Source organism: Oncorhynchus gorbuscha, linkage group LG02 (genome assembly GCF_021184085.1).
Source record: "Oncorhynchus gorbuscha isolate QuinsamMale2020 ecotype Even-year linkage group LG02, OgorEven_v1.0, whole genome shotgun sequence".
Classification (NCBI taxonomy): Eukaryota; Metazoa; Chordata; class Actinopteri; order Salmoniformes; family Salmonidae; genus Oncorhynchus; species Oncorhynchus gorbuscha.
In genome coordinates this window covers 65,104,665-65,248,843 of record NC_060174.1, presented here as the reverse complement: position 1 = coordinate 65,248,843, position 144,179 = coordinate 65,104,665, and the positions used below count along the sequence as shown (strand labels likewise).

Sequence of the window (144,179 nt, the reverse complement as noted above, 5' to 3'; positions counted from 1 at the left end):
TCTTCAGTCGGTCCAGAGCCACCTCCCTTCCTCCTCACCGGTCGTATGATTGTTGTACTGATCTCCTCAAGAAGCGTTTAACATCCGCTCCTATCCTTGTTACACCTGACGTCACTAAACAGTTCATTGTCGAGGTAGACGCGTCAGAGGTGGGCGTGGGAGCCATTCTGTCCCAGCGCTCCCATACTGACGATAAGGTCCAACCTTGCGCGTATTTTTCTCATCGCTTGTCGCCGTCGGAATGTAACTATGATGTGGCTAACCGCGAACTGCTCGCCATCCGTTTAGCCCTAGGCGAATGGCGACAGTGGTTGGAGGGGGCGACCGTTCCTTTTGTCGTTTGGACTGACCATAAGAACCTTGAGTACATCCGTTCTGCCAAACGACTTAATGCGCGTCAGGCTCGTTGGGCGCTGTATTTCGCTCATTTCGAGTTCGTTATTTCTTATCGTCCGGGCACTAAGAACACCAAGCCTGATGCTTTATCCCGTCTCTTCAGTTCTTCTGTAGCCTCTACCGACCGGGTTGAATGTCTGGGGAATCGAGAGACAGGTAAAGCAAGCACTCACTCACACTCCGTCACCGCGCGCTTGTCCTAGGAACCTTCTTTTCGTTCCCGTTTCTACTCGTCTGGCCGTTCTTCAGTGGGCTCACTCTGCCCAGTTAGCTGGCCACCCCGGCGTTCGGGGCATGCTTGCTTCTATTCGCCAGCGTTTTTGGTGGCCTACTCAGGAGCGTGACACGCGCCGTTTCGTGGCTGCTTGTTCGGACTGCGCGCAGACTAAGTCCGATAACTTTCTTCCTGCTTCTGCTCCTGGCCTTGCTGGGTCTCAGTCTGTCCCCAGCCACCGCATCTCTCCTGCCCTTGCTGTGTCTCAGTCTGTCCCCAGCCACCGCATCTCTCCTGGTCCTATTCCTGCACTTGCTGTGTCTCAGTCTGTCCACAGCCACCGCCTCTCTCCTGTTCCTGGTCTTAGCCTTGCTGTGTCTCAGTCTGTCCCTAGTTGTTACTCTCCTGGCCTGTTTGGTCCTGATTGCTCTAACGCTTACAGTTCTCTACCCGTGTCTCATTTTTATAAGAGTTATTGCACTTGATTCCCTCTTCATCGTTTCCCGTTACGGTCCTGAGGAGAGGAGTTGGGTTCTTTCTCGGGACGTGCTGGACCGTTCGTTGATCAATGATTTCCTCCGTTGCCGCCAGGGTTCCTCCTCGAGTGCGCCAGGAGGCGCTCGGCGAGTGGGGGGGTACTGTCATGTTTTGTCATAGATTGTCATGTCTTGTGTGCCTGTGCTTTCTCTTCTATTCGTTTCCCCCTGCTGGTCTTATTAGGTTCTTTCCCTCTCTCTCTCTCTCTCTCTCTCTCTCTCTCTCTCTCTCTCTCTCTCTCTCTCGTTCCGTTCATTCACCTGCATAACATTTAGATTTGTGAACAGTCATCCACAACAACCCGTAAGGCGCAAATAGCTAAATGAGAGAGCAGCAGTGTGAGTCACATCAATGCTCTATGTAGATATCAATAAGTGATATCCGTATCGCCGTAGAGTACAATGCTCTCATCCTTACCTCCAAGTGTTTATTGAAATTGGATAATCTTTGGATGCCGACAGCAGACGCATAATTAGAAGACGTACCTTGATCTGTAGCCTACAAAAGCCTCTTCCTGCTCTTTTCCCGTGATCCGTCAAACACATTTGGTGTGTCATCATAGTGGTCTCCAACTTGGGGTCAGACACGATCACGTGGAACAAATTTACATTTGCGCCTTTTTTCAATGTTGATTTGAATGTCATTAAAAAAAACGAAGTGTCACATGTTTTTTTCACAAACATCCTTTCTGAATTTAAAAGTAATCCTCGAAGTAATCCAGTTTTTCAAAAGTATCTGTAATCGGTTTACAATATTTTTGTTGGTAAGGTAACAGATTACATTTACCGGTTTTTGTAATCCCTTACATGTAATCAGTTACTTCCCAACCCTGGCCGCCAGCTACTGTTTTGGCTGTATACCAGTCCATAATTAAATCCAATGTACTCCTTTATTCAGATTCAACTGCCAACGCCCATCCCTACAGGCTCTGGGACCTGAGAAAGAAGAGTATCTTCAGACAGTATTCTTTGCCATGTTTCGGCAGTGAAGTCCTGGAAACTCCAAAACCTTTGAGCAGCAGATACTATTATGTCCAGTTTCTTAGACATTTTGTTCCTTTGTGCAGTACAATTAATCACATGCGCAATAAACACCATAACATCCACCTTCTTCACAATCAGCATATAAGTTTCCCTCAACTGTTGAGCAACACTGAATCTCCACGGTCAGCGAAGCATCCACAGCCATATCTTCAGCTCCACTCACTCCAACTATTTCACGTGCCTCTGTGAAGGAGGCCTGCTGTATAGCCCTGACCCTTGCCACTTCATACTCCTTTACCCTAACCGGACACTCTGGGGAATTGGGAACGTGGTTGCCATCACAATTACAACATCGTACACCCTCAAACTCCCCAGTACCTGGATATTTTAGCCAACAATCTGGTTGCCTCTGCCGAGGCTGAAACTTGGACGCAAGTGGATCTTCCAGCAAGATAATACCCCCAAACACCCATCAAAATCCACAAATAATTGGATTTGAGCTCACCTCCAGTTGTACAGGGCAGAAGTGGACAGTGGAGTGGTGGTGCCAGCCAGTGGCACTCCAAGGCTCCTACAGAGTCCATGCTGGATATCAGGGTAGGTTCCAGCAATAACCACACGAGTGAAGCCAAGAATTTCAGAGACGAGAACAAGGACTACTTCAACTCACCTGAGGGTGTAGTCAGCCGGCAGTGGAACCTTTTCCGATAATCATTGTCACACTTTAACACCATCTTGCTGTAGCCCTAATTGTTTCAGAAACTAGCAACTTTTTGTAGCCTATATTGATTATCTATTGAATTCCATCTCATGCATGATTTTATTGTTATTTATCCATTATCATTCAAATAAAAAAGTGTAGCGTAATGAGTCAGAACTGTAGGATAATCGATTTAATAATGTATGCACAATGAATACATACAAACATAATTCACCATTGCAATATCTCCGCTCTCGCAATTCTCACTCGCTGTTCAAATCTTGAAACAGATACTTTAGCAGCAGTTGCTGGAGGTCCACTTTTGGACATCAAGTGAAGTCTTGGTAGCATCCCAAAAACTACAGATGGATCAGACTCTGTGGCTGTGGGTGGTTGTTCACGTAGGTAAGCAAGAACTTTGGCATATACCCCCTTCTTTGCCTGATTAGTCCCACTGGGATGGAATCTCCTTCTGGAGGACTGGGGTGTCTCTCCATCGGGACTTGACCGACTTTGTCCCTGGTCCATTGGGGCTTGGACTGATGGTTGCACTGAGGAAGGGGGGGGGGGGTTCATTGTTCATTTGATCATGTTCCTGAAAAGCAAAACACATGATGTTTGTGTCAACTACTTTTTTTTCTAAATGCATCTTATAACAGTAGTTTAATCACATGATCTAAATCAGTGTTTGTCAATAAATTCCTAGAGGACTTCAAGGGTCGGATTTAAATAAGTTGTGGTGTGAAACTGCCCTTTCCGTTTGCGATATTATAACAAAGATGTTACTTTAAACAACAAAACCCTGCCCCCCCCCCGACATCATTGCACACTGATAGAACAGCAGAGTACATACTACAACATACTACAACATACTCTCCTCTGTTTGATGAACATAACAATAAGAAATGCACCTGAAGCGACCAGTGACGCTGTTTTCACCTTCTGCAGATCTCAGCTTTAATGAAATCATAACTCAAAGCCTCCATCTTAGCTTGTCAATCTTATTGTGAAGCAACATAAATGATATATAAATAAATGCACCACAAGGTGGAAGCAGAGGATGAGGAATGACTGGCTGTTCAGCTGCTTGGTTATTTGGTCCCCTTGGAATGGATTGAGACATTTGTGTAAACCTTGGGATTTTTGACAAGGAACACTTACTGGTCTTGTAGTTGGAGATGGTGTGGACATATTGTCCTAGCTTTACCATGGTCTAAAAGTGTCCCCAAGGAAGTCCAAGATGGTTGAAGTGTACCCATCGTAGAGTGGAAGCAGCATCAGCCTCTGCACTGTCGGCAGACTACTTGACTTGCCTGCTGTAGATTCATCATGATGCAAAATGTGTCCTTTACATCTGCAGCTGTGGCGAAGGAGAAGAAGAAATATATCTAATTATAATATTTCATGTACACGCACACACACACACACGCACGCACGCACGCACGCACGCACGCACGCACGCACGCACGCACGCACGCACGCACGCACGCACGCACGCACACACACACACACACACACACACACACACACACACACACACACACACACACACACACACACACACACACACACACACACACACAGACACAGACACACACACACACACACACACACACACACACACACACACACACACACACACTAGTTGGAGAAGCTGGATCAGCAACCAAATTAACATACATAGGGGGTTGGCTTGGTTAGATTCATCTGACTATTATTTAACAAGTTACAGCTGTCCAAATGATGTAGCTGTTGGAGGATGTCACATTTTTTTGTACTACTTTTCCCCACTTTAAACTGAGTTGGAGTGTGTATCTTTATTTGTCTGTTAAACAACCTCTAGGAGGCAGGGCACAGACTGGTTGCCAAAAAACAGTGTTCATATGTTACTTTATGGCCACATGTTAACACATCTCAACATCTAGATATGGCTAACCAGGCCATGGTATGGGGTGAACAGTTGCTAGCACAGCTAGTTACATACCTTCATAAGAAGCCTGTTTTGTGCCGTTTTTGTTCCTCTGATGAAATAAAATGCAACATCAAATGGGAGATGGGAGAGGCAGGACTTTCAGCGCGATCTGTGTCAGAAATAGAAAGGAGTTCAATATTACATTCTGACCAGACCGGATGCGTCGCGTGCGCAAGCATCGCAAAATAAATTTAGAAATCCATGTTATTCAATTATTGCAGCCGCACTGCTCGCGTGCGCCAAAAAGCGTCTGCATGCCAAGGGCTAAAATAGAAGTCCTTTCTATTTCTGGCGCAGATCGTGTTGAAAGTCCTGCCTCTCCCATCTCCTCATTGGTTTATAAAAGCAGGTACCCACGTGCCATCACCTCATTGGCTATACCCACATGGGGGATTGAAAGACAAACTGTTTTGCAGGGAGTCGTGGTAATACTATGAAAGTTTAGATACAATCACCATATGACTTCAACGATGAAAAAGCATGGAAGGAGGAGAGATTAATAGAAATGATTCGGTTGGCCGATTTATGTGTGAATTAATTTGTCGGAGTAGAGGACCTTGTGCAGTTCAAGTAAAATAACAACTCAATGTTTATATCCCAGGACAAATTAGCTAGCAACAGCAAGCTAGCTAAATAGGACAAATTAGCTAGCAAGTGCAAGCTAACTAGCTAAATTGCCATACATGTTTAATGCTTTTCAACCTGTCCCCAAATTAATGTCATTGGTTCAGAGTTTGTTTTGATATTTAACCTGTGTGTCGTGATCGCGTTTGGTGTAGGGGGACAAAATAAATGTATGCACGATGACGCACTCGCGCAGCTGGTTTGGGTTCCGTGTTAGCCCTTGGCATCGCAGACATGGCATCGCGAGCAGTGTGTGTGCAGAGTGCCCGAGTGGCGGGAATTGGATTTATCATTGTTGGAAGGGAGTAAGATTTATCATTGTTCTTCTACTTTTCCTGGCTGTCCAAGTACCCAGATGTTGTGAGCAGTATTGAATATGAATTTAGAAACTAGATTTAGAAACTGAATTTGAAAATTATATTTGAAAACTGTATGTGAATGGATCTGAGAACTTATAAAACTTCGGTCAACTTGAAATAATAGTTTGTAAACTTGATACCCAGAAAATGACTGTGATATCTACCATATTGAAACTGAATATATAAATATTGAATTTGAATATTGAATTAAAATATATTTTTTCATCTGAATGCAATATTCATTCAATTCAGTTTCAAGTTCAATTTAGGAATTTAATGATTACATTTCTGCATTACAAATTCAAAAATATTCAATTCAAATTCAATATCCTAATCCCCAAGGACGTCTGAGTACAAAAATCGGTTAACCACCTAACTGAGGATCTTAATTTACCTTTGCGTAATACCCTAGATGCAGTCGATCCCCTAAGAACAAAAAATATTTGTCACAAAACATTTGCTTCCTGGTATACAGAAAATACCGAGCCCTGAAGCAAGCTTCCAGAAAATTGGAAAGGAAATGGCACGCCACCAAACTGGATGTCTTCCGACTAGCTTGTAAGACTGTACTGTGCAATATCGAAGAGCCCTCACTGCTGCTAGATCATCCTATGTTTCCAACCTAATTGAGGAGAATAAGAACAATCCTAAATTAATTTTTGATACTGTCGCAAAGCTAACTAAAAAGCAGCATTCAACAAAAGAGGACAGCTTTCACTTCAGCAGTGATAAATTCATTAACTTCTTTGATGAAAAGATCACGATCATTACGGACTCCACTTTGAATCTGCGTATTTCTCCAAAGCTCAGTTGTCCTGATCTGCACAGAACTCCCAGGACCTGGATCAATGGAGACACTCAAGTTTTTAAAATCCTGTATCTCTTTACACATTCATGAAAGTAGTCATGGCCTCTAAACTGTCATACTGGACCCTATTCCAACTAAACTACTGAAAGAGATAATTCCTGTGCTTGGCCCTCCTATGTTGAACATAATAACACATCCAACGGATGTGTACCAAACTCACTAAAAGTATCAGTAATAAAGCCTTTCTTGAAAAAGCCAAACCTTGACTTGGAAAATGTAAAACGCTATCGGCCTATTCAAATCTCCCATTGCTCTCAAAATGTTTTGAACAAGCTGTTGTGCAGCAACTCACTGCCTTCCTGAAGACAAATAATGTATATACGAAATGCTTCAGTCTGGTTTTAGACCGCATCATAGCACCGAGACTGCACTCGTGAAGGTGGTCAATTACCTTTTAATGTCGCCAGACCAAGGCTCTGCACCTTAATGCTGCTATTGACACCATCGATCACCACATTATTTTGGAGAGATTAGAAACCTTAAGTGATCTACACGGACATGTTCTTGCCTCTGTCTGAAAGATATCAGTTTGTCGCTGTGGATGGTTTGTCCCCTGACAAATCAATGGTAAGTTTCAGCATTCCTCAAGGTTCCGTTTTAGGACCACTATTGTTTTCGCTATTTATCTACCTCTTGGTGAGTTCATTTGGAAACACAATGTCAACTTTCACTGCTATGCGGACGACACACAGCTGCACATTTCGATGAAACATGGTGAAACCCCAAAATTGTCTACCCTGTAAGCCTGTGTTTCAGACATGAGGAAGTGGATGGTGGCAAATGTTTTGCTTTTAAACTCGGACAAAACAGAGATGCTAGTTCTAGGTCCCAAGAAACAAAGAGATCTGCTGTTGGACAATTAATCTTGATGATTGTACAGTTGTCTCAACTGACATTTACTCTTGGGGTACTGACCTGTTGCACCCTCTACAACCACTGTGATTATTATTTGACCCTGCTGGTCATCTATGAATGTTTGAACATCTTAAAGAACAATCTGGCCTTAATGGCAATGTACTCTTATAATCTCCACCAGGCAAAGTCAGAAGATGACTGGCCACCCCCATAGTCTGGTTCCTCTCCACCCGGCACAGCCAGAAGATGACTGGCCACCCCTATAGCCTGGTTCCTCTCTAGGTTTTTTCCTAGGTTTCTGCCTCTCTAGGGAGTTTTTCCAAGCCACAGTGCTTCTACATCCACATTGTTTGCTGTTTGGGGTTTTTAGGCTGGGTTTCTGTATAGCACTTTGTGACATCTGCTGATTTAAAAAGGGCTTTATAAATACATTTGATTCATTGACTGATTGATTGAGTGTCCACATACGTTTGACCATGTAGTGTATTTCCCGAGCTTTCTTATATCTCCTAGATATAGGACAGACACTTCGAAACCTTATTCTTTATAATATATTTTTTTACTGTCTTTTTTAACATTCATGAATGTGCTATTCAATGCCTTTCTATGGGCTTGAGTAGTAAAGGCCCAATTCAATGTTTTATATAGATCATTTTTTAATACCTAAAGGAGTCCTAAAATTCAAGGTGATGTTGCTCTCCAAATGGATAACTTGAAATAACATGATGTAGGTAGCTAAATAATTGAAAGAAAAACATGTTTATTTATGAGCCTGAGTATTTGTGAAATAGGCCTCATGTGAAATCATTGTCAAAAGCGCGAGAGGTACTTTTGCATGTAGGTCTAGATTATTTATGGACTGATCATATAGAAATATCAAAACAGTCTTATAACAACTCCAAAGCAATTGTATGTGGCGCATGAGGAACCACTGACTCACTGCATTGTTCTATTATCAAGACATCTGCTGGTAACTCGTAGCTGGTTACGAGAGATCATGTGGTCTCCTAAATATCTGTTTAACTTGGTGTGACACTGCATAGCTTTTATTTTTAACCAGAAGAGTAGGAATAAAATGTCTCTATTCTCAGCCCTAGATAGCCACCCCTGAGTCAACCTCTACCATAGCCTCCCCTCAGTCCTCTCATAGTGTTTCCTCTGTGGCCTGGGTGATCCTGGCATCTGCTTTTCTCCGAGCCCTGTGCCTCCAGAGCAGGACAGCCAGTGAGAGGAGCAACAGGAGCCCCAGGGCCCCTCCGATCAGCCCAGCTTTGAGGGCCACACTGCTGTCCCCGGGGGGCTCGTACATCGTACAGGACCCCTCCTGACGCTCACTGACTCCTGCATAATTCACCGCCACCACACACACCTCTGCCCCCTGCCCCATCCCCATCACAGTACCACTCCTCTGGTCTACACCAAACAGCAAGGGCTCCAGCGCACCCACCACCACCTCATAATGGGTCACGAAAGAAAAGGGTGCACACCACTGAACCACAACTCCTGAGCCGTCCATAGACAGTCTCTTCAGGTAGGGAGCCTCTGGGGCCGCATGGGGCCCACTCACCCCCGGACACAGGCAGCCGCTGGAGGATGCCAGCTGGGCACAGGGAGGCTGTAGCTCCCGGCAGGGGTCATAGTCACAGGGTTGAGGATTGGTGCCCTGTGAGGGGGCAAGTGGGGGGTGACTGGGTGGATCAGTTAACATATCATAGTAGTCATCTGAGTGGAGCTGCAACAGGTCGTACATGTCTCCGTTTGGCCTCAGAGGCAGGGTGGCTGTGTGGTTGGTCCATGAGACGTCAGAAGGTGCGGCAAAGGAGGAGGAGCCATTAAGAAGGGCCAGTAAGAGGATTATCAGTAGAGGTGGACAATCCTTATTGGCGGACATGGTATCTGAAGATGATAGAAAATAACACTCCATTAGAGATGGTTTGACAAAGGATCTGCTTATGAAAGGTATTCGGATGGAGACACACATTTGTATGTATATCTGTACAGTACCAGTAAAAAGTTTGGACACACCTACTCATTCAAGGGTTTTCTTTATTTTAAAAAATGTTCTACATTGCAGAATAATAATGAAGACATCAAAACTATAAAATAACACATATGGAATCATGTAGTTACCAAAAAAGTGTTAAACAAATCAAAATACATTTAATATTTTTCAAAGTAGCCACCCTTTGCCTTGATAACAGCTTTGCACACTCTAGCCATTCTCTCAACCAGCTTCACATGGAATGCTTTTCCAACAGTATTGAAGGAGTTCCCACATACAGTTGAAGTCAGAAGTTTACATACACCTTAGCCAAACACATTTAAACTCTGTTTTTCACAATTCTTGACATTTAATCCTAGTAAAAATTCCCTGTCTTAAGTCAGTTAGGATCACCAATTAATTTTAAGAATGTGAAATGTCAGAATAATAGCAGAGATTGATTTCTTTCAGCTTTTATTTCTTTCATCACATTCCCAGTGGGTCAGAAGTTTACATACACTCAATTAGTATTTGGTAGCATTACCTTTAAAATATTTAACTTGTGTCAAACGTTTCTGGTAGCCATCCACAAGCTTCCCACAATAAGTTGGGTGAATTTTGCCCTGACTCAGGGCTTTGTGATGGCCACTCAAATATCTTGACTTTGTTGTCCTTAAGCCATTTTCCACAACTTTGGAAGTATGCTTGGGTTCATTGTCCATTTGGAACACCCATTTGCGACCAAGCTTTAACTTCCTGACTGATGTCTTGAGATGTTGCTTCAATATAATTGACATAATTTTCCTCCAACATGATGCCATCTATTTTGTGAAGTGCACCAGTCCCTCCTGCAGCAAAGCACCCCCACAACATGATGCTGCCACCCCCGTGCTTCACGGTTGGGATAGTGTTCTTTGGCTTGCAAGCCTCCCCATTTTTCCTCCAAACATAATGATGGTCATTATGGCCAAACAGTTGTATATTTGTTTCATCAGACCAGAGGACATTTCTCAAATACATGATCTTTGTCCCCATGTGCAATTGCAAACCCGTAGTCTGGCTTTTTATGGCGGTTCTGGAGCAGTGGTTTCTTCCTTGCTGAGCGGCCTTTCAGGTTATGTTGATGTAGGACTCGTTTTACTGTGGCTATTGATACTTTTGTACCTGTTTCCTCCAGCATCTTCACAAGGTCCTTTGCTGTTGTTCTGGGATTGATTTGCACTTTTCGCACCAAAGTACGTTCATCTTTAGGAGACAGAACACGTCTACTTCCTGAGCAGTATGACGGCTCCGTGGTCCCATGGTGTTTATACTTGCGTATAAATGCTCATGTTTCTTGGCCCAAGCAAGTCTCTTCTTCTTACTGGTGTCCTTTAGCAGTGGTTTCTTTGCAGCAATTCGACCACGAAGGCCTGATTCACATAGTCTCCTCTAAACAGTTGTTGTTGAGACGTGTCTGTTTACTTGAACTCTGTGAAGCATTTATTCGTGCTGCAATTTCTGGTAACTCTAATGAATTTGTTCTCTGCTGCAGAGGTAACTCTGGGTCTTTCAGTTTCGTCATAGAGCTTGATTTTTTTTGTGACTGCAATTAAAGAAACTTTCAAAGTTCTTAACATTTTCCGGATTGACTGACTTTCATGTCTTAAAGTAATGAGTGACAGTCGTTTCTCTGTTCTTGCAAAATATGGACTTGGTCTTTCTTTCAAACAGGGCTCTGTTCTGTATACCACCCCTACCATGACACAACACAACTGATTGGCTCAAATGCATTAAGAAGGAAAGAAATTCCACAAAATGTACTTTTAACAAGGCACACCTGTTAATTGAAATACATTCCAGGTGAAGCTGGTTGAGAGCTGTAATCAAGGCAAAGGGTGACTACTTTGTATAATCTCAAATCTAAAATATATTTTGATTTGTTTAACACTTTCTGGGTTACTACATGATTCCATATGTGTTATTTCATAGTTTTGATGCCTTCACTATTATTCTACAATGTAGAAAATAGTAAAAAATGAAGAAAAATCCCATGAATGAGTAGGTGTGTCCAGACTTTTGTCTGGTTCTGTATATATTCCAAATGTGTTGTTATTCTTACATTTGTGAATAATGCTTGATTTCATGTGCTGTATGGGATATCGCACATGATCATTTTTTTCCCTCAACCCTTTTTATAAATCAGACCAGCGTAGATTCACACAGGGAAGTTGGTAGCCTAGCAGTTAAGAGAGTTGGGCAAGTAACCAAAAGGTAGCTGGTTCGAATCCCCAAGCCGGCAAGTTGCAAAATCTGTCTGTGCCCTTGAGCAAGGCACTTAACCCTAATTCTTCTAGATAAGATTGTCTGCTACAATGTGAAAGTGGTTACTGGCACCACCATCATTTGGGATTTAAAATGCTAATCTGAAACCCAATGCTTTGTAATGTTAAAAAAACAGACCCAATCCCACAATGAATCCCCAGACTCCATGAATGTAGAAATTGTAACATCAAGTTTTATGTTATTCATGATGCTTCAGTTTAATATTCATCATACAGTATGACCATACTGTACAAAAGTTCTGCACACACAGTTACCCTTTTATGTTGAACATTTTGGGAACATTAAGAAGCACTGAGGAATACATCTGCACAGTGGGTTCGAGCCAGGATTTACACATCTAGCACACAGAACAGCCCTGTCAGCTGCTCCCACTTACAGCAGCAGAGCTGCCAGTGCAATCTCCCCATGATTCTATACAAATATATCTACCTGACAGATTCCCTAAATAAACAAGTATGGATTAATAAACATACTAATCTAACAGCAAGCAGCACACACCAAACAACCATAGGTAAGGTTCAGTAGAACTACACTAACAGAGAGAGCGAGACAACCCGACCCAACCCAACTGTATGCCAGTAGTTACAGAGTTAGTGTGTCAATAGACTTCAAAACATTGTAGAAATGTTTTCTTTAGTAATACACATAGAATAAGGACTAGACAATAATTTTAGATTCATATTCATAAAAATATCAATTCACCTGATTTTTCGATAGTCCTTTATTGCTTTCGAAATCTTGCCACCAATGTTTCTTCGCTCTCTTTCTGTCCATTCACTCTCTCCCCCTCTCTCTGGCCCTTGTTTTATACATTCTTCCTAACTCCCCAACAATCACCTCCTTCTTTTCTCCCTCCCCCATCCACCCTTCCCTGCTTTCTCTACCCCCCTCGCTATTATCCCTCTCTTCCCACTGCACCTCTCTCTCTGTTCCATGGGGGTTTGGCAATATGTGTGTGTGTGTGTGCGTGCGTGCGTGCGTGCGTGCGTGTGTGTGTGTGCCTCTCGCTTGCTGCCCCTGTATGTGAGGTAACTGCCAGATTAACTCCTATTACATTCCATTGGCATGTGCAGTTTTTTTCAGAGCAGGCCCTGTTCATTAATAGTGCTCTTTCTGCCTGTCAGGGCTGGAGCACAGTGAATGGTTGGGGGTGATTCTGTCTGCTGCCCAGGGTGATTCACACACATCTCTCAACCTCAGACACGCGTCAGTGCTACCAAACCCTTCCCCTCAGTGGTTTACCTCTCCTTCTCACCCTTTACTGGCTGTATGACTGTCCCAAACACTGGCTGGTTAAGAATGTGTTCAGGATTTGAACGAGGTCAGATCACCAAATAACTTGACTGGACTCGCCCACCTGCTGCTCTGAAATCAAAGCTCAACAGAATAGAATACTTACTTATTTCCACTGAGGAGATAGGCTGAGCTTAACTGTCAAAAGAAAGCAACACTTTGAAACAGTTGCACAAGCTGGACCAAGAGAAGGATTAAGGTAGAATAGCCAATCAGGTTGAGTGTATTGTTTTCTTCTATATGTTGGCATTGTTCTATAAAAAACACAAAACCAAAATGTTAACTAATGCCCCTATACACTCTTACAAGTAAAGGTGTCAAGAAGAACTGGGAGTTTAAAGTTTACTTACAAGTGTAAGTAAAATCGAATGCAGATAAGTTAGAAATTGTGCTACTAATGCACATGACTGCACAAACACGTCTTGTAAAAAGTAAATATGTTTCTGTTTGGTTAGCTTTTGGAAATTGTAGAAATAAAACATTTTCCTTCTTCAGAAGTTCCAGCTATGCAGGCTAACGTATTCATTTGCTAGCTATCATACAGTATGAGTATATTAGTATCATGTCATGTCATAACGCAGACGTTAGTATCATGTCATGTCAGTCAGACACGTAACGCAGGAGTCACGCAGACGTTAGTATCATGTCAGTCAGACACGTAACGCAGGAGTCACGCAGACGATAGTATCATGTCATGTCAGTCAGACACGTAACGCAGGAGTCATTTAGCGCGAAATGACTTAAATGTAATGTAATGAGTCACGCAGACGTTAGTATCATGCCATGTCAAGTGGTATGGTTGCCTAGGCTTATATATGTCTCTTATCACCCCCCCATACCGTTCTGCCTTGCCCTGCATGTTCTCGTCAGACGTCATGATAAGTCATCAGAAGTGTCCACTTTTTTTAATTTGGGGGGATAGGGTGTGTCTTTTAAGTGTTTGAACCGCACCCATAGACTGACCCAGTGAATCCAGGTGAAGCTATGATCCCTTAATGACGTCACGTATACAAGCTTTATATGTCTGAACTCAGAATCAAATATGCTTCCTAAAATAACATGTGGGAGAACGTTTATTTTGATTGGCCATTTTCTGTATTTGTCAGAGTGCCTGATTTCAGATGTGTGCATGTAAACAGTATTATAAAGGAAATCGTTCTTGCGAAGCATGTAAATGTTTTGATCAAACTATTATATTAATCTGAGTACCCAGAGTAATCACATTATTGTGGACATGTAACCATACTCAGTGTAGATGAAGGGGACGCGACAGGTTAAAGAAGGATGTTTCATCCTTGAGATGCCAGGCGCACTGGTCTGTGTCAAGAACGGCAACGCTTCTGGGTTTTTCATGCTCAACAGTTTCCCGTGTGTATCAAGAATGGTCCACCACACAAAGGACATCCAGCCAACTTGACACGACTGTGGAAAGCATTGGAGTCAACATTGGCCGGCATCCCTGTGGAATGTTTTTGAGTAGAGTCCGTGACCTGACAAATTGAGGCTGTCCCGAGGGCAAAAGGGGCGGGGGAACTGAATATTAGGAAGGAGTTCCTTATGTTGGATTTATTCAGTGTAATATTAATATTGTTGATTACAAATAGTAGATAGTAACTTTTCAAACTTTGGAAGTTGCATAGGCTCTTGGGGAACTCCTACACCTCAGTAAGCCTCATTGAAGCTACAAAAATGTCAGCTTTTAACCTTAACATGACAATAGAAATTAACAGGAATGACATTTACTCTAATGGGAAGCCAAAAAATATACATTTAAAAGCCACTCCCCTATTAAGCCACGCTTCCAGTCCAGGGTTCCTACAGGAACCCTTTGCTACATAGAAACATTAAATGTTCCTCTAAGAACCCCACGACTAACCAAAGATGCAGCTGTGAACATTTTACTAGTGATGGTTCCTTGAGGATATCCAGGGTTCCTCGAGTCACCACTAATTATAAGAATGTAGGGCTGAGATTGCAGAGCCAAATGAAAGTGGTTTTGTAAGAATTGCGATGTGAAAATACGTAACTGGTGAAAATTGAATTTCTTTGAGACTATGAAGGATTAAGCGCTTTACAATGGTTACAGTTGATCCCACTTCTCTCATGCCCTCTTCCTCTGTTCTTTGGTGCCTGCAATGTCTAGAGACACTGTTCTACTCAGCAACTGGAAACAAAAACATCAGTTTGAGTCAGAAAGTGTTCATACCCCTCGATCTATTCCACATTTTATTGTGTTACAGCCTGTATTCAAAATGGATTCAATCGATTTTTCTCTCTCACACAATACCCCATAATGACAAAGTGAAAACATATTTTTAGAAATTTCTGCATATTTATTGAAAATTATATACAGTAATATCTCATTTACATAAATATTCACACTTTGTAGAGTCAATACTTTGTAGAAGCAACTTTGGCAGCGATTAAAGCTGTGAGTCTTTCTGGGTAAGTCTCTCAGAGCTTTCCACACCTGGATTGTGCCATTATTATTATTTTCAGGATTCTTCAAGCTCTGTCAAATTGTTTTTTGATCATTGCTAGACAACCATTTTCAGGTCTTGTCATAGATTTTTAAGTAGATTTAAGTCAAAACCGTAACTTGGTCATTCAGAAATATTCACTGTCTTCGTTGTATACAGCTCCAGTGTAGATTTGGCCATGTGTTTTAGGTTATTGTCCTGCTGAAAGGTGAATTCATCTCCCAGTGTCTGGTGGAAAGCAAACTGTACCAGGTTTTCCTCTAGGATTTTGCCTGTGCTTAGCTCTATTCCGTTTATTTTTATCCTGAAAAACTCCCCAGTCCTTAATGATTACATGCATACTGCTAAGATAATGCAGCCACAATTATGCGTGAAAATATGGAGAGTGGATCTCGGTAATACTGTGTGTTGGATTGGATTTGCACCAAACAAAGCACATAGTATTCAGGACATAAAGTTAATTTCTTTCCCGCATTTTTTGCAGTATTACTTTAGTGCCTTGATGCAAACAGGATGCATGTTTTGGAATATTTTTTATTCTGTACTGGCTTCCTTCTTTTCACTCTGTAATTTAGTTTGTTATTGTGGAGTAACTACAATGTTGTTGATCCATCCTCAGTTTCCTCCCATCACAGCCATTAAACTGTAACTGTTTCAATGTCACCATTGGCCTCATGGTGAAATCTCTGAGCGGTTTTCTTCCTCTCCAGCAACTGAGTTAGGAAGGATGCCTGCATCTTTGTAGTGACTGGGTGTATTGATACACCATCCAAAGTGTAAGTTACCCATCTACCCTTCTGTGGAAAACCTCCCTGGTCTTTGTGGTTGAATATGTGTTTGAATTTCACTATTCGGCTGAGCTCAATTACAGATCAATCAATCAAATGTATTTATAAAGCCCTTTTTACATCAGCAGATGTCACAATGTTCTATACAGAAAGATAATTGTATGTGTGGGGTATAGAGATGAGGTATTCATTCAAAATCATGTTAACCACTATTATTTCACACAAAGTCGATGCAACTTAATACAGTTGAAGTCGGAAGTTTACATACACTTAGGGTGGAGTCGTTTTTCAACCACTCCACAAATGTCTTGTTAACAAACTATAGTTTTGGTAAGTCGGTTAGGACATCTACTTTGTGCATGACACAAGTAATTTTTCCAACAATTGTTTACAGACATATTATTTCACTTATAATTCACTGTATCACAATTCCAGTGGGTCAGAAGTTTACATACACTAAGTTGACAGTGCCTTTAAACAGCTTGGAAAATTCCAGAAAATGATGTCATGGCTTTAGAAACTTATGATAGGCTAATTGACATCATTTGAGTCAATTGGATGTGTACCTGTGGATGTATTTCAAGGCCTACCTTCAAACTCAGTGCCTCTTTGCTTGACATCATGGGAAAATCTAAATAAATAAGCCAAGACCTTAAGAATAGTTTTTTAGACCTCCACAAGTCTGGTTCATCCTTGGGAGCAATTTCCAAACGCCTGAAGGTACCACGTTCATCTGTACAAACAATAATACGCAAGTATAAACACCATGGGACCACGCAAGTATAAACACCATGGGACCACGCAAGTATAAACACCATGGGACCACGCAAGTATAAACACCATGGGATCACGCAAGTATAAACACCATGGGATCACGCAAGTATAAACACCATGGGATCACGCAAGTATAAACACCATGGGACCACGCAAGTATAAACACCATGGGACCACGCAAGTATAAACACCATGGGACCACGCAAGTATAAACACCATGGGGGTATAAACACCATGGGATCACGCAAGTATAAACACCATGGGATCACGCAAGTATAAACACCATGGGACCACGCAAGTATAAACACCATGGGACCACGCAAGTATAAACACCATGGGGTATAAACACCATGGGACCACGTATAAACACCATGGGACCACGCAAGTATAAACACCATGGGACCACGCAAGTATAAACACCATGGGACCACGCAAGTATAAACACCATGGGACCACGCAAGTATAAACACCATGGGACCACGCAAGTATAAACACCATGGGACCACGCAAGTGTAAACACCATGGGACCACGCAAGTATAAACACCATGGGACCACGCAAGTATAAACACCATGGGACCACGCAAGTATAAACACCATGGGACCACGCAAATATAAACACCATGGGACCACGCAAGTATAAACACCATGGGACCACGCAAGTATAAACACCATGGGACCACGCAAGTATAAACACCATGGGACCACGCAAGTATAAACACCATGGGACCACGCAAGTATAAACACCATGGGACCACGCAGCCGTCTCCTAGAGATGAATGTACTTTGGTGCTAAAAGTGCAAATCAATCCCAGAACAACAGCAAAGGATCTTGTGAAGATGGGGGAGGAAACAGTTACAAAAGTATTTATTTCCACAGTAAAACGATTCCTATATTGACATAACCTGAAAGTCTGCTCAGCAAGGAAGAACCCACTGCTCCAAAACCGCCATAAAAAAAGCCAGACTACGGTTTGCAACTGCACATGGGGACAAAGGTTGTACTTTTTGGAGAAATGTCCTCTGGTCTGATGAAACAAAAATACAACTGTTTGGCCATAATGACCACCATTATGTTTGGAGGAAAAAGGGGGAGGCTTGCAAGCCGAAGAACACCATCCCAACCGTGAAGCAGGGGGTTGGCAGCATCATGTTGTGGGTTGCTTTGCTGCAGGAGGGACTGGTGCACTTCACAAAATAGATGGCATCATGACGAAGGAAAATTATGTCAATTATATTGAAGCAACATCTCAAGACATCAGTTAAAGCTTGGTTGCAAATGGGTCTTCCAAATGGACAATGACCCCAAGCATACTTCCAAAGTTGTGGCAAAATGGCTTAAGGACAACAAAGTCAATCTATCGGAGTGGCCATCACAAGGCCCTGACCTCAATCCTAAAGAAAAAGCGTGTGCGAGAAAGGAGGCCTACAAATCTGACTCAGTTACACCAGCTATGTCAGGAGGAATGGGCCAAACTTGTTGTGGAAGGCTACCCGAAACATTTGACCCAAGTTAAACAATTTAAAAGCAATGCTACCAAATACTAATTGAGTGTATGTAAACTTCTGACCCACTGGGAATGTGATGAAATAAATCAATCATTCTCTCTACTATGATTCTGACATTTCACATTCTTAAAATAAAGTGGTGATCCTAACTGACCTAAGACAGGGAATTTTTACTAGGATTAAATGTCAGGAATTGTGAAAAACAGAGTTTAAATGTGTTTGGCTAAGGTGTATAAAAACTTCAGACTTCAACTGTATGTGACTTGTTCAGCACATTTTTACTCCTGAGCTCGTTTAGGCTTGCCATAAGAAAGGGGTTGAATACTCAAGATATTTCATCTTTATTTTGTAATTACTTTGTCAAAATTTTGAAAAACATAATTCTACTATGACATTATATGGTATTGTGTGTAGGCCAGAGACAAAAAATCTTAAAAAAAATCTAAATGTAATTCAGGCTTTAACACAACAAATGTGGAAAAAGTAATGACGTGAATTCTTTCTAAAGGCTCTGTAAATGACAAAAATGTGGATTCCAAAGGTCAACCTCAATATTAGCACGTCATTATGCTCTGAGATCAACACACCAGTGTTCTACATGAATAGGCTTTCTGAAGGGTTGAGAGGTGGATTTTGTTTCTGAAGCTTACATTGGCACGTTAGCAGTCATGTCAAGACTGTCCGTGCCAGCTTCCACCACTCCCTGCCTCAGTTTTATAACACTATGCTCTTTGCTCTCATCCTTCCTTCCTCTCTCTGCTCATCTGCTCCCAGGGCCGGTTTCAGGCATAAGCGGCATAAGTGGTCACTTAGGGGCCTCAGGCACTAGGGGGCCCCTGATCCTCTTTTTCTTTTAGGAACTCTGTCAGAGTCTTAGCTTACTGAATACACAAGCTGCAAGTTCGAAATTTTGTGCATCGGCAGTTTTTATCTTATGTTAGTCACTAACAGTCACTCTATTAGCCATGTCAGCTAACAATGTTTTGATTTGCCAGTTAGTCTAGCCAGCCTACTAAATGTGTAGTAATCATGGTTGAATACTGACCGGGCATGCAGGTCACATGCCCAGGGGCTCTGACCTCCGGGGGGGGGCATTGATTTTTGTTAGTCACTTTAACTCAGATATCCTTAACATGGCATAAGTCATGGCAAATGGGTAGAATTGCAGGAAATTAGCTGTAAAACGGACATTTCCCCTCTTTGCCCCATGGCAAAATTAGTAGAATTACAGTACCTGACATGTTTTATAACATTTCAAAATTCTCTCTACTCACCAGGAAAATGTGTAGAACTGCAGAAAACATGCTTTAAAACGGCAACATTTTCTTTAAACCCCATGCAAAATATGTAGAATTGCAGGAAATTAACTTTAAAACTTCAAATGTTCTCTCTGCTGTCAAGGGGGGGGGCACTAAAATGTTTTGCCCAAAAGGCTAGGGCCGGCCGTTTCTGCTCTACACCCCCTTCATCTCTGCACTCCTTCCTTTCTCCATCTCTATTAGTCCCTCCCTCCTCTCTCCACATCTGTTTACGGTTACATTGTGTGGTAATATGGGCCGAGACCAGCTGTCGGGAACACCAGCCCATATTTCCTATATTACATTTCTGAGAGGTTGCTAGGAACATAGCAGCACCCTATTCTACACACTTTCCCCTGTCAAAATCCTTTCAATTATATCATCACTTGTCTCAATATGTGTTCAGTTGGGGTATTTTCTTTAGCGAGTAATGGGTAACCACCAGGTTACTAGAAAACAGTGTTGAAGAGTAGTGAACTACATGTAGTTCAACTAGTAATGTAACTACATTTTGCAGTAACTTTGGTGATAGTTTAATTAAATTCAAATCTAGGTAGTTTTCAGTAGTTAATTACTTTGTTGCCATGCAGCTGTGTAGCTAACTACTGGAACTACACACTACTCTTTGCAAAACAAAAAGAAAATATGGGTGAAGTAGGCAATAATTTCCTTTCTTTTTTGGCACGAGACCCACCTTATTCTTGTTTTTGTATACTTCTTGTTTTTGTGTTTAATAGGCTCAACTACACATCCTGTTAACATCTGACCCCAAAGTGATCTGTCCTTGCAATTTGAAGTTTATGACATTTCAGATTTACATATGATATTTTTTCACAAAGTAGTTTGGATGTAGTGAACTACATTTTCAGCTAAAGTGTAGCTTAACTTCTTACAGTGTGAAAAAACAGCAGCCTGATAAACTGTATATTTCAGAGTAGCTTCACCAACATTGCTAGCTAATACTGCAGATTAGTATGAGTAGCCTGACAGGAAGACGACATGCTCAACCGGGTGGAATGCACAAGCTGTCATAGAAACACCCTCCTCCCCATAAACATAGGCCAGACACTGCTTCATCACATACACAGTGCTTTATATAGGCTTTAATTGGCTTTAGAATTACACTCAATCTGAAAAAGAACAGCTAAGACAGTAGACACTCCCAGATGTGAGTAATGCAACCAGTCAATGTAAGGTCTGAAGGATTAGTCAAGACTGGGGTAGAGTTTTGATCAGGTATTTCTCTGTCAGAGTAATTTGCACAATGTTCATTGTTCAGTTAGTGTTAGTTTACAGAGTTAGACAGAAGAGGTGGACTGTTATTGTAGCTGCTGACCAGTTTATTGATTGCAGTGGATCAACAGGGATGAATGTTGACAGGCTCCGGCCTCCAGTCTTAACTAATTCGGTCAAGTTGAATCACTCCAATGAGCCCCACACACACTGACTCCCTAACTCACTGCTCTGACACCCTGGAAAACATCCGGAGAACATTCAGAAGAAGTCCGCTCCTTACAGTAACAGCGATTCAAATCAAATCCAATTTTATTTGTCACATACACAAGGTTAGCAGATGTTAATGCGAGCGTAGCGAAATGCTTGTGCTTCTAGTTCCGACAACGCAGTGATATCCAACGAGTAATCTAACCTAACAATTTCACAACGACAACTACCTTATACACACACGTGTAAAGGAATGAATGAGGATATGTATATTCCAAAGAATATATGAATGAGTGGTGGTATAGAACGGCAGTGGGATGGTTCAAGAAAACCATATTTCTCAAGCTAGGAGTGTCTGGGAGTGGTCTGAATTGGAAGGAAATTCACATTTTTGACTGCACCGGGTCTTAAAAAAACAACTTCCAGAGCTCATTCCTGGTGTGTGCCGGTGCCGGGCCACAAAAAAAACCCACAGCTACCATTTGGAATGGGTTGACATCAGACTGAGACTGTGCGATCAGTCACTGAGAGAGGGACAGGGACAAGAAGCCGGTGCGTTTTGTCGATCTGCTCTTGCAGTGTGTAACATTTCTTCATGCAGTTCAGTATACAACCTCCTGGTGTCTCTTTAGTCACCAGTTAGGGGTGATGAGAGAAGCACAAGAGAGAGAAAAAACGATGGCTAATTAGATATTAGCTCAACTAATTATGAACACTACAAATGCACACATCAAAGCCGTACAGAGGGAGGAAAAAGGACTTAGGGGGAATGAAAGCTTTTGAACACCGGGGCCCTGTGATGTATCGTTTTCAGAGGCATTCCAGAATGCAAATATTATGGAATGCCTTACGATTTTGAATAACCACACACATGACATCACAGCCATAAAGTGACAGCCTTTGGCTCTATGTCACATAAACCTCCCCGTGGCTCGGCGATGTCACCTGCAGCTTTCAACATGCAGAGCAATGTCATGACAGGCATTGTGGTTGCAGGAACGTGCTCCTACAAGGCAATGAGAAGTCACGGAGCAAATGTACAAGGTGTGCCGTAAGAAAAAAAGAGGAGTAAAGTGGAATTCAAATGAAATTGGATTCATGCTCACCGGAAAGTGTCACGCTCTGCACGCATCAGTGAGGTAGTGTTACAGTGTTGTATCTGACACCTGCTTTTCCATCCACCTGTTCAGCACAGACCGTAGCCCCAATTTGAAGGTGTTGTGGCCGCACGGCTTCTTACTCACTAGTCGCCATGGAAAAGCCAGCTATTGGGCTGAGGAAGTTCCGCGTCTTTGGCAGACGTTCAAATCAACTCATCAATACACAAGACTGGAGACTTCAATTGGTAATATTATTTCTGTCAGATATGAAATGATCTCCGCTATTTGGTGGATGTGCGCTTCAATGCTACTTATGGAATGAATACGCTAAAAGTAGTGGAACACAGCTTTCGTAGAACGTTCTTTAACCTTCCCACCCCTGTCCCAGGCCCCTGGCAGTAGGAGCCCCGTAATGACATGGTCACATGATTTCTGGGAGGGCTTTTCAGTGTAATTCTACCCTCAGAGCCCAGTGAGCAGAGCAGGTTTAGACTGGATCCCCGGGTGGGCCACTCAGGGGCACACAGCTGGCCCTCCCAGAGACATGTCACACAGCAGACTGAGGGTCTCCACATAGGAAATCCTGGCATGGATGGAGGGGAAGGGGAAGGGAAAGGGGATACCTAGTCAGTTGCACAACTTAATGCATTCAACCAAAATTCTGCATTTAACCCAACCCCTCTGAATCAATGTTGTGGATAACCGATCCTCAGGCATTCTATCCTGCTCTGACTTCCTGTGCGGTTTAGGGCTGTTTATCCCGTTGGTCTCTCTTCTAACACGAACCACTTCCATAGTGCTGTCTCACTAATTCCAAGAGGAAACAGTCGCTCTAACAGCGACATTTGAAATGTTTAAAATGTTGACTAAGAATAAATTATCAATTCAAATGTACTAATTTCTCATAAAGAACATAATTTACTGCATTGTAGACCCCAGGTCACAATCATAAATCATTTAGTATTTTGTTCAAACAAATCAGAGATATTGCAATAGTATGTGTTTTACTAGTTAGTATAAGAAAGGTCTTCAGTATCCTTTATGAACGTTACTGACTCATGGATGTACCAGCGTTCTCATGATTATCCTACCACTAGATGTCATCATGTTCTGCATAAAGAACAGATTTGTACATTCAACATACCGGTTAATCCTCTCTCCTTAGATCCTATTGATTGGTGTGTTCATTAAAAAGAAGAGTTAAATGGGAGAAAAGCAAACAAAAGGACTAAAAATAATTTCCTTTTTAACCGGTAATATGAGGAGCTTGGTTACCACGGCAACCAGCGGCACTGCACAGTTATGCAGAGGAGAGCTAAGGAGACTGATTTTGAGTACTGCCAGGACGAGAGCAGTATAAAGCACTATTGCCCACACTCTCACACTATGTCAATTTACATATCCTCTATCTAACCCTCTCGCTCAGTTCTCCCTCTCAGCTCTCTCTCGCTCAGCTCGCTCTCTCTCGCTCAGCTCTCTCTCTCTCGCTCAGCTCGCTCTCTCTCTCGCACAGCTCTCTCTCTCTCTCGCTCAGCTCTCTCTCTCTCGCTCAGTTCTCCCTCTCAGCTCTCTCTCGCTCAGCTCGCTCTCTCTCTCGCTCAGCTCTCTCTCTCTCGCTCAGCTCTCTCGCTCTCTCTCAGCTCAGCTCAGCTCACGCTCACTCAGCTCTCTCCCCATGGTGACGCTATGAATGAGCCCATCCTGTCTGTTAGATGCCTTTTCCTTATGGATCCATCACATGCCTGGGAGCATGCCAATATAGAACCATGTTGTTAATGCCCTTGTCAATAACAACCTAAACCACTCTTCTCCAGAGAGGGATAGTCAGCCTCCCCAGCTGATCAGTACAGTGACCTGGAGAGGGGTAGGGGGTGAAGTTAGGAAGGGGTTGGACTGGAGCACAGACCTGGCAGATACCTTGGCGTGTTCTGGGCACCAACACACTGTCTGGTTTGAAAATAAAGCCCCTCTGAGTGAAGCCAGGGTTGTTGTGATGCCCTCTGTCTGATAGGGGCGGCAGCAGGTAGCCTAGTGGTTAAAGCGTTGGGCAGGTAACTGAAAGGTGACAAGGTAAAAATCTGTCGTTCTGCCCCTGAACAAGGCAGTTAACCCAATATTCCCCGGTAGGTTACTGAAGTAACCTAAATACAATTAACAATGGTGTGTGTAGTCAGTAATCAGTAGTGTTAATGAGTGGTTGCGTGCATAAATGTGATAATGAGCGGCGTTGAAAGGTGCCAACGAAGGCAAGCAAACAAACAAACAAACAAGCAAACAAACAAACAAACAAGCAAACAAACAAACAAACAAACAAACAAACAAACAAACAAACAAACAAAAAACGGCCACAAAAATGCCACAAAGAAAATCTAACAGCGTGACTGCATGGAGAGAGTCTTCTCAATGAATGGGGAAGAGGTATATTTATCCCAGGACCCACCCAGGCCCAGGTGTGTCCCATGTCGCTGACGACCCTCCCAGCTCTGCCCACCGACATCCTGTTAAGGAAAACAAGAGCAAAGAGAAAAGCAGAGAAAATTGCAGGTTTTCCTACTTACATCAGAAAAGCAGAACTTAATATTTGGTACAGAAACCTTTGTTTGCAATTACAGAGATCATACCTTTCCTGTAGTTCTTGACCAGGTTTGCACACACTGCAGCAGGGATTTTGGCCCCCTCCTCCATACAGACCTTCTCCAGATCCTTTAGGTTTCAGGGCTGTCACTGGGCAATACGGACTTTCAGCTCCATCCAAAGATTTTCTATTGGGTTCAGGTCTGGAGACTGGCGAGGCCACTCCAGGACCTTGAGACGCTTCTTACGGAGCCACTCCTTAGTTGCCCTGGCTGTGTGTTTCGGGTCGTTGTCATGCTGGAAGACCCAGCCACGACCCATCTTCAATGCTCTTACTGAGGGGAGGAGGTTGTTGGCCAAGATCTCGTGATACATGTCCCCATCCATCCTCCCCTCAATACGGTGCAGTCGTCCTGTCCCCTTTGCCGAAAAGCATCCCCAAAGAATGTTTCCACCTCCATGCTTCACGGTTGGGATGGTGTTCTTGTGGTTGTACTCATCCTTCTTCTTCCTCCAAACACGCGAGTGGAGTTTAGACCAAAAATGCTTTGTAAGTAGGAAAACCTGCAAAATCGGCAGTGTATCAAATACTTGTTCTCCCCACTGTATATGGTGGAATCTGGGTTGACTTGGTTGCAGATCAATACTCAGGCTGACAGGAAGAGAATGGGCCATACAAGAAGCATTTTCAATACAAAACAAATCATTGCGTCATAGGAAGAGAGAAGAAAAAAAGATCCCTGTGCCCTCACCTGCTTTTGCTGTACAATAACATAGTCAACCTTTCACTGTAGTCTTCAGTGTAATGTGGAACTGTGCAAGTGCTTCTGGCTTTTACCGGGTACAATGCTCATCAACCTCATGCCCAGTTAACTATTGAATAATTAACCACCATTTTGTCACGCAAGAGGGTTGGCAGCCAAGAGCCGGGTGGCCCAGAGGAAGGCGTCAACAGCAACATTTTATTCTGAGAAGTGTTGGCTAACTGCACTGCCCTAGATCCACGGCTGAACACAGCGAGACAGGCCCAGGAGGCTGTGCTGCGCTGCACCCAGGCTGCCACAGTTTAGTCCCAGGGCTAGGTAGCAGTGAAACCGGTATAAGTTGGCCCCGGCACGGTCCAAGTCATGTCAAAGAGTTTTCAACACTAAATATTAAACTGTGAATATTTAGCATGTAGTGCTCCTGACTCTTGTTATTGTCTAAAACATAATTAAGTGATAATGCCAGAGCAAACCCTGCCAATATCCTCCAAACATCGGCTCTGAGGGCATTATCACTTTTATACAATGGGTTACCAGCATATTCAAATAATGATTGAGGTATTTTCATTTAAAACAATGTTAGATGTATTTATTCATACTATTTCATCCTTCCAGGAGATATAGGCCCGACACAAATCTAGGGTTCGCTGCCCAAGCCGGTTGGTTGTTCGTTCGGTTGCCAGAGACACGACCCTGTCGTTCAGTCTTTTCATTTGTTCTAAATGTTATATTGCCATACTGGCTGGCAATGTTCTCATACGTTGCTTGCTAGCTAGCCAACTACGGCCAACGTAAAGATTTCACCTGGCATAGAAAATGTTCTCTCTCGTCAGGACACTGTTGTTCAGAGCAGCTAGCCAACAACACAGCTAACACAACCGCTTCAAACTGAAGCTAGAAAGACTGACATCTGCAACATTGTTTCAACATTGAAATTGGATCTCCAGCTGTCCCATAGTAATGAACGTGTAGGGGTCGGGAGTCGGGAGGAGACGGACAGGCAGGCAGCTTTTCGCAGCCAGTCGAAATCATGAATCAGCTTCCTTTTTATGGACATAGACAAAGAAATGTCAATAGAAAACAGGTAAAACGAAGTGAAATGCAGACAGCAAGGTTTACACAAATCTCCGCTGTTGAAAACCAAATGCTAGTCTCAGAGAAATGGGAGATAATGTCTAGATGCTTTTTACAGTGGAGATCAAGTTCATTAATGTTCTGGCTGGGCTGAGCAGTGGATTGAGCAGTGACATGGAACAGAGTAAATAGGCATTTCGACGTTCTAGATTTAGCCGGGTGGTAACTTGTGGAATAGACACCGCCTTGAATGCGGTTTTAACCAATCATCGTACAGGATTGGACTCACCCGTTGTATAACTTATAAATCATATTCCGGACGCATTTTCTGATTGGAACAAAATGGAAGGAAGAGATAGAACTGTGTCAGATGGGTCTTTCAAATATGATGGAATGAGACAAAAGCTGCTTTTGACTGAACAGAGATGCCAGTTGGAGAGGTAGAAAATCATGACATATGGAGAAATGTGGGTGACACTTGTCAGAATGATTGAAAATCACATGAAACCCCATCTGATTCTGTCATAACATTAGTGCGGCAGGTAAAGTGGTCCCAATGGTTGATGGAAATGTCAAGCAGAGTAATCATCCAGAAATCATGGATTGCAGTCGATCGTCCTACATGCCCCCCCCCCCCGCCCCAGGTACAAGAACGATTAAGCAATACAGACATGGCAGTGAACTGTCACTGTAAGACCCCTGCTGGTTCCTGTGAATCAAAGAATTGTCCAAATGGCTACCAGCATGAGCTGTGTTGTCTGTCAGGGGTACCGCGTACTGGCTGACCCAGAGTGAGGTATCATTGTCAATAACAGCCTCTCTGTAAATATATACAGTAAACCCCTGGTTGTTTATTTAGTTATTCAGACACTGTTCTGCAATCGTCAACTAGCGATCATTGCCACGTTTGCAGACATTACTGAAATCATATAGTCACACTGTATGGGTTGATGAGTGTACAAAGGCTCATTGCATGGTGTGATGTGAGTGATGTGATGTGGGTACTGTACTGGGACTCAGTGGTGGGGCTGATAAATGACTTGGAATAGGTGTTGTACAGCAGGGAGAGACAGTGCTGACGTGTGCAGTAGCTCAGGTTGCTGCTGAAACGGAGACATGACACAGACAGTGGTGGGTACAGACTACAGACAGTGGTGGGTTCAGACTACAGACAGTGGCGGGTACAGACTACAGACAGTGGTAGGTACAGACTACAGACAGTGGTGGGTACAGACTACAGACAGTGGTGGGTACAGACTACAGACAGTGGTGGGTACAGACTACAGACAGTGTTGGGTACAGACTACAGACAGTGGTGGGTACAGACTACAGGCAGTGGTGAGTACAGACTACAGACAGTGGTGGGTACAGACTACAGACAGTGGTGGGTACAGACTACAGACAGTGGTGGGTACAGACTACAGACAGTGGTGGGTACAGACTACAGACAGTGGTGGGTACAGACTACAGACAGTGGTGGGTACAGACTACAGACAGTGGTGGGTACAGACTACAGACAGTGGTGGGTACAGACTACAGACAGTGGTAGGTACAGACTACAGACAGTGGTGGGTACAGACTACAGACAGTGGTGGGTACAGACTACAGACAGTGGTGGGTACAGACTACAGACAGTGGTGGGTACAGACTACAGACAGTGGTGGGTACAGACTACAGACAGTGGTGGGTTCAGACTACAGACAGTGGTGGGTACAGACTACAGACAGTGGTGGGTTCAGACTACAGACAGTGGTGGGTACAGACTACAGACAGTGGTGGGTACAGACTACAGACAGTGGTGGGTACAGACTACAGACAGTGGTGGGTACAGACTACAGACAGTGGTGGGTACAGACTACAGACAGTGGTAGGTACAGACTACAGACAGTGGTGGGTACAGACTACAGAGAGTGGTAGGTACAGACTACAGACAGTGGTGGGTTCAGACTACAGACAGTGGTGGGTTCAGACTACAGACAGTGGTGGGTACAGACTACAGACAGTAGTGGGTACAGACTACAGACAGTGGTGGGTTCAGTGCATACAGACGGATGGGTTCAGACTACTCAGGTCAGACTTGTAACCGTGTCCGAGGCATCCCTGTTCCAGGCTTAATCACCACTACAGACAGGGCTGGGTTCCCCCCAGGTGCTCAGACTTAGTGGTGGGTAGTCAGAACACAGATGGTGGGTTCAGACTACAGACAGTGGTGGGTTCAGACTACAGACAGTGGTGGCCTTTTCCCAGACTCTGACAGTCTCTTAAAGGTTCAGACTTCCATCAATTGGCAAGTCATAATGCTTTTATGCTTTATACATGAGTGAACTATTTAGTGAAACCATAATTGTGTTGTGTTTTGTATTATGCACAATAAAATTATGCAAACATTTGTTTTTGAGCAAATTCAAGGTCATTGTGTAGACTGCAGTGAAAAATAATGAAGATTTTGCGGTTTTGATACCAACATGCATTCATTTGGTGGGTATCAGACTAACCCAGAAGTTTGCCACCTTCTCCTCCCTCCTGGTCCCCCCTCCAGACTACAGACAGTGGTGGGTACAGACCATTTTGGTGGGTTCAGACTACAGACAGTGGTGGGTACAGACAGTGGTTCTGGTCACACTGCCCTACCCAGTGGTGGGACCTCTTACAGACAGTGGTGGGTACAGATACAGACAGTGGTGGGTACAGACTACAGACAGTGGTGGGTACAGACAACAGACAGTGGTGGGTTCAGACTACAGACCGTGGTGGGTACAGACTACAGACAGTGATAGGTACGTCCCAGACTACAGACAGATCCCTCCGGTGTCAGACAATTACAGACCAGTATCCCTTCTTTCTTTTCTCTACAAAACTCTTGAACGTGGTCCTAGGCCAGACTCCAGACAGTCTCTGGGAAGACTATCCAAATCAGTCAGGTTTCAAGACTAGTCATTCAACTGGGACAGCTCTCCTCTGATCAGTGGTGGGTACAGACTACTAAAGCTAACTCTCTCTCCTCTGCTCTCATCCTTCTAGATCTAGTGGCTGGTACAGAACCATCAGATCCTGGTCTCCACCCTCTCAGTGGTGGGCAGACTACAGACAGTGGTGGGTACAGTCCTACCTGACAGTGGTGGGTACAGACTACCAGGTGGGTACAGACTACAGACTGTCAGACTACAGACAGTGCGCTCTCACCACTGGTGTCCCCAGTGGCTCTGTTCAGCCCTCTCCTATTCTGGCTACACACCAAGTCACAGTGGCTCTGTCATAACTACAGACAGTGGTGGGTACTCCTACAGACATTGCTACAGACTACAGACAGTGGTGGGTTCAGACTACAGACAGTAATGGGTACAGACTACAGACCAGATGGTCGCATCTCTGCATGTCTACAGACATATCAGTGTGGATGACGGATCACCACCTCAGCTGAACCTCGGCAAGACGGAGCTGCTCTTCCTGGGGAAGGACTGCCAGTTCCATGTGGTCGCCATCAGGTTGACAACTCCATTGGTCCTCCCAGAGCGCTAAGAACAGTGGTGATCCTGGACAGACACCCAGTGGTTCTCAACCAACATACAGACAGTGGCCCGTTCCTGTAGGTTCATGCTCTACAACATCCGGGTACAACCCTGCCTCACACAGGACAGTGGCGCAGGTCCAACTCCAGGCACTTGTGGTCTGGATTACTGCAACAGACAGTGGCTGGGCTCCCTGCCTGTGCCATTAAACCCCTTCAACTCATCCAGGACGGAGCGGGTCTGGTGTTGTACCTAGGTCAGACTTGTAACCCCGCTCCTCCGTTCATCCCTGGCTTCCAGTTAATCATCCACTCAAGACCATGGTGCTTGCCTACGGAGCTCCCCCAGGTGCTCTGGCCTTATGGTCCACTAGTCTAGAACACAGATGAGCCAAAATGGTATACACAAGACCACACTGGCCCCCAATGGTGGAACAAACTCTCTCACGACGCCAGGACAGAGAACTTCCATCAATTGGCAAGTCATAATGCTTTTATGGAATACCTAGGAAGGATTTAGTGAAACCATAATTGTGTTAAGTTTTTAGATGCACTAAAATTGTAAAACATTTGTTTTGGAGCAAATTCAAGGTCATTGTGTAGACTGCAGTGAAAAATAATGAAGATTTTGCGGTTTTGATACAAAAATGTAAATTAATTTCTTGCCAAGAGGAACATCCCATTAGCATAGCAGCAATGCAGTGCACAACTTGCTTTGAAGTTTCAGTGCAAGTGGACATTTTATTGATTAAGTCAATTATATTGGGAATTAATTGCTACAAGTTCCTTTTGTGTGTTTATCCAAGAGCAGCACGTGTAAATGCACTCAAAGTCCATAACTACTCCTCTAGGTTAGAATTGAATGAGGAAAAAGTCCTGTGGTTTCTCTCATGGGCCTAGAATAACATCCAAACTAGCCCACACTCTTGTGTATAAAAATTATTCTAGGTAACAACTTCTATATGAATGATTGTTGTACTGTTTGTAAATTGTCATTATAACAACCTTGTCCAGAATATCTCTTTCTCATGAAGACCTTAGTGAAATACATCCAGCCAAGCTTACAATATTTTCAAGGAACATTTGACTCAATCCGTTTATTTCACATCAAGTGTACGTGTGATTAATCCACGAGTCTGCAGCCTGGTCTCTGCTGTAAAATAAAGCCTAATCAGTATGTACCCCTGAGACATGAGTTCACAGAGCGACTAGGTTTTCCCCGAGTTCTCCCAGTGTTCTCTCTCCTTTGTGCCCAGGCAGGGTGGCTTCTTCTCATGCCAGGAGTCAGTAGATATGAGATTAATCAGAAGCTTCCCTTGAGGTGACAGAGAGGATTCTCGTAGGTTAAAACAAAAAGAGCAAAGCCAATGAAGGAAACAGAACAGCCCTGTGTGTGTGTTGGTTTGCTTAGCGAATAGCCACAGGGGTCCGCTCCTGTCACAGCAGCACCTCCGCCTGGCCCAGTGTTACACCTATATGCCAGTGGAGTCTGGTGGGAGGAACTATAGGAGGACATGCTTATTGTAATGGCTTGAATGGAATAATTGGAACAGCATGGAATTCACGTTTGACTTTGTTCCATTTATTCCATTTCAGCCATAGAATGAGCCTGTCCTCCTACAGCTCCACCCATTGGCCTCCTCTGCTATACACCCTCTGGGGGTTCTCTGATACATTAGCATGGTGACCTCAGAGGACAGCAACATCATACTCCTCTAATATGAGATAACCAGAAATCTGACAGAGCAGAGTAGTAGGGATTGGAGTGCTGCAGAAGATTTGTGCATGGCTAAAACCCATTTCAGGATTATTCAGGCTATAAGGACACAAGGCGAGACCCAAATGCAGACACAGGAGGCAGATGGTTGAGCTCCGATATTTATTATAACAAAAAGGGTAGGCAAAAGGCAGGTCGGGACAGGCGAGAGTTCATAAACTAGGTCAGAGTCCAAACAGTACCAGGTGATAGACAGGCTCAAGGTCAGGACAGGCAGAGGGGTCCGGCAGGTGGATTCAGCGTCAGGACAGGCAGAGGGGTCCGGCAGGTGGATTCAGCGGCAGGACAGGCAGAGGGGTCCGGCAGGTGGATTCAGGCAGAGGGTCCGGCAGGTGGACAGGCAGGACAGGGTCCGGCAGGTGGATTCAGCGTCAGGACAGGCAGAGGGGTCCGGCAGGTGGATTCAGCGTCAGGACAGGCAGAGGGGTCCGGCAGGTGGATTCAGCGTCAGGACAGGCAGAGGGGTCCGGCAGGTGGATTCAGCGTCAGGACAGGCAGAGGGGTCCGGCAGGTGGATTCAGCGTCAGGACAGGCAGAGGGGTCCGGCAGGTGGATTCAGCGTCAGGACAGGCAGAGGGGTCCGGCAGGTGGATTCAGCGTCAGGACAGGCAGAGGGGTCCGGCAGGTGGATTCAGCGTCAGGACAGGCAGAGGGGTCCGGCAGGTGGATTCAGCGTCAGGACAGGCAAGGGTCAAACCCAGGAGGGCTCGGGAAATAACAGAGACTGGGAAAAATAGGAGCTAGGAAAACCGCTGGTTAACTTGGCAAAACAAGATGAACTGGCACAGAGAGACAGGAAACACAGGGATAAATACACCGGGGAAAACAGGTGACACATGGAGGTGGGTGGAGATAATCACAAAGACAGGTGGAACAGATCAGGGCGTGACAGGCTAAGATATTGAGAAATAGTTCCCCACATGTATAAAATGGCATGGTAAAATGAGGAAACTGTGATAAATGAAACATTTTCCAATAATATATAATAATTGGAGGATGTGGTGGGAATACAGAAAAGAAAATCCACTGAAATACTGTTTATATCTTAATAGATGTGGTAAGGAACTCCGTACTTGTTTTGTGTCTGTTGAGTTACATGGTTGGGGTTCATTATTTTGGCGCACTTTATCACAAATTACATACTGCATCAAGCATAGACACAACTGAATTCAAATAAACAGTCTTTGTTCAGATTAAATGAAATTGGTCATAATGGGATGGGAAAATTATTCATAATGGGATGTATTCCAAGTAAGTGTGTGTGTGTGTGTGTGTGTGTGTGTAAATTGGCTTGTGTGTGTCATGGAATCTGTGTAAAAGACTGTGCCCTTTGATTTAGTGCCAAAAAAAAGCATTCAGCTCAACATTGAAATGGCCTTGGAGTCAATCACCATCAGGAGGAGTGTACTGATGTGTTAAGAGTATTAATGTGACAGTAGAGTGGTGGGTCCTTCACCATCACATTACTACAACTATCAACACAGACCCCCGCAGGATCAATGTTTTATTCACATTTCATCCACACCTCCCAGTCAGCTGGCTGAGGCTATGCTACTGCTGGCTACAGTATGTGATACACTCCCCTTTCAGTTATAGACAAAGGAAGGAGAACTGTCAGCTTTAAAGTCCAGATTCCACCAGAACCCCCCCCAACCTACTTTACTTAATCCAACACAAGCAATATTTTGACTGACAATGTCACCACAGTGTTGTGCACACAAATACATCAGCCGCCTGAAAAATCTGGGTAATTTGTTGCTTGGGACCACAAGTCTCCTGGAGATGTCTCCAGATGTCTCCAGGAGACTTGTGGTCCCAAGCAACAAATTACCCAGATTCTTCAGGCTGCTGGATGTATTTGTGTAAAAACAATAACATTCTTAATATTGATTTGCTTAAAAATCATTTTAACCTGGCTGCTCCCTTTCATCTACACTGATTAAAGTGGATTTAACAAGTGACATCAATAAGAGATGATAGCTCTCACTTTGTCAACCTACGTCATGGGAAAGAGCAGGTGTCCTTAACGTTTTTCAGCTATGAACGCTGTGCTGTAAAAACGTATACACTTCCCTCCATCTCCTCTTAAAGGGAGTGAACATGCCGACAGTGGTGTTGAAATACTGCAAGAGAAGTAAAAGAAAAATCAGAGGGATAGATGGGAGAAACTGCAGTGTAATTTCCAACTCCGAGGCATTCCACTTCTCGTTGCGTTCTGTTCCCGTAACGTCGGATTAGCATTTGGGGCACAGCGGCACTCATTAACAAACCAAAGCTACAGACTGAAGGCTGTGTCTAGTCAGGCTCTAGATGCTGCTGCATCGACTGACTAATAAGAAGCTCAAGATAATGGGACTCTAATTAAACTGTGATAGCTAGATCTAATATCTCCCATTGGAGATTGATATGTTGAAATCACATACACCCCATTTACCTTTTTCTATGTAACTCTAAAGTAGACAGCAGCCTCTCTGATCCTGTCTGTTGTACCTGCAGACACAAAGTAAGGAAGGCAGCACTGAGGGTTTGGGGAGTCAGAACACACATCTCTCCACTCCTCCTTCCCGCTCTCCATGACAACAGCTCATCACAGTCAAACTCTTTTGACCTTTTCACAATCAGTTGTTTTAAGAACGCTGAGTATACATGGATAATGAAGTGAGACAGATGCCAACTGTATTGGATTAGAGACCCTGGATGGCTTGGCATACAGGAGGGTCATTTTCACTGGGCTGGATGGACAAACCGGGAGCTACTGACAAAGACACCAAGGAGAACAAGACTGAAAGATCTTCCCTAAAATTCTGTCATTTCATTGTTTTTTAATTTATGGAAAATATGTTTACATTAGCATATCATTACTACTGTGTTTAACTTTGCCTATTCTCCTTGGAGTAGGCTAAATAGCCCCGAAACAATTATATTAATCTCAGCTTAATTCTTATCACTGCAAAAAAACATCTTCTCCGCTCGCAGCCACTCGTAATCAATTAAGGCATTACCATATCCAGGTCCGCAGAGAATACAAAAGTATAATGCTCAAGCCTGCCTGGCCTCCTCCCTGTCACCTTGGCCCATTTTAACACCATGCAGAGGGGGGGGAGAGAGCAAATTAACAGCCACACACAACCAGGATGAGCAAACAATGCATACAACATTACCGTCGGATGACCCCCCCCCCCCCCCCATAGCTGATCTTAAAGATACAGTTAAACGAATAGAAACAATGGGTTTCCTCTCTCTTGGTTGACATTATGAATACATTTTCCCATTCATGAAGGTCACATCTCATCACACTGTACAACAGTAAAACAAGGACAGAACATGTTACTGTACAGTGCTATGTGATGGGTTAGGATTTTTATTGCTCATCTCAAATATAATGAAAGGATCAAACTAATTTCACAGTCAAGTGAGTGTCAAGTGAGTCTTCTTTCTCAGGGTCCTCTGTGCCCCTCATTAGTGACAGATGAACATTGCCGTTAAGGGTAGGTCATTCAAGCGTAGTGTAATAGAGCACATAATTCCTGAGTAAAGACGACAGGCAATGGCCCTATTGACATCTCTCAGTGAACAACTGCCGGTGCTTCAGCTCGAAGAGTCCCATATGAGTATTCAGAGTGCAGCTGTCGATAAGCGGAAACAACATCTATCAGGAAGGCCAATCCCTCTAGTCCCCCATCACTTTCCCTCAGACCTCCTTCCCCTGTCATCTCTCGTCGTCCCCGGCAGCACCAGCACCTTCCCGTGGTCCCCCAGTCGCCTGCCCTCGAACTGGATGTTGTGTTAAAACAGCCGAGCACATTCCTTGCTTGGAGGTTCAGGAGGAACGAGTGAACAGGACGAGGGTAGGCGGTGGAGATGGAGCACATCCACTGGAGGCTGCTGCTCAGATGCACAAGCCCGAGGCACCACTGGATCTTACAGCACTGACATGTTCTCAGTCATACATTTCTACATGAACAATGGTTTTTGCATGATTCTATGCCCAATCATGAATCCTTACACGCTCCATCATAAACAAAAAAAACACCCACTCACCTGAAATTACATTTCATTACCTTGATTTTCTTGCTCCAGTTTGTAGCCGATTTGTTTGTGTCGGACACCATATGCTGCCACTGAGGTTTTAAATGGGCCACACGCAGGTGGCCAGGTTGTGGGTGACCTTACCGTCTGTCTGTGTGCCAGTTGAGGGGAGCCAGTGGAAGAGGACAACGGTGTGCCCTGAAGCACTGGGCACAGCGGGCAGGAGTCAGCTCAGTGTAGATTAGAATACTGGTTATGATTAGGATTGAGACGGCAGGACACTACGTTTTGACTTCCAATGCCTCTTGAGAACAATAAGCTTTTTCTATTTAAATCAGAGGAAAAATGGTTCATTCTGAGGACAACAATAGCTGAGGGGAAGGAGGTCTGAGGTTACAGCTGCTACTAAAGCAGCATAATGCATGATGTGAGAGATTACTTTCAACCAGTAAAATAGAGAGAAATAAACAAAGTGTTTTTTTCATGTGGAAAAGACACTTTGCAGGAGGTTCTAAAACAGATATTTATACCTCACGTCAGTTGACATTAAGCTCGATATGAAGAGAATGCATCAACCATGTCAGCAAGTAAATAGCAAGATACTTTGGAGAGACTATTATTTTTTCCAAAATCTTGTTTATTAAATTTAGAAAACACAATTTTGTTAACGGTTTCATAGCAATAGCAGGAAAGAACTGAAACTGAAAGAAGAGAGGGGGTGAAGGGCCGACCCCTGAGTTTAAAACCATATCTGTGTGGAGCTCAGCTGCCAATATTTTGTCCCTGTGGGGGGTCACCTGCCTCTAACCTGGCACAAACTAAGAGGGTCAGTATGGTCATCAACAGCATGGTTTTTACCCGGGAACACGTCTAAAGAAACAGGACATAGTAAAACTCCAAAGACATCAGGTAGAAAAGTTGAATTGCACTCTTCAGTCACTCTTCAAGTCAAGGTATTTCCTGCCAAAATATACCGAATATGCAACATTAACATTTAATTAGGTTGCCAAACCATATCGGTATGTGGATTTCATCACTAGGGAGGGGGGTTCTGCACAGCTTTGGGGGAGGAAGGGGTGTATCGGGATGCAGTACAGATGTAGTCCAAAAGTGCAAACAATGTCTATGGAGTGTGGGGGGTTGTGGGGGTGTGAGCGGAGCGGGGTGGACTCCCCCCCCACCCCCATTCTTCAAGGTGCTGAGAGGGGTGACTCTCTGGAGGGGGAGCCCATCATGTCCTCTGGGGGAAACACGGTCAGTGTGCAGGCTCGGATCCCGCCCAGCGACTCAGGCAGGTCAAACACTTTGTGCCACTCGTCCTTCTCCGGGTCGTACTTCTGCACTATCTCCACCATGCAGCGGTTGTTCCATGAGTAGCCACCCACCACGTAAATCTTGTTCTCGAACACGGCCACGCCCACGTCGCTCTGGCCCCGCAGCATGGCGGCGATGGGCGTCCACAGGTCCAGGGCCGGAGAGTAGTATTCACAGCTGAGCACATCGTCGTAGTCGCTGGTGCCCCGGAAGTGATTCCCCCCGATGACGTAGAGGCGGTCGCCCACCGTGCACATACAGTGCAGGCCACGCACCGTGGTCATGGGCGCTTTCTGAGTCCATTTGTCTGCATCCGGGTCAAAGCACATCAGCTCTTTCTGAAACGTGTCGTGAGTGATTCCCCCTGCAACACAGAACAAAACAGGACCATGTTAAATAAGGTTGAAAACAGCCCTGGGGTCTAATCAAAAGCATTTAACGGACTGATCCAATGGTACTGTACCGGATGGTAACTCAACTGCGACCTACATTCAGCCCTGCCACGTTGGGTAGCATGGGGGTGTCGGGTCGGCCTTGACCAGGCCCTGTTCTTTCATGACAGTCACAGCACTGCGACTGGCCACGCAGAGCATGTTGTAATCCTGAACCCCCAGTTCACTCCCCCCAACCCCTCCTCAGAAACATCAGCCTGCTCTGCCCAGCAACACACACACACACAATAATCCCCATGCTTAGCACAACTAACAGACTGCACACATTTTCTCAGCCACATACTTGCAATAAAAGATAGATGCTACTATTTGTAACAAATTCAAAACACTATTGCAGTGCATGTGTACACACATAGGTACTGTAGTGGTGGAAAAGGAGGAATAGACAGGACACACAAAGCTGAGGAAAAGTGGGGAGAAAAAAAAACAGGACATGTCCACAGGGAAGGCTCAAAATAAAGAGGAACACAATCCCAGCATGCATCTGGGTGGGAGCCAGGCAGCCCACCCCTCCCTGTGCTGTGCAGTGTGCGCAGCGCACTGAGGATCTGAAGTACATGCCAAATGGCGCCCGAATCCCTCCAATGCTTCTGCCCAATGATCCCGCTCGCTCTCTCTTTACCCATTTCTTTCTTTTTCGACCTCCCTCCCTCATTAATCTACACCGGGCTAGTTTTAAATCAGTGGCCCAGACTAATCAGAAGTCTATAACATCAACCCCCTCCTCCTCCACCAATAGATTAAACACAGAGGCAAAGTTAGATCCATTATCTTTATTAAAGTATGTGTGTGTCATTAAAATATTCTCTGAGACAAGAAAGACATGTCAAACCCACTGATAGAATAGCAGCTTGATATGGGGTGTGGTTATTTTCTTGTTGAGCTGCATCTGACTGCCCAAGGTTAGTAGCAGCTTAGAGTAACTGATGTCTCTGTCCAGCAAACTTCAGGGCTTATAATGGCTGAAGGATATGTCTACTGCAGACACATATTTGCAGTGGTGGAAAAAGTACCCAATTGTCGTACTTGAGTCAAAGTAAAGATGCCTTAATAGAAAATGACTCAAATAAAAGTCACACAGTCAAAATGACTTGGTTTTAAATATACTTAAGTATCAAAAGTACATTCTATTGCTAAAATATACTTAAGTATCAAAGTATAAATCATTTCAAATTCCGTATATTAAGCAAACCAGACGGCACCACTTTCTTGTTTAATAGGGGCTCCAACACTCAGACTTAATTTACAAACGAAGCATGTGTTTAGTGAGTCCCCCAGATCAGAGGCAGTAGGAATGACCAGGGATGTTGTCTTGATAAGTGTGGGAATTAGACCATTTTCCTGTCCTGTTAAGCATTCAAAATGTAAAGTGTACTTCTGGGTGTCAGGGAAAATGGAGTATGGAGTATGGAGTAAAATGTACATAATATGCTTTAGGAATGTAGTGAAAAAAGTTAAGTACAGATACCCCCAAAAAATACTTAAGTAGTACTTTCAAGTATTTTTACTTAAGTACTTTACACAACTGCATATTTGTACAGCAAATGTGGAGAGAGGGTAGATTTTGTTTCCATAGACGGGTTGGTTATATAGCCACAAAACCGACACGTGCGCAACTATGGGGCAAAACAGACACGGTTGGCTTTGATTGTTAACATGTAAACTATATTTTGTCTCCAATGTTTGTTGAAATCCTAAATAAATATGTACAATGAGAACATCTCTCTCAAATACATCATTACAGTTGTTGGTTAGCTAGCTAGCATTTTTGTTGTTGTTGCCATATTAGCGTTGACATGAAATCAGTCCAAACACCTCAGAACAAGACATGGTATCAAGAACAAGATGAAACAAGCTGAAACGAGTCACTTACGTTTCCCCATATGGCAGTTTCTTGTCATTATTGGTAGCTATCTGGCCATCCAGAATCACAACAACTAACGGACTTCTGCCCCATTGAAGCGTGCGCATCGTTGGTGACACTGTCAGCTAACCCATCTATATATCTGCTAAAAGACAATCTCAGAGACACAATGTTCACTTTCTTTCCTTTCTTTCTTAGGGTGCAGATCAGCTTTAATATTGCAGATAGATTGTAGCTTCCGTCAATGTAATTGTCTTTGTTATAATTAAACATTTATCATGACAAGTCATTACTGCCGTTAATTAAGTTACTCGTATGATCTCAGTTTAACGATAGTAGCTTTCATTTAGAACAAAGACAAAAGAGTTGTCAAAAGGCAATTGAAAGCATTTTGAGACGTTAAAAGATCTTTTTTTTTCTACCTTGAAGACAGTAAATGGTTGTCCTTTCAGAGACACTTAAAGGCACCTGAGCTCATTGGTCGCGCTGTCTGGCCCGCTAGATAATATCTCACCATGATTGCCATACACTGGCACATTCATTGATCATTTTATGGCGGGGCTTTGACTCGTCGTAAAAAGGTATGACCTGTTTAGAGGAAGCACAGTGCTGGCACAAATGAGACCCAAACAACCGAGGCAGGGGAACACAGAGGAGCTAGACAAAACCAAGGGGTCAGCAAGTTCCAGAAATGATGATAAATACAAAGGATGGCCAGATGTGAGCTTTAATGTCATTCCCCGGAAGATCTAGCCCTGGTCTTTGAACTAGGGCTGGGTGATATGGTCCAAATATCTTATCATGATATATTTTGAAACTGGATGTGCTTTATGAGTAGTAAGTACCTAGGGTGGCAACACATACATTCTAAGTGATTTCAATGGGTCTTTCTCCATTCTGATTGTTTTATACTGTTCAAATTCAACGCAAAATAATTTTCAGCCTTTTCATAAATGTCTGCATTTATTGCACTCGTTTGAGATCATTTCCACGTAGGGTTGCACGATATGGGCAAACAATCTAAGCCTTATTTTTAACCAAATGTTGCAATTGCAATTAGACTTGCGATTTAGAGTGAAACACTTGGAAATAGAATGATTATTCTAATTCTATAGTTAGAATATAATAGTGGGCACTTTGAATACAGCGTTTGACACGAAAATAGGGGCGGCAGGTAGCCTAGTGGTTAGAGCATAAGATTAGTAACTGAAAGGTTGCAAGATCGAATCCCCGAGCTGACAAGGTAAAAATCTGTCGTTCTGCCCCTGAACAACGCAGTTAACCCACTGTTCCTAGGCCGTCATTGAAAATAAGATTTAAGCCCAACATGGTAAGAAAAACTAGCTGTTTGCAGATAGATGTAAGAAACACAAACTAATTATAGAACGCAAGTTGATTTATATTAAGAAGCAATGTGAAAACTGCTTCGGTGTCATCAACATTGTTGCAGGTGCTGCATTGACCATGCAGACTGAACGCACGTTGTCTTGTGGTCGAGGAACAAAAAATGTGCTCCTTGAGTAACGGGCGGGGCTGGGTCTGTGTGGAAAGCAGCATGGAGAGAGACAGAGCGGAGAGAGATGACTCAAGTATCTAAGTAAACTAGAGCAATGGACATTACAGACGACATATCACATTTAACAAACCAAACATTCAAATGCCATTATGGAAGGTAAAGCAAAAACCCAAACCGGTCCGTGCATCAATACCGGTATATCGTAAAATACGTTATAACGCCCAGCCCTACTTTGATTAGGCCGGTACAGTGGGGCTGGGCGGTATACCGTATAAGGGTATTTATTGTTTGATTTGTTAAATGTGATATGCCGTGTGTAACGTCCATTTTTAGTTTAGTTTAAACCGCTACTTGAGTCATTGCTCTCTAGGCTCTCTCGCCCTCTCTCCATGCCACTTTTCACACAGACATAGCCCCGCCCCGTCACTCAAGGAGCGCATTTGTTGTTGCTTGACCATGAGACACTTGCGTTCAGTCAACATGGTTGTGTCACAGTAGTGGTAGTGTGAAGCCGTGCTAGCTGAGTGTCTGAGCCCCCCCCTGGGAGTGGGAGCAGAGCTGTGATGGACTATGGCTTGACTCAATGTGTCAGCTCCATTCACCTGACAGGATGCCTTCAGACAACACGACAGCACGGCCACCGCCCAGCACCTGATCTGGAATGACTGCAAGACACGGCCTGCACCCCCACGTGGGCCACCTTGCACAGTGAGGTCGTGACCCCTGAGACATGGGGTGGAGCAGGAATGCCGATCCCCAACAGAGACACGCTGGCTGATGATGTCTCCGTTCCACCCGACTTCCATCACGAGTGAGAGTTTATAAACATGTGGGCTGTCAGGAAAGCTAATCTCGGCATGTGTCCAGTTTCCCTGTAGGAATGCAGCTTGCCCCGGTGCTTGAGGGGAGCTTGTTTAATTAATAAGCTTTACAGTACAGACCTCTATCTGGAATGGTGGAGACACACTACATTCAGAAAGTATTCAGAGACCTTCCCCTTTTCCACATGTTGTTATGTTACAGCCTTATTCTAAAATGGATTAAATCAAATAAAAAATCCTCATCAATCTACACACAATAAAAACAGGTTTTTAGAAATGTTAGCAAATGTATTAAATTAAAAAGAGAAATACCCAATTTACATAAGTATTCAGACCCTTTGCTATGAGACTCGAAATTGAGCTCAGGTGCATCCTGTTTCCATTGATCATCCTTGAGAGGTTTCTACAACTTAATTGGAATCCCCCGTGGTAAATTAAATCGATTGGACATGATTTGGAAAGGCACACACCTGTCTATATAAGGTCCCAGAGTTGACAGGGCATGTCAGAGCAAAAACCAAGCCATGAGGTCGAAGGAATTGTCCGTAGAGATCAGAGACAGGATTGTGTCGAGGCACAGATCTGAGGTACCAACATTTTTCTGCAGCATTGAAGGCCCCCAAGAACACAGTAGCCTCCATAATTCTTAAATTGAAGAGGTTTAGAACCACCAAGATTCTTCCTAGAGCTGGCCGCCCGGCCAAACTGAGCAATCAGGGGAGAAGGGCCTTGGTCAGGGAGGTGACCAAGAACCGGATGGTCACTCTGACAGAGCTCCATAGTTCCTCTGTGGAGATGGAAGAACTTTCCAGAAGGACAACCATCTCTGCAGCACTCCACCAATCAGACCTTTGTGGTAGTGGCCAGACAGAAGCCATTCCTCAGTAAAAGGCATGACAGCCCACTTGGAGTTTGTCAAAAGACACCTAAATGACCATTCTCTGGTCTGATGAAACCAAGATATCTTTAGCCTCAATGCCAAGAGTCACATCTAGAGGAATCCTGGCACCATCCCTACGGTGAAGCATGGTGTGCCAGTCTGACCATAAGCCACATGCCAAACATCGACAGAAATACATAAAGGTTGAGGCGGTAAGCGCCATCAGCCAGGAAGCTAAAATGCCAAAGCTATAGCCACCAGGCCCATGTTGTTCTTCTACTGGAGTCTGAGGCTGGATCAGAGCAGGTGAGGTGCCACTGGGTGAAGGAGGGTTAAGATGTTAGTAGTAGGCTATGAGGTGTCTTTGTTATGCTTATTAACACTGTGCCCAGAGGCCGGGGGAGATTAACATAACCTCACCTGTGTGTTGGAGCTGCACCTCCTGCACAGTCATCAACCCCTCCCTCTTTTCCTCTCACTCCCTCCCTCTCTTTCTCTCTGTACAGAATCACTTTGTATTAGTCACACATCTCCATAAGGCAGGATTTGTTTTCAATCCTATGAAGTGAACAAGCACTGGGCTGACTCCTACAGAGAGACAGGGGATTAGTCGCACCCAAGTCTACCACACAATCACTACTTCCAACCATCTTTACAGTACCCCCACCCCGAAATAGCACAGAGAACTGGACTCCAGTGATGAGATATAGGAGGGAGGGAGGGGTGAGAAGGAGCAGGGTCTGCAGGACTCCACTGTATGACCTTGTAATGAAGGATGCTTTACTGACACCACAGCCCGCTGTTTGGCGACGGACGGATGGCCCACTCTCTGCTCCATCTTATGGCTAATGTGGGACTGAAACGATTAGGAAGCGTGACTGTCAAACATGTGAGGCTTTAGTCACCCACAGAAAACCCACACATCTATCTTGTAGGACACCAGTCACTCTCTCAAAGAGAGCACTGCCATCTGGTACAGTCAGTGGCTCTAAAATATAAGTACAGTCAAATGGGAAAAGAGCCTCCCTCCAAGCCCTGGATCTAATAGGACTAAACTACCCACTGGCATTAGTAACTTGATTTGGAGCCACGTACGTACCCGAAATATACATGTAACCGCCGTACACCGTCCCTGCGTGGCCGTAGTGTGGCTCGTTCATTTTGGCGACGTACGTCCACTCGTTTGTCCTCGGGTTGTAGCACTCCACCGTGGCTGCATGGGGGAGAAAGAGATAGCAGAAAAAAACGGAGTATTGAGGAGAAAGTAGGTCAAGAGAGAACTAAGGAAAACAAACAGCTGCAAATGAGGCCTTGGAGGGTCTCAGTGTGGGAGCTGCTGAACTAGAGACGTAAATAGAGATCCCCCCCACCAACCACCACTCCACTCCCAAGCCCTTCAGTGTTCACTGCAGTAACTCTAGTCTACACACAGACTAGAGAGGTTCTGGGGCATATTCACTCCCCATTACACAATTAAGGCCTATACAGTAGCAATATTTTTGTATTATGGATCCCCATTAGCTCTTCCAGGGATCCAGCAAGAACTAGAAGTAACGTACAAAAACTAAGGCAGTAACACACAATATTCAAACATTTGGACACACCTATTCATTCAAGGGTTTCTCTTTATTTTTTACTATTTTCTACATTGTAGAAAACTATGAAATAACATATGGAATCATGTAGTAACCAAACATTTTTAAACAAATAAAAATATATTTTATATTTGAGATTCTTCAAAGTAGCCACCCTTTGCCTCGATGACAGCTTTGCACACTCTTGGCATTCTCTCAACCAGCTTTATGAGTTAGTCACCTGGAATGCAATTTTCACTAATGCTCGTGGCTGAATGGAAGCAATTACCCGCAGCAATGTTCCAACATCTAGTGGAAAGCCTTCCCAGAAGAGTGGAGGCTGTTATGGCAGCAAAGGGGGGGGACCAACTCCATATTAATGCCCATGATTTTGGAATGAGATGTTTGACGAGCAAGTGTCCACATACTTTTAGACATGTAGTGTATCTATATATATATTTTTTACATTTGATTTTAATGCTTGTGTGAGGTACTTTATGGATAATAGAGTTCCATGTAGCCATGGCTCTGTGTAGTACTTTGCACCTCCCATAGTCTATTCTGGACTGTGAAGAGACCTCTGGTGGCATGTCTTGTGGGGTATACATGGGTGTTCGAGCTGTGTGCTGGCAGTTTAAACAGACAGCTCGGGCATTCAACGTCAGTACATACAAAAACAAATCGTGTTGAAGTCAATTTCTCCTCTACTTTGAACCATGAGAGATTGGCATGCATATGATTAATGTTAGCTCTACGTAAACATTTAAGGGCCAGTTGTAATTTCCCCAAGTCCATCTTTGTGGCACCTGACCACACGTCTGGGCAGTAGTCTAGGTGCGACAAAACTAGAGCCTGCAGGACGTGCCTTGTTGATATTGTTGTTAAGGCAGAGCAGCGCTTTATTATGGACAGACCTCTCCCCATCTTAGCTACTGATGCATCAATATGTTTTGACCATAACAGTTTACAATCCAGTGTTACTCCAAACAGTTTAGTCTCCTCAACTTGCTCAATTTCCACATTATTCAAGATTTAGTTGAGGTTTAGGGTTTAGTGAATGATTTGTCCCAAATGGTTATAGTTTGAAATATTTAGAACTAATTCCCTGTCACCCATTCTGAAACTGACTGCAGCTCTTTGTTAAGTGTTGCGGTAATTTCACTCGGTGTAGTAGCTGATGCGTATAGTGTTGAGTCATCCGCATACATAGACACACAGTCTTTCCTCAGAGCCAGGTCATTAGTAAAGATTGAAAAAACTAAAGTGTCTAGATAGCTACCCAGGGGAATTCCTGATTCTGTTTGAGAGGCTACCATTAAAGAATACACTCTGTGTTCTGTTAGACAGGTAATCTACAACATAGCAGGGGGTGTAAAGCCATAACATCTACGTTTTCAAGCAGCATACTATACATCGATAATGTCAACAAAACAGCTCCCACAATCTTTTTTAAAATAAATTTCTCTCAGCCAATCATCAGTCATTTGTGTAAGTATTGTGCATGTTTAAACTGTTGAGTGTAGGGGGCAGTATTTTGATGTTTGGATGAAAAACGTACCCAAATGAAACTGCCTATTTCTCAGGCCCAGAATCTAGAATATGCATATAATTGTCAGATTAGGATAGAACCACTTTAAAGTTTCCAAAACGGTCAAAATATTATCTGTGAGTATAACAGAACTGATATTGCAGGCGGAAACCTGAGGAAAATCCAACCCGGATGTGCTGTTTTTCCTGAAAGCTCTCTGTTCCATTGCCTGCCGTCGCTCCATTTTAAAGGGATATCAACCAGATTCCTTTTCCTATGGCTTCCACATGTTGTGAACATTTTTTAGATAGTTTCAGACTTTTATTTTGAAAAATGAGCGAGAAAGATAACATCGCGTCATTGTATGGCTGTGTGACAGCAGCGTTTTGCATGGGCAACAGCTTGGAGCAGACATTTTCTCTCTCTCTCCTATTGAAGAAGCTACAGTCCCGGTTGAAATATTATCGATTATATATTGTAAAAACAACCTGAGGATTGATTATAAAATGTTTGACATGTTTCTACGAACTTTACGGATACTATTTGGAATTTACGTCTGCTCCGTCGTGATCACTCGAGCCTGTGGATTTCTGAACATAACGCGCCAACCAAATGAAGGTATTTTGGATATAAAAATAATCTTTATGGAACAAAAAGAACATTTATTGTGTAACTGGGAGTCTCGTGAGTGCAAACATCCGAAGATCAAAGGTAAGCGATTCATTTTATTGCTTTTCTAACTTTCGTGACCAATCTACTGTCATGACGTTAGCCTGGGGGTAGGTTTATGACAGTCATAAATACCTCTTCCTCCCCTTTTTCCTTTCTCTACCCTACTGATGTTACATTTGAAAACCCCTTGGTTAACATTCCCAGAGATTCTGGGAACATCAGAAGGTGGGGGGGGGGGGGGAGAAATGAACTATATTCTGGTAATCCGACCAATTGAACATATGCGGTGGTACTTAATGAATATGATGTCAGTTCGGTTGTCATCTGAAACATTCTCATCAATGGTAAGATGACAATCTCTACAGTGGAAAGCCTACACATCAGAGTTATCGGATTCACATGGAATTGTTGTTCAATTTAAGTGATTGAATATGAAGTTATTTGTGATGGGATGAAATGTGATTTTAGCTTCTAAAATGTGAGATTTGGGTTTTCATAAGGTTAGGGCTCTGCTCAATCAGTGGCCCGCCCCTGTGAAGTGACAGGGGTTATAAAACTTTTCAGACACACCCTTTTCAGACACACTCGCTCCACTATATAAAGCCTTGACTATATAAAGCCTCCTGTTCCGAGGATGTGAGGACGACGGTCTGATGTCAGAAGGGTTCAGATAATAACTACAGAACGAAGCCAACATCAGTGTGAGCTTTGGTTGGGAATGGTATGAATTTTGAACTCTTATTCACTACAGAAGTGATACCTCCTAGCCGTTGAGTTAGCAACAGCAGCTGCAAACGAGGGTTAGGAAGGAACAGACAGAGTATCCCGTCTATCACACAACGATGTTACTACAACGTATCCAATTGACCACCAGAGACATTCTTCAAAGGACAAAGGACTCGGTTTGGCAACACGGCCTTCCATCTACCAACAACCTACTGAAGCGCAGCTCAGAGTAAATATTTATCGCATTTTCCTTTACCAAATGGGCGGTAATTTAGAATGCATAAGATACTCTATTTACGATAGCACAGCTCCTTCCTTTGTTACTCAGTCTTCCCGCTCTTTCACTCAAACCCAGCCCTTTTCTTTTGTGTAACAAGCTGTCATATCTGTTCCGCCCGCTAGGGCCGTTTTCCTTTATGACGTAATTTGTAATCATGTTATGATTAATTATGTGTACGTGTAATTATGTGTGATTAGTTAGGTATTTAGTAAATAAATAATTAAACCCAATTTTGTATTGCTGATTCAATTTGTTAGCCAGGGTTTGTGAAGATAACCAAGAATTTACAACTTTCAGATGAGACCAACTTAAGATGACGATTAATATTGACTGCTAGTGATGTAAAATATTACTAGGTCTTTAAGAGTTTATTCGGAAGATAACAGCTCTATAAATATTATTTTGTGGTGCCCCGACTCTCTAGTTAATTACATTTACATGATTAGCTCAATCAGGTAATATTAATTACGTATAAATTATTTTATAGAATAGCATGTCATATTACTTAATCCGGCATAGCCAAAGACACGACACTACTTGGCTGCTAGCTGTTTGTAATGTTTCGTCTGCTGAGAGATGTCGTTACATAAACGCTTGGTATGCTTTCGCCGAAAAGCCTTTTTGAAATCTGACACGCCAGGTGGATTAACAACGAGCTAAGGGATGGGTGCATCAAGAAGTTGATGCCCTTCTCTATAAGCGTGCCGAAAGTTTGTTGTTAATTTATTTACTGATCCTCAACACTGGGGCCCCACAAGGTTGCGCTCTCAGCCCTCTCCTGTACTCCCTGTTCACCCATGACTGCCTGGCCATGCCCGCTTCCAATTAAATCATCAAGTTTGCAGACGACACTGCAGTGGTAGGCTTGATTACCAACAATGACGAGACGGCCTACAGGGAGGAGGTGAGGGCCCTAGGAGTGTGGTGTCAGGAAAATAACCTCACACTCAACAAAACACAGGAGATGATAGTGGACTTCAGGAAACAGCAAAGGGAGCACCCCCCATCCACATCGACGGGAGAGTGGTGGAGAAGGTGGAAAGTTAAGTTCCTCTGCATACACATCACAGATAAACTGAAATGGACAGCGTGGTGAAGGCGGAGCAACAGCGCCTCTTCAACCTCAGGAGGCTAAAGAAATTTGGCTTGTCACCAAAAACACAGCAAACTTCCTCACACTTGACACTGGGGGCAAAAGGCACTTATAATTATTTAGTGATGGTGTAGGCTAGCCTGAGGGCCAGACTGGGATGCTCACTCTGCACTGTCTGGGCACTCGATTTGTTAGGTCAGAAAAAGATTTGTCCAATCATGTTTCCAGACAGAGTTAAAAGCTGATTTCTCAAGCTGGCTGGCATACAGGCGGACTGGTAGAGGAGTCTGCATATGTCAGTTAGAAATCATAATGTAGCCTAAAGGAGAAACTGGGCTGTCCAGGCGATAAGGTCAAACACTCAATCCTCCTATTTCCTGGTCACAAGAGGCAATAACCCTGACCTCGCAGTATTGATAGGTTGACCCAGTTAGTGAGTATGTGTTCCTGCCTGTGGCAAATGGCCCATTGTTCGTGAGGGCCCCAGGTCTCCATAGGTGATCTCCTATTGCTCTGATTATATCATAGTCAAGAGGATCTTCCTGGACCCTCCACTCTCTTCACTGATGTGCTTTGTGTGCCGAATGTGAGAGTAAACATATCCCAAGAGTAAAATCAGCACCATGTTGGCACAAAGAGACTAATTCCTGGCTGAGATTCAATATGGGCTTACTTTGGGTCTAATCCAGGCCCAAATAGAAAGAGCTCTGGCTACAGCTCTGACATAGAAGTCCCAGTGAACCAAATGGATGTACTCCAATTCAAAGCATCAACAGCGTAGGGCCATAGCGTTCACATTAGACCTACATCACGTTTCATCGTTCTCACGTCACAGATATTTGATGGGAGAACTTGTCAAAGGGTAGGCAACCTAGGCCTTATTATCAGTCCAACTCATTCTAAGAAGAACAAATATATTTAAGGAATTTTACTGGGAGACTAAAATAGCAGCAGCAGGCATTAGTGATTCTTTAGAACAACAGTAATTAGTCTGCTGTTCTTTCTCTATCCCCCACTAAACAATAACTGATGACGTGCAAGAATGCATTCTGAAAAATATCCAAACCTAATACATGAAATAATAGGTCTGTCTCGCTACCAAGTACATTTGCACTCGTCTCCAGAGTGCTTGGTATAAATGCAAATGAGTGCAAATCAAATTTATTTATAAGAGCAGCTGATATCTTGCTGTTGCAAACAATGCAGGTGTAAAAGCACCAAGAGCTATATTTACAAGAGCTTCCTACATTATTGAAACAGAGAAAGCAGTGCTGTCATTGTTCCTCCCATGTTTGTACTCTGGCTGTCCTAGTAGATTGGATTAATATGACAAGCTTCCACATGGACAGTTATGGAGAGTGGCCATAGAGGTATTAACAGGATGGTTGGCCCGTAAACCTGCAAATATAACCATGTCATCCATCATAACTTTGGTTTAACAACACATATGTTTGTGTTTGTGTGTGTCACAGCCCTGACCGAGAGGGGAGCCTTTTTGTTCTTTAAATCTTTTCAAATAAGATGACAGAACCTGTCACAAATCGAGGTTTCAAAACTCTCCTTCCTCCGCATGGTTACATCATCAGGATGTACAAAAGGATCAAATCTGTGCTGCTAAAATCTGAAACAATTGATAGAATGTCTGAGTGCCAGACTGGCTTCCGGAGGATAACAGGCAGTGACCAGCACAGGAGACTGGTGCTGCTTTTCACTAGTATACACCCCTGGGAAATGGGTGTTTCATAGGTAGACACTGAGGACTTGTGAAGAGCAGAATCAACAACCTCTGCATAATCAAACCTGTTGCTTTGTGAGATGTTAACCATCGAAGACGTAAACCCGTGTTCACAGTTAGTCATTGTTATGTAAGTGCAACCCGAAAAGTAGGTTAACCGATAAATCGGTCAGGTTCTACCAAAAAGCCCCAGCGGTCTTACTTTGACGCCAAGTCAGAGCAGGTCCACTGAGGCTATAGCACAGTGAGTCCCAGGATCCAGGCCATGGAGGTGGAAACACTAAACTCTGAAGACTTTCGGTAAAGCACTGGTGTAAATCCTCGAGGAAATGCACCATGGGTGAGTTGAGTGAATATCCATTCTATCCGTTCAGAGTGAACTAGTGCACACACACACACACACGCAGGTGGGCCATGAGAAGCCACGCCCACTGTGGTAATTACAGACCAGACCCCAGAGGAGAAGAGAGGATAGCATGACCTGGCCAGCCTGTCCCATGGGCTCTACAATTAGAGGGTGGCACCACTCTGTGGTCTGCACTCTGCAATTAGGTGCTGACTAGGTGCTGGGCTGGGCACTGACATCAGCTCAGTGTTCTGGAATGCTACTTACAAACATTCCACTTGCCTGTCTCCCTGGCTCTGATTTACCTCCCCTTTCTCCTCTCCTCTTCCTGTTGTTGCTTCTGCTGCTGCTGTTCACAGGGTCTGGCTGCAGCTAGTCCTCCCTCATCTCATACTACATTCTGGTCCAGGGCTATAATCACAATCACACAGCCATGCCACATGTGCACCTGTGCTACACCATTTTGCTGTGAATTGGTTGGCATCTATGCTGATACAATGCTACATTGTTACAGTGTGCACCTTGTGCTTGCCTATGACCATTTCCCATGAAATGTCCTTTCAGAACATACCCAGACACCTATACAGAAGTATGTGGAGTTGGCTGTTTCAGCCACAACCGTTGCTGACAGGTGTATAAAATCGAGCACACAGCCATGCAATCTCTATAGACAAAAATTGGCAGTAGAATGGGCTTACTGAAGAGCTCAGTGACTTCCAACGTGGCACCGTCATAGGATGCCGCCTTTCCAACAAGTCAGTTTGTCAAATTTCTGCCCTGCTAGAGCTGCCCTGGTCATCTGTAAGTGATGTTATTGTGAAGTGGAAACATCTAGGAGCAACAATGGCTCAGGTAAGGCCACACAAGCTCACAGAACGGGACCGCCGAGTGCTAAAGCGCGCAATGTGTAAAAATTGTATGACCTCGGTTGCAACCTCACTATCGAGTTCCAAACTGCCTCTGGAAGCAACGTCAGCACAAGAACTATTACTTGGAGCTTCATGAAATTGATTTATATGGCTGAGCAGCCACACACAAGCCTAAGATCACAATGCGGAATGCCAAGTGTTGGCTGGAGTGGTGTAAAGCTCGCCGCCATTGGACTCTGTAGCAGTGGAAACGCCTTCTCTGTAGTGATGAATCACGCTTCACCATCTGGCAATCCGACGGACAAATCTGATTCCGGTGGATGCCAGGAGCAGTGGCGGTTCTAGCTTGTGTGGATCCCTGGGCCCCCCCAAAAGCACCATTCCGCACTAACTGAAATTTTTATTCAGACATTTGGAACACAAATAAATATTCATAACACAAAAAACTATTTAAATATCAAAATAAACTCAGCAAAAAGTTAACATACCTTTTTCAGGACCCTGTCTTTCAAAGATAATTCGTAACAATCCAAATAACCACAGATCTTCATTGTAAAGGGTTTAAACACTGTTTCCCATGCTTGTTCTATGAACCATAAACAATTAATGAACATGCACCTGTGGAACGGTCATTAAGACACTAACAGCTTACAGACGGTAGGCAAATAAGGTCACAGTTATGAAAATTTAGGACACTAAAGAGGCCTTTCTACTGACTCTGAAAAACACCAAAAGAAAGGTGCCCAGGGTCTCTGCTCATCTGTGTGAACGTGCCTTTGGCATGCTGCAAGGAGGCAGATGTGGCCAGGGCAATAAATTGCAATGTCCGTACTGTGAGACACATAAGACAGCGCTACAGGGAGACAGGATGGACAGCTGATCGTCCTTGCAGTGGCAGACCACGGGTAACAACACCTGCACAGGATCGGTACATCCAAACATCACACCTGCAGGATAGGTACAGGCTGGCAACAACAACGGTCCGAGTTACACCAGGAACGCACAATCCGTCCATCAGTGCTCAGACTGTCTGCAATAGGCTGCGAGAGGCTGGGCTGAGGGCTTGTAGGCCTGTTGTAAGGCAGGTCCTCACCAGACATCACAGGCAACAACGTTGCCTATGGGCACAAACCCATCGTCGCTGGACCAGACAGGACAGGAAAAAAGTACTCTTCATTGACGAGTCGCGGTTTTGTCTCACCATGGATGATGGTCGGATTCGTATTTATTGAAGGAATGAGCGTTACACTGAGGCCTGTACTCTGGAGCACGAGCAATTTGGAGGTGGAGGGTCCGTCATGGTCTGGGGCGGTGTGTCACAGCATCATCGGACAGAGCTTGTTGTCATTGCAGGAAATCTCAACGCTGTGCGTTACAGGGAAGAGATCCTCCTCCCTCATGTGGTACCCTTCCTGCAGGCTCATCCTGACATGACCCTCCAGCATGACAATGCCACCAGCCATGCAGCTCATTCTGTGCGTGATTTCCTGCAATCAGGAATATCAGTATTCTGCCATGGCCAGCAAAGAGCCTGGATCTCAATCCACTTGAGTACATCTGGGACCTGCTGGATCAGAGGGTGAGGGCTTGGGCCATTCCCCACATAAATGTCTGGGAACTTGCAGGTGCCTTGGTGGAAGAGTGGGGTAACATCTCACAACAAGAACTGGCGAATCTGGTGCAGTCCACGAAGAGGAGATGCACTGCAGTACTTAATGCAGCTGGTGGCCACACCAGATACTGACTGTTACTTTTGATTTTGACCCACACTTTGTTCAGGGACACATAATTCCACTTCTGTTAGTCACATGTCTGTGGTACTTGTTCAGTTTATGTCTCAGTTGTTGAATCTTGTTATGTTCATACGAATGTTAAGTTTGCTGAAAATAAACGCAGTTGACAGTGAGAGGACGTTTCTTTTTTTGCTGATATTTTTGATATATTCACAGTATTACAGTATTACGAATGAACTGTGGTTTATTTGGTAGCATTTCGTAGTGTGACTGATTTTACTAATTGCATTAGTACTGTACAAAGTTAAGAGGTGAGGTATTTGATAGATTTCCCCAACCTACCTCGGGCTTCCAGTGGGGCGACCTGAGGTCACAAACTAGAATCAGGGCGCCCACTCTGACAAGGTTAATTGACCCACAGTCCCACATGGTGACATGATATCATGACGTGACGTGCAAATGAGCGATAGAAAACAGATTGCGCAAATATCACAATTTTTTGGTGCAGGCGTGCCGCCCTGAGCAGCTGCCCATGTCGCCACTGGCCAGGAGAACACAAGCTCCCCGAATGCATAGTGCCAACTGTACAATTTAGTGGAGGAGGAATAATTGTCTGGGGCTGTTTTTCATTGTTTGGGCGAGGCTCCTTCATTCCAGGAAAGGGAAATCTTAACGCTACAGCATACAATGACATTCTAAATTATTCTCTGCTTCCATCTTTGTGGCAACAGTTTGGGAAAGGCTCTTTCATGTTTCAGCATGACAATGCCCAGCGTGCACAAAGCAAGGTCCATACAGAAATGGTTTGTCGAGATCAGCGAGGAAGAACTTGACTGGCCTGCACAAAGTCTTGACCTCAACTCCCTCAAACACCTTTGGGATGAATTGGAACCCCAACTGTGAGCCAGACCTAATCGCCCAACATCAATGCCCAACCTCACTAACACTCTTTTGGCTGAAATGGAAGCAAGTCCCAGCAGCAATGTTCCAATGTCTAGTGGAAAGCCTTCCCAGAAGAGTGGAGGCTGTTACAGCAGCAAAGAGGGGACCACTTCCATATTAATACCCATGATTTTGGAATGAGATGTTCGACGAGCAGGTGTCCACATACACTACATGGCTAAAAGTATGTTGGAGCATTAGAGCAGGACTAAAAGCAGAGTAATAAGCTGTGCGTAATCATTTCAACTCACCCAGCTCCCCCGCAGCGTTGCGGCCGCCCACGGCGTAGAGGTGTCCTTTGAGAGCGCTGAGGTGGAAGAAGGTGCGTTTCTCGTTAAGGCACGCTACCTGCATCCACTTATTATAGCGCGGATCGTACCGGAACACCGTGTCCACCGCCGTCTTGCCTTTGGTGTCGTAGTTGCTCTGGCCCCCCACCACGTAGAGGAAGTTTCCGATGACGGCGATGCCATGCTGGTAGCGCGGTGCGTCCATTGGCGCCAGCGCCTTCCACTCGTGGGCCTTCTCGTCAAACAGGCGCAGCTCCTTACTGACCACCAGCTGCTGGCGCAGGACGCCGCCCAGGGTGACCAGGTGGCCGCTGTCTGAGCGGATGGCCGTTCTCTCTGACTGCATGACTGGCTGCATGTAGGGCATCATCTGGTAGTTACTGGCCTCCAAGAGGAGGTTGACGCAGGTGTTGTCGGTGCGCATAAAGTCCACCGTTTGCACGTGGTTGATGAGCTCCTGGGGGTTCATGAGGGGGAAGCGGATGTTCTTCATGAGCTTGGGGGCGTGGTCCATACGTCCGTCCTCATAGCGGAGCCAGCGGCATGCAGCCTTGAACAGGTCCAGCTCGCTGCAGTGCTTCAGACTGTTACTGGACAGAACAAAGGCCAGCCGCTCAAAGGGCAGCTTGACAAAGTCCCCCGTACCCAGCAGCGAGGGGAAGTTCTTGAGGATGAAGTTGTTGACGTATTTGTCTACCTCCGTGAGGTTGTATGCGTTAGCGATGCGCCCTACCTCCACACAGTTATCCAGGGACACCTGCAGCCAAGGAGAAAGGGAAAGCAGTGAGAAGCAACCACTCGTAATCACACACCAACCTTTGCTTAGACCCATGGTTTAAAATGGAAAAAAAGCTCCACTGCAGGTCCCCACAAGCGAAATAGGGCAAATGTGAACACGCAATTTTAGACCAGGTATAATAAACCTCAGGTCTAAGCAAAAGTTGACAAGTATGGCCCCAGTGTTTTTATCCCAGATCAAGTCCAAATATAGAGTGGGGAGGGCTGAGCAGGCTGTATGAGCAGGCTGTGTTAGGCTCCTTACCCCAGATATGAGAAAGACCTTGCAGAAGTCGAGCACAGGTAGGATCTGGAGGAAGCTGGCTGCCTCCAGTGTGTCCTGCAGGTTCTCCATGTTGAGAGACAGCTTGGCCGTGTAGATGAAGTCTATGATCTTCTTCAGGCCTATACGGTTGACACCATGAAGTTTGATGCACATTAAATCCTGTTCCTTCATTCCACCTGCGTGATGAGGAGAGAGAAAAGACTAAACATATTACATAAAGTAGGGATGTGCATCTATCCCTTTCAAGATTATTTGATACATATCTAGATACATGGGCTCCGATACAATGCAAGAACGATACGTTATAGTTGAGAAATTATTATGTGCGATTCGATTTGTTGCATAAACATATTCATTTTCCCATTCTAAATTAGAGTTCATGAGCTGGGCCTCTCTGAGCTGGATGTGTCTGAGCTGACTTCTCTGTGTGTGTGTTTAAATGATGTATGTCTATGGTGTATACTATGTAGGCACCTGATCTGAGCCGTAAGGGAGGCTAAGCATCTACCACCCCACTACCGCTATCAGATTGGGGTGCCTACAATTCAAATGACAGTTGTCTCCGGTAGCTTACTTTTAAGTAAAGCACAATTTTTACAGTGCCTTTAATATGACTTTTCGTCTGAACTTTCGCCTGGAACTGCCCACGCCTCATGAATTTGGGTACTAAACGCGCAAACAAAAATGAGGTATTTGGACATAAATTATGGACTTTATCGAACAATACAAACATTTATTGTGGAACTGGGATTCATGGAAGTGCATTCTGATGAAGATCATCAAAGGTAAGGGAATATGTATAATGCTATTTCTGACTTCTGTTGACTCCACGACATGGGGGTATCTGCATGGCTTGTTTTTGTGTCTGAGTGCCTAACTCAGATTAATGCATGGTTTGCTTTTTCGAAATCTGACACAGCGGTTGCATTAAGGAGAAGTGGATCTAAAATTCCATGCATAACACTTCTATCTTTTAGCAATGTTTATTATGAGTATTTCTGTAAACTGATGTGGCTCTCTGCAAAATCACCGGATGTTTTGGAACTACTGAACACAATGAGCTTATGTAAAAGATTTTTGTAAACATACATGTATTGTTTAACATGAAGTCCTATGAGTGTCATCTGATGAAGATCATCAAAGGTTAGTGATTCATTTTATCTCTATTTCTGATTTTGTGACTCCTCTCTTTGGCTGGAAAATGGCGGTTTTTCTGTGACTAGGTGCTGACCTAACAATCGTTTAGTGTGTTTTCGTCGTAAAGCCTTTTTGAAATCGGACACTGTGACTGGATTTACAACAAGTTTCTCTTTAAAATGGTGTAAAATACTTGTATGTTTGAGGATTTTTAATTATGTGATTTCTGTTGTTTTGAATTTGGCGCCCTGCAATTTCACTGGCTGTTGGCGAGGTGGTACGCTACCGTCCCACATATCCCAGAGAGGTTAACATGATTTTTGAATGACTACCTCATCTCTGTACCTCACACACACAATTATCTTTCTAAGCTGCATCAGTGGATTTTAAAAACAACCCTCACAAAGGGCACCTATTGGTAGATGGGTAAAAAAATAAAATAAAAAACAGACATGGTATATCCCTTTGAGCATGGTGAAGTTATTAATTACACTTTGGATGGTGTATCAATACACCCAGTCACTACAAAGATACAGGCGTCCTTCCTAATTCAGTTGCTGGAGAGGAAGAAAACTGCTCAGGGATTTCATCATGTCCTTAACGATTAAAAGCATATCCATAACATGATGCAGCCACCACTACGCTTGAAAATATGGAGACTGGTACTCAGTCATGTGTTGTATTGGATTTACCTTGTTGCTAACAGGATGCATTTTTATTCTGTACAGGCTTCCTTCTTTTCACTTTGAAACAGTTTAATGGCTGTGCTAGGCAAAAACTGAGGATGGATCAACAACATTGTAGGTACTCCACAATACTAACCTAATTAACAATGTGAAAAGAAGGAAGCCTGTACAGAATAAAAATGCATCCTGTTTGCATCAAGGCACTAATATTATACTGCAAAAATTGTGGCAAAGCAATTCACTTTTTGTCCTGAATACAAAGTGTAATGTTTGGGGCAAATCCAATACATCACATTACTGAGTACCAGTCTCCATATTTTCAAGCATAGTGGTGGCTGCATCATGTTATGGGTATGCTTGTAATTGTTAAGGACTGGGGTGTTTTTCAGGATAAAAAAAAACTGAATGGAGCTAAGCACAGGACAAATCCTAGAGGAAAACCTGATTCAGTCTGCTTTCCACCAGACACTGGGAGAATTCATCTTTCAGCAGGACAGTAACCTAAAACACAAGGTCGAATCTACACTGGAGTTGCATACCAAGAAGACTGAATGTTTCTGAGTGACCAAGTCACCATTTTGACTTTAATCTACTTGAAAATCTGTGGCAAGACCTGAAAATTGTTGTCAAGCAATGACTAAGAACCAATTTGACAGCTTGAAGAATTTTGAAAACAATCCATGTTAAACAATATAGGTGTGGAAAGCTCTTAGAGACTTACTCAAAAAGACTCACAGGTACAATCACTGCCAAAGGTGATCCTAGCATGTATTGAACTCAAGGGTGTGAGTACTTATGTAAATTGATTATGTCCGTTTAATTTTCAACACATATGCAGACCTTTCTAAAAACATGTTTTCACTGTCATTATGGGGTATTGTGTCAATTTAATTATTTCTGAATTCAGGCTGTAACGCATTAAAATGTGGAATAAGTCAAGGGGTATTAATACTTTTTGAAGGCACCGTAGATAACAATAATAACCTAACAAATTACATCAACTCTAAAAGCCCAGTATCATGCAAGGCATTTTAGCATGCTAAAGGTGCCGCACAGATGTGCAAAATCAGGAACAACGCGTCAAGCTGGGCACAGTGCGCATTTAAAAAAATGCTTTTCTTTATTTTACCCCTTTTTCTCCCCAATTTCATGGTATCCAATTGTTTTAGTAGGTACTATCTTGTCTCATCGCTACAACTCCCCTACGGGCTCGGGAGAGACTCAGGTTGAAAGTCATGCGTCCTCCGATACACAACCCAACCAAGCCGCACTGCTTCTTAACACAGCGCACATCCAACCTGGAAGCCAGCCGCACCAATGTGTCGGAGGAAACACCGTGCACCTGGCAACCTTGGTTAGCGCGCACTGCGCCCGGCCTGCCACAGGAGTCGCTGGTGAGCGATGAGACAAGGATATCCCTACTGGCCAAACCCTCCCTAACCCGGACGATGCTAGGCCAATTGTGCGTCGCCCCACAGACCTGCCGCTCGCAGCTGGTTACGATAGAGCCTGGGCGCGAACCCAGAGTCTCTGATGGCACAGCTGGCGCTGCAGTACAGCGCCCTTAACCACCACTGATATAGGGTTGTTCGGGAATGCAAAATTACTTGTGAATCAGTGACTGTCAAAATAGTTACATACTTATTTTGACACTAAAGAAGAGGACACATCAGTTGTCACAATAGAGGTATTTTCTGAAGGTAGAAAGAAAGCAACATGAGTAGAAATAAAATGTGGATCATGGATCGATTCGTAACGTTTGAATACATTTTCTGACTGTTGCATGCTACATTTGGATCAGTTTGGGGTCCGCGGACCGATGCAGTCGTGTCTTCAACATTTGAATCGGGGAACGATGTGTATCGGTGAATTGTTTACGTCCTTACGATAAAGGCACCAGTCAGATAAAAACGTAATAGCATTCCATAACAGAATCAACAGGAACCATTCCACTGAGCTTTCACATACCTACCATTATGGCTGCATGTAAAGGAAATGTATTCACCAAAGCCTGGCAACTGTTGTATAATTTAACCAGAGAGGGCTGTGGGTCGCAGTGAAAAGCCTTTGCTCAGCATCTGCAGCAGAATATTATTACCGGCTTAAACAGTGACCTCACTTCCCTCTAAACAAATCTGGGTCATTCCACCAATTCGGGTCCTTTTGAGAAGTGCAATTTGGTAAAAAAAAAAAACATTTGATTTCACCTAATTGTAACAGTTTTGGACATGTAGGACAAAACTAATAAGACCAACTACAATCCATTATAATCTCATTGATGCCTGGCGAGCACATAATCCTAAAAGAGTACACCTTCTACTTAAACAGGCATATATCATTTCACAAATCGATTTCCGACACCTCTATTTTATTTAATCAAGAAAATGGCTGACCACTTCAAATGTCAGAATTTCCTAAAAGAGCAACAACATGGTGTTTTAACATTTCATTACTACAATATCCTACATTCTGTGATCATTTGAAATTGAAATCAATGAATTCATAAGTCAATAAAAATGTTGAGGACCCCCGGATTTTATGGGATGCCACCAAAGTTTTTATTGAAAATAATGCAACTGCATTTGCTCCCGAGTGACGCAGTGGTCTAAGGCACTGCATCTCAGTGCTAGAGGTGTCCCTACAGACCCTGGTTCTATTCCAGGCTGTATCACAACTGTCCATGATTGGGAGTCCCATCGGACGGCGCACAATCGGCCCAGTGTGGTCCAGGTTAGGGTTTGGCCGTTGTAGCCAATCATTGTAAATAAGAATTTGTTCTGAACTGACTTGCCTAGTTAAATAAAGGTTTAAAAAAATTGTGCATCTGAGTTGAATAAATCACAATTAAAGAAGATATCTGAATTGGAAACGTTAACTGCATTCTGAACAAACACTCTTCAGACCAGGTAGCTCTTACTCTTTCCAAAGTCAAGACAGAACTTAAGTTATTGATAAGACAGAGAGCAGAGTTTGCCATCCATCAAATTAGACTCAACCATTACTTCCATAGTAATTGTCCCAGTTGTTTATTGGCCATCAAGATATCCAGTAATGTTCAATTAGCTGACATAGCGGCTATTGAATATGAAACAGGAATTACAATCAGAACCCAAAATAATCAAACATTCTCCTGCATCAATAAAGAGCTGTACACCTCTGATTGTAAATCCACACCATGCCAGACTAAGCCCTTTCTAAAATAATTAAGAAATCCACTTTTCTCAACAGAGAAATCAACCTCGCTGGGAGCCCAAATCTCTCTAAATGAACTCAAAAGGGCATTGTAGCATGAATAAAGGCAAATCACCTGGTCCATTTACATTTTTGGAGCCAATTAGGTCCACTATTGCACGAAAGGATTAAAACAGCCATTCACAAAGGTTAATTTGGGAGAGATGTGAATACAGCACTAGATTTCCCTTTTAATTAAAAAAGGTAAGGATACCATCCAGTGTTATCACTCTCACTCCTGATCTTGGATAAACACATATTAAACTGTTTTCCAAAATGTTGTTTATTTCGAGACTTACTTCACAAAATTGGTCCACACGGACCAAAGCAGTTTTGTTAAAAAACGTCCATTCTTGGATAACTTCCGTCCATTATTACCCATCTTAAATATGGTGTCTCCTACTGCCCTGGAAAAGGGTGGTCTTCACTGATATATCCCTTAAACAATGCAGTTCTATTATTGCTCACCTAATTTCTATTTGGGGCAAAATTGAAAAACAATGTAACTAGGAATCAAAATGGCATGCCCAATATTTCACAATAATGCCTTGCGATCTGGAGGGCGGCCTTTTGCATAACCCCAATGGTCCAAAGGTAGAATCAGTACCTTTGCAGATATCATGGACAGTAATGGTTTGAGAACATTATAGGATTTGAAAGACACATTACAAGCAACTCCTTGTTTTCTATATTTACCATTTGAGTCAGCTATGCTGGATATGGAGTCCCTTGGGAAACCCAACTACCGAACCATCCAATGATAGAATTTATAAATAAATTATCTGGGTTCCCGAAAGGACTGATCTCTAAATTATATAAACAACTTTTGGAAAGCTCAATCTGGGCTAGCCATAAAAAAGTATGATCCACAGAAAATAAAAAAATAAAAATCAACTTAAAACGAACCATCAACTTGTACATTTTAAGTTTGTTCACAAACTTTATAACACTAAGGAAACATTTTACGATGAAATTGGCCCCAACTCTCAACTGTTCACTGTGTCCCTTAAATCAGGTAGGCACAGTCCTTCATATGATGTGATAGTGCTCTACGGTTAAATGCTTCTGGGACAGAGTTACAAAATTAATTAATGTAAATATTCAATGCTTTGCATCTTATGCTACTTAACGATGATCGCTCCTAGAATATCTCAATCAATCAGAGATAACTACTGCTGGCAGGCAGCACTGTCGCAAAAAAAATCTTGGCTCTCACCTCACTCTCGCAATTCGCCAGCTCTAACAGAATTATTGACAGCGAGAATTAATGGTGCTAGTGAAGGAACAATTGAGGCCTGGACAAATATATTTGACTCTGTAAAGAATAATCTCAGCTAAATCTCATAACATGCATACAAACTACACTACCGGTCAAAAGTTTTAGAACACCTACTCATTCAAGGGTTTTTCTTTATCATTACTATTTTCTACATTGTAGAATAATAGTGAAGTCATCAAAATGATACAATAACACATATGGAATCATGTAGCAATGAAAGAAAGTGTCAAACAAATTGAGATTCTTCAAATAGCCACCCTTTGCCTTGATGACAGCTTTGCACATGCTTGGCATTCTCTCAACCAGCATTGAGGTAGTCACCTGGAATGCATTTCAATTAACAGGTGCGCCTCCTGAAAAGTTCATATGTTTGAGATAATAAGTTGTTTTGTGACAAGGTAGGGGTTGTATACAGAAGATAGCCCTATTTGGTAAATGACCCAAGTCCATATTATGGCAAGAACAGCTCAAATAAGCAAAAAGAAATGACAGTCAATCTGGAAAATGTCAATATCTTTTCAAGTTTCTTAAAAAACGTCAAGGACTGATGAAACTGGCTCTCATGACAAACACCACAGGAATTGAAGACCCAGAGTTACCTCTGCTGCAGAGGATAGGTTCATTAGAGTTACCAGCCTCAGAAATTGCAGCTCAAATACAGTGGGGCAAAAAAGTATTTAGTCAGCCAACAATTGTGCAAGTTCTCCTACTGAAAAAGATGAGAGAGGTCTGTAATTTTCATCATAGGTACACTTCATCTATGACAGACAAAATTATATATATTTTTTCTCCAGAAAATCGCATTGCAGGATTTTAATGAATTCAATTGCAAATTATGGTGGAAAATAAGTATTTGGTCAATAACAAAAGTTTCTCAATACTTTGTTATATACCCTTTGTTGGCAATGACTGAGGTCAAATGTTTTCTGTAAGTCTTCACAAGGTTTTCACACACTGTGTTGCTGGTATTTTGGCCCATTCCTCAATCTCCTCTAGAGCAGTGATGTTTTGGGGCTGTTGTTGGGCAACACAGACTTTCAACTCCCTCCAAAGATTTTCTATGGGGTTGAGATCTGGAGACTGGCTAGGCCACTCCAGGACCTTGAAATGCTTCTTACGAAGCCACTCCTTCATTTCCCAGGCGGTGTGTTTGGGATCATTGTCATGCTGAAAGACCCAGCCACGTTTCATCTTCAATGCCCTGATGGAAGGAGGTTTTCACTCAAAATCTCACAATACATGGCCTCATTCATTCTTTCCTTTACACGGATCAGTCATCCTGGTCCCTTTGCAGAAAAACAGCCCCAAAACATGATGTTTCCACCTCCATGCTTCATAGTAGGTATGGTGTTCTTTGGATGCAGCTCAGCATTCTTTGTCCTCCAAACACGACGAGTTTTTACCAAAAGGTTATATTTTGGTTTCATCTGACCATATGACATTCTCCCAATCTTCTTCTGGATCATCCAAAAGCTCTCTAGCAAACTTCAGACGGGCCTGGACATGTACTGGCTTAAGCAGGGGTACACGTCTGGCACTGCAGGATTTGAGTCCCTGGCGGCGTAGTGTGTTACTGATGGTAGGCTTTGTTACTTTGGTCCCAGCACTCTGCAGGTCATTCACTAGGTCCCCCGTGTTGTTCTGGGATTTTTGCTCACCGTTCATGTGATCATTTTGACCCCACGGGGTGAGATCTTGCGTGGAGCCCCAGATCGAGGGAGATTATCAGTGGTCTTGTATGTCTTCCATTTCCTAATAATTGCTCCCACAGTTGATTTCTTCAAACCAAGCTGCTTACCTATTGCAGATTCAGTCTTCCCAGCCTGGTGCAGGTCTACAATTTTGTTTCTAGTGTCCTTTGACAGCTCTTTGGTCTTGGCCATAGTGGAGTTTGGAGTGTGACTGTGAGGTTGTGGACAGGTGTATTTTATACTGATAACAAGTTCGAACAGGTGGCATTAATACTGGTAACGAGTGGACAGAGGAGCCTCTTAAAGAAGAAGTTACAGGTCTGTGAGAGCCAGAAATCTTGCTTGTTTGTAGGTGACCAAATACTTATTTTCCAACATAATTTGCAAATAAATTCATTAAAAATCCCACAATGTGATTTTCTGGATTTTTTTTCTCATTTTGCATGTCATAGTTGAAGTGTACCTATGATGAAAATTACAGGCCTCTCTCATCTTTTTAAGTGGGAGAACTTGCACAATTGGTGGCTGACTAAATACTTTTTTTGCCCCACTGTATATGAAACTGTAGTTGAAGGATATTTACCCTCACTACATCTATCCAAGTCGTTTCTATTTGCGTCATCAGTGAGGCAGTTACTAAGCTACAACAATATGAAATACAGAAATGCATTCTGGGAATAAAAAAAGTATGTTCACCAAAGTGATGAATGCAATAATTGTGATGTCTTATGAAAAACAAACCTTATTATAAAAAATTTTAAAAGCACAAGGTAAATCAAAACCTTAACCCCTTGGGAAAATGAGCATGTCTAATTCAAGGTATGGTAGCTTATCAGAATGTAGAGATGACAGGGAAAGAATCCTGGAGGATTCACGCTGTGCTTCAAGAAAAGGAGCACTTTGGGAGAAGACAACCAGACAACACAATGCTATCAGCTGCAGAGCCCCAGAGTAGAGATTGATTGACGGGCGCGTGACAAGCAGGCTAATCCTCTGATTACTCAGTCTGTTAATCAACATTAAACACAGTATGTGGACGTCCCATCCCGTGCATGCTGCTGTGGGTCAGTGAGAGGTGGTGAGAGAGATGGAGGCATAACAGCTTACCTGTGAACATGGCTTTGAAGTAGTCGCTGGAGGAGGCCATCATGGCGCGATGCACTGGGAAGGCTTCGTCTCCGTCCCCCGCCACCAGCGTGACATCACACAGTAATCCCTCTAGCCTCAGCTGGTCAAATCCCTGGGAGGGGGAGAGAGAGAAAGAGGAGAGACCAGCCTGTTAGAGAGCTGCATCTCTAGAGGCTTCCCGACTGCAAGCGGTGGCCAGCTGGATGGTGCACATGCAGCTGGGGAGGGTTTGTGTTTCTGAGACATGGTGACTTCACCTTGTAGGGGACCATCACACTCTATTCCCGATTCCTTGTGGAGAGACCATGGGAACCGTATAAGGCCTATCCAGACTGGTACACAGACTGGATTAGCCTAACTCAATCACTTCATGAAAAGACAAAGAGAAAAATACAGCATTGTTTCCAGCTGGATGGTGCAATATTTAATTTTAATTTTTTAATTTTCCTCCAGTTAAGAACACATTGGCCTGGGAACAGTTAACTGCCTGTTCAGGGGCAGAACGACAGAAGCCGGGGGTTTTCCGGTTACTAGTCCAACGCACTAACCACTAGGCTACGCTGCCGCCCCAATAAAAACAAATAGGTTTGAAATGTATACCAAAAAGTAATTATTTGTCTATCTTTATACAACGTATAAAAATGTATACCCAAATATGTTTTTTTTGTCTATCTTTGTACAGCGAATGTTACAATACATTTGTAAGTTCATATTCTGGTTTAATAAAAATACTTGGTAGAATAATTTTGGCTTAAACCAGCCAAATACATACATCTTAAATTAATTTCCCACAGAACTATAACGCTCACCAGCCTTAAAAGCAATATGTAGCAATGCTATTACATTTTCTACTTGTGTTTTTAAGCCCAGTGTTCAGTCACAGACTGAGGTCCCTATAATGAACACAGTGGAGACCAACAATGGCATCACTATGTGCATTGACGACCCTCACTGCTTAATTAGCATTCACTTAAAATGGTCAACAGTCGGTGTTTCATACACATTTGAATGATGTTTTTCTCCTATGCAGCAACCGCCTGATGAGCATGTTAGAAGATGTAGCACTGACAGTGAAGAGTCTTCTCTTGGTAAAATCAATATCTAGAGTCCTATGCAGGCGTATTTACAATATGTCCAGAGAGCAAAAGAAAATAGATGGGCTATAATAGATGACTGCTAACAAGGGATAGCAAGATGTGCCTTTTTCTAATGATCCAACAAGCTTTCAAATCATAACAACTTTGAATTTACCTCAGTGATAGTTGTTGTTAAACTCTGAAAATGTTCAGCCACGGACAGTTGGTAGCAAGCCGACAGCTGTCAATCGATAGAGAAACTTTGCAGCGACGACAGAGATTGGCACAATCTTATTTTCTGACTTGAGCAATGTGCTGAATCACACGTGTACACCCACCCAGTGCTGTGTTCCTAAAAAGATAAATCAACACTCTTCAACAGCAGGTATAAAAACTATTCCACCAGTTAAAAGGCTATTACACCGTTGAATCGGGTCCTTAGAAGCACTCTGCCTAACAACACGTCCACACAACACACCTCCATCATACTAACAGGTTGTGGAGTACACACAGTGTGAACAGGTCACACATTGATGAGTCCAGTAGCTTTCTGCCAGCTCCTGCCTGGCAGCCCCCATCTCTGTGACGACCTTCACGTGTGGACAGAGACTGGCATGGGCCAAGCGGGCCAGGCAGGGCACGGAGGCTGACTCACTGGTGCTGATGCTTCATCAAACAGCTGGAGCCCAACACGCTGAGCGACTGTCTGTCTGCACTGAAGGAGTCACTACCATCGCTCTATCATCCCCTTCAAAATTATAGCTAGCTAGCCGACATAAATAATAAGGGATATCATCTCCATTTCAATTGTCATCACATTTTATTTTTATCATATGCAGAAGACATCTTGTTCTATGTGTGCGATGAAAAAAGTAGGCCATTTCAACTAGAGGGAACAACAGTCATTTCCATTATTTTAATCCAACTTCATGAAAGATATCCGTTTGACAACTCTTTGTCGAGAACATAACCGTTTTCAATGTTCTTAGAACATAATTCTCTTCCTCCGCAGTGAATCAATTGAATAATTCACTGATCATTTTCCTCAATAAATGCAGCGGATAGGTTTGAAAGGCAAGTCTTATCTCTTAGACAGCTTGCACACACGACCCTGATTTATTCCACTGTTTACGTGCTTTGCCCTCCACGCGCATCGCATTCTGACTTTAGATGTGCCAGTGATTAGAGTGGGAAAGACCTTGATTTTTATAAGATTTGTTGGTTTTTAAACAGGATAGTGAAGGCTAAACCCTGATGTGCTTATAACAAGTTTGACATTAGTTGTAAAGATTCCATAATGTTAGGTAGAGCAAAGGAAGAAATGTGTGCAGTGCTTGAAGATTGCAAGTGTGAAGGAGAAGGAGAAACGACGTGTGATTAAGAGTTGCACACAATAGCCTAGAAGAGATTGTTTGAGACAGATGCGCATGATTGGTGCTGCACATCGTTGAAGATCTGCACAGGAACAACTTTTCCATGTTTTAAAACAGAATTTTGAGCAGACAACCTGACTGAAACAAAACCAGGGTAATTTGTGTAATTTGTTTTTGTTGTGTTCAGAAATGTCTAGATATTTTTTCGAGTTGGGTAAAGGCCCTTAGTATCTTTGTCTGGCAAAGTTTCAGACACCATACAGACATATTCAGGTCCCTAATTATCACGAGCCAAAACAACTGCATAAAAAAATACAACTACTGAGCTATATTTATATTCAAATTATTTTATACTTATACAATTGCTCAGAGAAAGCGATTTTGTTTAATAAGCAATTTTTTTAATCTAAAAAGGATAGGGGTGACAATTTTGACCCCCATCTTCATTACTCTAGCACCCTTCCATTGCGAGGAAAATGTCCTCTTCAAACCACAGGTTTCAATGGGGCTCAAAATCTGGACACAGAGATGCATTATTTTTTTGTTGTTGTCAACTAACCATTTCTTTGTGGATTTTGATGTGCGCTTGGGGTTATTGTCTTGATGGAAGATACACTTGCGGCCAAGTGTCAGCCTCCTGGTTATCTTTGCAAACTACTTTAATTACATTTTCATTGGCAAGATAAGCAAATTTAGGGATGACATGACGGCAACAAACGCTGACACTACACAAGTATATCGGACCAAATTATGAATGACAAGAATTGTACTTTTGAAATCCGTAAAGTCAGTGTGGAAGAGGCAAAAAAATGAAGGTCTATCAACAATGACAAGCCACCAGGGTCTGACAATCTGGATGGAAAATGACTGAGGATAATAGCAGACGATATTGACACATCTTCAATAGAAGCCTACAAGAGAGCGTGTGCCCTCAGGCCTGGAGGGAAGCTAAAGTCATTCCGCTACCCAAGAATAGTAAAGCACCCTTTATTGGCTCAAATAGCCAACCAATCAGCCTGTTACCAACCCTTAGTAAACATAATGGAAAAAATTGTGTTTAATGCAATGCTATTTCACAGTAAACAAATTGACAACAGAATTTTAGCATGCTTATAAGGAAGGACACTCAAAAAGCACAGCACTTACACCAATGACTGACGATTGGCTGAGAGAAATTGATGTTATGGCTTTACACCCCCTGCTATAATGTCGATATAGAGTTACTTGTCGAACAGAACACAGAGGGTGTTCTTTAATGGGAGCCTCTCAAATATAATCCAGTTTGAATCAGGAATTCCCCAGGGTAGCTGTTTTGGCCCTTTGCTTTGTTACATTTTTACTAATGACAAGCCAGAGTGTCTATGTATGCGGATGACTCAACACTATACACGTTAGCAATAAGTGACAGCTACTAGTGACAGCTACTAAGTGACTGCAACACTCAACCAAGAGGTGCAGTTAGTTTCAGAGTGGGTGGCAAGAAATTAGCCCTGAATATTTCTAAAACTAAAAGCATTGTATTCAACTAAATCTTGCAATAAATAATGTGGAAATTGAGCAAGTTGAGACAACTAAACTGCTTGGAGTAACCCTAGATTGTAAACTGTCATATTCAAAACATATTGATGCAGTAGTAGCTAAGATGGGGAGAAGTCTGTCTATAATAAAGCGATACTCTGCCTTCTTAACTTCTTGATGACAGGGGGTCAGTAATTGAGTAGCTTGTATGAATAAGGTGCCAAGAGTAAACTACCTGCTACTCTGTCCCAGATGCTAATATATGCATATTATTAGTAGTATTGGATAGAAAACACTTTGAAGTTTCTAAAACTGTTTGAATTATTTCTGTGAGTATAACAGAACTCATATTGCAGGTGAAAACCTGAGAAATATCCAACCAGGAAGTGGGAAATCTGAGGTTTGACTCTTTGGGGTCATATTGCACTTCCTAAGGCTTCCACTAGATGTCAACAGTCTTTAGAACTTTGTTTCAGGCTTCTACTATGAAGGGGGAGAGAATGAGAGGGGATTGAGTCTACAGACAATGGAATTCTCCGGTTGGAACATTATTGAAGGTTTATGATAAAGACATCCTAAATATTGATTCTGTACTTAGTTCGACAAGTTTCTACGACCTGGACCCGAATGCGCGTTTGTATTTGTTAACCAAACGGCCAAACAAAATAAGCAATTTGGACATAAATTATGAACTTTATCGAACAAATCAAACATTTATTGTGGAAACTGGGATTCCTGGGAGTGCATTATGATGAAGATCAATAAAATGTAAGTGAATATTTATAATGATATTTCTGACTAATGTTGTCTACACAACATGGCGGATATCTTTTTGGCTGCTTTGTTGTCTGAACGCTGTACTCAGATTATTGCATGGTTTGCTTTTTTTCCGTAACATTTTTTTAATATAATAAATAATAATAATATATGCCATTTAGCAGACGCCTTTATCCAAAGCGACTTACAGTCATGTGTGCATACATTCTACGTATGGGTGGTCCCGGGAATCAAACCCACTACCCTGGCGTTACAAGCGCCATGCTCTACCAACTGAGCTACAGAAGGACCACTTCTGACCACAGGCTGTTCCCAGGGAGTCCCATAATTGGCCCAGGAGGAATGAATGACTCCACCTTTGCCTCTCCTGAGCCCGTTGGGGAGTTGCAGCAATGAGACGTGATCAAACATTTTGGGAGAAGAAGGGGGTACAATGCGCACACACACAAACACCTTCATTGTTGGTTATGGGCTTAGAAGTAAGTATTTCACTGTATGGTGAAATGTTGCACATTATGACAAATACAATTTGATTTGACAGCAGTCCCTGTGAGGATGGAACTTTGTCATCAGAATAGGAAACAGATGACTCAAAATGCTGTGGCACCTTGAGGCTTTATCATAGATATTGTCTGTAAGTATATGTCTGTTATCCATAGGTTGGTAGTTGATATGAGTGGAAGTTGTGTTACCGCAGTCAGGCTCCCGCCCCTCTGCGGTCTCCTCCTGGCAGAGTGTGGTGAGGGGTACGTGGGCATAGCCACAGAGACAGCGATGGTCACTTTGCGTCTTCTGCTGCTCGCTTGCTGTCTCAGCTGGTAATCTCTGTGGCTTTAAATCTGACAGCGGTTGCATTAAGGAGAAGTATATCTCTAATTCCGTCTTTAACACTTGTATTTTCATCAACATTTATGATGAGTATTTCTGTAAATTGATGTGGATCTCTGCACAATCACCGCATGTTTTAGAACTACTGAATGTAACGCGCCAATGTAAAATGAGATTTTCTTTAGCGCTTCCGTCCCACATATCCCAGAGAGGTTAACACTATCAACAAGGCAGTTCCTACAGGCCCTAGTTTTGTCACACGACTACTGTTCAGTAGTGTGGCCAGGTGCCACAAAAAAGGACTTAGGACAATTGCATAGCTGGCCCTTGGATGTACACAGAGAGCTAATATTAATAATCTCTCCTGGCTGAAAGTGGAGGAGAGTGACATCATCAATGCTTTAATTTATAAGAGGTATTGACATGTTGAATGCACCGAGCTGTCTGTCTCAACTACTGGCACACAGCTCGGACACCCATGCATACCCCACAAGACATGCCACAAGAGGTCTCTTCACAGTCCCCAAGTCCAGAACAGGCTATGGGAGGCACACAGTACTACATAGAGCCATGACTACATGGAACTCTATTCCACATCAAGTAACTCATGCCAGCAGTAAAAAAAAACATTAAAAAACACCTTATGGAACAGCGGGGACTGTGAGGCAACACAAACATTGGCACACACACATGTACACACACGGATTTAGTACTGGAGTAGGGGCCTGAGGGCACACAGTGTGTTGTGAAATATGTGAATGTATTGTAATGTTTTTAAAATTGTATAAACTGCTTTAATTTTGCTGGACCCCAGGGAGAGTAATAGGGATCCATAATAAATACAAATTCAGGTAGAATTGTATGAATTTTTCTTATCGTTCTATCGGAAAACGGATTTAAACATTAAGACATTCTTCCCATAAAAGTTGGACAAATCTCTAATCATTAACTTTACCGAGTAACTGGACATTTTAGCCAAAAACATGGTTGCCTCTGCCAGGAGGCTGACACTTGGCCGCAAGTGGATCTTCCAGCAAGACAATAGCCCCAAGCATTAAAAATAAACATTTTGCAATGGCCATCTCAGTCTTCGGACATGAACACCATTGCAAACATGTGGTTTGAATTGAAGAGGGCAGACCATAAGAGGAGACAAATTATATCAAGGATCTAGAAAGATTTTGTATGGAGGAATGGTCTGAGATCCCTCCCAATCTCATAAAACATTTTAGAAAAAGGAGCCAGTAATTTTGACCCCTCTCTTTGAGATTTTGTTTTATTACTTGTTAATAAAATCTCTTTCATTGAGCAATTGTAATAGTATAAAATAATAATATATCTATAATTTACAACTCAGTATTTTAATTACTTTATTCAGTCTTTTTTGCTAATCTTTATAAAAGGCTGACAATATTTATGGACCTGCCTGTATAGCTATCATTTCAATCAATCACAGGACCTCTGAAGGCATATTAAAATGACCCTGGCATATTTCATTAGGGCTTTTAAGAGGTTCATCAATCTGTCCATCCTCCCCAGCAGCACCATCTCTCAGTCTCTCTCCACTACTACTCACCTGAAGGACCACTGAGCTGTGCGTGTTGCTCGTAAAGAAGCGAGTGTTTCCGGGTTTTGAAGCCTGTAGGTGGGCAGAGATGCCCATGTCACCACACCCCTGCGACACTTTCATGTGAGGGTCGTCGTCCTCCACGAGGGATCTTTAGGGGAGGCAGAGGGAGGGGAGAGAGGGAAAGGGACTTTTAGCTTACAATCAAGCAGTACAAGCACGGATTTACATTAAAATCAACTCATTGAGTGTGGTTTGTATGCAGATTCACGGGCCTACATGATGAGAGAATGTTGAGATTTTCCTGATGATTCATGCACATCGGCTGAGGAAAGGGGTTTTTGGAAAAAGGTCAATAAATACACAGCACAACAAGGAGAGAGCTTAGCTAAGACATTTGCATTCTCCTAATCAGGCACATAAAACATGATTTAAAATGTCTACATTAACACCAAACAATACACAAGGACGCTCACACACACCTGAAAATGGTGCTTATATCCAGGGACATAAGGACAGACAGTCAAGCTACAAGGCAAAGGTAACTACGAGCTAAGAGTAAACATCCCCAGCATGGTCCATCCCTGCAGCAGACCATGCTCTCAATGGGACTGTGAGAGAATAACACGACTCAGGCCAATCATAGTGGTGTCCTCACCTCCTCCTCTGCCACATTACACTCAGTTCCATCATCAGCTCTCCACTCCAAACCTGATGAAGTCATACTGGTGCTCTATGCCAGGGCTTTCCAAACTGTTTTTAATTTGGGACCTACCAATTGAGGTGTCTTGAGTCGCGACCCACAAAAAAGGTTTGAGCATTTGAAAAAAACATACACAGACCAAAGAATAAGTAAACAATATCATCATGGCAGCAGAGAAAACATTTTGTAGTTTTAAAGCACATTTTTCTGCCATTCTATACATTGTCCCGTGGCTAATGCTGTGTTCTTATACTTAAATAGTATAAAATCAATAGGGGCCTCATTGTCCAGCTTTATTGTTGTTGATGGCAAGTTCTCAAAGTGCTATAGCTAGGCTATTGTAAAAATATATATATGTATCTTTTTTTATAGGCAAGTCAGTTAAGAACAAATTATTATTAACAATGACAGCCTGTATAGGTTCATTATCATTTCTACATACTTTAGATTTGGTTTTAAGTTTAAGTTTATACTAAAAGCATTTTTCCCCCTCCCAAAAATGTGTATGATGTATATACACACACACACATGCACAGTATCAGTCAAAAGTTTGGACCAACCTACACAAGGGTTTTTCTTTATTTTTTACTATTTTCTACATTGTAGAATAATAGTGAAGACATCAAAACTATGAAGTTAAAAAAAAGAAGTGTTAAACAAATCAAAATATATTTTATATTTGAGATTCTTCAAAGTAGCCACCCTTTGCCTTGATGACAGCTTTGCACACTCTTGGCATTCTCTCAACCAGCTTGGCCAAATTGAGCAATCGGGAGAGAACGGCCTTAGTCAAGGAGGTGACCAATAACCCGATGGTCACTCTGAAAGAGCTCCAGATTTCCTCTGTGGAGATGGGAGAACCTTCCAGAAGGAGAACCATCTCCGCACCAATCAGGCCTTTATGGTAGAGTGGCCAGACGTTAGCCACTCCTCAGTAAAAAGGCACATGATGGCCCGCTTGCAGTTTGCCAAAAAATAATTTGCACCTAAAAGACTGACTATAAAAAAACAAGATTCTCTCGTCTGATGAAACCAAGATTGAACTCTTTGGCCTGAATGACAAGCATCAGGTCTAGAGAAAACCTGGCACTATGTCTATGGTGAATCATGGTGGTGGCGGCATCATGCAGAGGGGATGTTTTTCAGCGGCAGGGATTGGGAGACTAGTCAGGATCGAGGGAAAGATGAACGGAGCAGAGTACAGAAAGATCCTTGATGAAAATCTGCTCTAGCGTGCTCAGGACCTCAGAATGTGGTGAAGGTTCACCTTTCAACAGGACAAAGACCTTAAGCACACAGCCAAGGCAACACAGGAGTGCCTTTGGGACAAGTCTCAAAGTCCTTGAGTGGCCAGTCAGAGCCCAGACTTAAAATAAATAGAACATCTTTGGAGAGTCATGAAAATAGCTGTACAGCAACGCTCGCCATCCAACCTGACAGAGCTTGAGATCTTCAGAGAAGAATGGGAGAAACTCTCCAAATACAGGTGTGTCAAGCTTGTAGCTTCCTACCCAAGACTCGTTACTGTAATCACTGCCAAATGTGCTTCAACAAAGTATTGAGTAAAGGTTGTGAAAACTTATGTAATTGTGATATTTCAGTTTTTCATTTTGATCACTTTTGCAAACACGCACACACAGTGTATTCAGAAAGTATTCAGACCCCTTGAATTTTTCCACATTTTGGTATAAATGTAAAATAAAATCTAATATATATTTTTATGCACAAAAAAGTCATCCCAAGACCCACCTGAATTTTTCCCACAGATTGGGAACTAATTGCTCTATGCAACACCAACACAACATCTCGTTAACTAAATCAACTTTAATTATGCCTACAATTACTGGAGACCGGTGTTATCCACTGGTTATTAAAATAAATCTAATATATATTTTTATGCACAAAAAAGTCATCCCAAGACCCACCTGGACACCTGCCATGACCTACAAGTGGGTCCGTCCCACAGATTGGGAACTATTGCTCTATGCAACACCAACACAACATCTCGTTAACTACAGCAACTTTAATTATGCCTTCAATTACTGGAGACCAGTGTTATCCACTGGTTATTAGGGCATGTCCACTAACTGACCATGAGGGTCATATTAACTTCAGAGTTACGGCAGAGTTGAAAATAAAAAGCCATCTCTCACACTGGCCAATAAAAAGAAAAGATTAAGATGGGCAAAAGAACACAGACACTGAACAGAGGAACATTGCCTAGAAGGCCAGCATCCCGGAGTCGCCTCTTCACTGTTGACGTTGAGACTGGTGTTTTGCGGGTACTATTTAATAAAGCTGCCAGTTGAGTACTTGTGAGGCGTCTTTCTCAAATTAGACACTAATGTACTTGTCCTCTTGCTCAGTTGTGCACCGGGGCCTCCCACTCTTTCTATTCTGGTTTATCAGTTTGCGCTGTTCTGTGAAGGGAGTAGTACACAGCGTTGTACCAGAACTTGAGTTTCTTGGCAATTTCTCGCATGGAATAGCCTTTATTTCTCAGATCAAAAAAAGACGGATGCGTTTCAGAAGAAAGGTCTTTCTTTCTGGCCATTTCGAGCCTGTAATCGAACCCACAAATGCTGATGCTCCAGATAATCAACTAGTCTAAGGAGGGCCAGTTGTATTGCTTCTTTAATCAGCACAAAAGTTTTCATCTGTGCTAACATAATTGCAAAGGGTTTTCTAATGATCAATTAGTGTTTTAAAATGATCAACTTGGATTAGCTAACACAACGTGACATTGGAACACAGGAGTGATGGTTGCTGATAATGGGCCTCTGTACGCCTATGTAGATATTCCATTAAAAAGAATCAGCTGTTTCCAGCTACAATAGTCATTTACAACATTAACAATGTCTACACTGTATTTCTGATCAATTTGATGTTATTTTAATGGACAAAAAAAGGATTTTCTTTAAAAAACAAGGACATTTCTTAATTCTTAAGTGACCCCAAACTTTTGAACGATAAGTGTAAATCTTTAAAAAATAAAAACAATTGACCACAGTGGCGGCCATTGATTGGCTGAATACCAGGGCGCGAGGTGGTTGGAGTTGTCAATAAAGCAGCATGACAGAAATATGAAGTTTTAAAGAGGTCTGTGCATTTGAATAAGAGCATAAATACACCTATTTGTCTTTTGCATATCAACAACCGAATGACCACTACTGCACATGCTGCCACTGTTTTGAACAGATTATATTATATTATTTAGAACGAGCAGCCAGTTCACAAACGAGTGCACCAGGGAGAACGCAACAAGCAGATGCAATAAGTGAACCCCCCCCAGCCCCTCTTGGCAATGGACAGAAATTCTTTACATTTTAAAGTTAATTCCATGCAATTCTACACGTTATTTATTTCATTTCAGGGTCTCTCTCACGACTCCATTTTCAAATCAGGTGATCCCACATGGGGACGCGACCCCTAGTTTGGGAAGCGCTGTGTTAAACACACATGATGATCATCCAGGACTGCTAAGTCTCTAACGAATGGAAGTCGATGAGCCAGTCAGGGGGTCAGGTGATACTATCAGGTATGTTTCTAAAGGGAGGGGGAGATGGATGGCCTAGTGGGCTCTAGATAGCGGTTGTTCAGGGTCAGCACCACCACAACTAGGTGTGGAGGAGTATTCATGGCTACAGGATCAGGAGCAACCACACTGACACACAGCGTACTGGTACATTTACCCTGTCAGGTGGTAAGTCGGAGAGGCAGCGAGGAGAGAGTGGGTTGTCCAAACCACAAAGGAGTGTTGGTGGCTGCCGGAACGAAACAAAGAGAACAACAGCTAGAGCAACCCAGTCATAAAATACATAACTCGGACTCCAACCAACAGCACGAAACAAACAAACACAGACATCATCGGAAGTTTCATTCATCAACAGCCGATTTGTAGTGAAAACACCAAACACACACACACACACTGACACGCTATGCTACAAACACGTCCGTATGTGACTAAAAATATGCACTGACTAGGCTACACAAATGTTTCACAGAAATAAATACACAACAGTCAGTTAGGCCTATATCAAATCTTCTGCTGTGTGTGTGGGTGGTGGATGGCAGTTTTCTTTTTTATTAACAAGATGCTTAAACATGCCAAGAATCATATGCTTTATGGAATGGAGACCGTGAACCATTTCTTAGTAATACATCAGGGAATAATTAATTAAATTGGTTAAATTGGATGGGGGTAGGCATGCGATGCATCTTAATTGCTTTTGTAAATTGGATGATGACTATAATGAAAACTTGCATCTTAAAGGCCCAATGCAGTATGTTTTTCTCAATAGCTAATCATTTCTGGGTAACAATTAAGTACCGTACTGTGATAGTTTATTTTTGATCATTTTAATTGAAAACTAAAGTAGCTTCTTAGCAAGAGCAATTTCTCAAGTGAGAATTCTGCTAGGACTGTCTGAGCATGGTCTGAGTGGCGAAACTGAAAACTAGCTGTTATTGGCAAAGTGGTTTGGAACTCTTTCTTATTGGCCTATAAACTAATTTGTCACCAGGCAGGTAAAACCTCTATCCCAAGCCTCCCGAGTGGTGTAGCGGTCTAAGGCACTGCATCGCAGTGCCAGAGGCGTCACTACAGATCTGGGTTTGATCACTGGCTGTGACGCAGCCGGCCGCGACCGGGAGACCCATGAGGCGGCGCACAATTGGCCCAGCGTCATCCGGGTTAGGCTGGCTGGGTTGTCCTTCGCTCACTATCCTACCAAAACAGGCTGAAATTTCAGGTGGTCTTTTCAAACAGCCGTTACACTAAAAGGGCATTATCATATTTTTAACAGTATTATTCAAACCTCATAGTGTGCTTAGAAAGACGGAAATCCGCACACTGGCAAAAAATAGGAAATATCCAAAACCTCAGTGTGGAAAGACTATATATAAAAACACAGGAAATCTAATTTTTGACTGCACTGGGCCTTTAATAGCAGCAGAATTTTTATCAAATGGCTGTTAGTGAACAGTGTCTATTTCCTCTCATTCACGCATCTGGTTGAGGGATTATTTTTTTTTAGAAGTGGGATATGATTGGATTAAAACTAAACCTACAGGAACAATGGCAGGGAACCAGGAAGTTGTCAAACTATCTAACTACTTAATGGGAATCTCCATCTACAATGAGGAAATAAAACAAATTGACAGACGCTCATTCATCAAACTGAATGTTTGGTAGGCCATTTCTGCACTTCCTGTTGGTGAGACAATCATTAGAATTAAGAGCCTCTTCACACTTACTACACTTTTCGTAAAAATACCGTCAGTTACACATATTACTCAAATGTAAACATGAGTACTTGCTACGTGTCGACACTCGGCCAACAGTCGCCCCCCTTGAAGCAGGGCAGTGTAAACAGAATAGTCTCGTTTAGCCAACACTCCTACAGTATAAATGCTAACAACAGAGCAATGTTTTTAAAACAACTTAAATGTTTAGACATTTTCCTAATATTTGAGACTTGTTTTATTGAGTTTATACCTGAAATTGCTTTAACAGGCTGTTACATTCTGAAAATGTTGCAGTAGCCGCCAGCTGCACTGAGCCACATTCATCTATGGAAGCCCATCTCCACAAACAAAAACTAAAAACATGTCAAATGCAGATCATACAAATAGGAGATGTTTTTTCATTTGTAACATTGTGTGGTGATTTCACAGGTGGCACCACAGGGCTCAGAGTGGTGGGTGGGTAATTATTTTCCGGGGGGCACCAGCATTTTCCTGGTCTGGTAGTAGGCTCACCAAATAAGGGCAACCAACTCTGTTCGGCCTCCCTACCCTAGTTGTACATGGTCTCTCCTATCGCTATGACAAATAGTAATAAATCACAAAAAAAAATGTTTTATATGGGCTATGTATTTTTTTTCTATATGGGCTATGATGGGACCAGATTCTTTTTCTAATCAGGTCATATGGTTTTAAAAAACTCCTGACCCTACTGAGGATGAAAACATTAAAACCCTTTTTGATTTAGATTTTATTTAACTAGGCAAGTCAGTTAAGAACAAATTCTTATTTACAATCACAGCCTAGGAACAGTGGGTTAACTGCCTTGTTCAGGGGCAGAACAACAGATATTTTGCCTTGTCAGCTAGGGGATTCGATCTAGCAACTATTCGGTCACTGTCCCAACGCTCTAACCACTAGGCTACTTGCCGCCCCTTTACACAAACAAAAGAGACCATTTCGATTGGACAGTGAAACCAACAGGGCTGAGCTTGCTGCATGCAGGGTTGCATTGTATATACTCATACAGTTATCAGAATGTTGTCGATGGAATACTTCCAGTCAATCATTTTGGATGAACCCCTAAGGTCGATCTCCGTGCCCCCGCTGAAATCTATTTAGCGTAATAAAAAATAAAGTCACCATAAAAATATGTCTGTTTGAATATAAACGTAAAATAATTGCCTATTTTAGGCTATAAATACATAGCTAAGGCTATTAAAACATGACCTTGAGTTTTCCCTGGCCAGACCCAGAACGCATAGGCTTCTCTAGACTACCTGCAGCTGTGGTTGTTATCAGTAGGCTACAGTTGACCAGACTGAAGCACAGACTAATTGTGCACGTTGACAAACATGAGGCACTTTATGTGTTTTATGGCGGGTATGAGCTTCCATATCAAACAGCTCGTTGCAGTGAATTCACTTATACCCACGTTTTCAGTCGCAACTGTTATAAGTGAATTCACTGCAACGAGCTGTTTTATACGGAAGCCCATGTTAGTCTGTGCTTCAGTCTGGTCAACTGTATCCTGGTGCTGCCTTTTTTATTTTTTTATTTGATCTAATCGAACAACTTCATTCCATTATTTGAATTCCATTTTGTTTTTGGGAGGGAGTGAGCTCAATGCGCACATCCCAGTTTCTCTAGAGAACTGTAGGTAGGGAGCTGTTTCCAAAAGGCCAATATTATACTCAGTTTAGCGCATAAAACGTGGTAATTAACTACAATGACCATAATCCTTTGCGCATCTTCTTGACCGGTCTTTGTTTCTTTTAAGCCTGCTACAGAAGAGAGAAGAATGCCGGATCGTCCGGTGATATAGAGAGCCGCTGTTGCTTCGCGGGCTATCTCAAGCTGAAAATACATGATCTAAAATACATGATCAGTAGTCATAAAAATATGCCTTATTTACTTTGAAGAACTACAAAATAGGGATTTGGTCAGAGAGCATAGGCTGCAGCTCTATAAAGATGAGATGACTTGGAATTAAATCATAAAATAATCAAATAAAACAAACGTAACATACACAACAACTGAAATACTGCATTACAGTTAAGTGAATAAATGATGAATGAATGAATTGTTTTATTGTGTGTTACAGCATTCAACCCACATAATGCATAGTCCCTTTAGTCTTTTAAGATAATCGAAACCAAAAACCGTGATTCTTTTTGAACCTAACCAAAACGACCTCAAAAAGCACTGATCGCTCAGCACTAGTCTCTATGCACACTCACGCACTACAACACACACACATTCATTTGCACACACACGCATAACATGCACACACATTTATATTGACTCTTTTATACTGACTCTACACACACACACACGTACATTCATTCACGATATACGCTGCTGCTACTCTGTATCATATATCCGGATGCCTAGTCACCTTACCCCTCCCTATACATATCTTCCTCTATCACTCCATTATCCCTGCACATTCTAAATATGCTACTGGAACTGACCCTGTGCACATGGCTTAATAACTTCCTTGTTATTATTTCTATTTGGTGTTATTTTCACTATGTTGTTCACTGCATCGTTGGGTTTAGAGCTCGCAAGAAAGGCATGTCACTGTACGTGTGCACGTGGCATTAAAACGTGAAACTTACCACATGTAATGATTTGCATGATATTGATCAAAGTGAAGCCTGGTTTGTTGCAATGTTCAGAGGTAGACCTACTGTACTTTGTATTTGCATGAGCGGGTCAATCGTTCATTTTTGATAGGATAACGTTACTTGATGAAGACTTGCTTTTAGCAACTCTGCGCTTTTGTCTTGAAGCTAAAATGTAATGAGTGTAGCCTACAGATGAGAAAATAAACCCTTCAATTGTCTGCACATGCTTGTGAATTATTGCTTTATTCAAGAGTGTAATATGATTTGGTTGCATTATTCAATAGCTTAGTGTAATATGTTTCAGAAGAAACTGTCATTGTTGAATAGTTTGTGCTTGCTGGCTAGTGGCTACTGTGATATTTAGTCATTTAGAGCTGATGACCAAGAATGTCGCGTTGCCAGCGACAACGACATGTAAGGCAAGGATGTAATGTGAATTTAAAACTAGAAATCTCTTTCGCCACTCCGCTCCTCAGACTCTCCTTCATATCTCTTATTGTGAATAGGGCCTTAGAATATCAAAATAGAGACAATCCCTTTACAGAACTGCAACAAAGAAACACACAACGCCACTACCACCACAAACACCAACAAAAGATAGCTAATTGTCTCCCCCCAGGGAGCTGGTTATCAGTATAATTAAATGGCTCGATACTGTGCAGCACACCACACCAACCAAAGCTGCAAGTTGAGTTTAAAAATGCTGTAGTTTGAGCATGGTTCCCCCAAAACCCAAAACACCAAAACAGGTTCAAATCAAATCAAGCTTTCATTATCCAGCAGACATGGAACGCAACGCAATGTGCTTTACAGGAAAAAAACAATGATACCATTTGCTACCTGGGCTGCACCTCATGATGGAAAAAGCCAACAATTAAACCCTGCCTGTGTCATCCTGTGCCATATGACTTCCAGTCCAACAGTACCACAAAGGATGGAAAAATACCCTGGGAAACCCAAATAACCTCCGTTCTCCTCTACTGTATCAACGTTACAGAGGCAGACAGTGCACCACTTTATAAAACCAGGACTTTGTTTCAGACAGGTGAGAGAAACAAGCAGCACAGTACTCAAAATAGAGAATTAACATAACATATTTTTTCAATCATTCATAATGATGAACGACAGCGTGTTCCAGGTACTGGTGAGAGAAGCAGCTGTGATGTGATTTCATGTCGTGCCAGACCTTCTGCTCCCTACGAATGAGATTCACTGAAGAACTTAGCACATCCCAGTCTTTGATTACCCAACATCCCTTTTAACTTTGTTGGACCCGACGGTCGCCTCTTAATTAAGCTTTGAGGGAGCGGCCAGATCGAAACAGAAAGGTGTCTTTTTACTTTTTTTTTAATCCAACTACCTTTAAAACCAGGACGTTGCTGACTAGAACTAGACGGCTGTTAGTATCCATATGCAAAGAAAGCACCAAGCACTCGAATGAAGGGAAAAACAACATTGATTTATTTATAGTGCATTAGGTGCATTACAAAACCAGCTTTGAAGTCACTCCAAATTTTTAACTTAAACAAAAGTAGCTATGGTGTAATATAAACAGCAGACACTCTTACTAATAGGAGCGCAAACAGATGCCACTCCATTGTTAAGACGTCATGGCAGCTACAAACACTGTTGGATTGATCCTGCAACCCTCTGGTATCATCACCTGCTATATCATTTCACTACATGCAATTTGAGTGAAGGTTGGTGAGTATCTATTGAGAAAGATTATGCAAAGACCATTGATATTCCTGATATGAAGGAGAACAGACTTCCTGAGGTTTGTCAGTCGCGCAATACGAGTCATCACATCATGCACCAAAATGTGCTTCCTGTGAAACACCAAGTCCTCCAGCATTCATCCAGCAGTATTATCAGCAGATTTTTGGCTTTCATAATTTAAAAAGTCAGGAAGAAAGATATGCTAATGAAGACACAGAGCTGCCATCCTATCTGAGCGGTGTGGAACATAAATAAACCTTGGGGGTGAGTACAGTTTATGAGCAGGAGCCACACAGAACACACAGCGGCTTATATTCTCAACTGACTGCCTCAGTAGCAGACGGCGCTGCATGCCTTTTTTTACATCTTTTTTTACATTTTCTCGTAAAAGGCCAATTCTATTAAAGAGACTTACCAACGCCAACCCTCTCCAATCTCCCCCACCTGCACAGGCCTATATCCATTCACATCGATAAGACATTCGAACTTGAGCCAGCCTTCTATTTATATTTCTGTAGAAAAGGTTAATTGCAGCCGTTTTGTGAACACAAAGGTATGATTCATCAGAAAACACTGTCAGGAGAGAGAGACCAAGGACTCTGAAATTTAGAGAAACCTTTCAAGCATTATTACTTTTGTGTTGAAGATCCTGAGTATTGTGTAATCACATTTAGATTGGGTTTTTGAGGATGTGTGCTGTTCTCATTGTATAACCGTACTGAATTGACAGGGAGGGGGCACAGATGTTTGTCAAAATCAATGTGGGCCAGAAAAAGGGCAGCTATTTGATATACATACTTTCTATCTAGTTTTAGATTAGTATATTTAGCATTTTTTTTTAATAACTATTTTCCCTCGGATGCTATTATACTGGGATTTTTTTCCTAACCAGGAAATCAGGGTGTTGTGCTTGTCCATACACCATGGGGAACAAATCCACTTCTGTTTAATTTCTTGTCAATAACCTTATAATTAGGCCTAGTAATGAAACGTTAGGCCCATGATGTCATTTCCTGAACAGCTTATACTAATTTGTCTTATGGCCTTGTCTTTCAGTGGTTAACACGGGGGCCGAACAATCCTATGGACATTGGCTGAAGAATACAGATGGGGAAGAATGATTATATAGTGCAAGTGTAAACAACTGAATATCATTGCTGGTTTTACCAGTGTCCTTGAGGCGAGGATGAAACAAACTGTTAAGGACTTGGAATTGCCTTGAATTCCCATTGAACTTCCAGTTATTTCATGGCTTCCGGGCAGTGCACCTTTGCCATTCCTCCCAAGCATGAAATCTGCACCACAGGCAGAGGCTATATTTAGGCCTGAGTGAGATCACTGCAGACGAACACACAGACCAGGCTCCATAATAATCTCCAGCTAACACACAATCACACATTAATACCCACCAACTCCTCCTAAAATACCACCCTGTCCCTGAATCTCTGGTTTTATGTTAGCATACAGACATCCACACATGCTGCTCTCTCCACGTTGAAAACGGCCATATCTAGAGAAAGGGGAGAAGCTACGCACACAGATGGAGGCCATTCCGCTCCGTTACAGTAGGCTACATGGAGGAACCACAGAGGAACCTATAATGAGAGGGCTAATGTCACATCATGCCATCTAAAAACACATCACACAACGTATAAAAGTCAAAATAGTAGCTGGGCAGGGCTGGGCAGGGCATGGCTCAGTATTAAATGTTACAGTTCCACTCGTTATTTTTTCCATTTTTACAGGGGAAAGGCTATTTAGCTGTCGTAATGGAAGAGACAAAGAGCTATACACAATGGTAAAATATGTTGGTTTATAGCCCTAGCCTGTACTTTAATGATGATTGAGAACCTAAATATATCATGTGAGAATTGGTGGCTTCAGCTTAAATTAAGCTTATAAGCAACACCCTATCAGGACTGGGGTCAAGTCCATCTCAATTCAAATCAATTTAGGAAATAAACGGTTTTATATACAATTACGGAGACAGTTATGGTAGACGTTTTTGGAAGAAAATGTTGTAATTGACTAATTGAAAATTATTTTTCCCATGCTGTCATTTTTGGTTTAGTCTCGAGTCAGTGCACGTGAGTGCATTTATGTTCTGGAATGATTAGCCTGAACATATCTCAGGCAGAGAATTGATGTAACAGTAAAACTGTGCACATTTAGACTTAATACATTGTTATTTTACAGATTTACCTGCCATGCCATTTACCTCAAACACTGAACACTGAAGAATGTTGGGTAGTGTGGGAATTTCTCAGTATTCTATATGTTAATATAATGTGTGGATAGGAGAATTCATACATTCCATGCGTCTGTTTACTTAAGGGAGTTTACTCAAACAGGGCATGGACAACTGGAATTTCAACAAAAGGTACAGTATATACATCCACTCAGAAGGCATCTCTCTGGTTAACTCATGATGTGTTTGCTAGTCATGTAGGCTACATACTGCATTCAGAATTGAGACATTTTATGGTAATAATCAGCAATGAATGATACAGAATGCACCTTTCAATATCTAATATAAAGTATGGTAAAGAATATGGAGACCGTCTCAATTCCTCTTGCTATAAAGAACTACAAACAGAGCCTGAAATTCCATTCAAAATATTCTGATAAAATGAAGCCAAAAACCACACACATTCATCAACAACCATGAGCCTTTCAATCTAGCCTGAAGCACGACGCAATGTACCAATGTGAGTTTTCACTTGACACTAGCCAGAATTGGCAGCATTGATATGGTCTTTGCTCCTGAGGATGCCAGTCCTCCAAACCAAATTAAGCCAGGTTACTGTTCACTAGTGAGGAGATAACCTGATCCCCACCATTTACATTCAGCTAGCCTAGCAGGGTGACTGACAGAGGACATGATAGGGGGGCATCTCTCACACAGAAGGGGGAGATGGAAGGAGGAGAGCCTGGAAGCACCTTCCCTATTCTGCCCTCCCCCCTCCAGAGAAGCAGCAGCAGTAGCAGCAGACGACAATAACTCCTAAACCAGGGTGCGCCAGACGCCCTGACAAAGGCATGCAGCCTCCTCCCAAGCTTGCTGTGGCGGCCAGCAGTCTTTGCCGGCGGATAAACACAGCCCCGAGGAGGGCGGAGGGTGGCGGACGTGTTCCTGGCCCCTGAAAAATCTAAATGGGCCACGGCCATGGATAATGAGCCACACTGCTCTAGAGGACAGTGTTCCGCTAGTTGGCCAGGCACAAAGGAGGGTATTAAATCGACCGCTCTCGACACGCAACAATGCTCCCATCATATTCCGCCCAATTAGGCTGCAATGAGAGAGGGGGACAGAACAACTGAAAAAGAAAGCAGAAAATACACCACCACCATAGCATGATGTGCATAACAAATGGTTATTTATTAAGATGTGATTGCCATTTCTGTCTTTACTCACATGTAGGCAGGAGAGAGCGGCGAGGACCTGGATGTCTTAAGAACTGGCACTGGGAATTTCCAGCTGACAGGAGAACCGCTTTTCCATTTCAACGGCATTTTGTTGTCACCAGCACGGAGCTACAGCGCTAACAACGGCAAAGAGCCTTTCCACGAACAGGCTTCCAGCGAGGGCTTCCATCCCACTCTGCCCACTCGGATCAGAGGGAGGGAGAGCAGCAGCGACAGGGGTTGAGTGGTACAGGCAGCAGCAGTGCAGGCTACACACAGGTTTATGACACTAGTGGCAGAAGTGAGAAGAAGCCAATGGATCCTGCCTACTGGGCCAACTCACAGTCATCTCCTGTTAGAGGGGGAAAAGCTCTCCGGTCTTGTCGCCCTTTGAGGCTGTGCCAACTCTAGCCCAGCAGCTCAACAACAGTGCCACCTTGTTAAAGGAGCGGCGACTGCAGTGCTGGGCTTGTTATAGGGAGAGGTGGAGGGAGGAGTAGATAAAGGGAGGGGGGAAACGCTAGCATCTGCCCACCCTTAGAGAGCAGTGCCTAAAATACTACTAGTTTACACTGGGATATAAAAAGGAAAGAAAAAAATTACATTTGGATTTCTTTGAGAAATATCAAAGTAAATTTGGAGTCACGTGATGAAATGTGTTGTCGTCCCACTACGACTGGTCGGGAAAGCATGCAGTTTATAAGGCTACAGACTAAATAAACAGTGAACTTCACAGGGTGGTGAAAGTGCAAGGTGATGAACTTGATGCTCCTTTCCAATAAATATTGAGGTTCTCATTCTGGTGACATGATCATCGATGCTTGGCTGCCGTTAAATAAAAAATAATCTCTCTATTTTGTCCATAATAATGTCATCATGAACGCTATAGGTGGTCTCTAGCTAACAGATAGCGCTGGTGCTAACAGTCTCCAGCTAACAGATAGCGCTGGTGGCTAACAGATAGCGCTGGTGGCTAACAGTCTCTAGCTAACAGATAGCGCTGGTGGCTAACAGTCTCTAGCTAACAGATAGCACTGGTGGCTAACAGTCTCTAGCTAACAGATAGCGCTGGTGGCTAAAAGTCTCTAGCTAACAGATAGCGCTGGTGGCTAGAGCGCACGTGCCACTACCAGAGTGGGTACACTCGCTACACAACGCAAGCATTTCACAAGTCAATTTGATGGAAACATCTCTTGTTTTTAAGCAGATTTTTGAATGTTTGCATGAAAATCTGTCGCCAATTGGATGGAAACCTAGCTTGTGCGACTTCACACACACCTGCATAGGTGTAATTCCAAGTAGGACAAAGAGTATATCATAAAGATATCATTACAGTTCTATGGACTACATGGCCCCCTACATCTTTGGAGGGAATGTATATTCCCCACTCCGATGAGCATAATATGCAAGCATGGCAGATTGTACACTGGTATACACAATGAACATGCCATCTCTCATTCCATTGGACTCATCCAGTTAGATTGCCCCCTCAAAATTTGTCCCCTGCATGGCTGTCATCCACCGAGCACTCTAGCAGGAACACAGTGTGCAGTCAGCCTTGGCCTTGCCTGAGGCAGCCAGCTGATCAAGATGAAACACTGAAACTCTTCTCCTCCTAAGACCAACATCCACCCAAGCACCGAGAGCAAAATAAAAGCCAAGAATAGAGCGTTGTGCAGCTCATTTCCACGATTACAGTTCCTCTTGTCTGAATAGATCTGAAGGCCCTGTCAAGAAATCTATAGCAATATCATGTCCTGTGCGCTACTTCCTTTTGGCAAGCCCACTCTTTAGTCCTTTGTTTCAACACACTTCTCAAATCTCTTCTACTCACAACATCATGAAAAATGACCCCTTGTGGAGCTGTGTCTCAAGATGGGACCCCTATAGTCAATCCTCTCCTGCTCTCTCACTCTGGAGCATTAGGGAATGTCTTCCAACCTGCCCGTAAACACTCCCTCTAGGTTGACTCACTATCTCGTCCCACAATGAGGGAGAATATCACAAGTAGAACCACTGCAGGTATTTTCACAGGAGCCATGATGTCTTGGGCCACTTCTTCACTGTGGAGTTCATTCAACAGAGGACACAGCCAGGTCTGTCAGGCAGGGTGGTCATGTGCTCGGTCTCCTTTTACAGACAAAGGAAACCAAGGGATTAAAAAGCCTTTTGTCAGATGAGTGGGGATGGTGCTGAGCCAGATGTCAGCACATTAATAAAAATATTTAAAAAATGATGAATGGTGTCTGTCTGAGTGAACAAAGAATGGTTGAAGATGTTCATTCAACAAACACCAAGACTGCCTCCGGATCAGAAAACAGAGCTCCACGTGCAGGTTACAGTAAACTGCACTACAGCCTGTTTCTGGAGCACTTAAGCTGCAACTCTTTATTTAGACACATACCTAAATCAAATTGTAGAGGAGAGGGAAAACATCTCAACATGAATTTGTCATGACACGAGATAGTCCTAAATGCAGAGTTGCACATTTAAAAAGACTGCGCTAATTATTTCACAATCATTGCAATGTTTCTTCACGGAACCTATACCTTTTTCAAAAACAGAATATCATCCGAACATCTATTGAAGAAACTGCATCATTGTTACCACCACAAAGCAACTGTTTGACTTCTGCCCTGCCAGCCACAACTGAACAGCACTATAAAGCACAAGACAGGCTGGGAACAAAGAGGGGAGGAGGCAGCTGTGATAACCTGATCCTCCATAACCAAATACTTCCAGTTTTTACAGTAAAGCCTGACAATGGCTGCATTTATCAGAGCCACGGTGAGCATCGATCTGTGGGCTTCTTTCAGAGGCCATTAGGGCCGCGGGCGAGAGTGATAAAGAGTGCACGAAAGCAAAACTCCTGAGCTCTGCAGACACACCAACCCTGGAAGACAGGCCAAAAGTCAGGAACACACCCTCACTGTGCTGGAACACAGCTGTACTCTCTCTGAGTCTCGCTACAACACACACCCCATCACTGTTCTGGCAGGAACACACTGTACTAAAAGAACACATACACTGTATTAAAGGAAGTGTTGACCATCCACACACTTGCTTGTCCATAAGATTGTTGTGCATTGCTTTTTGTGCACCATGCCTATGTCTGACATTTGTACTGGCCAGTAGGTGTGTGTACACGCCTGTATGAGCATAAGAGGAACAAACAAGACAGCCCTCAAGATTCTGACTCTAGAACAGACAAACGTATACCATCTACTGGATGCAGAAGGAACTGTGCCTGTCTAAATACCAGACACACCCTCAAGCAGCTGACCGCACATGCTGTCACCACAGTGTGGTTCCTCATCCCATCTTTTACATTTTAGTCATTTAGCAGACACTCTTACCCAGAGTGACTTACAGTAGTGAGTGCTGTGAGAGAAATTACAAGGTTATGTTATAATACTGTTATTGCATCAAATGGTTGTTTTATGGAATAGAATAGTGGGTTCTTAGAACATTTTCATCTGTGTATGTTCTACTGAGGATGGGCCTCTGGGAGATTTAACACTGACAGGAGATTTACCATGTCTTTGGGTGATAAGCCTAACAAGACCGCATTCCAGAGCATGAGTTAATGTTTCTGTACTGGGGTACCAGGGGAAAATGGCTCCAGAATGGAGTTGGGGTACCAGGGGGAAATGGCTCCAGTATGGAGTTGGGGTACCAGGGAGAGATGGCTCCAGTATGGAGTTGGGGTACCAGGGAGAGATGGCTCCAGTATGGAGCTGGGGTACCAGGGGGAATTGGCACCAGTATGGAGTTGGGGGGCCAGACCCTGGTCTCTACACAACACAAACAGTTTTACAGCAGATACTGTCTGCCTGTGAATTATAAGTATATTTCATACAAATCTTAGCCTTGTGACCCATTCCACACATCTGTTGTTTGTCATGTAGACTGGAGGGGGTGTATCTTGGCTATAAAAGACCTTTGAACCTTTGTCTCGGGGCTCTCAACGAATCATCTGAGAGTGATTTGTCGACCAGCCATCATTATCGTAGAGCACTCAATTGATTCACTTTATGTGTGTGTGCTGTATTGACCTGCTCCCTTATTATTAAGTGAATAAAGATTTAGTTTAAGTATGACTCTGACTTGTTAAGTTAGTCTCTCGTAATTTGATTGTAAAGAAATTAACCACCATAGTTCATACATTTTTTGTACTGGTCCCCCGCGGGAATCAAACCCACAACCATGGTTATTACAAGCGCCATGCTCTACCAACAGCCAAATGGGTTAATCACATCTATCAGTCTATCCAGCTGTCACAGGAATGGAAAAACATTGATGACACCAAAGTGAAGAGCCCAGAGGGCACAGGTGATCAAATCAATCAAAATGTCAGTTATAAGTGATTTAGAATCGCTCTCCCTCAACAACAACACTCTACTGTCTACATTTGGATAGATTCAACTAAGAAGAACCATGTAAAAAACAAAAGCATAGGCCCTAAAAGACATTGATCAGAAAATAATCTGCATTTGGCATTATCAAAGCATTTCTGGGTTGAGAAATAATTCTGCTGAAAGTGCTAGTTGAGAGAAACTCACCCAGCGTAGAAAATCTCAAAGACTGTGGTAGCGAAAGCAGAAAAGGGGCGTTAGCCTGGCATCAGAGGGATACGTGATGAAAGCAGAGGCCCAGCAGGTGCTGAAGACGGAGGAGCTCTGCTGAGGGGTGCAGCAGCAGCAGGCAGCTTAGAACCAAGCTAAAGGAGCCTACCTCTACCCAAGAAACACACGATGAATGCCTTCTCACATTCTCTGTTTTGGAACATCTACTTTTTAGTTATGATCCACTTTTAGTCAAATAACACAAACTCTGGCTAGGCCCAAATAAAACAAACCAAGGAGTAGTGAAATAGTACTGGTACTAGTATTAGGTTTCACTGATTGTTTTACCTTTCACCTTAATGGTCAATGAGATTTATCTTTCTTAAACATCTTTTAAGTGGGATGCAGGGGTGCTATTGGTTAACTGTTAGTCGTTGAAAATACATTTGACCAGTCATGCTTTTCAGTCTATAGGTTAATTTTCATAATTAAATTGGTGCCAGAATTCAACAACTTGAAAAGTGTTGGAGTCGACTGGAATTAGTATTTATCTGAAAACAGTCATGTACAGTGAGTGAGTTTATTGAGTTAGAAAGTAGCTTTCTTATGTCAGCTAATGGCCGTCTCTAGCCACGAGCAAGACAGAGCGGAGACTCGTTGCTTGGCTAGTCACAGACACAGGCTGCAGGGAGCAATAGGAGAGAGAAGCAGCACGAAGCAGCTAACAAGAACAGCTACAGTATTAAGCTAGCAACCAAAAACGTTTCACAGCATTTCTCTCCTGTTCTACTGGTTTTCATACCTATTTTCTTTCGTTGTCCAGAAGACAAAGGCACAATCCTAGTCATATTAACAACCCATCCTAGTTATTGCATATTAACATTCCACCTCTTTTTACGTTTCAAACGGATATCTTCATCTCTGTCACATAAAACGGTTTGAGTCAGGTGCTTCTTTGAGAACAGCGTTTTCCCACATATTCCATTTTCGCAAATGTTTGAAAATGATATAGCACATTGAAGTATTACATTGACTGCTTCATTACAATAGTTCCATGTTCAATAATATGAGACGATAGGCTTGCTATTGTCGCACGGTTTTTAAGCTCTTACTTAAAAAGGTCCGTTCCTTGTACCCATGCATAGCTAATTCAACATCGGGCACAGCATTACTTCAGACACTAGCGAATGGAGGACCAGATCACCTCCAACTTTTGAAAATAAAGTTTTGCAAATAAATACTCCCTTCTAGCTAGCTGACCACCAATTTTCATTACAATTTCAATAAGTAAAGTAAATGTTATGAGAGTTTTCCAAAAAATTATATAAACATGTTGTGGGACACGCGGTATATTGTAAAATTCGACTGCGCGACAGACCACACTATTTAATGTCCAACTTTTCACCCCTGAAATATAGCGAACAGATTTGCTAATGTTGCTAGCTTAGAGTACTATGATGGACACCTTCTTCACTTATGAGAAGCACTTGGAGGAAAGTGGGTGGAGGGAAAACCCCAGACAAATCTAAAAATACAACGAGTCTTGGTTTTGTAGCAACCAGAGCAGGCACAAAGTGCTGGCTCCCCTGTACCAGCAGGTTCCAGCGACCAAGGAGCACATTACAGTGCTGGCCTGCTTCAACGCAACTTGGGAGGACGTCCCCCCCATTTATCTACCCCAAGTGTTTCCCCGGCGGCCACTACACACTGAAGTATAACCCCTTGTATGGACAGTCAAACTGTAGCTACATTGACAGGGACCTGTTCAAGAAGTGGTTTCAACACTTCATTCAGCATGCAGTCTAGGCGCGTCCTCTCCAATGGGCACAAGAGCCACATGGACCCGGAGGTGCTCAAGGCGGCACTAAAGGAGGGGTTATACCTCCACCACACTGCACCCATGTCCTGCAGCCGCTGGACTTGGCATACTTTGGCCCTTTAAAGGCTAAGTTCTTCAAGGTATCTGGAGTCCTCACCCATTTTGACCACTTCCTACATGGTAAACACATCAGAATTTGCCAGAGTATTCCGCTACCCTATCAGGACTGCAAGGACATGCACTCTGTAGTGGAAGGGTTTAAGAAGTGTGGCCTCTTCCCTTTTGTCCCTTCAGCCATAGAAGGGACCCGTTTGATGTAGTCTTGGTCCCAACAGGGTCCTAGCACCGCCTCTCCTGGAACCAGTAGCACTGTGCCGTCCACCAGCACCTCCTCTCCAGCGACCACAGGGGGACCCTCGGCCCTTGCTCCAGTCCCAACCCCTGCTCCAGTCCCAGCCCCTGCTCCAGTCCCAGCTCCTGCTCCAGTCCCAGCCCCTGCTCCAGTCCCAGCCCCTGCTCCAGTCCCAGCCCCTGCTCCAGTTCCAGCTCCTGCTCCAGTCCCAGCTCCAGTCCCAGCTCCTGCTCCAGTCCCAGCCCCTGCTCCAGTCACAGACCCTGCTCCAGTCCCAGACCCTGCTCCAGTCCCAGCCCCTGCTCCAGTCCCAGCCCCTGCTCCAGTCCCAGCCCCTGCTCCAGTCCCAGCCCCTGCTCCAGTCCCAGCCCCTGCTCCAGTCCCAACCCTAGAAGAGCACGCCGTAATAGAGGTGGGGCTGATAGGGATGGACATGGGGTACATTCTTACCTTCCTGAAGTATCGTCCAGACCAATACAGAAGACTCCCTGTGGTCGCCACATGCCTCACTGAGGAGGAATACAAGCACCAGTGAAGAGGGGTGAGTAGGAGAGGGCAGAGGAGAAAGAGTGTTTTGGGCAGCCCTCAGAACACAGAGGGCACAGGAGAGGGCTGCCATGGATGAGAGCGTCAACGTCATTGCCTCTGCTGGAGCCCCCACTGGAACCACTCCTGACAGGTGCATCACCACCGCCAGTGCCTCCCAGTGTGCAACACCTTCAGGAGCCGCCGGAGTCCCCAGCTGAAGGCGGCGGCCACGTGCCTGCTCCCTCAGCCACACCATTGTCAGCCCCTCAACCCCAGCATTACAAACAACAGCTCATCCATGCCATCGTCGGCGGTTTGATCCACCACCAGCCCCCGTCAGTCACCACCGAAGCGGCCTCCTCTGGAACAACTACCTCCTCAATCTCCCCTGGTCAAACCACCACAGCAGCCTTGTCTGGTGCCCCTGGCCCCTGCAATTCAAATACAGCCACCTCCACAGGTAAATAAATATTAAATTATGAACAAAAAGTATACTGTTTGTTGTGTTGTATAAAACTGGTGTTGAAAAAATAAAAATGTCTCTTTACATATCTACGGTCCATAACACCAGCCCACAAGGCATGTCCACCTCCTCAAAAATGTCTGTAGCTTCCTCCAGAGGAGGTATTCACAAACTGGTACCCCCAGGGGTACGCGCATCGGTGTTGGGGGTACGCCAAATAAAAACGTGATTCACATTTATATTTTCCAACTGGGCTATGCATTTGCGTGAGGTTTGTTTCTCGCCTGAGCAGCCTCGTTTCACTGCCAAAAATAAAACATCACATTAACCGTTACTCTCTCATGGGAATTCCACTAACGGTCAGTATGTAGTTAAACGTAGCTGCTGCTCATTTCGTTTGCTCAAAAATGGATAAATAGTTTCAAAAAAGTAAGGCCCTCGTCCATAGACACATACCAGCTCTACTGGTAGTACTGCTACTACCAGCAGTACTACACCTGCATCTGTCGACAACAAGTTGTTCTGCTTCCACGAGCACATCCAATGTTAGCATCAGTAATTCTACATTTGTTGTTAGCCCAGCTAGCATGGACACTGACAGTTGTGAATCTGATGCAGCCGAAGAGCTACTGCCCCCTTACCCGGGAAAGCACCTACATGACAACTACATTGATTTGGGGTTCACTTATATTGGGAGTAGTGCCTTTCCTCAGCCACAGTGTGTTAAATGTGCAAAAGCACTATCTCACAACTCGATGAAACCTTGCACAGACATTTAAAAACATGGCAATTTGAAAAATAAGCCACGGGAGATTTTGAGCGATAATTAAGACGACTTTCGAGTAGTAAGACATGTATAAAAGCAACAGCTACCATTAATAAGAAGGGGCTAGAAGCGTCTTATATGGTGAGCTTCTCTGTCCTGCCGATGCATGGAAAATTCTGCCAGCTCTACATTATTTGTGTTATCGTTCAGTCACGACTCGTGAGACATAACATATTACAAATTTGAATGTCCCGTTGATAGGATATCCTTAATCATAGATCATCCATTTTATTTTCCATTGATTGCAAGTTGGCCAATAGTATGGATGGTAGTTGAATTTTACTCACTTGCCTACGAATACTCAGAAGGCAACGCGACCTCCGCCCCCTTTTCTTCCGTCTATTCTTCTTGCAAATGACATCGGACTCGTCTTGGGCAGGGGGCAGTATTTTCACCTCCGGATGAAAAGCGTGCCCAAATTAAACTGCAGGCTACTCAGACCCATAAGCTAGGATTTGCATATAATTAGTAGATTTGGATAGAAAACTCTAAAGTTTACAAAACTGTTAAAATAATGTCTGTGAGTATAACATAACTGATATGGCAGGCGAAAACCAGAGGAAAATCCAACCAGGATGTATTATTATTTTGAAAGGCTGTTTTTCCATTGAAAGCCTATCCACCATACAAATACTTAGGACCCAGTTCACAATCTCTATGGCTTCCTCAACATGCGACCAGTCTTTAGGCATTGTTTCAGGCTTTCACTCTGAATAATGAGGGAGATACACCATGTTCAATGAGAGGACAGTGGAAATTTCCAGACATGAACCAAGCACGTGATCGGGAGCGCGCATTTCTTGTTTACCTTTTCCATTGAAGAAGCTTTTGTCCGGTTGAAATATTATTGATTATTTATGACAAAAACAACCTGAGGAATGATTTTAAACATTGTTTGACATGTTTCTACTATCTTTTATTGTACTTTTTGACTTTTCGTCTTGGTGTTGAGATTGCCTTTGGATTTCTTATCTAAACACACCAACAAAACGGAGGTATTTGGACAAAGATAAACTTTATCAAACAAAACAAACATTTGTTGTCTAACATGGAGACCTGGGAGTGCCACCAGATGAAGATCGTCAATGGTAAGTGATTCATTTTAATACTATTTCTGACTTTTGTGACACTCTCCTTGGTTGGAAAATGGCTGTATGGGTTTGTGTCTAGGCACTGACCTAACATAATCGCAAAGTGTGCTTTCACCGTAAAGCCTTTTTGAAATCTGACACAGCGGTTTCATTAAGGAGAAGTTTACCTGTATTCGTATGTTTGACACTTGTATCTTTTATCAATGTTTATGATGAGTATTTCTGTTATTTGATGTGGCTCTCTGCACTTTCACCGGATGTTTGTTTGAGACAATGCATTTCTGAACATAACACACCAATTTCAAATGAGGTTTTTGGACATAAAGATTAACGTTATCGAACAAAGCACACATTTATTGTGTAACATGAAGTCCTGTGAGTGCCATCTGATGAAGATCAAAGGTTAGTGATTAATTTAATGGCTATTTCTGACTTTTGTAAGCCCTCTCCTTGGCTCGAAAATGGCTGTATGGTTTTCTGTGACTAGGTGCTGACCTAACAATCGTTTGGTGTGCTTTCGCCGTAAAGCCTATTTGAAATCGGAAACTGTGGCTGGATTTACAAGAAGTTTATCTTTAAAATGGTGTATAATACTTGTATGTTTGAGGAATTTTAATTATGGGATTTCTGTTGTTTTGAATTTGGCGCCCTGCAATTTTACTGGCTGTTGTCGAGGTGGGAACGCTAAGCGCCACACTTGTACCAGAGAGGTTAACCTTTCTGGCGCAGGTGTTCTGCTAGCAACCCAACTCGGCAACAACCGGTGAAATTGCAGAGCGCGAAATTCAAATTACAGAAATATTTAACATTCATGAAAATACAAGTGTCATACATCAAACTAAAGCGTAACTTCTTGTTAATCCAGCCGCTGAGTCAGATTTCAAGAAGGCTTTACAGCGAAAGCATACCATGCGATTATCTGAGCTTCAAAAGTACTGGGGACAATATGTATATGTATATGTATATGCCATTTAGCAGACGCTTTTATCCAAAGCGACTTACAGTCATGTGTGCATACATAAATGAGGGGAGACAATACATCTACATGCCTGAAGCACTGCCCTTAAATACAACCGATATTATGGTCGTGAAAATGACTGGAGGCAGGATTCGGTTAGACGTAACAACAGTTACTGTTATTTATTTTTTTAAACAGTATACTTCGGCAGTCAGAGCTCACAGTCCTAATATACCATAGGCCTAAATGCACTGACGCAGTTCGAGCAGAATCTTTAACATAAAAAGTGTTTCCAGCTGAGGCACTCCACTAAAATCTTCATGAAGTGCTCTGAGAAGACAAAATCCCTGAACAGCTGCAGCAACACACAAAAAGGCACAAATGACAGGGGCTTAGAGAAACCTCGCTGACACTACAGCAATGCCAGAGAGGACACAGAGAAAAGATAGTCAAGAGAACAGCATCATTTATGCAAAAAAATTGTCAACAGTCATGATCTTGTGAGTAATCTCCCATGGCGCTCCACAATCACACAACTTCCTACTTCATTAGCTGACTTGCGAATAAAAACCCACTCACAGCTTAAGGCATTAGTCACCTGGTACAAAAACAACACGTCCTATGGAGGGTCCTGGAGACAGGCCCAAAGAGCAAAGTTAGCCCCACACACACACACACACACACACACACTGAGCTGCATGAACACTGCGTACTTAGTCCATGTCTTTGACTCACTTTTTAATTATTATTTTTTTAATTTTACCTTTATTTAACCAGGCAAGTCAGTTAAGAACATATTCTTATTTTCAATGACGGCCTGGGAACAGTGGGTTAACTGCCTGTTCAGGGGCAGAACGACAGATTTGTACCTTGTCAGCTCGGGGGTTTGAACTTGCAACCTTCCGGTTACTAGTCCAACGCTAGTCCAACGCTCTAACCACTAGGCTACGCTGCCGCCCCAATTATGAATGGTAGTTAACAGGAATGTTCCAGTTCAAATACAGAAACTGAATAATGCAAATTATGTAACCGTTAGTAATTGCAATGATCAAAATAAACACATTATTTTTAGTTTAAAACTAAAATGTCCATCTCTGTCCTTGAGAGAAAGAGAGCAAACCTGACATAAAAGGAACGAATACATTTTTTTTTCATGTTAGTCTAACTTCACAATAGGGTTGGGGCGGTATCCACATTTTGATACCCTTTCTGTACCATAACGGGGTATACGGTATTACCCAATGTGCACACAAGGGGCACCATTTAAAAAATATATTTAAATAGTAACATAATTCTTTGAGGACGCACAAAACAATTGAGGCACATGGATCTTGATCCAGGAGGGGATTCAATGAGTCTGCTGTAACCAAGAAGCTTGATCTTGACAGTTAGCAAACCAAATGCATAGCTGGAGCCCTTAGCTGGATATACACGACCAGTCAAAAGTTTTGAAACAATGACTCATTCAAGCGTTTTTCTTAATTTGTACTACATTGTGGAATAATAGTCATCAAAACAATGAAACAACAAATATGGAAGCATGCAGTTACCAAAAAAATCCAAATATATTTTATATTCTTCAAATAGCCACCCTTTGCCTTGATGACAGCTTTGCACACTTTTGGCATTCTCTCAACTAGCTTCATAAGGTGGTCACCTGGAATGCATTTCATTCATCAGGTGCCTCCTTAAAATTAATTTGTGGAATTTCTTTCCTTAATGCGTTTGAGCCAATCAGTTGTTATGTGACAAGGTAGACAGAAGATAGCTCTATTTGGTAAAAGACCGAGTCTATGGCAAGAACAGCTCAAATAAGCAAAGAGAAGTGTAATTTATTTAACTTAGATTTCTTAGTTATATTTAACTTATAGTTATAAGCAGTGGCGCCACTGCGGGGTGGGAGTGTACCAACACCAAAATAACATTTTAAACGGTATTGAAAATCATACCGTCGGTATTTCAAAATATACCGTTTATACCGTATACCGGGGTATCGCCAAAACCTACTTCATATACTACTTAAGGGATTATAATGGGTTGCTGAAATTGTACAGTGAAGTCCTTTAGTGAGTTGAGCTGAAAAGCAAGTGTTTGAAGTTACACATTCACACATAACATGAGAAAAGCAGAAACTGCTAAAATGAGGCACTTCAGACGAAAGTGAGGAATGTTGATTGATCGTGTATAGATGCAGAAAAAAAGTTGGACATACATTGCACAGTACCTGTCGTGCAGTCCGAGGGACATCGTCTCCCCTCTGTGTACAGGGTGCTCCATGCCCTCGCCAAAACCACACCCCTGAAAACAGGTCAACAATACATTAATGATACTGTCCGGACTCTTCAAAGGAGGGTAAGTGCACCTATTAAGCCCACCAAAATCTTAGGCATTTCTAACATATACTGCCCTAAGTCCTGTAAGAAAAGATGAAAGATGAATCTCTCATGTCAAGTTTTATGACTTGACTTACACCATTTGTTTATGTACAATAAATATATTTGATAAAATATTATATAAAGTCCGGACTGGGCTTAACGGGTACTGAATGTACCTTTTAAGCTCACCTTTAAAAATATATATATTTTAATTCATTTCCAAATGTTGCAAACTTAACCTGACATTTATGTAAACTTAAATTATAATAATGGCCCCTAAAGTTATTTTTCATGCCAACCAGTACACACCTGATTCTACTAATCATAGACTTCAATCAAGACTTGAATAGATGAACAAGGTGTGTTACTGCTTGGTTTGAACAAAAACCTGAACCCGCACCGCCCTCTGTAGATCAGACGCCATGTACAAAGAACATAACACAAACAACTTTTACTTAATTATCACAAAGCTGGCTCACATTTGCTGCAGTCATATTCTTGTTAATTAGTTCAACGTGTCTTCCTAAAGCCTGTCTGAAGACAGTTTCATATCTCCCTCTCTACTGTTGTATAGAAACACCTGTATGTATGAGGGACAACAAGTTATATGCCAACAGTGAACCTTTTTTGTGGGACACACACACAAGGCAATTCTAGGTCTTGTGGCATATTGTGGTTAAACTATCCCCATTCAATGGAATTGCAATCCTCTGCATGCACAGTGCATTCTTCCATCACATGTACAGCTGATTCTCAAGATCTTGCATACTAATGAGATGCTATTGAGCCCAAACTACTACACTGTGAGCCAAGGACTACATGCTTTCTGGTAAATTTATTTATATTTATATATATATATATATATATATATATATATATATATATATATATATTATGACATGTTTTTTGGTAACTAGTAAATAGTAGCCTACAGCAAAGTATTATCTTACAAAGGAGTTGTTTAAACTAACTGCTTAACTATTTATCTGTACATGGAATTGTATTTTTTCCCTAATGTTTACAGGAAAATGCCACATGCATGATCTGATGTGTGGAGACATTTTACTGCAGATAATGTAGAAGGAAAAGCTGTGTACATTTGCAAATACTGTGCCAAATCATATGTGAAGAATGCAACAAAGATGCAGAATCATCTGGCCAGGTGCATAAAGTTCCCTCAGCGCTCACAACAAGCAACCTCTGACAAAAGTCCCTGTACTTCTATTCGAGGTGAAAATTATAAATCAGACACCTTACCGATAGCAACAACTCATGGTCCTCCTGGAATCAGATTTTTTTTTAACTCAATGAAGGAATGTAGTCAGAGAAATCTGATGAATGTCTTGCTCGAGCTGTGTATGCAACTGGTTCACCTCTGACGCTCACAGGCAATGTGTATTGGAAGTAGGGTTGCACATTTTGGGGAATTTTCAGAGGTGGAAACTTTCCATGGGAATTACTGGAATATATGGAAATTAATGGAAATATATGCAAATGTAATATTAATACAATTTAAATGTAGATGTTTTTTGCATTGGATACATTTACCATGTCATATGGAGACCGAAACAAACATTTTACCTTATCATAAGGAGACATAATTGATTAAATCATTGATTAAATCATTCCAATACAAATAAAAATACATTTAGTTACGAATTGATCTTTAATTAAATGAGTTGACATCGCATCTCCCAAAAACATTTTCAACATACATCTGTCAAATGATAGTCTAGAAACTAAAGCTTTGGTTGTCTTCCTCTCTGGCTTCCATGTCTTCTCCCTGGACCTCCTCCATGTCCACCTCTTGAACATCAGACTACGGCCTCATCTTCACGGTCACTTTCCAACCTTGTTGAGGATGGCTCGTTGTCAGGCTCAAAAGCTTCAAATTTGCCCGGGTGGCCACCAATTGTGCAACTCTTATATCAGCCTGTTGCATGCTTTGGTGTGTGTGTTCCCAAACAACGACCAGTTGCGCGCTGAAGCGGCTGATGTTGGTGGGATTTGGCGGATGATGGAAGCCACAAGGGAAAGAGCCTCAGATCCACAATGTCCCTTCCACCAGGTGGCTGATGAGATATTTTGGCACGACTGCCATATTGCATCTCCACCCCAAAGCCCTTGCTTGGTAGTGCACTTCGCCAGACTGCCAAGAACCTTGCCCTCGTCCAGGCCATATTGGTCTCCAATATGTACGCTGCGGCGTGTATGGGCTTCAGGCAGAAGCCTTGACGCTTTTGATGCATTTCAGAACTGCAGTTTCCTCTGCTTGGAGCAACAGTGAAGTGGGCAGGGCAGTACAGATCTCTTACATCTGCAAGCAGAGTCTGAACATCAGACAGGATGGCATTGTCTCCCTCAAATCAGTGCAATGGCTACTCTTATAGGTTTCAGGAGTTTCAGACTGCTTAACACTCTCTCCCAAAATACATCATCCAGGAGTATCCTCTTGATGGGGCTGTCCATATTAGCAGACTGTGATATGGCCATTTCTTGGAGACTCCTTCCCCTCCAGGAGACTGCCAAACATGATGGCAACACCACCCCAACGGGTGTTGCTGGGCAGCTTCAATGTGGTGCTCTTATTCTTCTCACTTTGCTTGGTGAGGTAGATGGTTGCTATAACTTGATGACCCTTCACATACCTAACCACTTCCTTGGCTCGCTTGTAGAGTGTATCCATTGTTTCAGTGCCATAATGTCCTTGAGGAGCAGATTCAATGCATGAGCAGCACAGCCAATGGGTGTGATGTGAGGATAGGACTTCTCCACTTCATACCAAGCAGCGTTCATGTTCACAGCAGTCACCAGCAGTCACAGCAGCACAGCAGCCACCAGTGCAAATACCTTCTGTGGTCCAAGGTCATTGATGACTGCATTTCAGCTCATCTGCAATATAGAGGCCGGTGTGTCTGTTGTCCCTTGTGTCTGTGCTCTTGTTGAATACTGGTTGAGGGGTGGAGATGTAGTTCATTATTTCTTGCCCATGAACATTCAACCACCCATCAGAGATGATTGCAATACAGCCTACTTTCTCTATGATTTGCTTGACCTTCACTTGAATTCTGCATCCAGAAAATGTGTAGATGTCTGGTTGGAGGGGTGTATGCTGGGCGAGTTTGTTGTAGCAAAATGGATGCGGAGGATGTGAAAAAAACTTGAAGTGGGTGAATGTTTACTGGTTGCTCAGGAGGGACAGGGGAAGTCAGATCTGTGGAAGACATTTGACTTTGATACAGAAAAAGGAGGGTATGGCCACCAGAGACTCTGGGTTCGCGCCAAGGCTCTGTCGTAACCGGCCGCGACTGGGAGGTCCGTGGGGCGATGCACAATTGGCCTAGCGTCGTCCGGGTTAGGCCGGTAGGGAAATCCTTGTCTCATCGCGCACCAGCGACTCCTGTGGCGGGCCGGGCGCAGTGTTTCCTCCGACACATTGGTGCGGCTGGCTTCCGGGTTGGATGCGCGATGTGTTAAGAAGCAGTGCGGCTTGGTTGGGTTGTGTATTGGAGGACGCATGACTTTCAACCTTTGTCTCTCCCGAGCCCGTACGGGCATTGTAGCGATGAGACAAGATAGTAGCTACTAAACAATTGGATTCCACGAAATTGGGGAGAAAAAGGAGTAAAAAAAATAAAAAAATAAAAAGGAGGGTATAGTATAGGAGCAAGCATTTCCTATTATGTGTGCCCAACAGTTGCTGTTAATAAAACATTTCTGACCATTTTGAACAGTGTAAACACACCAGGTAGTCTGTTCTAACAAAAACAAGAGATATAAAGCCTTTATTACAGCAGACTAAAAACATTTGCATGCATTATTTATTGCTTAGGATAACTATTTGAAGCTCCTTTTGTTATTTAATTATAAAACTAAAATGCTCGATTGCATTTCAAAGCATGAATGTCTCGTATGCTGTGTGATGGCATGAATGAACAACTTATTAACACAGTAGCCTATATAATAAAATATAGGCCTAAATACATTACGGAATTAAGACTAAACAGGACACACTCTTAGGCTTACAGCTCGGTGGTAGTTATACCAAGGATACTATACAAAGCCTACTAATAATAACGACATCACTTATTATTATAATAATGATCATGATAAGGAGATCAAGAGAAAGGGAGGCTATAGGAGCGAGAGCTGCGTGCATATTATGTATAACAAACAGGTGCTGTTAGATTAAATTTTTCTGTCTGTTTGGAACAGTGTAAACAACACTAAATACATAAGTAATAGCAGTCTGTTCTCATAAAAAGAATTATAAAGCCTTTATTTATATTTATTTTATTTAACTAGGCAAGTCAGTTAAGAACAAATTCTTATATTCAATGACGGCCTACTAAAAGGCCTCCTGAGGGGACAGGGGCTGGGAGTAAAAATAAATAATAAATATAAGACAACACACACATCACCACAAAAGAGACACCACAACACTACATAAAGAGAGTCCTAAGACAACAACATAGCATGGCAGCAACACAACATGACAACAACATGGTAGCAGCACAAAACATGGTACAAACATTATTGGGCACAGACAACAGCACAAAGGGCAAGAAGGTAGAGACAACAATACATCACAAAAAGAAGCAACAACTGTCAGTAAGAGTGTCCATGATTGAGTCTATGAATGAAGAGATTGACATCAAACTGTCCAGTTTGAGTGTTTGTTGCAGCTTGTTTCAGTCGCTAGCTGCAGCGAACTGAAAACAGGAGCGACCCAGGGATGTGTGTGCTTTGGGGACATTTAACAGAATGTGACTGACAGAACAGGTGTTGTATGTGGAGGATGAGGTGTGCAGTAGATATCTCAGATATGGGGGGGGGGAGTGAGGCCTAAGAGGGTTTTATAAATAAGCATCAACCAGTGGGTCTTGCGACAGGTTTACAGAGATGACCAGTTTACAAATGAGTATAGAGTGCAGTGATGTGTCCTATAAGGAGCATTGGTGGCAAATCTGATTGCTGAATTGTAATCTAAAACAGAAATATCTTATTTACATAAGTACTCAAACCCTTTGCTATGAGATTGGAAGTTGAGCTCAGGTGCATCCTGTTTCCATTGATCATCCTTGAGATTTTTCTACAAATTTATATGAGTGGTAAGTTGGTAAATTCAAATGATTGGACATGACTTGGAAAGACACACTGGTCTATATAAGGTCACACAGTTGACAGTGCATGTCAGAGCAAACACCAAGCCATGAGGTCGAAGGAACTGTCAGTAGAGCTCAGAGACAGCATTGTGTCGAGGCACATATCTGGGGAAGGGCACCAAAACATTTATGCAGCATTGAAGGTCCCCAAGACAAGTCAGGATATAGGCAAAGATGAACAGAGCAAAGTGGAGAGATCCTTGATGAAAACCTGCTCCAGAGTGCTCAGACTGGGGCGAAGGTTCACCTTCCAACAGGACAACGACCCTAAGCACACAGCCAAAACAATGCAGAAGTGGCTTCGGGACAGGTCTCTGAATGTCCTTGAGTGGCACAGCCAGAGCCCGGAATTGAACCCGATCTGACATCTCTTGAGAGACCTGAAAATAGCTGTGCAGCAACGCTCTTCATCTAACCTGAAAAAGCTTGAGAGGATCTGCAGAGAAGAATTGGAGAAATTCCTCAAATACAGGTGTGCCAAGCTTGTAGCGTCATACCCAAGAAGAGTCAAAGCGGTAATCGCTGCCAAAGGTGCTTCAACAAAGTTCTGAGTAAAGGATCTGAATACTAAAGTAAATGTAATATTTCAGTTCACATTTTCATAAATTTGCAAAAATGTCTAAAAACATGTGTTTCTTTGTCATTATGGGGTATTGTGTTGATGTGGATAAAAAAATATAATCAATTTTAGAATAAGGCTGTAATGTAACAAAATGTGGAAAAAGTCAAGGGATCTGAATATTTTCCGAAGGGACTGTATATGGCACATTTAATAGTTATGCTATTGATTATAGAGCTAATTAAGTTTGGGTTACCTCGCTCTCAATTAGGCTAAGGCAAGGGCTGTTTCCTCATCTCTGCTGACTCCCACGCATTGTTCTCAATCGCAATATGCTGGTTAATTTTCCTATTATGCACATAGCAACATGGAGAAAGATGCCAATTCTACGGCGCACGGAAGATTATGTTTCAGAACCCCGGATAACGACGGTATCCAACACAGGAGAAAGATCATTTGTTATAAAATATTAGATTTATTGTTGTTGCACCATAATTTTTTACATAATATAACCATATGCAATTTCACTTAGTGATGGACTGTGCCACCCCGACGGCCTCCCCAATGGATTAGTCCACTGAGACAAACGCGAATCTGACAGGTGTCTTATACACCATGGAAATGTTTTGCGACTGCTCAACTAAACAAATCTCGGTCGGCAAACAGCCTATCAACCAAACAATTGACTAAAAAACTAAATGGGGTCAGCCCTAACCTAAACCTGAAGAAAAAACATTTATGCTGATGTTCATTGACACACAATCCCCATGTGTTTCAACGCATACCGGGCTTGATAGGAGCATACTTGGCTTACGTAGAACAATAATGATATGGTATGAAAAGACAGAACTGAATTTAAACATTACAGAATGATTTCAAGTGGTTTAAATCAAGAACAAAATCCATATCCATCTACACATAATACCCCATAACGACAAAGTGAAAACATGTTTTTAGAAACTTTTTCAAATGTATTGAAAATGAAACAGCCATATCTCATTTACACAAAGTATTCACACCCGAGTCAATACATGTTAGAATCACCTTTGGCAGTAATTTCACTCTGTCCTTTAGGTTAGCATTGTGGAGTAACTACAACGTTGATCAATCCTCATTTTTCTCCTCACAGCCATTAAACTCTAACTGTTTTTAAGTCACCATTGGCCTCGGGTGAAATCCCTGAGTGGTTTCCTTCATCTCCGGCAACTGAGTTAGGAAGAAAGCCTGTATCTTTGTAGTTACTGGGTGTATTGATACACCATCCAAAATGTAATTAATAACTTAATAATGCTCAAAGGGATATTCAATGTCTGCTTCTTTTTTACCACCCATCTACCAATAGCTGCCTTTCTTTGCGAGGCATTGCAAAATCAATTTAGAAATCTATATGATTCAATTAATGCTCACGCGTGCCAACGAGCATCTGCGTTGCCAAGAGCTAAAATAGAAGTCAGTTCTATTTGTGACGCAGATCGCACTGCAAGTCCTGCCTCTCCCATATCCTCATTGGTTTATACAAGCAGATACCCACGTGCTATCTCCTCATTGGTTATACCCACGTGGGTGACTGAAAGATGAACGAGATAGGTGGCGGTAATGCACCTAATTTTTTTGCCAATCGCAATATAAAGTCAAGAGAAGAAAAAGCCTAGAAGGAGGAGAGATGACTAGAAATTATTCGGTTGACCGTTTTGTGTGTAGATTAATTGGCGGAGTAGAGGACCTTGTGCATTTCAGGTAAAATAATTCAATGTTTATATCCCAGGACAAATTAGCTAGCAACAGCAAACTGGGTAAATTAGCTAGCAAGTGCAAGCTAGCTAGCTAAATTGCCATAAATGTTTAATACTTTTCAACCTGTCCCCAAATTAATATAATTGGTTCAGAGTTTGTTTTGATATTTTAACCTGTGTGTCATGATCACGTTTGGTGTGGGGGCACAAAATAAATGTATGCACGAAGGCGCGCAGCCGGTTTGGGTTCCGTGTTACTGACTCAAGATATTTCAGCTTTTCATTTTTAATTAATTTGTTAAAACTTGTTAGGGAAGTGCTCCCGCTGTGGGAACATCAATCAGTGGAAATCAGTGGAAATTTCAAGTGCGCCACGTATAGTTTTTGATAAAACTCAAACTTTCATTAAAATTGACATACAATATACTGAATTAAAACTACACTCGTTGTGAATCTATCCACCAAGTCAGATTTGTAAAATTCTTTTCGGCAAAAGCATGAGAAGCTATTACCTGATACCATGCACCCTCAAAATACTGCAACGTCACCTAACACGACAGATTTTGCGTTATCCGTCGCAAACCAAAACGCTGAAATAAAATATAAAACATTCATTAACTTTGACGAGCTTCTTTCTTGGCACTCCTAGATGTCCCATAAACATCATTTAGGGTCTTTTTTCGATTAAATTGGTCCATATATAGCCTAGATATCGATCTAAGAATACTGTGTGATAAACTGAAAAAATAGCGTTTCATAACGTAACGTCATTTTTTAAAATTCAAAAAGTCGACGATAAACTTTCACAAAACACTTCGAAATACTGTTCTAATGCAACTTTAGTTATTAGTACACGTTAATAAGCGATAAAATTCATCAGGAGGCGATGTAATTTCTTTTGCTGTCCGTGTATAAAACTTGTCCGGAGAGAGCTCGATCAAAACATCCGGTCGGAGACCGGAGGGAAGGAGTTCCCTTGAACCGGTTAGAACATGAATCAATTGCGAATCAAATGACAAGACTCTAGACAACGTGTGGAAGCTGTAGGCAGTGTAACCTCGGCCCTATTTAATTCGGTTCACTTTGAACAATTCCTTGAAGTCGCGGAAGGATATATTTTTCCATTTTCAGTAAACAGATTTCCCTGCACTTTTCGATGAAACGCACGTTCTGTTAAAGCCACAGCTGTGATTTAAACACAGCTAAACATACTAATCATATGCATATGCTATATTCCTGGCATGAATAGCAGGGTGCTGAAATGTTGCGCGATTTTTAACAAAAAGCTGCGAAAAGCTGCCTGAATTCTCTACTTCCTTAACATTTCTAAAAACATAATTCCACTTTGACATTATGGGGTAGTGTGGGTATGCCAGTGACACAAAATCCATTTTAAATTCATTTGACAACAAAATTGTCAAGGTGGTGAATACTTTCATTAGGCACTGTAACTGTCACTAACGTAATAATAAAAAAACAATTGGCGTAGAATAAAAACTGGTATAAACTGGTTGAAACATGAAAGGAAAACCTCACCCAAAACCGATATTTTGGTATACGTTTCATTAGTCCATTGTTGATATAGTCTAGAGGTTGGCCGATTAATTGCAGATTCAAGTTTTCATAACAATCTGTAATCGGCACATTTGGACACCGATTATGGCTGATAACATTGCACTCCACAAGGAGACAGGCTGACTAACTGTTACGCGAGTGCAGCAAGGAGTCAAGGTAAGTTGCTAGCTAGCATTAAACTTATCTTATAAAAAACAATCAATCTTAACATAATCACTAGTTAACTACTCATGGTTGATGATATTACTAGTTTATCTAGCTTGTCCTGCGTTGCGTATAACCGATGCAGTGCCTGTTAATTTCTCATCGAATCACAGCCTACTTCGCCAAACCGGTGATGACTTAACAAGCGCATTCGCAAAAAAAGCACTGTGTACCTAACCATAAACATCAATGCCCTTCTTAAAATCAATACATAAGTATATATTTTTAACCCTGCATATTTAGTTAATATTGCCTGCTAATATGAATTTATTGTATTGTGTGTCACTTCTTGAGAAGTTGTGTCACTTCTCTTGTGTTCTGTGCAAGCAGAGTCAGGGTATATGCAGCAGTTTGGGCCACCTGGCTCATTGCGACCATTTCTTCCGAATAAAGACCATAATTAATTTGCCAGAATTGTACATAATTATGACAGAACATTGAAAGTTGTGCAATGTTACAGCATTATTTAGACATAGGGTTGCCACCCATTCGATAAAATACGGAACGTTTCCGTATTTCACTGAAATAATAATTTTGTTTTTGAAATGATAGTTTCCGGATTTGACCATTATGACCTAAGGCTCGTACTTCTGTGTGCTTATTATTTTATAATTAAGTTTATGATCGGATATTTGATAGAGCAGTCTGACAGTCGTGGTAGGCAGCAGCAGGCTCATAAGCATTCATTCAAACAGCACTTTCCTGCATTTGATAGCAGCACTTCACTGTGCTTCAAGCATTGCGCTGTTTATGACTTCAGGCCTATCAACTCCCAAGATTAGGCTGGCAAAACTATAGTGCCTATAAGAACATCCATTAGTCAAAGGTATATGAAATACAAATGGTAGAGAGAGAAATAGTCCTATAAATTCCTATAATAACTACAACCTAAAACTTCTTACCTGGGAATATTGAAGACTCATGTTAAAAGGAACCACCAGCTTTCATATGTTCTCATGCTCTGAACAAGGAACTTAAATGGTATCTTTTTTACATGGCACATATTACACTTTGTTTTTGTATTATTTACACCAAATTTAACATGTTTCATTATTTATTTGAGACTAAATAGATTTTATTATATTAAGTTAAAGTGTTCATTCAGTATTGTTGTAATCGTTATTATTACAAATATACACTGCTCAAAAAAATAAAGGGAACACTAAAATAACACATCCCAGATCTGAATGAATGAAATATTCTTATTAAATACTTTTGTCTTTACATAGTTGAATGTGCTGACAACAAAATCACACAAAAATGATCAATGAAAATCAAATGTATCAACCCATGGAGGTCTGGATTTGGAGTCACACTCAAAATTAAAGTGGAAAACCACACTACAGGCTGATCCAACTTTGATGTAATGTCCTTAAGTCAAAATGAGGCTCAGTAGTGTGTGTGGCCTCCACGTGCCTGTATGACCTCCCTACAATGCTTGGGCATGCTCCTGATGAGGTGGTGGATGGTCTACTGAGGGATCTCCTCCCAGACCTGGACTAAAGCATCCGCCAACTCCTGGACAGTCTGTGGTGCAACGTGGCTGATGGAGCGTTGGTTGATGGAGCGAGACATGGTGCCCCAGATGTGCTCAATTGGATTCAGGTCTGGGGATCGGGCGGGCCAGTCCATAGCATCAATGCCTTCCTCTTGCAGGAACTGCTGACTCATGAGGTCTAGCATTGTCTTGCATTAGGAGGAACCCAGGGTCAACCGCACCAGCATTTGGTCTCACAAGGGGTCTGAGGATCTCATCTCGGTACCTAATGGCAGTCAGGCTAACTCTGGCGGGCACATGGAGGGCTGTGCGGCCCCCCAAAGAAATGCCACCCCACACCTGACCCACCGCCAAACCGGTCATGCTGGAGGATGTTGCAGGCAGCAGAACGTTCTCCACGGCGTCTCCAGACTCTGTCACGTCTGTCACGTGCTCAATGTGAACCTGCTTTCGTCTGTGAAGAGCACAGGGCGCCAGTGGCGAATTTGCCAATTTTGGTGTTCTCTGGCAAATGCTAAACGTCCTGCACGGTGTTGGGCTGTAAGGCCCTCATACCACCCTCATGGAGTCTATTTCTGACCGTTTGAGCATACACATTTGTGACCTGCTGGAGGTCATTTTGCAGGGCTCTGGCAGTGCTCCTCCTTGCACAAAGGCGGAGGTAGCGGTCCTGCTACTGGGTTTTTGCCCTCCTCCACGTCTCCTGATGTACTGGCCTGTCTCCTGGTAGCACCTCCATGCTCTGGACACTACGCTGACAGACACAGCAAACCTTCTTGCCACAGCTCTCATTGATGTTCCATCCTGGATGAGCTGCACAACTGAGCCACTTGTGTGGGTTGTAGACTCCGTCTCATGCTACCACTAGAGTGAAAGCACCGCCAGCATTCAAAAGTGACCAAAACATCAGCCAGGAAGCATAGGAATAGAGAAGTGGTCTGTGGTCACCACCTGCAGAACCACTCCTTTATTGGGGGTGCCTTGCTAATTGCCTTTAATTTCCACCTGTTGTCTATTCCATTTGCACAACAGCATGTGAAATTTATTGTCAATCAGTGTTGCTTCCTAAGTGGACAGTTTGATTTCACAGAAGTGTGATTGACTTGGAGTTACATTGTGTTGTTTAAGTGTTCCCTTTATTTTTTGAGCAGTGTATAGCAGTGTGTGTGTATATATATATATATATATATATCAGCCGGTTAATTTTATTAATCGGTATCAGCTTTTTTGGGTCCTCCAATAATTGGTATCGGCGTTGAAAAATCATAATCGGTCGACCTCTAATATAGTCCCAAAATGTTTTGCATGTCAGCAATCAACTTTTCCAGATATGTAACAAATACACAAATCCGGCCCGTATGATGCATTTTGTTTGTTATTATTCCAAAGATGGAAGTGGGCTTAATGGGTACGCTTACCCGATATTAAGACGACAATACATCATCAATACATCATCATACATAGTATAGACTACATAACCCGTTTCGCCTATACGAATAGCCTAAAGAAAGTTTGTGAAGTGTTTGGAACATGAATGACAGGTTCAGTCCTATCCCACTTCTCCAAGCAAAAGCAGCTCAGGACAGCGAGATTGCAAACTGGAAATGGCCAATCTACACTCTCCTTTAACAGTTGTCAGTTTTACCCTCCTTGCCAACACTGACTGACTCCAATACAAACCCTGTTCCCCTGTTTAGTTTCAAAGTCAAAAAAGCAACAGGCTAGCTACTCCGCTCCTGCAGTGCATTTGTTTCAAAACATAAAAACAGTCTATCGAAAATCTACATTTAAGACTTTCATTTTATTTCACCTTTATCTATCCAAGTTAATTTCACTCAAATATCTTCAATAAGAGAGATATGGTCAATCGTCAATACAACACTTTAGGATGAAATGCTTAACCATGAATACAAACATCTCGCTACCAACTTTCCACCAGGCCAGGTTAACAGAGCCCAGCTCTGCCTCGCTTTCTCTTTTTCCATGTATTAGTGGCGTGAGCATATGGCCTTTCTATTAATATTTCAGACTTATATTTTGGGGTGTTGTCTGCCATCTGTCCTCCCTGCACCCCACTGTTCAGCATGGTCATGATTACAGTGGATATCAGATGGGGTGATAATTGCAGCACAGCCTGTGTGAGTAGAGTTCACAACCCACAGAACCACAGGACTATACACAGACAGTGGGACATATGAAGAGAGGAGAAAGATAGTGAAGCACTAGTAACTAGCACTAATAATACAGCTGCTTGTCTGCTACCTACAGTGGGGAGAACAAGTATTTGAAACACTGCTGATTTTGCAGGTAGAGGTCTGTCATTTTTATCATAGGTACACTTCAACTGTGAGAGACGGAATCTGAAATCCAGAAAAATCACATTGTATTATTTTTAAGTAATTAATTAGCATTTTATTGCATGACATAAGTATTTGATACATCAGAAAAGCAGAACTTAATATTTGGTACAGAAACCTTTGTTTGCAATTACAGAGATCATTCGATTCCTGTAGTTCTTGACCAGGTTTGCACACACTGCAGCAGGGATTTTGGCCCACTCGTCCATACAGACCTTCTCCAGACCCTTCAGGTTTTGGGGCTGTTGCTGGGCAATACGGACTTTCAGCTCCCTCCAAAGATTTTCTATTGGGTTCAGGTCTGGAGACTGGCTAGGCCACTCCAGGACCTTGAGATGCTTCTTACGGAGCCCCTCAGTTGCCCTGGCTGTGTGCTTCGGGTCGTTGTCATGCTGGAAGACCTCAGCCACGACACATCTTCAATGCTCTTACTGAGGGAAGCGAAGGAGGTTGTTGGCCAAGATCCGATACATGGCCCCGTTAATCATCCCCTCAATACGGTGCAGTCGTCCTGTCCCCGGTGCAGTCGTCCTGTCCCCTTTGCAGAAAAGTATCCCCAAAGAATGATGTTTCCACCTTCATGCTTCACGGTTGGGATGGTGTTCTTGGGTTTGTACTCATCCTTCTTCCTCCAAACACGGTGAGTGGAGTTTAGACCAAAAAGCTCAATTTTTGTCTCATCAGACCACATGACCTTCTCCCATTCCTCCTCTGGATCATCCAGATGGTCATTGGTGAACTTCAGACGGGCCTAGACATGCGCTGGCTTGAGCAGGGGGACCTTGCGTGCGCTTCAGGATTTTAATCCATGACGGCATAGTGTGTAACTAATGGTTTTATTTGAGACTGTGGTCCCAGCTCTCTTCGGGTCATTGACCAGGTCCTGCCGTGTAGTTCTGGGCTGATCCCTCACGATCATTGATGCCCCATGAGGTGAGATCTTGCATGGAGCCCCAGACCGAGGGTGATTGACCGTCATCTTGAACTTCTTCCATTTTCTAATAATTGCGCCAACAGTTATTGCCTTCTCACCAAGCTGCTTGCCTATTGTCCTGCTTGCCTATTGTCCATCCCCTCCTTGTGCAGGTCTACAATTTTATCCCTGATGTCCTTACACAGCTCTCTGGTCTTGGCCATTGTGGAGAGGTTGGGGTCTGTTTGATTGAGTGTGGGGACAGGTGTCTTTTATACAGGTAACGAGTTCAAACAGGTGCAGTTAATACAGGTAATGAGTGGAGAACAGGGGGCTTCTTAAAGAAAAACTAACAGGTCTGTAAGAGCCGGAATTCTTACTGGTTGGTAGGTGACCAAATACTTATGTCATGTTGTTCTCCCCACTGTATATACCTAAGGTGACAACACCTGTGGCAAATTGTATAGGACCAGGACGATACCAGTATTGCAATATTTTTTCCATGACAAAAATGAAAATACCAAGCAGACCAAACTTGATGATGCTTTAAAAACCTGCTGTATGTAAAATACTGTGTGCTATATCTTAGAAAACAAATACGTGACTCTGGAGGACAACAATGTTTGTTTCCAACATGAGGACTGTTTTCCTAAAGAAGTTAAATCTGCTTTGTGTATTGTTTCCTTCCTATGATACTGGTATCGTCCCGGACCTAATTGTACAACAGCTGATGAAACTAACACTGTAAAAGTGTGAAGAATGTGATCAGTCACATCTCCTGATAGTTGTTGGTTGAAAATATATTTAAAAATCAACAGGTTTGCATGTGTGGGAGTGTCAGCTTTCGATGCTTTGTTAATCTCTCTGCGCACGGAACCCTGTAGCGGGCTGAAATTCCACAACATACGGTGACCTCTACATAAATATTCATATTAAACATTCATGAAAATACAAGTGTCTCACATGTACCGAAAGCTTAGAATCTTGCTAATCCAACTGCGTTGTCAGATTTAAAAAGGATTTACTGCGAAATAATACGATGCGATTATCTGAGCATAGAGCCCCATAAAAAATATATATTTGAACCAGCACAGACGTGACAAAATCAAACTGCATTAAAATAAATCGTTTACCTTTGACGATCTTCGTCTGTTTGCAATCCCAATGCCCATTGTTACACAATGAATGATCTCGTTTGACAAAATCCGTTTTTATAGCCTAACACGAAACATTTTGTGAACCGCTTGTGTCGTGAATTCTGTCTCATTCCATTTGACGACACATTTGAGGGTAAATACACACACAAAACGTGACTTCTCCAGCCATGTTTGGTTTCATTGCAATCAACTGGTTTGTTGTGTAACACAACCAAACATGAAGGGCCATTTCGCGGGACGTATTGACTGAAAGAAACCGATTTGAAGACAAGTAATGACATCACTGTGCACCAATGATATGACCACTGTTTCGTTGATTGACTGTATTTTAACCCAATGACCATTGATCGTCTTGAAATCTAGCTGGGTAGATAGCCAATGAGCTGAGGTAAACGGCAATATGCAATGGTTACCAAAAGCACTCACAAACTTCTACAGATGCACAATCGAGAGCATCCTGGCGGGCTGTATCACCGCCTGGTACGGCAACTGCTCCGCCCTCAACCGTAAGGCTCTCCAGAGGGTAGTGAGGTCTGCACAACGCATCACCGGGGGCAAACTACCTGCCCTCCAGGACACCTACACCACCCGATGTTACAGGAAGGCCATAAAGATCATCAAGGACATCAACCACCCGAGCCACTGCCTGTTCACCCCGCTATCATCCAGAAGGCGAGGTCAGTACAGGTGCATCAAAGCTGGGACCGAGAGACTGAAAAACAGCTTCTATCTCAAGGCCATCAGACTGTTAAACAGCCACCACTAACATTGAGTGGCTGCTGCCAACACACTTTCATTGACACTGACCCAACTCCAGCCACTCTAATAATGAGAATTGATGGGAAATGATGTAAATATATCACTAGCCACTTTAAACAATGCTACCTTATATAATGTTACTTACCCTACATTATTCATCTCATATGCATACGTATATACTGTACTCTACATCATTGACTGCATCCTTATGTAATACATGTATCACTAGCCACTTTAACTATGCCACTTTGTTTACTTTGTCTACATACTCATCTCATATGTATATACTGTACTCGATACCATCTACTGTATGCTGCTCTGTACCATCACTCATTCATATATCCTTATGTACATATTCTTTATCCCCTTACACTGTGTATAAGACAGTAGTTTTGGAATTGTTAGTTAGATTACTTGTTGGTTATCACTGCATTGTCGGAACTAGAAGCACAAGCATTTCGCTACACTCGCATTAACATCTGCTAACCATGTGTATGTGACAAATAAAATTTGATTTGATTTGATTTGTTATGTGTTGGAAGACCAACCCATGTAGTAAACTCCTGCTTAAAGAGAGTCATTCGCTATTGAAGTTTTATACCGGAAGGAGCTAGGCATTTTACGCACAGCATTGTTTGGTAAACGCGCAGATTCAGCTGTTTATATATCAATCAGTATGGCGACTAAGTCAGGGAAAGCTAAATGTAAGTCTAGATATACAGATGTACACACAATTTTAGAAGAAATTGATCGGAAAAGTGAGAGAGTTTGTTGTAGGACGATTCATTTAGCGATTCCCAAGTTATTCTCATGCTAATGCCCTTGTTTGAAATTAATAATATAAAATATTACTTGTGATTTTTTTTATTTTAGAAGCAATATATAAAAATGTAAAGTAATGAAATGTGAGAGGCGTGTGTCTTCCGTCCCATCCCAACCCACATGAAATGGCCTATTTGAGGCTGTTGAGGGGAGGGCAGGCCCACAACTATGGCCAAAGTGAAATGGAGACAATAGATACAGCTGGTCTGTTGTAATATAATAGACAGTAGATCTAGCTGAAATGTCATAACATAAGAGACAGATCTAGCAGGTATATAATAATATATTCAACCATATGTTCCCAGTACTCATATATATACAGTGGGGCAAAAAAAAGTATTTAGTCAGCCACCAATTGTGCAAGTTCTCCCATTTAAGAAGATGAGAGGCCTTGTAATTATCATCATAGGTACACTTCAACTATGACATACAAAATGAGAAAAAAAATCCAGAAAAATCACACTGTAGGATTTTTAATGAATTTATTTGCAAATTATGGTGGAAATTAAGTATTTGGTCACCTACAAACAAGCAAGATTTCTGGCTCTCACAGACCAGTAACTTATTTTTTAAGAGGCTCCTCTGTCCTCCACTCGTTGCCTGTATTAATGGCATCTGTTTGAACTTGTTATCAGTATAAAAGACACCGGTCCACAACCTCAAACAGTCACACTCCAAACTCCACTATGGCCAAGACCAAAGAGCTGTCAAAGGACACCAGAAACAAAATTGTAGACCTGCACCAGGCTGGGAAGACTGAATCTGCAATAGGTAAGCAGCTTGGTTTGAAGAAATCAACTGTGGGAGCAATTATTAGGAAATGGAAGACATACAAGACCACTGATAATCTCCCTCGATCTGGGGCTCCACGCAAGATCTCACCCTGTGGGGTCAAAATGATCACAAGAACGGTGAGCAAAAACCCCAGAACCACACGGGGGGACCTAGTGAATGACCTGCAGAGAGCTGGGACCAAAGTAACAAAGCCTACCATCAGTAACACACTACGCCGCCAGTGACTCAAATCCTGCTGTGCCAGACGTGTCCCCCTGCTTAAGCCAGTACATGTCCAGGCCCGTCTGAAGTTTGCTAGAGAGCATTTGGATGATCCAGAAGAAGATTGGGAGAATGTCATATGGTCAGATTAAACCAAAATAGAATTTTTCTGTAAAAACTCAACTCGTCATGTTTGGAGGACAAAGAATGCTGAGCTGCATCCAAAGAACACCATACCTACTGTGAAGCATGGGGGTGGAAACATCATGCTTGGGGCTGTTTTTCTGCAAATGGACCAGGACGACTAATCCGTGTAAAGGAAAGAATGAATGGGGCCATGTATCGTGAGATTTGAGTGAAAACCTCCTTCCATCAGCAAGGGCATTGAAGATGAAATGTGGCTGGGTCTTTCAGCATGACAATGATCCCAAACACACCGCCCGGGCAACGAAGGAGTGGCTTCGTAAGAAGCATTTCAAAGTCCTGGAGTGGCCTAGCCAGTCTCCAGATCTGGGAGTTGAAAGTCCGTGTTGCCCAGCAACAGCCCCAAAACATCACTGCTCTAGAGGAGATCTGCATGGAGGAATGGGCCAAAATACCAGCAACAGTGTGTGAAAACCTTGTGAAGACTTACAGAAAACGTTTGACCTCTGTCATTGCCAACAAAGGGTATATAACAAAGTATTGAGATAACTTTTGTTATTGACCAAATACGTATTTTCCACCATAATTTGCAAATAAATGTGTTAAAAATCCTACAATGTGATGTTCTGAATTTTTTTTCTTCTCATTTTGTCTGTCATAGTTGAAGTGTACCTATGATGAAAATTACAGGCCTCATCTTTTTAAGTGGGAGAACTTGCACAATTGGTGGCTGACTAAATACTTTTTTGCCCCACTGTATGTATGCATGTATGTACAGTGCCTAGCAAAAATATTAGGCCCCCTTGAACTTTGCGACCTTTTGCCACATTTCAGGCTTCAAACAAAAAGATAAAACTGTATTTTTTGTGAAGAATCAACAAGTGGGACACAATCATGAAGTGGAACGACATTTATTGGATATTTCAAACTTTAACAAATAAACTGAAAAATTGGGCGTACACTTCAACTATGACAGACAAAATGAGAAGAAAAAATCCAGAAAATCACATTTGTAGGATTTGTGTGTGTGTATGTGTATATATATATATATATTCATAATCTGTTTATTATACCTGTTGATACTCACTTTACAGCAGAAAGAGACTGCTATGGCACCTGGCATCAGCAGCACAATATTGTGTAGAGCTTTGGCAAAGTGGGTGGGGTTATATCCTTCCTGTTTGGCCCTGTCCGGGGGTCTCATCGGATGGGGCCACAGTGCCTCCTGACCCCTCCTGTCTCAGCCTCCACTATTTATGCTGCAGTAGTTTGTGTCGGGGGGGCTAGGGTCAGTTTGTTATATCTGGAGTACTTCTTCTGTCTTAACCGGTGTGCTGTGTGAATTTAAGTATGCTCTCTCTAATTCTCTCTCTCTGAGGAGGAGGACCTGAGCCCTAGGACCATGCGTCAGGACTACCTGGCATGATGACTCCTTGCTGTCCCCAGTCCACCTGGCATTTCTGCTGTTCCAGTTTCAACTGTTCTGCCTGCGGCTATGGAACCCTAAACTGTTAATATTTACTCTTGAGGTGCTGCCCTGTTGCATCCTCTACAACTATTGTGATTATTATTATTTGACCCTGCTGGTCATCTATGAACATTTGAAAATCTGAGCCATGTTCTGTTATAATCTCCACCCGGCACAGTCAGAAGAGGACTGGCCACCCCACATAGCCTGGTTCCACTCTAGGTTTCGGCCTTTCTAGGGAGTTTTTCCTAGCCACCGTGCTACTACACCTGCATTGCTTGCCGTTTGGGGTTTTAGGCTGGGTTTCTGTACAGCACTTTGAGATATTAGCTGATGTACGAAGGGCTATATAAATACATTTGATTTGATAGAGGACTGAGGGTCTTCCAAATATTGAAAGTGTGTAAATAGTTACCCATGTTATTTTGTAAATGTATATTTCTTTTTTTTTCTCCATTTGTTTTGGTGGGGGGGGTGTTAGAATACCATTTGGACATTTTGTATATAGTTATTTGTTTCAAAATGTATACCTTTGCCAATTTGGCCACTTGGGTACATTTGAGCTACTCGTGTGGGACACCTGGGTGACAAGTACTGTTGCCCTCTTATATTTTTCACTGAAATTGCCCCCATCATCCTATATGAATGTTTGTTTTATCTTGTTCATTTTAAAGATGATAATACAATGAAAAATGAACAATTTTAAATTGTTGTATCTAAACCAGATCTATTGTGTTATATTCAATTCACATTTACAAACTTCAGAGTGTTTTCTTTCAAATGGTACCAAGAATATGCATATCCTTGCTTCTGGGCCAGAGCTACAGGCAGTTAGATTTGGGTATGTCTTCAGGCGGAAATTGAAAAAAGTAGGGGGTAAGAGGTTAATAGACCAATAACTAAGCCTCTGCCAATAACAGCTAGTTTTCAGTTGTTTTCCCTCCCCACTCAGACCACTCCCAGACAGTCCAAGCTAAATTCTTGATTGAGAAAGTGCATTGCTAAAAAGTTATTTTTCACCATCCCTTTAGCCCATTTTAATGGAAATATTTTACAGTAAGGTACTTACAGTGCATTCAGAAAGTAATCAGGCGCCTTGATTATTTCCACATTTTGTTACGTTACAGCCTTATTCTAAAATGTATGAACCCCCCAATCTACACACAATAACCCATAATGACAAAGCAAAAACAGGTTAAGATTTGATATAAAAAGGGAAATACATTTACATAAGTATTCAGACCCTTGCCTCAGTACTTTGTTGAAGCACCTTTGGCATAGATTACAGCCTTGAGTCTTCTTGGGTATGACACTACAAGCTTGGCACACCTGTATTTGGGGAGTTTCTCCCATTCGTCTCTGCAGATCCTATCGAGCTCTGTCAGGTTGCATGGGGAGCATTGATGCACAGCTATTTTCAGGTCTTTCCAGAGATGTTCAATCGTGTTCAAGTCCAGGCTCTGGCTGGACCACTCAAGGACATTCAGAGACTTGTCCCAAAGCCACTCCTGCATTGTCTTGGCTGTGTGCTTAGGGTTGTTGTCCTGTTGGAAGGTGAACATTTGTCCCATTCTGAGGACCTGAGCACTCTGGAGCAGGTTTTCATTTTGGATCTATCTATCCTCCGTTCATCCTCCAAAACTGCCATAAAAAAAGCCAGACTACGGTTTGCAACTGAACATGGGAACAAAGACAGTACTTTTTAGAGAAATGTCTTCTGATGAAACAAATTTAGAACCGTTTGACCATAATGACCATCATTATGTTTGGAAGAAAAAGGGGGAGGCTTGCAAGGCGAAGAACACCATCCCAAACGTGATGGTGCTCCCGAACAAGCTAAAAATCCTCTTTGTCCGCTTTGAGAATAACAGTGCCACAGACGCGGCCCGTTCTCCTTGGCCGATGTGAGTAAGACATTTAACCGTGTTAACCCTCGCAAGGCTTATTTGTTTACTTATTGCCTTACCTCTGTTATCCTACCTCATTTACACACACTGTATATAAACTTTTTCTATTGTATTATTGACTGTATATTTGTATATTCCATGTGTAACTCAGATTGTGTTGCACTGCTTGGCTTTATCATGGCCAGGTCGTAGTTGTAAATGAGAACTTGTTCTCAACTAGCCTACCTGGTTAAATAAAGGTGAAATAAATATATATATATTTTGTAAAGGCTGCCTGCCCAGACGGCATCTCTAGTTACATACTTTGAGCATGCGCAGACCAGCTGGCTGGAGTGTTTATGGACATATTCAAACTCTACCTATCCAACTCTGCTATCTCCACATGCTTCAAGATGTCCACCATTGTTCTTGCACCCAAGAAAGCAAAAGGTAACTGAACTAAATTAATATCTATTGCACTGAATACTGCCCTTTCCCACCTGGACAAAAGGAACACTTAGGTGAGAATGCTATTTATTGACTACAGCTTAGCGTTCAACAACATAGTACCCTCAAAGCTCATAACTAAGCTAAGGATCCTGGGACTAAACACCTCCCATCTGCAACTGTATCCTGGACTTCCTGACGGGCCGCCCCCAGGTGGTGAGGGTAGCTAGCAACACATCTGCCACGCTAATCCTCAACACTGGAGCTCCACAGTGGTGCATGCTCAGTCCCCTCCTGTACTCCCTGTTCACCCACGACTGCATGGCCAGGCATGACTCCAACACCATCATTAAGTTTGTAGATGACAACAGTGGTAGGCCTGATCACCGCCAACGACGAGACAGCCTATAGGGAGGTGGTCAGAGACCTGGCCGGGTGGTGCCAGAAAAACAACCTATCCCTCAACGTAACCAAGACTAAGGAGATGATTGTGGACTACAGGAAAAGGAGGACAGAGCACGCCCCCATTCTCATCGACAGGGCTGTAGTGGAGCAGGTTGAGAGCTTCAAGTTCCTTGGTGTCCACATCAACAACAAACTTCATTGTCCAAACACAACAGGACCGTTGTGAAGAGGGCACGACAAAGCCTATTCCCCCTCAGGAAACTAAAAAGATTTGTCATGGGTCCAAAGATCCTCAAAAGGTTATACAGCTGCAACATCGAGAGCATGGTTGAGCACTGGTTGCATCACTGCCTGGTACGGCAATTGCTTGGCCTCTGACCGCAAAGCGCTACAGACGGTAGTGCGTACGGCCCAGTATATCACTGGGGCTAAGCTGCCTGCCATCCAGGAGCTCTACACCAGGCAGTGTCAGAGAAAGGCCCTAAAAATGGTCAAAGACCCCAGCCACCCCAGTCATAAACTGTTCGCTCTACTACCGCAAGGCAAGCGGTACTGGAGTGCCAAGTCTAGGACAAAAAGGCTTCAGCAGTTTTTACCCCCAAGCCATAACACTCCTGAACAGGTAATCAAATCGCTTCCCAGATAATTTGCATTGTGTGCCCCTCAACCCCTCTTTTTACACTGCTGCTACACTCTGTTTATCATATATGCATAGTCAATTTAACTATACATTCTTGTACGTACATACTACCTCAATTGGGCCGACCAACCAGTGCTCCCGCACATTGGCTAACCAGGCTATCTGCATTGTGTCCCGACACCCACCAACCCCTATTTTACGCTACTGCTACTCTCTGTTCATCATATATGCATAGTCACTTTAACCATATCTACATATTACCTCAATCAGCCTGACTAAAATGTGTCTGTATGTAGCCTCGCTACTGTATATAGTCTGTCTTTTTACTGTTTTATTTCTTTACTTACCTATAGTTCACCTAAAGCCTGTAAGTAAGCATTTCACTCTAAGGTCTACACCTGTTGCATTGGGCGCACTTGACAAATAAACTTTGATTTGACTTCAATTTGCATACGGCCCCAATAGATCCACAGACGATGCAATCGCCATCGCACAGCATACTGCCCTATCCCATCTGGAAAAGAGGAATACCTATGTAAGAATGCTGTTCATTGACGACAGCTCAGCCTTCAACACCATAGTGCCCTTCGAGCTTATCATTAAGCTTGGGTCCTGGGTCTGAAACCCATCCTGTACAACTGGGTCCTGGACATCCTGATGGGCCACCCTCCAGATTGTGAAGGTAAGAAACACCTCCACTACGCTGATACTCAACACAGGTGCCCAACAAGGGTCCGTGCTCAGCCCTCTCCTGTACTCCCTGTTCACCCATGACTGCGTGGCCATGCACGCCTCCAACTCAATCATCAAGTTTGCAGGCGACTACAGTAGTAGGCCTGATTACCAACAATGATGAGATAGCCTACAGGGAGGAGGTGAGAACCCTCGCAGAGTGGTGCCAGGAAAATAACCTCTATCAACAACATTTAGGAGCTGATCATGGACTGTAGGAGACAGCAACGGGAGCACACCCTCATCCCAATCGACAGGACTGCTATGGAGAAGGTAAAACTCAAGTTCCTCGGTGTACACATCACTGACGATCAAATGGTCCACCCACACGTCTCTTCAACCTTAGGAGGCTGAATAAATTTGGCTTGGCCCCTAAGACCCTCACAAACTTTGACAGATGCACCATTGAGAGCATCCTGTTTGGCTGAATCACTGTCTGGTACGGCACCTGCACCGCCCGCAACCGCAGGAATCTCCAGAGGGTGGTGCGGTCTGCCCGACGAATCACCGGGGGCACACTGTCTGCCCTCTAGGACACCTACAGCACACGATGTCACAGGAAGGCCAAAAAGATCATCAAAGACATCAACCACCCAAACCACAGCCTGTTCACCCCACTATCATCCAGAAGGCAAGGTCAGTACATGTTAGAGGTCGACCGATTAATCGGAATGGCCGATTAATTAGGGCCGATTTCAAGTTTTCATAATCTGATGGGTTTTTTTTTTACACCTTTATTTCATCTTTATTTAACTGGGCAAGTCAGTTAAGAACACATTCTTATTTTCAACGACAGCCTAGGAACGGTTGGTTAACTGCCTTGTTCAGGGGTAGAACAGATTTTTACCTTGTCAGATCAGGGATTCAATCTTGCAACCTTATAGTTAACTAGTCCAACGCCACCTGCCTCACGAGGAGCCCGCCTGTGACGCAATTGCAGTAAGAAGCCAAGGTAAGTTGCTAGCTAGCATTAAACTTTATCAATCATAATCACTAGTTATAACTACACATGGTTGATGATATTACGAGTTTATCTAGCGTGTCCTGCGTTGCATATAATCGATGCAGTGAGCATTCGCAAAAAAGGGCTGTCGTTGCTCCAACGTGTACCTAACCATAAACACCTATGCCTTCCTTAAAATCAATACACAGAAGTATATATTTTTAAACCTGCATATTTAGCTAAAAGAAATCCAGGTTAGCAGGCAATATTAACCAGGTGAAATTGTGTCACTTCTCTTGCGTTCATTGCATGCAGAGTCAGGGTATATGCAACAGTTTGGGCCGCCTGGCTCATTGCGAACTAATTTGCCATAATTTTACGTAATTATGACATAACATTGAAGGTTGTGCAATGTAACAGGAATATTTAGGCTGATGGATGCCACCGGTTAGATAAAATAAGGAACGGTTCCGTATTTCACTGAAAGAATAAACGTCTTGTTTTTGAGATGATTTTCTGGATTCGGCCATATTAATGACCTAAGGCTTGCATTGCTGTGTGTTATGTTATAATTAAGTCTATGATTTGATAGAGCAGTCTCACTGAGCGATGGTAGGCACCAGCAGGCTCATAAGCATTCAATCAAACAGCACATTCGTGCATTTTGCCAGCAGCCCTGCTGTTTGCCTTCAAGCCTATCAACTCCTGAGATTAGGCTTGTGTAACCGATGTGAAATGGCTAGCTAGTTAGCGGGGTATGCGCTAATAGCGTTTCAAACGTCACTCGCTCTGAGACTTGGAGTATTTATCCCCCTTGCTCTGCATGGGTAACGCTTCTTCGAGGATGGCTGTTGTCGTTGTGTTCCTGGTTCGAGCCCAGGGAGGAGCGAGGAGAGGTACAGAAGCTATACTGTTACACTGGCAATACTAACGTGCCTATAAGAACATCCGATAGTCAAATGTATATTAAATACAAATGGTATTGAGAGAAATGAACCTATAATTCCTATAATAACTACAACCTAAAACTTCTTACCTGGGAATATTGAAGACTCAGGTTAAAAGGAACCACCATATGTTCTCATGTTCTGAGCAAGGAACTTTTAACGTAAGCTTTCTTACATGGCACATATATTTACCGTCTTCTCCAACACTTTGTTTTTGCATTATTTAAAGCAAATTGAACTAGTTTCATTATTTATTTGAGGCTAAATTGATTTTATTGATGTATTATATTAAGTAAAAATAAGTGTTCATTCTGTATTGTTGTAATTGTCATTATTACAAATAAATTTGAAAAATCGGACGATTAATCGGCACTGGCTTTTTTTGTCCTCCAATAATTGGTATTGGAATTGAAAAATCATAATCGGTCGACCTCTAGTACATGCGCATCAAAGCTAGGACTGAGAGACTGAAAAACAGTTTCTATCTCCAGGCCATCAGACTGTTAAATTAAATAGCCATCACTAGCCAGCCTCCACCCAGTACCTGCCCTGAACTTAGTTACTGTCACTAGCCAGCTACCACCTGGTTACACAACCCTGCACCTTAGAGGCTGCTGCCCTATGTACATAAACATGTAACCACTGGTCACTTTAATAATGTTTACATACAGTTTCTCATTTCATATGTATATACTCTATTCAAAATTGCTCCTCCTAATATTTAGACATTTCTTAATTCCATTATTTTACTTTGAGGTGTGTGTATTGTTAAATACTACTACACTGTTGGAGCTAGGAATTCAAGCATTTCGCTACACCCGAAATAACATCTGTGTAACATGAAGTCCTATGAGTGTCATTTTTATGTGAAAATTGGATTTCTATTTGAAACCCCATGACACCACCTATTTCAGTAAATACATCCACTTCCTAGATGCACCGCCTAGACAAACATTAAATTACAAACAAATCATAAACATGAGAAGGCCTTCTGACGGATGCTGTACAAACTGTGCATAGCAATTGAGTGGGCCACATTTCAGATGTTCCAAGACCATTCGCTAAATGTGTCAGTCAATTCCAGAGACGAGAAGCAGCGAGGTGTCTAAGCTAGACGGTCATCTGAAAATGGAAAAAATTAAGGGACAGCGCCCACTCGATATGCTAGTTTCAATTTCATATTCTTATCCACAGCTTGTTTCTCAAATCTCACGCTTCTTCGTGACTGGGTAAATCTCATCATTCTCCATGCTATGCTTCACCGGCGTCTATACTAGCGAACCACACAGATAACATTAACGAGCTAGCTGCTGTACAGTCAGTCCAATGTTAACTCTTAGACCCTTACCTTAGCCGCAAAGGAACCCATGATTGTTTTAATGTCACCTTTATTTTAACAGGGAGTTATGTTGAGACGAATGTCTCTTTCACAGCTGAGCCCTGTATACACAGGATAGTCCGGATAGCCATGCATATAGGACATTTATTGTAAACTTTGGAAATTCAGCAGACTAACGTTTGCTTGCTAATTGTTTAACTACCTATCAAGCCCACCACTGCTCTGAAAAGCTGAGCGTTAGCTAGCTAACGTTATAGCTACAGGCTTTCTAGCTAGCATTAGCTAGTTACAACAAATATGTATTACAAACATTCATGGTCAAGCCAGTGAAAAGCTTGCAAACGTTCAACTCAAATGGATTCACCACATAACGTTACTACGTAAACAACAGGTGAAATGTTTACATCAGGGCAATAATAAAGACATGTGGAACGTATTTTAACCTAGCTAGCTATATATCGTGGTTTGTTTAAACCTGTTACGCAGTATCAATTTATACCAAGTCGCCGGGAGAGATAATTTGATGGAAAGACAACCCAAACCATACAGCATGGCTACCAGTCAACATAGCTAGCTAGCGAGCCTCATCTGAAGCTACTTACTTCTCTAGCTAACGTTAGTTAACCATAATTGGCAACTTTGGGTTCGTTTTATGTTATATTCAACTGCTTACATATAAAATACACTCAGCTATTAAATGGCGAAATTCCTACCTGCAACTACGGGATACGTCCTTATTTTTCTTCTTAAACCCTCAAATCCACTCATAGATCTCACTAAGGTCCGCCTCCAGTATAACAAATGAGGGGATTCGATTGATCTGGCCCCGGTAGACGAATCATGCACCGGCGAAAATGGATCGCATTCGTTTTGGAACCGGGCTGTCTCCCGGGAGTGAGCCAGGTACCAGTTTAAATGAAAACTATACTGAACAAAAGTATAAACGCAACTAATTCAAATATTTTACTGAGTTACAGTTCATATAAGGAAATCAGTCAATTGAAATAAATGAATTAGGCTGTGTAAAGCATATGCCCACCCACATGGGAGCCAGGTCCACCCACTGTAGAGCCAGGCCCAGCCAATCAGAATGAGTTTTTCCCCACAAAAGGACTTCATAACACACAGAAATATTAAGGTCCTGGGCTGGTGTGGTTACACGTGGTCTGTGGTTGTGAGACTGGTTGGACTACTGCCAAATTATCTAAAACAAAGTTGGAGGCGACATATGGTAGAGAAATGAAAATGGAATTATCTGGCAACAGCCCTGGTGGACATTCCTGCAGTCAGCATGCCCATTGCATGTTCCTTCAAAACTTGAGACATCTGTGGCATTGTGTTGTGTGACCCCAGCACAAGGTGCACTTGTGTAATGATCATGCTGTTTAATCAGCTTCTTGATATACCACATCTGTCATAGTTGAAGTGTACCTATGATGACAATTACAGGCCTCTCTCATCTTTTTAAGTGGGAGAACTTGAACAATTGGTGGCTAACTAAATACTTTTTTTGCCCCACTGTAGGTCCTGGATTGCAGGAAGCTTGGCCCCAGTGACTACCCTCTGTAGTGCCTTGTGGTTGGAGTCCGAGCAGTTGCCATACCAGGCAGTGATGCAACCAGTCATGCTCTCGATGGTGCAGCTGAAGAACCTTTCGAGGATCTGAGGACCCATGCCAAATCTTTTCAGTCTCCTGAGGGGGAATAGGTTTTGTCGTGCCCTCTTCATGACTGTTTTAGTGTGTTTGGACCATTCAGTTTTTTGGTGATGTGGACACCAAGGAACTTGACGTTCTCAACCTGCTCCACTGCATCCCCTTCGATGAGAGTGGGGACGTGCTCGGTCCTCCATTTCCTGTAGTCCACAATCATCTCCTTTTTTGTGATCACGTTGAGGGAGAGGTTGTAATCCTGGCACCACACAGCCAGGTCTCTGACCTCCTCCCTATAGGCTGTCTCGTTGTTGTTGGTGATCAGGCCTACCACTGTTGTGTCATCGGCAAACTTGATGATGGTGTTGGAGTCGTGCATGGCCATGCAGTCATGAGTGAATGAGGAGTACAGGAGGAGACTTAGCACGCACCCCTGATGGGAATCCTGTTGAGGATCAGCGTGGCGGATGTGTTGTTACCTTGTTACCTGCATTTGGTCAAACAATTTTTTCCAACAGTTTGCTAAGTAAGAGCTGGCAGCAAGCCGATAGGTCTGCTGTTAGAACCAGGCCGCTTTACCACTCTTGGGTAGCGGAATTACTTTGGCTTCCCTCCCGGCCTGAGGATTCTAGACTCCTCTAGGTTCAGATTCAAAATATGACAGATAGATGGAAAGCTACTGAGGATGGTAGCTGACTCTATAGCCACTCGTAAATTGTCAATACCAGGAGGTTTGTTATTATTGATCGATAACAATAATTTTTCCGCCTCTCCCACACTAACTTCACAAAATTCAAACTTGCAATGCTTTTCTTAATTATTAGTTTTTTTTTATGCATGAATACGATGAATCACTGTTCACTGTTGGCATTTCCTGCCCAAGTTTGCCCACTTTGCCAATAAAGTAATCATTAAAATAATTGGCAACATCAAATGGTTTTGTGATGAATAAGTCATCGGATTCAATGAAAGATGGAGTTGAATTAGTCTTTCTTCCCATAATTTAATCTAAAGTACTATAAAGTTTTATATCATTGATCTAGGCTTCATAATACAGTTTCTTATTTTTGTTGAGTTTAGTCACATAATTTCTCCATTTGCAGTAAATCAGCTAGTCAGATTATTTTCCACTCCTTTTGCCCGTCTCTTTCAACCATACAGTTTTTATATTCCTCATCATTTCATGGTGCCTTAAAACAGTCAGTTTCTTAACAGGTGCATGTTTATCAATAATTGGAAGAAACAATTTAATAAATTCATCAAGTGCAGATCTCTTATACACTATTTTAGGCCCAGCTTTTGGAACTTTGGCTTTCCTGGATATAGCCACTATATTGTGATCACTGCATCCAATGGGTACGGATACAGCTTTAGAACAAAGTTCTACATTATTAGTACAAATCTGATCGATACATGTGGATGATCTTGTTCCTGTAGTGTTTGTAAACACCCTGGTAGGTTGATTAACAACCTGAACCAGATTACAGGCACTGGTTAGAGTGAGAAGATTCCTCTTGAGCGGACAGCTTGATGAAAACCAGTCAATATTCAGGTCCCCAAGAAAATAGACCTCTCTGTTTACATCACATACACTGTCAAGCATTTCACACATATTATTTAGATACTGACTGTTAGCACTTGGTGGCCTATAGCAACACCACAAAAGAAAAGGCTTTAGATGTGCCAAGTGAACCTGCAACCACAACACTTTAATAACACTTGACAAAAGATCTTATCTAAACATTAGGGATATGGCTCTGAATATATACAGCAACACCTCCCCATAATAATTTATGTCTTTTCTATCAATGTTGTATTGCTACTGCTGAATCATCAAATGAATGATCTAATAGAGTCTCAGAAATGCCTAATATATGAATGTTATCTGATGTTTGCAAGTTATTGATTTCATGAATCTTATTTCTAAGGCTACATATATTAATACGGGCCATTTTCAGCCCTTTCCTGGGTAGCTTATCAGAGATATACATAATATGGAAAAGAGCAAACAAAGCAGAAGCAAGATAAAAAAAATATATAAGTCAATAAAATACATCCAGCAGTCCGTTAATCAATTGGTGTGTGCGTGTTGCAGGGTTGAAGCTACAAACCCATAGGCTTGGCTCTCTCACCCCTTCCAAGCTTCTGGGAGGGAGGGTGGACAATGAGCCTCTCATAGCGGATGTCACAACGCGCTCTGGCAGCTTTCATGGCTGGGATAAGTCCTTGTTGAGGAAGATATACGTTCCTCTCAAGTTTGTCAGGACCCGGTTACGAACCCAGGTCTCCGGAGTGAGAAACAGTCACTTAACCAACTGAGCCACGAATAGTCAGCAGAACCCAGAAGATGAGGCAGACACACCAGTACTTGAGACAGTGTATTTAATGAAGTAAAAAAGTGAAGTCCTTCAGGAAAACATGTAACTCCACAACCTCAAAAGGAATTCCACAAGAACAAATCCTCCAAGACAAAAAGGTAAATCCACATGGTGGTAGGTATAGCATAAAAAGCCTCAAAAGATACTCAAAAATAAATAAACAAGAACAAAAAACAGAATTCCACAAGAGAGTCCACCGGAATCAACAAGAGTACACAGAATACTAGGGCTGGGTGCTAACATACAAACACAGAGCAAATAACTGAGGAAAACTAAGGGTTTAAATACAATCAGGGGAAACGAGACACAGGTGCAAATAATAATGGGGATCAAGGGAAAACAAAAGGTCAAAAAGCACAATGGGGGCATCTAGTGACCAAAAACCGGAACAACCCTGGCCAACTCCTGACAAAGTTCTTGGCTCTTTCCAGAACAGCGACGTTGTGCTTCTACCTCATGAACTTGACCTCTATCTATCTGGGCCTGTCAATTGGGCCGGTGGTGGGCTCACTCCACCTCAAATCTTTCCGTGGTCCATCTTCAATTTCTCAGAAATCATTTCCCTCACTTTGTCCTTATACTCTGTCCAGGTCTCATGTGGAGATTCTGCAATTTCATCCGCAACCATGTCGTTCCGCCTTGATTGTCCCTCGAGATTTCTCCGTCATTGATATCATGGATTCACACACAGAACTGATGTCCTCTCTCAATGACATAGGGGTGGCAGACAGCCGCAAACCCAGGACAATCCACTGTCTCAGCCACAATGGCTAAACGCGTTGCGGGCTGCGTTCAAGCCCTCAAGAAAACCCCGATAGCTTGATAGGCAGCTAGCTAGCAGCTAGGCTATCTGCTACGCCAAATAGATCCAGACCTTGATCGGCAGAATCACTGGACAGGGAATAGCAGTCCCAGCAACTGATTCCAACTACGTCGCTGGGTCCAAACTCAAAAGTTATCTAGCTACTAACAAACTTTTCAAAACAACAAACTTTCCAAAACAACAAACTGAGCTCTCCCTCGTTCCGTGTTCAACAGGAAATGACGATTGGGGTCAATGTCCTGAAATCAGCCTGTATGATGCATTTTCCACATGCATGTAACTCAAATGGCTAGCAACCCCAAGGTTGCGAGGTCGCATCTCATCACGGAGAACTTTAACAACATTAACAACTTACTCCTTTTTAGCTACTTTGCAAATACTTAGCATGTTAGCTAACCCTTCCCTAACCTAAACCCTTTTAGCTAACCCTTTAGCCTAATTCCTAAACCGAAACTTAACCCTAATCCCTAGCCTAGCTAATGTTAGCCACATAGCTATAATTCTCATAAGCTTTTCGAAATAGTAACATTTTGTATGTTTTGCTAATGCATAACATATAATACGAAATGGGTGATGGACATCCACAAATTAATACATACCATAAAAAAACTTTACATATCATACTAATTGGAAATTCTCAGATTTACATACAGAATAATGCGAAATGCTCTGAGACCAGGTTGGCATTGTAGACATGACCAAGATGAGCAGATTACTGTTCATTCGAGAAGGGCTCTCCTCCATCACCAGCTTTTACCTTTTCACATCACGGGCCATAGACTGGGGCCCCGTGGCTCAGCATAATCGAATGGGCCCAATAGCAAGGGACGTAAAGTATCCATGCTGGTAGCTGGTATAGGTGTAATGATCTTCGTCTGTTGTTTGTAGAAAGTCAGACCGAAATGCAGCGTGTAGGTTACTCATGACTTTTAATGAAGAAAATGCTGTACATGAAATAACTGAGAATACAAAAACAACAAACGAGTGAAACTAATACAGCCTATCTGGTGACTAACACAAAGACAGGTACAATCACCCACGAAATACAACACGCACTCAGGCTACCTAAATACGGTTCCCAATCCGAGACAACTAGAATCAGCTGACTCCAATTAGGAATCGCCTCAGGCAGCCAAGCCTAACTAGACACACCCCTAATAATACACACTCCCAATTAATACAAACCCTAATACGAAATACAACATATAAACCCATGTCACACCCTGGCCTACCCAAACATATAACAAAAACACAAGATACAATGACCAAGGCGTGACAGAACCCCCCCCCCCTAAGGTGCGGACTCCGGGACGCACCTCAAGAGCATAGGGAGGGTCCGGGTGGGCGTCTGGCCATGGTGGCGGTTCTGGCTCGGGACGTGGACCCCACTCCATAAATGTCCTAGTTCCTCCCCTACGCGTCCTAGGATAATCCACCTTCTCCGCCGACCATGGCCTAATAGTCCTCACCCTGATCCCCACATAACTGAGGGGCAGCTCGGGACCGAGGGGCAGCTCGGGACAGAGGGGCAGCTCGGGACAGAGGGGCAGCTCGGGATAGAGGGGCAGCTCGGGACAGAGGGGCAACTCAGGATAAAGGGGCAACTCAGGACAGCGGGGCAGCCTGGGACAGAGGGGCAGCCCGGGACCGAAGCAGCCCGGTACTGATGGGAAGCCCGGTACTGAGGGGAAGCCCGGTACTGAGAGGAAGCTCGGTACTGAGAGGAAGCTCTTTACTGAGAGGAAGCTCGGTACTGAGAGGGAGCCCAGTACAGAGAGGGAGCCTAGTACAGAGAGGGAGCCTAGTACTGAGAGGAAGCTCAGTACTGAGAGGAAGCTCAGGCAGGTAGTAGGCTCCGGTAAATCCAGGCTGGCTGGTGGACCTGGATGATTCAGGTTGTCTGGCCGATCTAGAAGATCTTGGCAGACTGGCACTTCTGGCGGATCCTGGCAGACTGGCATTTCTGGCGGATCCTGGCAGACTGGTGACGCTGGGCCGACTGGCGGCGCTGGGCAGACAGGAGACTCCGGCAGCGCAGGAGAGGAGAAAGGCTCTGGCTGAGCTGAACAGGGGGGAGACTCCAACATCAAAGAAGGGGAGAAAAGCACTGGCTGTGCTGAACAGGCGATGTGCACTGGACGCGCTGGGCCGACTGGGAGCACTGGTGGCGCTGGACAGACAGGAGACTCCGGCAGCGCAGGAGAGGAGAAAAGCTCTGGCTGCGCTAAACAGGCGAGGCGCACTGGAGGCCTGGTGCGTGGTGCTGGAACTGGTGGTACTGGCGCGAGGACACGCACAGGAAGCCTGGTGCGGGGAGCTGCTACCGGAGGACTGGTGTGTAGAGGTGGCTCTGGATAGACCGGACCGTGCAGGCGCACTGGAGCTCTAGAGCACCGAGCCTGCCCAAGCTTACCTGGCTCGATGCCCACTCTAGCCCGGCCAATAGGAAGGGCTGGTATGTGTCGCAGCTGGCTCTGCACCCGCACTGGAAACACCGTGCGCTCCATAGCATAACACGGTGCCTGCCCGGTCTCTCTAGCCCAACGGTGAGCACAGGGAGTATGCACAGGTTTCCTACCTGGCATAACTATTCTCCCTTTTAGCCCCCCCCCAATAATTTTTTTGGGGTGACTTTCCGGTTTCCAACCGCTCCTCATACTAAGGCCTCTCCGCTTTAGCTGCTTCTATTTCCTCCTTGGGACTGCGATATTCTCCCGGCTGCGCCCAGGGTCCTTTTCCATCTAATATCATCTCCCAAGACCAGAAGTCCTCATATTGCTGCTCCTCACAATTAACAGGGAGAGTAGGCTTAGGTCTGACTCCTGACTCTGCCACTCTCTCTCTGCGCTTTCCCCGTTACCTACGGTTTTCGCTCTGTATAGCCGTGCTCTCCTTTTCGATTCCATCCGTGTATAGCCCTCTTCGCATTGCTGTAGGGAATCCCAGGCAGGCTCTTGCACTCCGGACGCCCACCTGTCGATTTCTTCCCATGCTTCTGCCGTCCATATCGTCCTCCTTTAGCTCCTGCCAGTTCACACGCTGCTCGGTCTGTGAATCGTGGTGGGTGATTCTGTAATGATCTTCATCTGTTGTTTGTAGAAAGTCAGACCGAAATGCAGCGTGTAGGTTACTCATGACTTTTAATGAAGAAAATGCTGTACATGAAATAACTGAGAATACAAAAACAACAAACGAGTGAAACTAATACAGCCTATCTGGTGACTAACACAAAGACAGGTACAATCACCCACGAAATACAACGTGCACTCAGGCTACCTAAATACGGTTCCCAATCCGAGACAACTAGAATCAGCTGACTCCAATTAGGAATCGCCTCAGGCAGCCAAGCCTAACTAGACACACCCCTAATAATACACACTCCCAATTAATACAAACCCTAATACGAAATACAACATATAAACCCATGTCACACCCTGGCCTACCCAAACATATAACAAAAACACAAGATACAATGACCAAGGCGTGACAATAGGCAACTTATTTTCTTATTTTATTTTTGTAAAGTACTTCAAAATATGCAATATAGAAAAACAGAGTGTACAACAGTCAGGAGAATAAAGACAATACATTACATAAAGACCTTGTAAAAACTGCAAACATTGAAAGTTTTAATTACTTTTTTGTTATGAGAAGAAGAAAGTGTTTATACAGTATATTATTCAATTTCATTCTCAAAAGTAATAAACAGAGTTTTTTTTTACTCAAATAAACATTGATGAATATAGCTCAAATAACAATGACGTTGATAAAGAAAGGCTTTGCAGCCTCCCGGGTGGCGCAGTGGTTAAGGGCGCTGTACTGCAGCGCCAGCTGTGCCACCAGAGACTCTGGGTGGCAATAATGACAATTACAACAAAACTGAATTAACACTTATTTTTAACTTAATATAATACATCAATAAAATCAATTTAGCCTCAAGTAGATAATGAAACAGGTTCAATTTGGTTTAAATAATGCAAAAACAAAGTGTAGGAGAAGAACGTAAAAGTGCAATATGTGCTATGTAAGAAAGCTAAAATTTCAGTTCCTTGCTCAGAACATGAGAACATATGAAAGCTGGTGGTTCCTTTTAACATGAGTCTTCAATATTCCCAGGTAAGAAGTTTTAGGTTGTAGTTATTATAGGACTATTTCCCTCCATACCATTTGTATTTCATTACCCTTTGACTATTGGATGTTCTTATAGGCACTTTAGTATTGCCAGTGTAACAGTATAGCTTCCATCCCTCTCCTCGCTCTTCCCTGGGCTTGAACCAGCAACACAACAACAGCCACCACATCAAAGCAGCATTACCCATGCAGAGCAAGGGAAACAACCACCCCAAGGCTCAGAGCGAGTGAAGTTTGAAACGCTATTAACTCGGGAGTTGATAGGTTTGAAGTCATAAACAGCGCAATGCTTGACGCACAAGGAAGAGCTGCTGGCAAAACGCACGAAAGTGCTGTTTGAATGAATGTTTATGTGCCTGCTTCAGCCTACCTCCGCTCAGTCAGATGCTTAGATACTTAGATGCTTGTATGCTCAATCAGATTATATGCAACACAGGACACGCTAGATAATATGTAATAATATGTAATAATATCTAGTAATATCATCAACCATGTGTAGTTAACTAGTGATTATGATTGATTGTTTTTTATAAGATAAGTTTAATGCTAGCTAGCAACTTACCTTGGCTTACTGCATTTGCGTAACAGGCAGTCTCCTTGTGGAGTGCAAAGAGAGAGAGGCAGGTCCTTATTGCGTTGGACTAGTTAACTGTAAGGTTGCAAGATTGGATCCCCGGCGCTGACAAGGTGAAAGTGTGTCTTTCTGCCCCTGAACGAGGCAGTTAACCCACCGTTCCTAGACCGTCATTGAAAACAAGAATGTGTTCTTAACTGACTTGCCTAGTTAAACAAAGATTAAATAAAGGTGTAAAAAAAAGAATTTAAAAAAATCGGCAAATCAGTGCCCAAAAATACCGATTTCCTATTGTTACGAAAACTTGAAATCGGCCCTAATTAATCGGCCATTCCGATTAATCGGTCGACCTCTAAAACTTACCCTAGTAAAACCGATCTTCGACTTCGGTGATGTCATCTACAAAATAGCCTCCAATACTCTACTCAGCAAACTGGATGCAGTCTATCACAGTGCCATCCGTTTTGTTAGCAAAGCCCCTTATACCACCCACCACTGCGACCTGTATGCCCTAGTCGGCTGGCCCTCACTACATATTCGTTGCCAGACTCACTGGCTCCAGGTCATCTATAAGTCTATGCTAGGTAAAGCTCCGCCTTATCTCAGCTCACTGGTCACGATAACAACACCCACCCATAGCACGTGCTCCAGCAGGTATATCTCACTGGTCATCCCTAATGCTAACACCTCTATTGGCCGCATTTCCTTCCAGTTTTCTGCTGCCAGTGACTGGAACGAATTGCAGAAATCGCTGAAGCTGGAGACTTATATTTCCCGCACTAACTTTAAACATCAGCTATCTGATCAGCTAACCGATCGCTGCAGCTGTACATAGTCCATCTGTAAATAGCCCACCTAATCTACCTACCTCATCCCCATATTGTTTTTATTTACTTTTCCACTCTTTTGCACACCAGTATCTCTACTTGCACATCATCATCTGCTCATTTATCACTCCAGTGTTAATCTGCTAAATTGTAATTACTTCGCTACTATGGCCGATTTATTGCCATACCTCCTCACAACATTTGTACACACTGTATATACTTTCTTTTTTTCTATTGTGTTATTGACTGTATGCTTGTTTATTCCATGTGTAACTCTGTGTTGTTGTTTGTGACACACTGCTTTGCTTTATCTTGGCCAGGTCGCTGTTGTAAATGAGAACTTGTTCTCAGCTAGCTTACTTGGTTAAATAAAGGTGATTTTTTTTTAAATGTAGTAATCAAATATGGTATAACAAATCAAAATATATTTTATATTTGAGATTCTTCAAATAGCCACCCTTTGCCTTGATGACAGCTTTGCACACATTGACATTGTCAATTGACATTCTCTCAACCAGCTTCATGAGGTCACCTGGAATGCACCTGGAATGCATTTCAATTAACAGGGGTGCCTGTTTTTGATGTTCACTATTATTCTAGAATGTAGAAAATAGTAAAAATAAAGAAAAACCCATGAATGAGTAGGTGTTCTAAAACTTTGGACCGGTAGTGTATATGATCTAAAACAAATGTACAGATATCTTCTTACAGCTTCCAGGTATAAGAGCAATACCAAAATAAATGTAAAGCAGTCTCCAGATGTTCATTACAGAAGGTACAGGAAACATCCATGTCTTTTTTTCCCCTTTTCAATATAATGTTTAGTGGGGTAGCACTTGTGAATTAATTTATAAAGAAACTTCTTTAATCGTATTAGTTCAAATAAACATTTGAGAAAGACACCAAACATTTTCCAATTAATATTTCTTAAAAAGCCATTCCAGAAAGACATGACATATGGGACTGAAACAACATCACATTGAAATAAGGAACATATTTTCCTATTGTTTTTCAAAACAGAAGGAGAGGAACCTATCTTTCCTACTGTTGAGTCAACTGGATCAGGAGAAGGTAAAGAAGAGGGGATAGATTTGTCTACATCCTTAAAAAGTACAATAACTCCAGAGGGGATTGCATCAAAAACTACAGCAAATTCCTTTGGAGTTATCGGTATCTTACAAAAGGCAAGAATTCAGCACAATTAAATAAAATACCTTTATCATTGAACAGTTGTTTTGTATCCATTTCTCAAAAATAATGACTTGCCTTAAAACATAAGATATCTCTATTGTTCCAGGTAAAATATCTGTGTGGAGATAAATTGTGCTTGTAGGTCAAAGACATTGCTAAAAAGGGATTGTTTATGGAATTTAAATCAATCAATCTCGATTGTTTTCAATATTGTAATTACACAGTATGAGAAGTAGGAAAATCAAAGGCTTTATACAAATCCAAAGAGTATAAAACTCTCATCAGAGACCAAATCTGAGTAATCTATGATATCTAATAGCAGTCTGACATTGTTTGAGATGTGTCTATTTCTCATAAACCCTGACTGGGACTCATCTATAATGGCATCCAAAACAGCCCTTCCTCATTTAGCAACGACAAGTGCTATTATTAACTTGTAATCGTTATTTAAAAGGCAAATTGGACGCCAATTATCAATGAGTAACAAGTATTTTGGGGGTTTAGGAATTATAGTAATTAAACCTTGCTTTAGAGTGGGAGGGAGTGCTTCATTGACTATACTGTCAGAGTGCACTTCCAATCGAAAGGGAGCCAATTCTTTGGGAAAACTTTGCAGAATTCTGCAGTAATACCATCTGAAGGCGATCAATAGCCTCTGTAATTTCCTCTAAAGAGATGGGATTATCACATCATTCTTGATCAGAAGAATCAATAGTTAACATTTAGAAGAGAATTGTGAGTGAGGCCTTGGTCACAATTCATTCTGTGGCAGCACAATGACCAAACAACATACTGTATGTGAGGCTCTTGATCATATCTTTGATCATGACACTTGTGAGGAGGAGCGAGTCCTTGTTAAACTTTGACACAAAGTAGTCTGTGATAAATAGCACAATATGTTTCATCTGAATAATCCATAAATTATGCATTTTTTACTCAAAAACAAGTTATATGAGCTCAGGTCAATAGCAAATAGAATTTCAAAACTTGTAATGTTCACAAGAACTTAAGTTGATAAAAAGATCAAACACAACATTAGGTGATAATATATGTATTATTATGGATTAATAATCAGCTATAATGGGTTGGTCATTTTGGACCAGGAACACTGAATGAATTAACATGAAACGTACACAACAGGAAGGCTAATTAACTCAGCTTTATCCGTATCTGAAAGACTATTAGGTCTCTGGAAGAGCGAGGTAATTCTTGATATAACATTTTCCTCTTCTATCCTCCTGGTCTTTACAAGTTCACTGCTATATTTTCTTAAATATTTAGCCATTTCAAACTGTAGAAGCCTCTGGGCTTTATTCAAAAAAATGTATAGTAAAACCTATATCAAATTAGACTATTTCATGTTTTAATATGAAGCTATTCAGTTTCCAGTGTGAAGCTTTGCATCGACTATCATTACAGGGAAATATTGAAACTTGTATGCAAATAGCTCTATGGTCTGTTGTTAAGAATATGAATAGAAACCTCGTTTCTTAAGCCCTCTGAAACCATAGTCAATAAGTGAACGTCTAGTACATGTTTTACACCAGGTATAGGATCTCCCAAGAGGAAACTTCTCTCTCCATATATATCCACTAGATCAAACTTCTGCATAACTATAGATTGGCATTCATTGAAGTAGACTGCCGCAGAGGCCACCTCTCAAGATAATTATCTAAAGCAATATTAACATCTCCAACTATTAAGAGTAAGGAGCTGGGAAATTCAGATAACCGATATAAAATTCGATTTTCTATAGCACAAGAAGTTATCCCCATAAACAGTAACCAAAATCGTTTGACTAAATTAAATTATACGACAAAAGATAATAACCACTTGAGTCACGATCTGAATGCAAAATAACACCACCAAAACAATGTTTTAATGTAGCAACACCTGCTGATCGTTCCGAACAATGTGAGAGCCAAAATATAATTTACCCCATTGCGACCTCCAAAAGTAAGCATCATTTTACAGTAGAAACAACCCGTTTTCAGTTGCTTAAGAAAAAGAAACAAGGCTTTATGTTTCACAGTGTGTCTTAAACCCCCTAGCATTAAGAGAAACTATTGACAAAGACTAGGTGAACGAGAACACCGAGAAGAAAATGGTTGTCAAGTGCTCACAGGAAGGTAACCGAGTACAGAGCAGAAACACCAAGAGCCGCAGCATATTCATGGACCTTATTGAGTGAAAAAATACAAAATGCAACAATAATTAGCTGTCAATTAGTTACATTTAAAATGAACTAGCTGTCAGTCAGCAACCAAAATACTCCCGAAGTGGCCCTTTTCTATAAAAAGGAAATAAAACCCATTTCTATCCGAAACAGAATAGAAACAATTATATACATTCATTGTCCACACCAAAATTCAAAGCTCATACATGTGCTGCTTGGAAATAGGACGAACGCACTGATCCAGCAATAAGTGTATGCTCTCAGGAAGGGATACATTTCAGTTATATTGATGAAGGCACTCGCCCAGAAATAATATGTAGTCTTTCCCTGCTTGCGCGCTGCCTCAATCACTGGCTACAGCTTCTCCCTCCTCTCTCGATCAACCCTGGAAAAATCCTCATTAAACTTCAGAACGTTTGGTTTGCAGGTAGGTGGACTTCTTCGCTGCTTTCCACACAGCATCTCTGTAGACCTGCTGCGTAAACTGCATGATGATGCTCCTGGGCTTGGAGTTGTTAGGACGCTTGGAGCCGAGACGGTGAACGATGTCAATCACTTCAGGGAGTTTGGTCCTCTCCTCCAGGAGAATAGCTTGGCAGATCCGTGTGGTCTCCTGACATACATATTGCATCTCCACCTCGGGGACACCCTGCAGTTTCAAGTTCCAACGCCTTGAATAGCTCTCTATTTCGGTGACCCGTCTCTCACACGCGTCAGTGAGCCCTTCTTTCTGGTTGCGCGTTTCAAGGTGAGTAACCTTTTCTTTCATTTCTTATCACTATGTGTGACCTTCCTGGTCCCGTCCCTCAAGTCAGTAAATCAACAGAGGAAGGATCAATGGATGGATAGTTCATTTATTTCCAAAGCTGAAATGATGGGACACACAGTATGGATGAATGATCAGTAGTCGAAACGGAATATAAATAGCACTGCCACAGTAATTCTCTATACATCTGCAGTATAATATACTAACATAAAAAACTATTGAAACGTCTATCAGTCATTGTGATCGTATAGTGGATTTAACCACCAATTCTTAATTTACTATAATAAAATGAATACATCATTTCCATTTGTAATCTTGTCATGTTTTGTCTTATATTGTCTTGTCATTTTGCTTTTCCTTCTGTTCGTTTTCCCCCTGCTGGTCTTTTTAGGTTCGTTCCCTTTTTTCTCTCTCCCTCTCTCTCTCTCTCTTCTCTCTATCGTTCCGTTCCTGCTCCCAGCTGTTCCTATTCCCCTAATCAATCATTTAGTCTTCCCACACCTGTTCCCTATATTTTCCCCTGATTAGAGTCCCTATTTCTCCCCTTGTTTTCCGTTTCTGTCCTGTCGGATCCTTGTATACTGTTCACCGTGCTGTGTCTTTGTATCGCCCTGTCGTGTCGTGTTCCCTCAGATGCTGCGTGGTGAGCAGGTGTCTGAGTCTGCTACGGTCAAGTGCCTTCCCGAGGCAACCTGCAGTTCATTATCGAGTCTCCAGTCAGTTCTCGTGATTACGAGTGAAATTGTTTCTTATGCTTTATTTACCGCTCCGATTTGTCTAGGAGTAATGCTATTTCCTTAAACTGGATTAAAGACTCTGTTTTCGCCAAGTCGCTTTTGGGTCCTCATTCACCTGCATAACAGAAGGATCCGACCAAAGAATGGACCCAGCGACTACAGACGTTCGTAACACTGCCGTCGAGATCCAAGGAGCCATGCTCGGCAGACACGAGCAGGAATTGTCTGCTGCTCGTCATGCCATGGAGAACCTGGCCGCTCAGGTTTCCGACCTCTCTGGACAGTTCCAGAGTCTTCGTCTCGTGCCACCTGTTACTTCCTGGTCTGCCGAGCCTCCGGAACCTAGGGTTAATAACCCACCTTGCTACTCCGGGCAGCCCAAGGAGTGCCGCTCCTTTCTCACCCAGTGTGATATTGTGTTCTCTCTCCAACCCAACACATACTCTAGAGAGAGAGCTCGGGTTGCTTACGTCATTTCACTCCTTACTGGCCGGGCTCGAGAGTGGGGCACAGCTATCTGGGAGGCAAGGGCTGATTGTTCAAACAATTACCAGAACTTTAAAGAGGAGATGATTCGGGTTTTTGACTGTTCAGTTTTTGGTAGGGAGGCTTCTAGGGCCCTGGCTTCCCTATGCCAAGGTGATCGATCCATAACGGATTACTCTATAGAGTTTCGCACTCTTGCTGCCTCTAGTGACTGGAACGAGCCGGCGCTGCTCGCTCGTTTTCTGGAGGGACTCCACGCAGTGGTTAAAGATGAGATTCTCTCCCGGGAGGTTCCTTCCAGTGTGGACTCTTTGATTGCTCTCGCCATCCGCATAGAACGACGGGTAGATCTTCGTCACCAAGCTCGTGGAAGAGAGCTCGCGTCAACGGTGTTTCCCTGCTCCGCATCGCAACCATCTCCCTCCTCTGGCTCAGAGACTGAGCCCATGCAGCTGGGAGGTATTCGCATCTCGACTAAGGAGAGGGAACGGAGGATCACCAACCGCCTGTGCCTCTATTGCGGATTTGATGGACATTTTGTCAATTCATGTCCAGTAAAAGCCAGAGCTCATCAGTAAGCGGAGGGCTACTGGTGAGCGCTACTACTCAGGTCTCTCCATCTAGATCCTGTACTACTATGTCGGTCCATCTACGCTGGACCGGTTCGGGTGCTACATGCAGTGCCTTGATAGACTCTGGGGCTGAGGGTTGTTTCATGGACGAAGCATGGGCTCGGAAACATGACATTCCTTTCAGACAGTTAGACAAGCCTACGCCCATGTTCGCCTTAGATGGTAGTCATCTTCCCAGTATCAGATTTGAGACACTACCTTTAACCCTCACAGTATCTGGTAACCACAGTGAGACTATTTCTTTTTTGATTTTTCGTTCACCTTTTACACCTGTTGTTTTGGGTCATCCCTGGCTAGTATGTCATAATCCTTCTATTAATTGGTCTAGTAATTCTATCCTATCCTGGAACGTTTCTTGTCATGTGAAGTGTTTAATGTCTGCCATCCCTCCCATTTCTTCTGTCCCCACTTCTCAGGAGGAACCTGGCGATTTGACAGGAGTGCCGGAGGAATATCATGATCTGCGCACGGTCTTCAGTCGGTCCCGAGCCAACTCCCTTCCTCCTCACCGGTCGTATGATTGTAGTATTGATCTCCTTCCGGGGACCACTCCTCCTTGGGGTAGACTATACTCTCTGTCGGCTCCCGAACGTAAGGCTCTCGAGGATTATTTGTCTGTGTCTCTTGACGCCGGTACCATAGTGCCTTCTTCCTCTCCGGCCGGGGCTGGGGTTTTTTTTGTTAAGAAAAAGGACGGTACTCTATGCCCCTGCGTGGATTATCGAGGGCTGAATGACATAACGGTTAAGAATCGTTATCCGCTTCCCCTTATGTCATCAGCCTTCGAGATTCTGCAGGGAGCCAGGTGCTTTACTAAGTTGGACCTTCGTAACGCTTACCATCTCGTGCGCATCAGAGAGGGGGACGAGTGGAAAACGGCGTTTAACACTCCGTTAGGGCATTTTGAGTACCGGGTTCTGCCGTTTGGTCTCGCCAATGCGCCAGCTGTTTTTCAGGCATTAGTTAATGATGTTCTGAGAGACATGCTGAACATCTTTGTTTTTGTCTACCTTGACGATATCCTGATTTTTTTCACCGTCACTCGAGATTCATGTTCAGCACGTTCGACGTGTTCTCCAGCGCCTTTTAGAGAATTGTCTCTACGTGAAGGCTGAGAAGTGCTCTTTTCATGTCTCCTCCGTTACTTTTCTCGGTTCCGTTATTTCCGCTGAAGGCATTCAGATGGATTCCGCTAAGGTCCAAGCTGTCAGTGAGTGGCCCGTTCCAAGGTCACGTGTCGAGTTGCAGCGCTTTCTAGGTTTCGCTAATTTCTATCTGCGTTTCATTCGTAATTTCGGTCAAGTTGCTGCCCCTCTCACAGCTCTTACTTCTGTCAAGACGTGTTTTAAGTGGTCCGGTTCCGCCCAGGGAGCTTTTGATCTTCTAAAAGAACGTTTTACGTCCGCTCCTATCCTCGTTACTCCTGACGTCACTAGACAATTCATTGTCGAGGTTGACGCTTCAGAGGTAGGCGTGGGAGCCATTCTATCCCAGCGCTTCCAGTCTGACGATAAGGTTCATCCTTGCGCTTATTTTTCTCATCGCCTGTCGCCATCTGAACGCAACTATGATGTGGGTAACCGCGAACTGCTCGCCATCCGCTTAGCCCTAGGCGAATGGCGACAGTGGTTGGAGGGGGCGACCGTTCCTTTGTCGTTTGGACAGACCATAAGAACCTTGAGTACATCCGTTCTGCCAAACGACTTAATGCTCGTCAAGCTCGTTGGGCGTTATTTTTCGCTCGTTTCGAGTTTGTGATTTCTTACCGTCCGGGTAGCAAGAACACCAAGCCTGATGCCTTATCCCGTCTTTTTAGTTCTTCTGTGGCTTCTACTGATCCCGAGGGGATTCTTCCTTATGGGCGTGTTGTCGGGTTGACAGTCTGGGGAATTGAAAGACAGGTTAAGCAAGCACTCACGCACACTGCGTCGCCGCGCGCTTGTCCTAGTAACCTTCTTTTCGTTCCTGTTTCCACTCGTCTGGCTGTTCTTCAGTGGGCTCACTCTGCCAAGTTAGCTGGTCATCCCGGTGTTCGAGGCACTCTTGCTTCTATTCGCCAGCGCTTTTGGTGGCCGACTCAGGAGCGTGACACGCGCCGTTTCGTGGCTGCTTGTTCGGACTGCGCGCAGACTAAGTCAGGTAACTCTCCTCCTGCCGGTCGTCTCAGACCGCTCCCCATTCCTTCTCGACCATGGTCTCACATCGCCCTAGACTTCATTACCGGTCTG

The 144,179-nt window shown here is 42.9% G+C and overlaps 2 protein-coding genes and 1 long non-coding RNA gene across 6 annotated transcripts; all 3 read right to left on the bottom strand.

Annotated features, from left to right (window-relative positions):
• Positions 1–3,007: 3,007 nt before the first annotated feature.
• LOC124007337 lies at positions 3,008–7,050 on the bottom strand. Of its 2 annotated transcripts, XR_006833911.1 has the most exons (4): positions 6,180–7,050; positions 4,815–4,911; positions 3,992–4,190; positions 3,008–3,425 (listed from the first exon to the last, which is right to left on the bottom strand). It is a non-coding gene; the product is annotated as an uncharacterized LOC124007337 (long non-coding RNA). The 2 variants fall into 2 exon arrangements; XR_006833909.1 differs by lacking the exon at positions 6,180–7,050 and having other exon boundaries at positions 4,815–5,464.
• A 1,201-nt stretch (positions 7,051–8,251) lies between these two features.
• LOC124007329 (LRRN4 C-terminal-like protein) lies at positions 8,252–12,656 on the bottom strand. Its single transcript, XM_046317817.1, has 2 exons — positions 12,517–12,656; positions 8,252–9,404 (listed from the first exon to the last, which is right to left on the bottom strand). Exon 2 carries the CDS (start codon positions 9,397–9,399, stop codon positions 8,653–8,655), a length of 747 nt encoding a protein of 248 aa, XP_046173773.1. The 5' UTR covers positions 9,400–9,404; positions 12,517–12,656; the 3' UTR covers positions 8,252–8,652.
• Positions 12,657–37,353: 24,697 nt separating this feature from the next.
• On the bottom strand, positions 37,354–126,387 carry LOC124007312 (kelch-like protein 13). 3 transcript variants are annotated; one of them, XM_046317802.1, is made up of 8 exons: positions 126,293–126,387; positions 98,728–98,813; positions 72,222–72,363; positions 65,053–65,185; positions 55,901–56,097; positions 54,820–55,615; positions 44,170–44,283; positions 37,354–37,901 (listed from the first exon to the last, which is right to left on the bottom strand). In XM_046317802.1, the coding sequence occupies exons 2-8, from the start codon at positions 98,790–98,792 to the stop codon at positions 37,414–37,416; spliced, it is 1,935 nt and encodes a 644-aa protein (XP_046173758.1). In that variant the 5' UTR covers positions 98,793–98,813; positions 126,293–126,387; the 3' UTR covers positions 37,354–37,413. The 3 variants fall into 3 exon arrangements, with proteins under 3 accessions (XP_046173758.1, XP_046173763.1, XP_046173750.1); XM_046317807.1 differs by having other exon boundaries at positions 98,740–98,813; XM_046317794.1 differs by lacking the exons at positions 98,728–98,813; positions 126,293–126,387 and adding an exon at positions 85,924–86,339.
• Positions 126,388–144,179: the final 17,792 nt, after the last annotated feature.

Bases quoted from the DNA above. Each gene is read 5' to 3' on its own strand.
- LOC124007329 (XM_046317817.1), bottom strand. From the start codon at position 9,399: ATGTCCGCCAATAAGGATTGTCCACCTCTACTGATAATCCTCTTACTG.
- LOC124007312 (XM_046317794.1), bottom strand. From the start codon at position 86,021: ATGCCGTTGAAATGGAAAAGCGGTTCTCCTGTCAGCTGGAAATTCCCA. The intron at 55,616-55,900 runs GTAAGGAGCCTA...CCTTGGCTGCAG, and splicing joins AGGTCTTTCTCATATCTGGG to GTGTCCCTGGATAACTGTGT. The intron at 44,284-54,819 runs GTGAGTTGAAAT...TCCCCCATGCAG, and splicing joins CAACGCTGCGGGGGAGCTGG to CCACGGTGGAGTGCTACAAC.